Consider the following 125,817-nt stretch of genomic DNA (forward strand, 5'->3'; position numbering starts at 1 on the left):
GGCGCAGCAAGCAGTCATTGAAACATTGAAAGATGAAGGTCTTGTGATTAGACCTGGGTCTAGAGCTGTTGGAGGAATAAGGTACGATTTTTTCTATTTTCCTGAGAAAAATTAAAATAAATAACCTACATAGATTCATAAGAAAGCAACACTTTGATTTATTAATATTTCCCTGGTCGATTAGTACTAAAAACTACTGAACCAACGCGCAGATTTCAGAGACTAACTGAATATAATAATTAAATAAATATAATGAAAAGACATTGGATTACCCAAAACTAAACTTTTTCATTTTACAGGATATTCCGGAATTTTGAAAAAATTTACGTTTATAAGCACAATATTTTTAAAAAAAAGTAGTTTCTGCAGATCAGTAACTGTTATTATTAAATGTTAAATTTTTGTTATTAGCTGTTAACTGATTAATTTCAGTAAATGTTATTATTAATAAATTAATTTGTATTAACCTGCATTTTCAGCTTTTCATTTGCCTTGTTGGTCAGCTCCTTGTTGTTCAGCAAGGGTGGTTACTCAAAACTTTAAAGATTTTAACAGAGAGCTTTGAATTTAAAAAGATAACAAATAAAATCTTAACAAGTTTACTTGATATAAATGCCATTGATACTTTGACATTTTGAATGCTTAATACTGTAAACGAATCCTCGCTATAAAAACTTAGCTGATGGGGTACATATGTAATAATCAACACTACTTAATAACAGCAGCATTCAACTCCCAAATAAATACGCTTGAAAAGCTTACTTTTGCAACTTAATCGAGCAATTTTGTGTGGCTCAATTATATGTCTGCTCACGAACTGAATTACGGTAGGGCGTTCGGGGTACATTCTCAGAACTCAAACTTTTAAGTGGCCTCCAAATTGCAACTAACTAATTACTTTTAAAATTTCATTTCAAAAATTTAAATTTTAATAATTTTGTAGAAAAATATTCATTAAGTGATTCGAATTCTTTTAAATATCCCTGCGTTTTTACAAAATGAAGAGGCCTCCAAATAGGATTTGTGACCTCGAAATGTGTAAATCGGTCCCTGTGTCATATTCCAAAAAACTAGCTACTGAAATCGATTAGGATCTTCTGAACGGCTTGTCGTTCTTGCATTCATACCCTAAGTTACACACTAAGAGAAAATTCTGATTACTGTAAGGCAATCTGAATTGGAGAAACTGTCACTTGTTGTAGAGGTAGAAGGAAGTATACAATTAAGTTAAAATACCCCTAACCACGGCTTCGAATCAAGAAATCGGCAAATAAACCAGTAGTAAAAGCTCCTGGTTTGGTGAAGGTTAACAGGAATTGCATTTAAGTGCGGATAAAAGGTTTTTAGAACACCCTTTAATAGTTTTTCAAGCTAACCACGATTCTTTGACTTCCAGAAGACAAATGGAAAACTCTGAACTCTGGCAGGCAGTCGGATGCATTGAAACAGGACACTCTATCCCAGATATTTCTCTTTTTTTTTTTCGACGTCCATCATTCTCTCATTTCAGGATTATGCAAATAATTCGAAACCAGCTAAACAGTTTTCCGAAGACCTATGGCTGGATATCCAAGGGTTACGACCCTCGCGGAGGATCGATATATTGCAGTTGTAGCCAAGCGTAATCAAAATGCGACCTCCTCACTTTCACTTCAATGGTTACAGCGGTCATTTGGTAAGACGATATCTACGACTACTGTTCGTCTGCCGCCACTGTATGCCCGGGTACCACGAGTTTGTATTCTTTTATCTGACCAATCCGAAGAGGCACGATTAAATTGGTGCCGCAAGCATGTGAATTGGACTGTGTCTGATTTGAGCAACGTTATGTTCTCAGATGAGTCTAGATTTTCCCAGCAACCCGAAGACAAGCGTCTAAGGTTCTACGAGGAAACAAGAAGCATGCAATAGGCAGCAGAACCTCACCGAACATCACGCATTTTGAGGTGGAAGCTTCATGGTCTGGGCAGAAAATTCAATGGAATATTGCACAGACCTGCACATCTACAAACGAAAATCTGCGATGGCTGTACGGTATCCATATGGAGTCCTAAATACAACTATGGAACTGAACGCTACAGCAGTTGGTCCTACTTTTATTTTACTGGACGACAACGCACCTATTCATAAAACTACCTTCGTTGACAACTATTTAGAAAGTGGGGGAGTTGCACTTATAGAGACTTACTCATCGGATTTTACTCTGATTGAAAATCTTTAGAATTCCCTCTTTCGAGCTATGAGAATATCCTTCTTCAGCCACTCTCACAGATTTAGTAACTGCTCTAAAAGAGGAATTGCAATCACTGAACTCATGTGGACCACATGTTGTACACTCTGTGTGAAAATGAGTGAGAGTGAGAATGAAATGAAAATGAGCTCACATACCTTATTTACGTCAGATATTGTTATTGTTTTTCTTAATTTTAAACATAGTTTTGTGAATGACGCTCATAAGACGTCTGCATAACTTTATGCAAATTCAATATATTTTTCCTTTCTGCATGCTATTCTTCCTTCTGTTTTATGAATGAACATGTTTGTTACTTTCCTGCAGCATTTCTGGTAAATCAAAGTAGTGCTTGTCGATTTTTTCGCATTTCACTGTTCTGTACTTAACTTTTAGATATGTCCTTACTGCATTTATTTTACAGATTGTAAGTAGAGAATTTACCCTAGTTGTATACCCTATCATGTTTATAGTATTACATTATATTTTTGAATTAATCAATAAATCTATTTTCCCATTTAAGGTTTGACTTCGTTCCAGCTGAAAATACTCTTTCAAAATCGTCTTCATCATGTCCCAAACTTCCACCAATCAATATTCGCAAGAAATACAAACGAAAAAAAGCAGAACTTACTTACGAAGAAATCGAACAGAAACTAATTAAAGCTGAAGAAAGAAGAAAGGTATTCAATTTATCTCTAAGAAAATTTTATCGGTAGAAACCACAAAGAGCATTTACTCTTATTCTCGTAAATGGATAAAAGTTTTTGATATGAAATTCATTAAAAGAAGGATTAGAAGGCTGCTTTTTATTCACTTTTTTTCTAATTATATTTTACACAAAAATCTAATTGGAGTAAAAACTTTTAAAAATTGAAATTTACAAAATACTTTTTTTTTCTTAATGGAATTGTAAAATTTATCGAGCTAATTTTTTTACTCTATAACAGAGATGGGCTATTCAAGAAAATTTTAGTCATGGCTAAATTTAGACAGAATAATTTTATTCTGAATGAATTTTCATCAGCAAATGTTGTCATTATTCATCATTCATTATGCAAATTTTTGAATAATCATTGATGAATAAATTCTTTAGTCTTGACTAATTTTCTGAATAAAATTTTGAATAACCTGGGAAAAAGGCAAATATTATGTAATTTCTTTTAAAACTTGCACGCTGATTACAGTAATCGATAGAAATTAATTAATTACATCTATAATTACACACTAATCTGCTATAGGTAATTCGTGTTTAAAATTATCACGATAAGAAATAATCAAAATTTCTCCTTACAAGCAGTTATGATTATTTGTAATCAAAAAAAGTAATTAATCAGTATTAAAAGTAATCGAAACCTATGACTGCTAACAATCGTTACTACTTGTAATCATAAAGTACGATAACAAGAAATCATAATCTAAGGATTATTAGCAATCTCAAATACAAGTAAATATAATATCTCAAATACAAGTAAGTATAATAGACGATTACTGCGCTATTAACTATAATCATAATTTCAAGTGAGCTTGATTACATTGTAATCGGGATTGTATAAAATTTTATTACTTTTCGTAACAATGCATAACTTGTATATCTAAACTAATTTTATTGCTTGGTTTACTCATGAAAAATTATAAACATTATATTATATATAAACATACGTATGTTTATGCATTATACGTGCATAAATACGTATGCATATTGTATATACGTAAATATATACGTATGTATATTGTATGTACACATGACATTAGGGTACATTATGTGTATATTATATGTGTAAGTTGGCGTTCTGTTTGCAATTACGTACATACACGGGTAAATCCTCTGCATGTGAAAACTTACACACGTAAGCAGACGCGTTGTATGTACATACGTAAGTAAGTTCGAATGTTTGTACAGGCATACTTACATTCGAATGCACGATGTATACACATGCGTACATACATACGTAGGTACGTTGTATGTACAAATATACACACATATGTACATAGATTGTCATTATACAGAGTGCAAACATGCATATGCAAGTACATTGTATAAACATCCGTACGTACTTTGTACACATATGCGTACAAATAATGTGCAAACTACGTATAATATGTACCTAGACTATGCGTACAAGCGTACGTAATGTAGGTACGTTTTGCACATACACATATACATTGTAGAACACATATACAAAGTATATACACGTATGCATTGTATGCACGTACGTACATACAATGCGCACGTTTATATACATACATTGTCTGTTCATTTGTTAAATAAATATAAATTAAATAAATAAATATGATGTATTTATTTAATTACGAACATCTTATTTATCTATACATGCATGTAATTTGTATCAGTAAAAAAAATTATATCCTATATAAACTTTCGTAAAGTCGTGTCAAAGTTTTCAAAAAATTTTATATTTGTAATAAGTTTAGTAGCTTTTCTAATAAATTATTATAACTTTTCTAATAAATTCTGTTGTTTCTCAAATCGTAAAATAGGCAATGATTTATATTTTATTTGCTAATATTAAACAATAATAATTAAAAATTAACTTTTGTTATTTATTTCTGTTTTTCATTTCTTTTTCTGAATGTTAAAATATGACATATTTAACTAAGGAATGTAAAATATGGTCAAACTAAATAAAAATCACAAAACTAATATGATTTTGCTGGAAAAAGCAAAATAAAGTAGAATAAAATTTTGAATCCTGGGAAAATTATTAAAAAAATTAGTTTTATGCATTCCTCTTCATCATCATTTTTGAAATGTAATTTTATCTTAGAAGACCTTTGATTAGGAAATTATTACTTCCAAAGTAAATTATTAAACTATGAGACATCAAAATTAAGATTTCGAATTTCATATTACTACGTACTCGGAAGAAAGAAAAAGTTACTGAAAATCAAAATTTTGCGTACTTTATTTTTTTAATGTTTGTGTACTTTTACAAAAATTAGAATTTTTATTATTAATTTTATATATAAACAAATCTATTTTGACGTTGACAGCGTTTTTTAATAATTTAATTATTTCTTCAATCAATCTTACTCTTTGACGCAGAATCTTTATTAAACATATTTTTCATGCTTTTTTCCTTATTTTGCTTTATTTAGGTCAACATAAGTGAAAAATATTAGATTTAGCATTTTAATAATTGGTTATGAAATACAGCATAAAACAGTGCTTTTTTTTGCGTTAAAGGTCTTCCTAACACGGCTCCCTTCCAAGCAATACTTTTTCAAATTCGTACTCATTTGTAGTTATTTAGGTCTAAGAGAAACAGTTATTCATCATTGAAATTATTTTAATTTACAAATTCAATTATTCATAAATTTTTGTAACATGAATGAAAAAAATACTTCTTTTTTTGGGTTTCATATTTTAGTACAAATAAAATTCCAATTATCTAACAGATTTTTTTTTAGTAGCTATTAGACTGTATTTTACGATTAAAAAATACCAAAATATATTTTTTACTTGTATTAAGAGCTTCAAAAAAATAGATAAAAATATATGAAATATATGTCCAATCTGTCAAAGGGTTAAATCCCTTTTCAGATAGATTGAGCATGCGTGGAAAAAAGGGATTGCTTAGGAGCTCGTACGGTTTTTTTTTTTTTTTTTTCTCGAACATCAGGAGGTGGTGTAAAACTGGAGAGGGGAAATGTATTTTAAGTCTCTTTATTTAATTTTCACAAATAAACTAATGAATATGGATGGTTGATCATGTAAAGCTCAACACAGATGGTGCTAGGGGTTAAAATTCGTCGTAAAATTCCGTACTACTTCTGATTGATTTTTACACCTAAGCTTGAAAAAGCACGTCAACCAACATTGGTTGTAGTGTTTACAAAATAACGTGTCTTTTCAATTTAAATTTCAATTAAACAAACAAAAAATATTTTCGAAAATTCCTCAAGCATGCTATGATACAACCCAAAAAATGACACTATTTTGCCTGACTATAGCCAAATAAGGGATGACACTCAAAACATCATCGCAAACCTTACACTTCATATTAATTTTCTTAAATGTGTTTTACTCTCACAACCAGTTAAAATTTGCAAATTACAGGGAACTCTTATGAATGGTGGAATTACGCGTAGTGTGTTATACAGTCTAAGAACAAAATTAACGCACGTGAGTTTTATTTGGAATAGTCACAACAGAATATTGTTTTATATTTTTCCCAGTCAACAGCGCCATCTGTTACAGAACTTTGTAAAAATTTTGAAATTTGTTGAGAATAAGTTCTCGAGTTTTCTTAAGAAAACACAGCAAACCATACATTTCCATCTCTGAACATTATTTTAATTGATATTTCAAATCATCAGTTACTTTTTGGAAACCCGGTCGATTTATGGATGTTCTTGGCAAATGACTTATTCTATGAAACAATTAATGTTCTATAACAACTCAAAACACTATTGTTTGTGATAATAGCAACACTATGAAGGAATTGTTAGAAGTTAATGTTATTCCATAATTATAATTAATGTTAAATATAATGTTGTTATTATTAATAATTAATATTATTCCACACATTACTGATAGAACCAAAAAATAAACTTCCGCAATCACTTTGTAATTCTAATCATTTTCATGTTCTTTTGAGTTATTAAATTTCATGTAAGTTTGGTTCAATTTGAAAAATTCGTTCATGGTGTTTAAATTTTCACATGTGTGTAGTTAATTTATTCTTATTCCATTGAGAAAATTTAAGCGGTGAATTGCATAACCAATTTTAAAAGTACACCATACTAAATAGTATTTTGAAAAGTGTTCACTTTTAGCAAAATTAGTACCTGTGAATCTGCCATTTAACTTACTTTACACCCTTGAACCCTGACACATTGCTTTTCTTTACATGTAAATATAAATATGTGATCTACCCTATACTGTTACTGCACTGTAATAAATTTTGGTGTAAATACAAAACTGTAGTTATCGTTCTAAAAAAAAAGATTGCAAAATTGACAAAATAATATTGTTTGATAGAATTAAAACGAATATATTGCTAAAAATTTGCTTATTTTTTAAACAAAATACTTTTGCAGTGAAGCCATAAATTTATTCTAAAACGCATTAAAATACGAGCTGTCAATAAACAAACAAACAAAAAATGAATAAATAAATAAATAAAACTATAACAGTAAAAAAGTAAATTAAAACTGTGTGACTACATGCACTGTAAAAAAAATTGAGTTTACCTCAACACCAAAAATGGTGGCAACTATAAGCCAAACTTTTTTACAGTGTATAATTAAATTCAGCCATATTAAAGATTATTTTGAGGTAGTAACAAGATATACTTCGTAAAATTTTAAATTTTTTTAGTCAAATTCGGTTCTGATGAAAATATATTTTAAAGGATATTGAAGTGGATAATCCTCTAGCGTAAAACACCACTGTAAAAAGTATTTTAGTCGTTATTCTGTTACTTAGTTGAATGTTATTTTGTTACTCATTCATAATTTGTTGACAATGAAGCGAAATAAATAACATTCATTATATACCTAAACCGGTCAAAATTTACAAATTTTAACAATTTCTCTAGAGTTATAGTTTTTAATAAAAAGTAATCAATCTAATCATCAATTTTTTACAGTTCTTAACTTCCTGAGCTGGTAATGAGACAAAACATAGAGTAAAATTTCACATATCTTATAAATATATTTAATTCTAGAAAAAACTTGAAGAAAAGCTTAGTAAATTAAATTTGAAAGATCGTCAGGAGTTGCAAGCAACGTTGGAACAACAAACAGAAATCAACCGTCAAAAAATAGAAGAAAAATTAACAACAACTTTGAAGAGTAGGTGAGTAAAATAAAAATACAATCCATTCATACAAAAATATGTATTTTGTGGGATATCAATTTAAATTTAAACTTATTTTATTCTTGATTGCAAATATGCTATATATTTGGAATTATTTTATTGCTAGCCAAAACTGACGTGGATAAAAAATAATAATAATAAATAAGTAAATTCTTGTTCCATTCTATAAGACATATTTTTAGGTTTTCAAAACAAATTTATTTTTATTTCTGAGTCTGTTTGAAAAATAAAATAGATTGATTACAGTAGGATAATTTACTACATACACGAAAATGGAGGATGTTATTCAGAAATGCAGACTATTTGCATAAAGCAATATTTATAGTAAATATATTTTTATTTACATAGTAAATATATTTTATTTTTATATATTATTAATATAGTAAATTTATTTTTATTTAGTTATATATTTTAAATTACTTTGAAAAATGCATACTAATTTTAATAATAAATCCAATATGATTTGAACACATTTTTCTGATTTTCATGGATTATTTCCTCATATATTTTAGAGACAATAGAGAGATTTTTCGCTATCATGTAGTACCCTGTATGTCGATTTATGTAAATTCTGCGCTAACTCTATAAATATCCAAGATTGTTCGGTAGTACATATATTAACGTGCAGGATTCAATATGAGAGAGGAATATCTCTCAACTCAACCAGGGGTATACAAATTCTAATTGCCATAGTATCTAAAATATTGTCTAAATATTGTTTTTTTTTTTTTTTTTTTCTAATTTTAAAAACGAAAATCTGGTATTTTTGGGAGGGTTGCTCACTCTAAAAAATTGGTTCTGGCTCTTAGAAATTAATTTTTATAGATCCTAGCAAAGAAAACATTATAAATTTCTCAAAACATAGCCAGCATAAAATTAAGATCTAAAAAAAATGTACAAAAAATTAGCTTCTAATAAATATTTCCAATTTGATGTCCATGATTAATAAATGAGATGGGTTATTTTTACAATTTCTGATTATTTGATTATAAAAGATCCAGAAAAAAAGCACCTAAAAGGAAAAACAAATAAATGCTCCTCTTAAAATCCATTTAAGTAGTGAATTTTAAGTTGTTCAGGAAACATTTTTTTGTTATTCTTTTCAGAACAGATTTCAGCTTTTTTTTAAAGTAAATTGTCTTATATAATTTTAAAAACTTCGAAATTTAAAATAGGAAATAAAAGGTTATTTATATTTACAAAGCGTATCTTTTTTATAAGTTATTTTAGAAAAATGTTGACACCTACTTTTCTTATTTCAGAGAAAAACATTTTATAGAATTGCGAGATAAGTTGAAAGCTCGTGAAGAACACGCAAGAAAAGTGAGAGAAAGGAAACAAATGCAAGAAAGTGGTTTTAAATACATAATGCCACCTTGAAATTATGAAAAATAAAATAGTTATTTTTGTTCTTGCTCTTTTCATATTTTATCAAAACTTACAAACTAGTTTACAGATCATAATCAAATCAAAATAAAAAGTTTCGTTATAATTCCCAAGTTCAAATAGTTTCACATTTAGATAATTTTTTTTTAATTAATAACCATGAGAGAATTCTTAAAAAGCACAGCTATTTATTTATATGTGTCTTATAGCAATTCCAAAATTTTTTGAATGAAATTTATTAAAATAATTAGAAGTTACCCAGCAACATGCAGTATTTACCATGTAAAATGACATTAACGATTGTAAGACCCAGAAACAAGAAAGATGTTTTCTTTTAACTTATCAAGCAGGCAGAGATTTTCTTATATTCAAGTTAGAATTGCACGGGGGAACATTCCTGTTGCATGAGATTGTTTTAACGGATCTTGGATATTTTCCCGTCGCGGATTTTTAAACTGCAATCAGTTTTTTTCTCCAAGCTACGGTTTTCCTTTTTATAACACTTTTAGTCTATTTTTTGTCGAAATGTACAAGTTTAAGAACGTTATATGTAAGAGGGAGACGAGTAAATGTTTCGACAAACTTCTAAAGGAATCAGAGCACATGATCCGGATTAAAATTACATTGGAACCGCCCGGATATGTCAAACGCCGCTAGGGGAACCTCACTATTATGAACTCTGTTTCTTCCCGTGTTTCTGAACAGGTCATACTAGGAAAGTGCCCAAAGTGGTTAGTGACATTTCTGGGCATGGGTTCCTATGCAATTTTAATCCTAATGATGTGCCCATGAAGTTAACGCGATCTCTGGGTATATATAACGAGTTTAAACTTGTAATTTCAACAAAAAATGACATTTGTAAAAATCTGTAATTTTAAGAGCAAAACTAATTTCAGATTTGATATCCGAATTAGGCAAGATAAAGTATTTGCATAAATGCAAAAAAAATTAATTCCCCATTGTTATTGTTTCGCAATCTTAGCTTGCTTCACACATTTTTTCTTCTCCGTCTCGTTTGATACCCTAGTTTTTATACCTTAATAGCTTTTAAAATTTATTTTAATTCTATTAGATCATAGGCCCATGTTCGTGAGAAATGTAGTTCGAATCCAGTCTGCCGAAAACTCCCCGTGAAGTAAATGGTGATTGGTACACGTTAAATCTCTTGGATCACTAAGTCCTCTATGTTCCCATAACAAATTATACCGCTAGGGATACTCGATTGGAGATAGATCGTTCTCTGGTTCAAGTCAAAATTACGATCTGTGGATGAATGAATGGATGTATGAATGAGTCCACCCTATGTGTGACAGAAGTCGTATTCTTGGCCATAGATGGTGCCACTGGAAACAAGAACAATCGAACCCCCAGTGCCTTAATCGCCTACGACAGGGATGGCGAACCAATGGCACGCGACACAATATTCTGGGCACGCCACCGATCACAAAGTTCACTATGAAGCATATTCAGGGTTGCCACAGTAAAAAATGAACAAAAATAGTTGCTTTTAGTAGCCTCAAGCATGAAAATAGTTGCCTAAATCTATGAAAACAGTTGCCTCAACAGAAACAAAAATTTATCAAAAATAGTAGCCAAATAACAAAAATTATAGCTTAATTGTCAAATACTATTATTAGGACTGGGTGATGTCTGAAATTTTAAATCGTGATACATCGTCAGTTAGACATAACGATATAGTGATATATCGCAATTTAGCATATGTTCAAATATTACGTATGGGAAATCTTCAAATCAATCAAAAATAAATAAAAAGGAATAAATCTAGTCCAAAAGAAAATATTAATTCTAAACATATTCTACTATGACATCAATATCATTGCTTAATTTTTTCAATTAAATTAATAAAGAAGTCAATGTAAAAGCAAACCCAAGCTTTATTTCATTTTTCTTAAATTAAAAATGATTTAAGATTTATTGGTTTAAAAATAATAATACTGTAACAAATTATTTTACATACATGCATTAGAAATTAAAAGAAGAAAAAAAAAACCAAAGAAATGTTCACTTTAGAAAAAAAAAAATTTTAATTATTTGTAGAAGAAAAAAACATGCTTTTGAAACATCATTAGACCCTTTTTGATTTACTTATTTAAAATAATAAAAGTAGTATAGTATGGTAATAAAATGGGCAAATTCTGTACACTTAATAAAAGTAAAAATATTTTTACTTATTTATTATTATTTTCATTTTTGAAAATAAAATCGACTAAAGATTTATATGTTTAAAAATGATACTGACTATCGAACAAATTATAAAACAAACAAGTATTGAAAGAATTTTAATAAAAATTTTAAAAAAAATGCTTTAAGTACTAATGTTAAATTAATAAAAACGTCAAAACATTACTAGACTTTTCATTTAATTAAAAAAAAAATATTGTTTTAACTAATAGCCAAATTTTTTTAAAGCTCTGTTTTCATTTTCTCAAAAATAAAAGCAAATTAAATAAAGGTAAGCTTTGTTTTAATTTTTTTATAATTAAAAACGACTGAGCATTTATTGGTTGAAAAACAATCAAATTATTATATTTAACTACATTTAATAAATTTAAAAAAAAAACAATTTTTTATAACAAAGCTAAATACAAAATACCCCTATTAAATTGCATCACTTAAAATAAAAAAAAACAATAACTGAAAAAAATCAATGATTTGATCTATTGAGTTCAGAACGAAAATTTAAGATAACAGCGATTGTGCAGCAATCGCAAAGTAACAGTAGGTCTACTAAAAATAATTGACAAGAATCGTTAAACCCAGACAGAAAAAAAAATGGTATGAAATAATGCAGAACGAAACGATCGCTGCTAAAGTCTCACTGAAAATAATTTACAAGAAATTATTATTCCGACGAAATTATTTCCTCCACAATTATTTACGACGAAATAAAATGCACAACGATCGCAAAATGACTTAAGTCTCATTGAAAATAATCTTCAAAAAACGCATAATCCCAAAGATAAAAATGGACATAAAGAAACTATGCATTGCGTTCTACATATTACAACGCTGATCCTGGTACGAAACTGGGAGTTCTGATTCAATTCGCACTTCGTCATTCAACATTACAAAAATAACATCTTAATAGCAAAATGCTATCTGCATCTCTGTAGCTAGACGAAATCAAAATCGTCTTCATTAGTGCGGAAACAGCGTTAGCCTAGTCAAGGATCCTTGCATATTAAATCGTTAAACCGCGATTGTAATCTAATTCCGGCGGCTTAAATCAGATTTCTGATTCATCGTTTACAACGAAAGTCACTACATTGGCCTACTGATATATGCGTTTAATCGATATTTCGCGATACATCGATTTATCGCCCAGTCCTAACCAAGCTCCAATTAAAAAAAAGTTTTGTACAAATATAAAAGGTATACATGTTAGAAAATACTAATTAAAAGTCGAATTACAATAAAATATGAATGATAATAGAAGGAAAAAACAATTAAAAATAACATAACTGCCTCTCAAAGAGAACATATAACAAGTACTTTATTAAATCCAATGGAAATTAAAATTTTTGGCTCTTTGGACACAAATTATTGTATAAAAGTTTGCTTTCTTTTATTAACGTTCTGAAAAGTAACGTTCATTTTTGCGGAAAAACTTCGCCAAGAGTAAAAAAAGTCTCCTAATAATCGCCTATTCCTGAGAATCGTTGCTCTTTTAGCCTTTTCAGGCAGAAAAAGTCGCCATAGTTGCCTAAGCCCGAAAATAGTAGCAAATAGTTGCATTTTAGTAGCCTGCGGCAACCCTGATATTAACAATTAAATTAAAATTCACAAAAACAAACAAAATAATAAACAATTAACAAAAAAAATTAACAATTTAATGCCAAAAAAACGATAACTGTAAAAAACAAGCTAACAATAAATAACTAGCAAAAAAACATTAACAGTTCTGCTTAAACTAGCATCTTACAACCTAATATAAGTCATTTGTCTTCTAATCTGCAACAAGAGAAGTCCCAACGTGGAACTCTTTAGGAAATTAGTATCAATTTGCATACACTTTACTGCTGATAATTGTATTTACATACTTTGAAACAAATTGTAGTTGTGTTTTGTCAGTTTTCAATTTTTTTTTTCATTTTTATCACCAGGAACACGATATAATAGTTTGTGATTTTTGTATAAATTTGTTCAAAACTTGCTTTAAGTTCTACTTATAAATTCAAAGCGAAAGTTCTTTTTTTTTTTTGGCTATATTAGTACCTTTTTTTTTAATTAGTAATTATAATGCAATGATTCTTATTCATCATTACATTGTTGTCTACATCATCAAAAAAAAATTTGTTTTTCTTATCTATGAGATCTTTTAAGGTAATTATAACTAATTAAAAAATTTAAAGTTAAGGTCCCATACCCATATCATGAACATTAGGTTTCAGTAGATTTTGCTGAAAACATTGTTTGTAAGCATGTGAATATGATCAAAAGTGAGAAAATTAATGTTACTATTTTCAAAATATAATGATTAGTAAATATAACGATTAGTAGATATGCATTGTTTCCAGTGCCCACCGCATATAAATTAATCAACTTTTAATGTAATGCGTCTATGTCTGAGCATTTTTTTTTTAACTTCCATACAACCATAAATTGTTTTATCCTGTTTTATTTGCCATATGTAATATACCCCTTTTATTAATTTCTCTTATTTAGAATTTTATCTCAATACCTTAAAACCAATTTCTTTTTTGAAAAATATGCACAGAAAACTGTAGATTTTAAATTAACTTTTCATATCTTCAATTAAAATCATTCTTCAAATAAAATTACCTCTGCTGTTTTAGAATAAAACTCAAATGTGAAGAACGCACAACAATAAATTTCAAATATTCTGTATTTGGACCCTGAAAATGAGGCTTCATTACAGTACACAAAAAAGATTGTATGTTTGTTTATATGACATTATTTGTGCTTTAAGTCACTTACTTTTTTTACGAAATATTTGTTTTGAAATTGTTTCTCTTTAAATTTTGCAGCAGTTGAGTTGAAATGTAATGTATCATTCTTATAAAATTGATGTTATGTTCATTCAAATATGTATTGTTTTCTAATATGTTAATTAAATCAAAGAACATCTTTCACAATGCCACCGAAATAAAAATTTATACCTTATTTTCCAATTGGAAAAATTTTATAATTGCTTAGCATCATGTATGTTCTTAAAAGATGGTTCACTCATGGGGTGACAGTTTAAATATTCATGTTTCATTTTCTGTTATTGCTAATTATCACAACTGTTCAGTATTATGTTTATTATTTGAAAAGAAAAAAAAATTTATTTTATTTTCATATTTATAAATTTTTACTGCTGTTTGGCATTATGTGTATTTTCTAAAAAAATTTTAATTTTTTTCTCACTGTCAAAATATTAAAATACAAATATTTTATTTTCACATTGGCTAATTTTCCCTACTGTACAGTATTATTCTCAAAAAAATTATTATTATTATTATGCAGTCATTAGATTTAAGTATTCATTTAAATTACTTATTTTCAAATCTCCAAAATTATCTAGCATTACATGTTCATTCAAAAAAGATACTTTTTGACAGTGACAATAAAATTAAATAGTCATGTTTCACTCCCACATTTGCAAATTTTTACAGACATTTAGTACCATGTGTACACTCAGAGGAATAGTGTCAACTGATATATGATTCATAATTTATTTTTTCAACTTTCATATTTTCACTATTTCTCAGAATATTTTTTTTTCTCAAAAAATTTTAATTCAACAGAGTCGACAGATTTTATACATAATTTTCATACTAGCGAATTTTCCCAACTGTGAAGCTTTATGCTTAATCACAAAAAAAATTTCTTACACAATGACATGCCACCAGATATAAATACATTTTCACCTTCGTTGTAAATTACTATGCTGTAATGAATGTTTGCATGCAATTTTTTTCTATTCTAGCTCATCTTAATACTTAATAAATTTAAAATGAATTTTAATACATTGAAAAATTACAATTACTTAATAAACCTAAAATAAATTTTTAAAATTGCAAATCATTATTAACCTCTTCAGGACTGGGGAAAGGAGAAAGAGTTTCCTCAGGCCTACATGCTCTGATATTGCTCATACTAAAGAGTATGTATTCATACTAACACAAGATAGAGTAATAGAGATAACATCTGTGTGATCTTAGGCAACTGAAGTCAGTAAGATTAATTTCATACGTGATATCGTGGTCTTGTGATGAACGTATATGTGATGGTGTAATGTAAAATTGAAAAAGATGCATCATAACAGAATGTTTATTTTTCTTTGAAAATTTCTTCATTATTTAATATTTTTGGATGTCTTTCTTTTTATTTTTTTTGTCTTTCTTTCTATTATTTTATATTAGTACTTTATAATTTACTTACAATTTTAAAATTACATTTTTCTGAGAATTTTTTAATTTTTATAATTAATATTTTTTCATATATTACTTAGCAGCTTTGCTGCAGGTTATTGAAACTGAGATTTTCAATTAATAATTTTGAAACAGCAATCACATATATAAAAATTAATCTATTTCTTTGCATTCTTATTTGAAACGAAAAAATTATGAGGTATAAGTCAATCACTATTACCTTGCATCTCGTAACTATTAACATTTATAATCTACTTAGACCAATATACAGAATATTTTTTCTGGATGTCTTACTACGAAACTAAAAAAAAACACATTTAAAATTAAGGGCTGCAAACCCTGACGGAGAATCATTTTTTGAAACTAATGCTATAGTTACATTGTTCAATTTTCCTTGAACTGCATAACATGTCACAAGAAAAAAGTGCAGAGTGTCCGAGTTTAGACCGATTTTGCAAGGTAGAATTTCTTTTCTTGGTGCAGCATCCTCTTAAGTTATTTAAAATATCTTCGCATTTTTTCCCTCGATAAACTTAACATTTCATTTAACTAATAAAATATAACTGTTTGAATTCTTTTTTAAATGTTTTTATTAATAAATTGTCTTTTAAAAGTGTATCATATTGAAAGTTTTGGGTGAGCCCAACCTAGAGAGCTAAGTTGTATCTCTTAAGCTAGTGCATCCTTACTGATCTGTCAGGCTAATAAGGTCCTAACAGTTGAAATGTTAAAGCTACCCTCTAAACAATAATGGTATTTTAAAAGCTTTCATTTTTTTATCTTTTGTTTAACTGTTTAAAAAGTTACACATTTATGAGATACATTGTATTCATATATATATTTAAGATAAAATTTTGTCATTTGATAAAAAAAATTTTTACTTAATTTAAAAAGATACCTTCAATATGTTGTGGAGTACAAGGTCAATAGAATCCTGTTCATTAATGTTTTATTTTTCTGATGAATGGAAACTACACGTTGCTAGGACAACATAACTTTATTTAAAATTATGTTCAAAAGATTTTGGCATTGAAGATATAGTAAATATATATATTTTTCCTCATTAATGATGTATTTTATAACTGAAATTAATTATTCTTATAACTATATATTAACTTGCAGATAGTTTTAAATGTTAAATATTATTGTGTCATTAATTTGCTTGTATTAATTCATCGTAAACCGCAAACTGTAGGAAGTCTAAGTGCCATACACATGGTGACCGAGCGACATCATTTCAACATTGTGAAAGTTTTATTTCGAAGAAAAAGGTTTGCTCATTTAAATATAACCATTATTATCTGAGTTGACTTTACATAAAACATAAAGAAAAGTTCAAATGATAATTTGAATTCATCAACTCAAGATAATGGGAATTAAGAAATAAACAAAGTAACTGGAAAAGCATTAATTTTTTAGCGACATAAACCTAAACTGTGGTTTTTATAACTTGAAGCACAGTTAGCTAATGGTAATATTACTCATGATTTAACTAAGTAAAACAGACTCGTTGCCTCATTACATGAAAATGTCTTAGATTTCGTCATAGATGTTTTGTGAAACCCACCAGCAGATGAAAAATACAATGTATTAAAAAATTTTGTATATTGTAACAGATGTTGAAGCTGGGTTAAAAAAGGTCTTGACCGAACTTAATCTTGATGACAAGAGCTCCTCTGACTAGTAATGACAAATGAAAGGTTTGGCTGAAAACTCCATTTTTGAGAAACTATTAAAAGCACTTTGGCTACAGAAGTTACCGCTATTATCTATAAGATCTGTGTTTGAATAGATAACAGCCATTCGAGATCCAAATCTTCTCTCGCATAAGGTCAATAAAATCATGAAAAAAGAATAGCAATTGCACACTGCCAGAACAACATAACTTACAATTATGATGTTTGATAAATTTTCATGTTGAAGATACAGTGAATGTATATATTTTTCCTTTATAATGATATATTTGATAACTGAAATAAATAATTCTTATAACTATATAGTAATTTGCTGATAGCAGCAAATATTAAATATCATGTCAAAAATTTACTTTGCATTAATTCATTCTAAATTGCATACTATGTCTAAATGTTTTCCCTTACAATGAAAATAATGAAGTTTTTTCAAACTAAAAATTAAATGTATAAATATTTTTAAAAATGTTACAGACATAAAAAGTTTAATTTCAGCAAATCAATGGAAAGTATTAGGGCTGAGACAGGCTTGCTTTTCAGGATTGAACTTTCTCTTTAGAAATTAGAATTTGGCAAACATGAACATTGGTAATTACAGCATATATATTTACAGGGTCAGCCTACTAAAATCTAATACCCACCTAAAGCAATTAAGAAATTTTAGAATAGATTGATAATATATGCTGTAAATGTTTAAAATTGCTATTTAAAAAATAGTTGTATTTGCAAAGATTTTGAATACATTTTTAACAAAAAAGTTAACTTTTAATTTGTTTATAACACAACCTCTAATTTATTACTTAGAAATTAAGCAATATTAATATGACTAGAATTGTTAACATATAATTAAAATGTTTAATAAACAAAATATTAATGTAAGCAACTAGGTCAACTTTTACAGACCAAGTCAGAATTTACTAGTACCAAAGTAGGACATTATCTTTATAAACTAATATTTAATAAAATCTATTTGACTTTCTGTCCATAATTCTTTTTCTTCTAAAATCAGATGCTTTATTTATTTGTTATTATAAAATGAGCCAACCATATAATCAAAGTTATGATTGATCAATTTTGCCACCTTATATTTCTAAAACTGATTTAATAACTTAAATAAAATATAAAAATTTACAGAGAATTAGATTTTGAAATCAGTATATATTTTAATAAAACAACAGTACATTACAATTTTTTTCACAGAGAAGGAATTAATTTATAAAGTACAGATAATTTTATAGAAACTCAATGTACATTCTATCTGAACTGAATTTATTATGATAATCTAAATATTATTTTTAATTAAAATTTTACAATATATTTCACACTTATTTCAGAAGTAAAATATTTGTTTTTAATATTAAAATAAATTCTAAGTCGAAAACTGAAATATGTTTTAAAATTATTTACAATAAAACTTTAAATCTACAACAGTGTACAAAAATGACATTATCTATACATATTTTGTTTTGGTTTTTATACATACATAATTATGCACTTATATTAGATACACAGATTTACACCGGTGGAATAGAACACATTAAAATAATACAACTCTACAACCAATTAAAACAATTAGAAAAATTAAAGAAAAAGTTTCATTGATTAGATGGAAGACATTAACAAAAAATTATACGAATTCACAACAAAATGTTACTAGAAACTCAATATTTTTTATGTTTCTCAAATTCAAACATTAAAAAAAAAAAAAAAAATTTTCAGACTAAAAAAATTTTTAAATTGAACAATGCCATATGAGTAATGTATACTATAATTAGGTCTGCCGATTAAAGAATTGCTTAAATATTAGAATGATTTTTTTTAAATTTCTTAAAAAATTCACCATTCTATTCACCATAAAAATTTCAAAATTCTTTAAGCATTTGATTTATTAATAACAAGCAAATAAAATACACTATCTTATGACAAAAATTGATTCAAGCATAAGAACATATAATTCTCAGATTATTGCACTCTAAAATTAAAAGCAATATGATCAAATAATATTACTAAAATATATATTTATGATTACGAATTTAAAAAAAAAAATAAACAGATAAGAATATTTTTTTTCTTTACTATTTATATTAAATTAAATGTTTCATAGAAACAAAAACTCACAAAACACTCGATGTCAAGATTAGAAAGTAAATCTAAATCAACTTTGCAACCAATGACATCAAAGAAATATTGCCTGTTAAGACAATTCAGCTTACTACAAAGGAAAATAATTTCCCAAATGAAAATATAGTCAAATTTTCAAAATCGCTAACACTTGGGGCTTAAAACTAATTTGATATATTGATCATAATAAATTATTAATGCACTGAAATATGAAGAAAACAATTTTAGAAACCTTGTTCATTCTTTGGATTGATAAAAGAGAATATAACCAGATTCAGATGTTTTCTGTGTATCAGATGTAAGCCCATAAAAGTCTTCAATCGCAGAGGCGTCAATTTTCTAAAAGAAAAGGATACTTAGACAATCTAACAAAATTACTTGAAACTTTAAAAAAAAAAAATTCAAAACTTGTCTGGATAAAAAAAAAAAAAATACGATCAAATTTAAAATAAAAAAAAAAAAACATGCACACATTGAAACTAATACACTAAACTTAAATTCTCTTCTTTGATATGATAAAAGAAGAAAATTTAAGTTTAATGATATTAGTTTAACACATTTTAAATCCATCTTATACTTTAACATTTTTAAGAATATTTTGATTGGTCAAATTCCTTGGTTTTAATTTATTTGTAATAATAAAACAGATTTTCTTTCAGCTATTAAGAATTTCAAAATTACCTTAGAGAATAATACAGTAGGGAACCAATTATCCGGAACGATCGGGACCATCGCTATTCCGGATAACTGATTTCTCCGGTTTTCTGAATCGCTACAAAAAGTCGTTTTTTTATTGTTAAACCCAACTAAAAAAAAATTTTTTCTTGGGAAATAATCTTAAAAAGAAGAAAAAACGATGAAGTAATACACTAATGATTATTTCCAAAATAATGGTAAGGTGAACATCTTTCAAGAAAGAAAGGAAAATCCTAAAATCTTATGAGGAAAAAAAAGTTTTTTTTAAAAAATGGCGGGAAAATTTATCGGATTTCGTTCCGGTTTTTTGGTTTTCCGGTTTTCTGATTTCCGGATAACGGGTTCTGTACTGTAATTTTTTTTAATTATTGTAATAATAATTTAATTCAATATATATTAAAGAAATTCAACTTATTTGGCCGATGTTGAAGCCTGCATAAATAGGCCTATGCGAAGAAATTTAGGATTTTTTGTTCCTGAAGAATTTAAATGGTCGCACTTTATTGGATTTTTTAATTATTGAAAGTTTTTACTCTCTATTTTAAGGTTTTTGAAAGGGGTCAGCAGTAAATTTTTAAAGATCTGGCCATTTATATTTTATTTTCTCAGATCTGGCCATTTATATTTTACTTTTGACTTTTTTTTGTATCGTTGAATTTTTATCAAATTTACTTCAATATTTGAATTTTTTATTCATTTTTCTTATTTAGTTTTTCCATTATGGGTCCTCAGGGCATAGTCAGTTTTTGGTTTATCCACTGACTACAGAAGGCTCCAGTGTGATAGCAGACATGATGAAGACCTGATGAAGTGCTGTTTTTGCTAACATGCAAATCTTCAGAAAATTGTTTTTGCTTGTTTTTGGTTTCTAACTTTTTATTTAAATTGTTTACATAAGACAAATTTGGTTTTAACTGCTTTTAGAGCTTTTCCATTTTGACTTATTATTTGTAAGTTTTTTTCTCAAAGTTTTTTTTTCTTAATAATTGCTTAAATCAATTTCATACTTTGATTGAATACAATAAAACAGTGTTCCCCAACCTTTTTATCACCGCGGACCTGTCATCGTTTGATAATTTAACTGCGGCCCGATGGGGGGGGGGGCGTTGATTGTTTATATTTTAGATTATTTTGTATTATTAAATCAATTTAATTGTATTTAAACATGCCTTCAAAATAAAATACTGATATACCAAAAAATAAGTATAAAGTGATTTAACATTTTAACTTACTAGAACGTTAAATCAATGTTAACCCTGAGCTCGTTTCTTCACAATGAGACGGTTCCATCTGGGGGTAATCGGAGACAATGATACATTACAAATATTAAGAAATTTATGTCACTACCTTCGGGGGCCACTTTTTTTAAATTAATAAAATTTTAATGGAACACAGGTATTTTTAATTTGGGGTATAAACCCAGGAATTTAAATTCAATTTCAATTATTTGGCGGCCCGGTACCATTTGATCCACGGACCGGTGCCGGTCCGTGGACCGGGGGTTGGGGAACACTGCAATAAAATAATCGTCCTTACACCTAAATGTGATGGTAAAGGAAAGTAAACATACTTTTATGAGGGATGTTCCCCTAAAAATACTGATACTTTAATTAAAACTTGTTGAATAGTACTAAATAGAATTTGTGTAAATCCCTATATCATTTAGAGCTTTCTTTTAAAAAAGTACAAAAACTACTTAGACCAGGAAAAAGACTGGTAAAATCCAGTAGGTAACTGGAAAATCCGGTAGAGTTAGCAGCTATGCATCCCTAATACACATAGTATTAAATTTTTTTTCCAAAATTTTATTTTTAATATAAATTTGATTTAATATAATGTGTAACAATCAACTCAAGTTGAAAAGTAATAATATGAAAAAGGATACTTACATCTACAATATCATCATCAAACAAGAGCCAAAGTCCATGACTTTTCACAATAGAAATGTAATGTCCTCTATTTGGACCACTCCCACAGTGAATAACAACAGCCACTAAATCATATAGTCTGTCTGGATTGTAAGCATCATCTGACTGGAGAAGAAATTCAGAAATAATTAACAAATAAGCTGCACATTAAAAAATTTTATAATAGTTACATAGAATTAACTAATTTATAAAGTCAGAAAAATAATTCTACCAGAAAACAAAAATTATAAAAATTTAAAGGTATGTGTGTTAGCACTTAATCAGGTGACACACTGCCTGTCAACACACAGTGTGTCCCCAGAAGAAGTGCTGTCCTGCTAACACACATATCTTTAAATTTTCATAATTTTTGCTTTCTGGTAGAATTGTTTTTCTGACTTCATAAATTAAAATAAAACAAATTTGGATTTAACTGCTTTAGACGCTTTTCTATTTTAATTTATTATTTTAAATGTTACTGACTTACTTTTGTCTTTTATGTTAGGTAAATTAGTTTCATTCTTTGATTAGATAGAATAAACTATTTCTTAACTAGAATTGTTTTGGGGCTAGTTGGTTTTGGAAAGCAAAATGACTCTAATTATAAAAAATCATACGGACAATTTTATTAATATTTGTGAGTCTATATAAGGGTAAGTATATTTATATTAATTTTATTTACACAAAAGAGGAAACAAATTATAGAAATTATTCGTCATTTATAATTAAATGCATAATAATTTTAAAATATAAAGTTTCCAAGTGAAAAATAATTTAAAATTAGAAGAAAAGTTACTCTTTATTCAAGAAATCTACTGTTAAAATTATATCTTAAAAGTAAAAAATATGATAAAAAAAGTTTAGTTAATAATATTATTAAATTAAATATTCTTGCGGTTGTTGTTGTTGTTGTTCATTTACGTCGCACTAGAGCTGCACAATGGGCTATTGGCGACGGTCTGGGAAACATCCCTGAGGATGATCCGAAGACATGTCATCACAATTTTGATCCTCTGCAGAGGGGATGGCATCCCCGCTTCGATAGCCCGACGACCTGCACGCGAAGTCGAGCACTTTACGGTAGAACAGTTTAACGAGGACCAATACCGCGTACCCTCGGTCCCTATGCAGACTGATCCAAGTGGTCCCCTACCCTCACACTGACCGCAGCCAGTGATGGCTGACTTCGGTGATCAGTCCACTACGGGACATTAAATATTCTTAGAATCTTATTTTGTAATATTGAAAATTAAAAAAAAATAAAACTTTTATTTTAAGTTTTTTCAGATCACAATATTCATCATTTCACAATATTTACAAGGAAAACATATTAACACAATTTGAAAAAAAACTGAATCAAAGCTTTAAGAAAACAAATACTTACAGTATTGAAAAGACGCAACTCCAAAGGAAACACTACACGATAGGACAGTTTTGTATGCCGATTTTGCTGCTCCATATATTTAAATCGTTTTAAATGTAAAGCCAAAATCATGGGTAATTTTTTAACTCGCATTCTGAAAAGCAAAATATTTATAATTATCATAACAATGATCAAAAACAAAAAGCTTAAGTATTTATGACATAAATATGAAAGATTTATACATAAGACTACACTTAACTAAAATTAAAACAGAATAAAATTATCTATTACAACAAAATATTACTGTTTATATTACTGTACTACTGAGTGTTCAGGGGGGAAAAGGAAAAATAATAGTTCTTTTAATTCATCTCAAAATATATTTAATCATAAAAAAAGAAATCTACATTAGGATACATGATCTGATTCATAAATAAGAAAATTGTAAAAATAACAAGTTTGCAGAAAGTAACAAATAAGTGCACGACTCAGGAATTACCAAAGAAATTTGATAAAATTACTGATAGAGTTTTTTTTAATAAAATGACTGAATTCTCAAAAAGTTTGAAATAATGAATCCTGCAGGTAAAGATATACACCTGTATTATGCAGATAATTGGTGAACAATCCCTAAGTTCGAATTATCAAATTTTGTGATTTTTACTAGCATTAAATAAATAAATAGATCGTCAAATCAAAAATTTCAAAATTCATGCTTCTACATATTAAAAATGGGCTGTTCGAATGCACATAAAAATCAGGAATACCAGAACAAAAAATTACAAATTAGAACAAAATATTGTTGATCAGGAAATTTAATCAGAAATATCAAGAAAACTAGAAACACTGCTCTGCTATTTTCACGAAGTAATCAACTCATCAAATTCCTTTACTCTTTAATCCCACTTTGTACAGCACTTTTTTGTACTTCCACTTATTTATTACCACTTCTGTGCATGATGAAAATTGTTTATTTTATTTTTATGTATCATACCTACCCTGTCTATTGTAAAGAATAAATCTGAATAAATACATGTAAAAAAATTGCTATGTATATTAAAAATAACTCTAAAAATGTGGCCATAAAAAATGCATTTCACTAATTTTCAAAATGGAAGGCAAATAAAAATAATTGTTTCAATGTTTTTTAAAATAAAAACTGCATTAAAATCAAAAATTTATATAAATGTACAATTTTTGGAGAAAAAAATTTTTTAGTTGCTATTTCTGAAAAAAGGTGGCATGAATTTTGTTGCCTTAATGATGAAATTTACATTTGATTTCAATATCTTACCTTTTTTGAGCTTCTTGTTTGCTACAACAATTTTCACAATAATATTTGTGTTCACTGCATAAAGTTTCTGTATTACTAAAACCACGAAGACAATGAGTAATGGAAGTGTTCTGATTAACATCAACAGAGAGATCCAAAAAATCTTCATCTTTGCTGCTAACCTACAATTGACATAATCAAAAAAATTACAATAAAAAATTTAGCAAAAAACTTTAGAGAAATAAACCTTAAAATGAAATGAGATAAAAAATCTTGCAAGAAAGACATAGATATTCTCAAACAGTTTTCGCTAGAAAATTATTCTAAATTTACTTCAACTATCTTTAAATTAAAGGAAAATAATTAGCAAAATATTGTTTAACGTTTTTTTTTATGCTTCCATGATGAACATTAAATAAAATCCAAATAAAAAGCTGAAAGTTCCATAATGTTTGTAAAAATGTTTGCACTTAGAAGTATCAAAAGGAGAATTACTAAAAGGAAGGAAGAAAGAAAGAAAAGATACAGCACAATTAAAAAAATAATAAAAAAATTTTAAAAAAAACTAAACATCTTTAAACAAAGGGCAAATCTTCAACTTGCCAGCTCCCCATTTAAGGCTGATTAGTTTCAGCGAAGCAGTGTGTGAAAATGCTTCAAAATCTAGCAAAGGCATTTCTTCTATTTAGAAGAAAAAATGCTGACCCGCCCACCTTTCACCATTAATTTTAGAAACACTGAAATCTTAAAACAGCCATATTTGCAACAAATAAACTTGATTTTTAAGTTTCTACACATTTTTACGGTTTTGATTAGTAAATAGTTTTTTATACTATACTGTAGCGTATCTACCACTACAAAATTACAATACAATTCACTAGTATATAAGACATGTTAACTCGACTCTATGTCGGGGTACCTTTTCATAGATGACGGTTGACATGGTCGATAACTACTCTCCCCACATTGGTGACCCGGACGTGATCTATAAATCTATGGTAAAAATTGAACATTGCTAAAAATCTACGTAATTCCGATACAGTTTTAGGTTGGGGAAAATCGGTAATTGCGGACACTTTACTAGGTGAAGGAGCAATTCCATCGGGAGACACTTCAAAACCAAAAAATTTTAACTTTGATTTTCCAAACACACATTTTTCGGTATTCAAAACAATTCCGTATTCATCAAAACGTTTAAAAACTGTATTTAAGTGAGTTAAGTGTTCTTCTAAAGTTTTGGAAGCAATTAAAACGGCATCAAGGTATACGAAACAAAATTCTAATCCCCTTAAAACGACATGCATGAAGCGTTGGAAAGTTTGTCCTGCATTGCAGAGCCCAAACATCATTTTAGTGAATTCGAATAAGCCAAAAGGGATTATAACAGCTGTTTTTTCAATGTCTGCTTCCGCGACAGGGATCTGATGATACGCTCGAACAAAATCTAACTTTGAATAAATTTTTGAGTCATTTAGGCTATAAGCGAAATCATGAATGTGGGAGAGAGGGTATCTGTCTGGTATTGTAATAGAATTTAGCCGTCTGTAATCACCGCATATTCTCCAAGTGCCGTTTGACTTCGGCACCATATGAATAGGACTTGCCCATGGGCTACTTGAAGGCCTGCATAAACCGGTTTTTAACATATAATCAAATTCTTTTTTAGCGGCTGCAAGTTTATCCGGTGGCAAACGTCTAGCTTTTGCAAACACCGGAGGACCCGTGGTTTGAATATGATGCTGAACATCATGAGTTGAAGTGTTGAAAGTTAAGTTATTCGTACATATGCGAGGGTACTGCAATAATAATTTTCGATAAACAGCATCTTCTGCAATAGTTGTTAAACCCAAAGAGAAAGTAGGAAATGTTTCCCCTTTAATACCAGCGTAAGTTAAGGAATCAATCAATTTTTTATTTTTTAAATCAACCAGCAATTTAAAATGGGTAAGAAAATCCGCTCCTAAAATTGGTTGAGTAACGTCAGCGAACAAGAAATTTCCATTGAAATCGCCTGGAAATTCCGAAATCTAAAGTACATGTTGTCTGACCGTAAACTGCAATTTTCGAACCATTAGCAGCATAAATATCAAAAGATTTATTAGAAATCAAATTTTTCTGCATATGTGTTTTTGGAATAACTGAAACAGAAGCCCCAGTGTCTATAAGAAACTGGCGGTTGGTGAGCCTGTCGTATACAAATAGGCGACTTTGACTAGGACCTATATCTGCCGTCGCATGAACAGAGGGTCCAATTAGTTTTCCGAATTTTGAGCGTAATTGCAAGGAGGAATGCATTTATTAGCTTTAGTACCGAATTTATAGTGATACCAGCATATAGGTCTCGCCACAGTGCGCTGGGGTACCTTTTCATAGATGACGGTTGACATGGTCTGTAACTACTCTGTTAAGATTTTAATAATCATTTATATTTTTTATGAATGTAAAATATCTTTACCCGCCATGGGTAAAGATTTCAGTCGGACTAGTATCTTTAGAACTGAAATTTTATGACCTACTTAAAACTGTCCCTTCACAGCCAGTGCACTATCTCAGCAAAATGAAATAATGTATAGTTATAAGTTTGTGCTGTAATAAAGGTTCCCCGATCAAAAACTACAATAATTTATGAAATAACAATATCCAATTTTATTTAAGTATAAATTTATAAGGAAATAACAGCTTGGCCTTCTGCTTTATTTTTGAAAGGAGGCGAAAGCAGAGAGATGTATCTCAAATCTAAATCTAACATAAAACAAATTATTTTTAAAGCTTGAAAAAAAAATTTTTGAATGTTGCTAGAAAATGAACATGGAAATATCTAAATGGCAAGGCATTAACTATTCAGGATTTGGGATGGCAGACTAATTTTGAATTTTAAAGAAAAATATTAGCCAAAAAGGAAAAGCTTAAATTATAAATATTAGCCAAAAAGGAAAAGCTTAAATTATAAATATTAGTCAAAAAAGAAAAGCTTAGATTATAACAGGAGAGAAATGTTTGTTAGAAGTACTTGGTTAAAATATAAAGGGTTAAAATCTTATTCAAATTAAATATAGAGGCACATTACTTAAATCTTTTAGGTGAAAGTAAATTAAATTAACAAATACGCTGAAATATAATATCACTACGACACATTCACCCCAAAACATAGAGAAAAAAATTTTCAATACAAGAATGCTAAATGCCAAAATGTCAGATTTCAAAAAAATATTGCATACAGAATCGTTAAATTCAAAAAGGCATATTTATAATGGTTTTTTAAAGAATGAAGATATAGATAAAACACTAAATTATTTTTATTTAACAATAGTATTTTTCACCCATTGTCCAAATTATTCCATAATATTGAACATAAACACTTAAAAAGTTTTTTTAATTAAATACATTTAGCTACAATAGTCAGTATCCAGATTAATTTTAGAAACATTTATCAAATAAAGAATCAAAAAATAAATATGATGTATTATTTTAATGTCAGCATACAAAAATGAATTTAAAAATAAGGATAATTATGCAATTTTAAAATTCCAGACAAACATTAACTTAATATAAGACGCAATTCAGATCACAAAAAAGTAAATAATCGAAATAAAACAAAAATGGAAATTAAGGTAAACGCTTTTGTAAAAACTTTAAATTAGTATTTTGTAGGATAACCTTTGGAGTTCATTACAGCTCTCAATCTTGATGACAGTGAATTAACTAAGTTTTGGGTTACAGAATGTGGTATATTCTACCATTCCTCAAAAATGACTTTATCAGATCATTCTTGTTTTTCATTTCATGTTTCCAAATTTGTCAGTCAAGGTGATCACACAAATTCTCCAGGGAATAAGATCTGGTGACTGTGAAGGGATTTTTTGTTGTTTCTAAACATTATATAGCAGCCGCAGCCATTCCAGAACATTTCATTAAGAATATTTTGAATTGTCTTGCTGGAAGATTCTTTCCAGTAATTTGGAAAGACTTTGATGTGAATTATCTTTCAAAATGTTCAAATAACTACACTGGTTCATTATGTCATTTCTCTAGGTACCGCCATGCACCCCCAAACTAAAATTTATCCACAACTGTATTTTACGGTTCCTTTCATATTCTTCGATTTCATCTTTTTATGGGCTTTTTCCAAAACTTTTGGTTTCCATATGATACATGGATGTTGAATTTGCTTTCATCAGAAAATAGTCTTTTGTTATTCTTAGTTATTTTAAAAGAAATATTCCGAACGAATAATTGACAATCTCTTACAAAATTTACACTTTTTTTATATGAAAATGCAGACTCTCATCTTGAGATAGGAAGTGGATACTTACTTCCTTGACTAATAGTATTATGTTGTAGTTTAGCAATTTTACTCTTTTTTGTATGGGTCTGTCACTTTAAAACAATTTTTTTTATATAAGTTCTCATATAGAGACATTCGTTCTCATATAGACACATTCGTAACAAGAAGTTTTTACAGGATAGAGGTATCAACCCTATGCCCAACCCCCAATCTGGAAGGCCAGTCCCCTGATATAATCAACAGAAGCAAGGTGCCCGGTTTTACCCCCAGACACTGGGTACTCATTTTAGTCACCTTTTACGACATGAATGAGCTGCATTGGGACTATTCTTTCACACCCAGTCACCACACTGAGAAGATTTATTAAATCTATGTTTCTTTCTAGAAAAACAAAGTTCTTAATCTTCAAAACTCTTCTCATGCCACTTCTGAAGCTTGAACAATGATAAAACTGGAGGAAAATTGCATCACAGCATTTGAGAGTAACTTGGTGGTATAAATGAAAATAACTGGAGAAGGAGATTTGACTTTGAACTATACAAGATTTATAAACAACCAGATATTAAATATATAAAAATAAATAGAATGAATTGGATGGCCCAACGTGATTCGAATGAGTGATAACAATTGAATAAAAAAGATACTGCTTTTCAGACCACTGGAACAAGAAAGCGGGGAAGGCTGCAGTTGACATGGGCTGACTCGATGGAGTCTGATTTTCTTGCAATTAATTGAAAGAATTGGAGATCAAAGATAAATCGGAAGTCGTTATGGAGAAATCTTCAGAGGAAGGCATCGGCTCACATCGGGCTGTCTGGCCAACTATGATGATGATGATAGACATTTCTTAGAATAAGCTTACTATTACATATTACAGCAAAAATTTTTGCTATAATGTGCAATAGTCAGCCTATTTTAAATAACCCAATAGTTTCTATTTTTATAATTTATGCAGATCATTTACTTTTGGCTCCTTAACGACGACAGTACCTTTCTCAATTTATCTCTAATTTTTCTTAACAATCCCAGCCAATCTTCCTAAATACTTCCTGTGTTCTTAATTTGAGCAATTCAAAAATTTTCTATATTGGCATAGATTTTTAGTTGTATTTATTGTTTTGATTGCAGAAATCATTAGTTTTGATGAAAGAAATTTTTTTTTTCATGTCTGTAAATAATTTTGAAGTAAAAAAATACTTTTGTATTGAAATACAATTGCTATTTATACATACATACATGCACACACACATATATATATATATATATATATACATATATATATATACATATATATATATACATATATATATATACATATATATATACATATATATATACATATATATATATACATATATATATATACATATATATATATATATATATATATATATATATATACTCATATTTGTATATATATATAAATATATATATATATATATATATATATATATATATATATATATATATATATATATATATATATATATATATATATATATACCCTATGGCAGAATTTTCTCGGGCAATCTGTGGCAAAACTCTCTAGCACTAATATCTTTCCGGAAGATACTCTTAATAACAAACCATATGTTACTAATTTAAAATAACAAAAGTTTACGAAAAAAACTGTATATATTTTCTTAATTGAACATGTAAGATTTTTTTATTCTAATACTATAGGTGACATTCTCTCATTTCGTTGGGGGAGGGGGTGCACGCTTTTGTAAATATCACAATAAAAAAAATTTTCAAAAATCATGAAATCCGTAATAGTAATTACCGGAAAAAAGATCAGCGACGAAATCACACAAATCAGAATCCTCAAATACATGTTTCGTTTTGAGACTATCGGATTTTAAAACTATGAAGAAATCAATAGCAATAACTGCCAAAATTTCGATAGAATTATTGCCTTAAAAAGTAAATACATAAATGCACGATTCAAAGTTTCCATACTGTTAGCATTACATCGGAATAATTAAAAAATCCATGTGAAAATCAGTATCAATAACTGCCGAAAATATAAGCGAAACATTACATCAATTTACGAAACTATCAGAGTAAACTAAGCGTGTCAAAAAGTGATTAAAAATGCACGATTCAAATATTACATGTAAATATCTGAAGAATTTTTTTTTTACTTTACAAAAGAGAAATCTTTCTGCAAGAACTCTATAACTTTCTGCAACAATATCGCCGTGTCACTGCGATTCTGTCACGGGATATATAAATATATACATATATATACACATTTTATATATATATATATGGGTGATTCTCTTTAAACATGACAATTCGGAAAAAAAAATTTCTTCAAATTTAAAGTCTTCAAAATAATCTAAATTTTTTTTGTATACTTCTTTAGTTACATTTATTAATATTTTACAGACAGCAGTGTAGTTTATTGACATTTGCTGGAGAAAAAAAATAAAATAGAAATTCACCAAATCTTGAATGCCAGGAAAATGACATATTGGCTTAAAAGTTTAAAAAACAGTTATTTTAAGATAATATTTAGTAACTCAACTTAAGCCTTTATGTTAGATGGAGCATAAATTGCTTAAATTAATTCTTTTTATCCACTGTAGAAAGAAACAAAAATGCTTTTGTTGCTGATATGTACAGAATAAAATTGTGTATTACAATCAATCATTAAAAAAATAACTCTGATTGAATCCAACCATATTACAGTCATGCACAAACTTGGTATTAGATTAATATTTGCTTTACAATGTCCTGGAATTCACAAGCCAGGATAATGACAAATTCGCCATTTTATAGCATATAACTTTAATTTAATATTTTGGCCTAAGAAGTTTACATTCTGCAGAAAACAACAGGATTTCTTAAAATAACTCAGATAAGTCTATGTAGTTTATGTTATTAAGAATTTCAAGAAGCCAGGAAAATGACAACACAAAAACCTACTCATCTTCAAAAAATTTTTTAAATAGATTTTGAACCAGAAAATTGGTTCTTTATTCATGCAACAAGACATGTTCATATAGGAAGGTAACTAATCAATCTATTAACACAAGATATTGATTGCTGGCTCTATCTATTTTGGTTATAAACCACTAAATAAAAGCAGCCAGGAAAATGACAGATTTTCTTGGGACAAACAAATTATTGACAGAAAAAATTATTTTAAACAAAGTTTTTGTAAATAATACCTTCTGCGTATATTCTAGAATTGCTTACACTGGTTGAGATAAGAAAAATTAGATATTGAAAAATTTATGGGAAATTTTGAAACTAGTTATTATTGGAAACATTGTTTGGGACATGCCAGGAAAATGACATTTTGAAGTTCAATTAAAGTTTTTAACTATACAAAACAGTCAATGCTAGTGCAAAGTCATTTTAAAATGCTAACAACAATGCAATTTATTAATTTCAAAAAAAAAAAGTTCTTTCAGTATTATACTATTAGATCCAGGAGCAAGGGACCGTGAATTGTCATATTTCGTGAGAATCACCCATATACAGTCAATTCGCTATAACTCGAAGTGCGATAACTCGAATATTACTATAACTCGATTTTTTTATGTGGTCCCGACCCTTTTATCTTCAATTTCATGTTAATTATTCTCGATTACTCGAATTTTACTCCCTTTAACTCGATTTTTTTTGGATCTATTGAAGCAAGAAATAAACCCTAGAAGCTGATATCTTGTCCCTTCCTTTGCAACACACACACAATGTCTTTCGCACTCTTCATGGAGAAGCTAAAGCTGTCCCTCTTGAAGTATGTGAACAGTGGTTAAATGAAACGTTACCAAATCTACTTCAAGGATACAGTTAAAATGATGTTCTCAATATTGATGGAATGGGTTTATTTTTTAAATGTCTTCCAAATAAGACTATGATGTTTAAGGATGGAGGAAATGCGTCTGGAGGAAATGCGTCTGGGACAGAGAAATTGCCCTTAATTGCTATCGGAAAATACTTAAATCCTCGATGCTTCAAGAATGTAAAAACATATCCTTTGGATTACAAGTCTAACAAAAAGTTTTGGATGACATCAGTATTATTTGAAGACTATGTAAGAAAATTGGATCGGAAATTCTTCGCTAAGAAAAGAAAACTGATACTCTTTATGGATAAATGCACAGCGCATAGTGATCTACTCTACCTAATTTGAAAGCAGTAAACTTGCAGTTTCTCCCGTCAAACACAACAGCAAAGTTGCAGCCGATGGACCAGGGTATCATAAAGTGCTTCAAACAGTCTTATCGTAAATGGCTTGCCAGAAAAATGTTCTTAACAATTGTAAGCATTTAGAAGACTTGTAATTAATAAGCATTAATTAAATAATCCGACAATATTTTGAAAGTCCAAAACCGAAACTAACGGTAAGTCGAACTTCCGATATGTCGAAGTTTTTCGTCAGTCCTATCAGATTCGAGTTATCGCGAATTCACTGTATATAAATTTTATATACACATTTATGTATACATATATATATAAAGTGAAATAAAATTTTGAAAATATTAAGAAATATTTTAAGAAGCTATTATAACAAGTTACTATACTCCAAAAAACGTATATATTTAAAGTAAATATAAATCAAAAATTTATTTATATAATCCCTGACCAACATTGCAGCGTCGTCAGGGAGGCATTATCATGCCTTCAGAGCAGACCAGTTTATATGGTTGGTGGTAAAATATCCCAAACACCCCAACTGCCCCAAGAAAGAGTAATAAGCAATAAGCAAGAAACCAAAAGCAAGTCAGGTGAAGGTTATATATTGAGATCCCAAAAATTTAGGTAAAAGAACATATATTTGACAGAAGGGAAACTCAATTTTTCAAAAGAGAGTCAAGGGTCAAAGGTTCGAGCATTAAATCAATTTATATATCAAAATAAAGAACGAAAAATCTATGTATGAACTATTTAAAGTTATAGATGAGGAAATTATTTTCCCTAAAAATTAAACTAAACTAATCACTTAAAAATACAGACAGGAAGTCAATTATACTTGAAGATAATCCAACCAAACCTTTAAGGCTAGGGTGGCCCTACCATGCCATAATGCTAAGCATAACTTTGCTTTGGAAGGCAATCCTCTACTAAATCAGGGACCTGTTTATAAATCGAATAGGGATAACATTAAAAGAAATTTGTCTAGATTTATAATTATTTAAATTAAGCGTATTACTATTATAAACAATCTTAATATGATTAATTTGAGATAAAATTACATTTTGATACAAAATTACGATAAAACACGGAATTGTATATGTTTTATATTTTTCTTCTTAAATTTCGATTTCATTGCATTATGTATTTTAAATTATACTATATATATATATATATATATATATATATATATATATATATATATATATATATATATATATATATATATATATATATAAATATACACAGGGTGTCCAATAAAGGATTGACTCTGTTTAAGATAAAAATGTGCCTCTAGCTGCATTGTTATTAGAAAACCAATAAATTTAGAAAAATACATATAGTTAAAAAAAAGTTATAAATTTCACCACTAAGAGGCATTGCGAGCAACTGTAACAATACAGATACTACTAGTTTTCAGTCACTCTCTATCATCATTGAGTATGAATATGCTAAAGTTTACTGTGCAAAGGTGCATTCTATGGAACAACAAAGATTTCTAGTGTTAGAATTTCGCCGACTATTGCTGTGACTATTGCTTGTAGTCAATCTCTTAATATTTGTACCATCAATCAAATAGTCCTCTTCATGAACGATTTGCATCAAAAGATTGAAAATAGCAAGATTAATGTGAGATCCATTTGATTCTCCGATGAAGCCCATTTCTGCATTCATGGCTTTGTGAATAATTTTGGCAGAAAAAAAATCCACATATTTCTGTCCAATTATCATATAATTTGCTTAAATGGCAGTATGGGTTCATAAATATCAAAGGTTCCTAAATATCAAAGTTGCTCATATGTCAGTTACTACACTTGATTAAAGTAATCAATCACTTGCAAGAAAGTGATAACAGTATATAGCAAGAGTGTACAGTCGCTTTTCATCAATTTCAAGGCATAAATTCAAAATTTAGCTAAGAAAATAATCATTTACTGGAAACAGTAAATTATTTTGATTTATATTAAGAATTAAGAGCAGTTGCCAGTCTGTCATCGTATTTACTAGAATATTAATTAATTTAATTATTAATACTTGCCAGAACAAGTTCAATAAGCCTGGATACAATCTGCTTTTTGTGCAATTAAAAAAATAATACATAATATTAGTTTATGTCAAAAAATATGCCTGTGTAAAATTGAATTCTTAGTATTGTCCTAGAAAAAGCACATTGGGTGTGATTTCAAAGAATTTAAAAAAAAACTGTACTCACTGTTTCACAATTCAAACATCTAGTCTCATTTGTCAGTGTTCCTTGGAATATATCATGAACCCAAGTTGGTTCAGGCTTTGATGCTGGCTGTTGTTGTTCACCATTTTGGGTTGCAATTCTCATTTTAACATTTCCTTGCTGTTTTTCTGCTGCAAAAAAGAGAATCATTTAAATTCTGAACAATACACTTCAAATAAAAATAGTAACTGAAATAATAAAACCACACTTCCATAATGAAAAAACCTATAATACTCAGAGAAAAATTTAACACTATATTAACAGACCACGTCGTCAACACTAAAAATACGTAAGCTTTCAAGCATTTAGTCAACTTATTTCCAAAGAAATTACAGGAAAGTAAACTGTATAACATCATTTTGAATCACCATTGTTTCGAACCAGAAAGCTTAAAACAGCTTTCAATATAATTTAAATAAAGCACTGAACAATTCTATTCTTATAATGTTAATAACACCTGTTTCAATCGTTTCTGAAACTAATAGATTCCCCATGTCTATCATTCAGAAATTTTGCTAATGTTCAGAGAAAAAAAACTTTGAATTTATTTCTCTTCCTGATGTTAATGTTGAAGAAGAAAAAGAGAATTTGTTACAGTTCAAGAAAAACACCTCAAGCATCATGTTTGAGATTTGTGCATTAGTTAATGAAAATATTGAAATTTGTGGTATGATGTTGGTTGAAAAAATGATTGCAAAATCTAAAAAAAGTAAAATTATGCTATTGAAGACAATAAAATAAAACCACAATCAGCGCCATTATTTTCAGAAAGCCATAGTCCTTGAAACAATGAGAAACTCTCAGAATTCAAACTCATTAGCTACAAAAGAGCAGCAATCTGTAACAAATGTCAAAAATTTGTTTGTATTGAAATTAAAAAAGTGTGTACATACCAAAATTTCTATATATTTAAAATAAATAAATGTGTTTCCTCAGTTTTGTTTTGCTTTATAAATATTTTTGAAGTGTACATAATTTTTTTATGATTATTGTAAATTTCTTAATTTTCAAGTCCATTACTTCTTTATTGCTTTTCATACTTCAAAGTCATTATTTTTATTTTATGCTGATCCACATTTGTAGTTTTCCTTTATCTATTGTTCATAATGAATATAGGTTGTGAGATAAATGGTAAATTGAAGTTGTACTTAAAATTTGCAATAGAGTCAGGGGTCTGCCCAGGCCAAATTTACTACCGTTTAGCGGTACCTTCACAAATTCAACTTTAGGAAAAATGGTAGTTTCACAAACTCAACTTTAGAAAAAACGGCAGTTTCACAAAATACATTTTCTTATAATTTTATTTTTGTATCCCTTAAGAAACGATAAATCCATATTTTGGTATTGATTTTTTAATATAATTTTCAATTTTTCACAAATTATGTCTATATTTTCACAAAATAGGTACCTCTCAGAAAAACCTAGACAGATCCCTGAGAGTTCAAGATTTCTTTCTTCATTAATTTTAAAGTGGATTTCAAAAATCTCAAAATAAAAACATGGTAAATATGTGGCTAAATATTTTGTGCAAAAACAATTTATTAGTGAAGCATCCCACAATTCTTTGCATAAAATTTCTAATATATTATTGCAGTATTGTTGATTGGAATTTAATCTTCTTAAAATCAGATAAAAGAGACAAATCAATAACTGCAAATTCTTTTAAAATCAGATAAGAGAAAGAAATATAAAACCGTGAAACTATAAAACTCTACGATATAAGAAAATTATTTAAAAAAATTTAATATTTTAATACATAATTGATCGAGTAGAAAGTTTATTTTCAACTCTCCTGAAACAATGTCGAGTAGGAAGTCTATTTTCGCATTTCCTGAAAAAATTTTAAAAAATCTCAAAATACTGAAAAAAGATTCCCTTTTCACAAAAAAATGTTAAAAAAAAACAAAAAAAATTTTATTTTAATATCCAATTAATTACTTAAAGTATTTATTTTTACATTTCTAAAAACAATGGGAAAAGAAATCTTAAAATATCGCATTTTTTGAAATTAATAAATATGGCCTCTAAATTTATTACCATTAAAATTTGAATTTAGAATTGTTAATTGAGTAATTTTTTCATAAAATGACTGAATTCCCAGTAGTTTAAAGCAATGAATCCTGCAGATAAAGCTATATGTCTGAATCATGCATACAATTAGTGGACCCCTAAGTTCGAGAAATTAAATTTTAAGAAATTTTACTAGCATTGTAATAAAAAGCTGTTGGATTAAAAATTCAAATCCCTTGATTCTTCAAATTGATTATTTTTAAATCTGCATTTGCATTCGTAAAAAATAGGATGTTTTAAAAAAATTTAAGTATGACTAAAAATAAAAAGGAACAATAAAAGGAAAATTACTGTGACATAGGCTAATGCGACTTAGATTAACTTGAAGAAGCCCCTCCCTTCCCAAAGTTCCTTCTTCATGAGAAATAACACTGAGGCAATAGAATCAATCAAAAAATTATATAAACCACTTATTTTATGTAGTGAAGTTGCAGATAATAGTACTCTACCTACTAAATTTTTTAATTTTACAAAATTTCATATTCTTAATGTTTTCTGATGCCATCTTTTTCTAAAAGTGTTTTTTATTCACAATTCTTTTCATATTAAAAAGAATTTCTGCATTAACACAACAGCTCTCAAGATATGGTATAAAATATATTCTTAAATAATCACATTATAAAAAGTTGCACAGGTAAAACAAATTAACCGCTAAATAATTTCTTAATGAAAATGTGGAAATTTTTTATATGCATTTTTAGCATTAAGTCTTTAACCAGCAAAAAAAATATTTTTAAAAATAAGTAAACATTGCTGTCTCAAAAAAATAGAGAATTTTTAAATAAAATGAGTGCTTTTTGAAATTTTAGGATTTGAATACACTAAGTGTTTTGAAATGGTTAGATGAATTGATCAAGTTGATTTAACTACAATTATTTGAAATTTTTATTCAAATAATAATTAGAACTATTTTCTTTTTTAAGTATTAGATGCAAAACTGCTTCGCAAAAGTTTTTTTTTTTTCCTTAGGAGACACTTTAAAAACCTTGACCAGGTTTGGTTTCTTCAGATTTGGCACATTTTGAAACAGGTGATCTAACAGATTACTGAAGATGGAAATTATTCATAAAATATGTAAAGTGTTTGTTTTTTTTTTAAAAAAAAACATTTTTTTTTTAGAAATCAGCACTTTTTAAACAAGTGTTGATTTTAACAATATTGAAGCAACATAGAAAAAATACTATAAAAGAAGAACTGCAACTAGCAAAGTTACTGCATTTCTGAATAACAAAACTAAAATTACATTAAAGTAAAAAGTAGTTTTTTAAAACAATGATTAATGCCTTCAAAAAAAATTTTTTTTTGGTTAGAGACTGCAAAAAATAATTGAACTTCAATTAATATTTAGAAACATAAAGAAATAACTAATTGTCAATTGTAAAGCAAATAACAAATTTTAAATGAATATTTTATCGTTATACAATAAAAAGGACAAAAAAAATAGGATAAAATATGCATTGAATAAACTTAAATGAAATTAATTTGATCTAACAAATTTTTCTACAATTATGTTCTAATTTAGTAATTAGAAGATTACCTATGAAATATGTGTATTTGATATTTATAAAAAGATTTTTGTGAAGAAGATAATAATGCTCACAATTACCTTAAACTTTAGAAGGCTGTGACATGTGAAGAAAAATAATCATATATACACATACAATTATTTCAGAAATCAATGAAAGCAAGAAAATTCAAATGATTTTGAAATGATTTTATTTCTTAAAAAAAATATATATATATATATATATATATATATATACATATATATATTTTATATTTTTATATATATATATATATATATATATATATTTTATATTTTTATATATATATATATATATATATATATATATATATATATATATATATATATATATATATATATATATATATATATATATATATATATATATATATATAGAACCTATTAGCTACACAATTTTTTTTAAATAAAGATAATGATTTAAATGAAATTACCTTGAAGAATATCAGCTATTGTATTCAACAAATAATTTAAGAATTCATGAGCATCTTGCTGCATATAATTATCAAACACCTCTAAAAAATAAAATAAAATAATGAGATTAATTCCTAGAAATAATTACAATTCATGAATAATTAAATTTTAAAAAATGCAATAAAAATGAATTTAAAACAATTCAATTCCTAACTTTACAAACATCAACTAGTTAATTAAAATTTGAAGTTGAAATAAAAGAGTAAGGCACAGAAATAACAAACAGAAATATGTTAAAATTTATATACATATACATATATATATATATATATATATATATATATATACATATATATATATATATATATATATATATATATATATATATATATATATATATATATATATATATATATGTACATATATATATATATATATATATATAGTATATAAATATATATATATATATATATATAGTATATAAATATAAATATATATATATAATATAGTATATAAATATATATATATATATATATAATGACACATCATTTCCATAATATACTTACTTATTTTAATGCACATGTTCATATGATAAACAGAAAATTTCGATATTAGTCAACTTTTCACAAAAATGTTAAGAAAGAAAAAGTACAAAATCAATAGCAAATTTCAATCATAATAGCTACAAAGATTATAATTGTAGACTAGTATGCTTCTCAGTACAAGAGGGCATGATCCATTTATTATATGTATCAACTACTGGATATTTGGACTCATGAGGGTGAAGAGTTAAAAAAGAAAAATGCACTAATTACTACCATTCTATATCAATGTTATAACTAAAAAAAAATATTTACTCAGGTGTGAAACCTCTATATGGTAGTTCATGGAAATTTTTATTCAATGAAAAAATTAAAATATAAAATTAAATTAAACAAAACATGCTCTTTATGCTTTGAGAACATGCTTCAAACAAAACATGCTTCAAGAAAACAATTAACAAGTAATAAAAATTCAGAGCAAGTGATTCAAAATTATAAATATAAAGTCTGCTTTTTTTCAGCAAATAGTGTAGATTTTAATGGCAACATCTGATTAAGTAAATTGTCATGCATAACAAGAAAACCAGGCTTCATGGCAAATAGTTTACGGGTCAGTTGTAAAGATAAAATAGATCTGAATTTTTTAACAATATTAATTTATCTTAAGAAATAAAAATTTTATGTCTAATGTTCGTAAAATGTTTTTTAAACACAAATCAGTAAAAATGTAAATTAAAAATGATGTATACCATAGTAAATAAAGAAAAGTCTTAATACTAATCACCACAGACAATCTAAGATTCTGCATACAAGACTAATTATTGTTTTATTTACAATGAAACTCAGTTACAAAAATTAGACAAAAAGTTTCAACTGGCAATTACTTGATTGTTACCCTAAAAAGCAACTTATGCTGTTGAAGACAGAAAATATTAATAATGATTCCATAAATAAACAGAACATTGGATAAATAAACAGCATATCAAAAAAATTTTCACACTTTTCTTGACATAGGGAGGGACAGGATAAGTTGGCACTGAGGCTCATTCGACTAGGCTTAATTATTTTGATGCAATTGATTATTTTTGTTTGTTTTCTCTATTAACATGGTGCATCACTAATAATACAAATCCTATGAAAGAATCACTTGGCACAGGTAAAGGGGGCCATTTTTATTTCAACAAGTCATAATATAGCATGGTTAAGTGAATTCTATTATTTCACCTTCTACAATTAATTTCTATAAGAATAGAGATATAAATTAAAATAATTAAAAAATAATTACATTAATAATTAATTTAAAAATGTTTATATCTTAAATTCAGTAAATACCTGTAGCCATTTAATTTTATATGATAAAGAGAGAAATTATGATCTTTCGTCAAACCCATAACATGGGGTTTGTTGATCCACAAAAAAGCAGGATAGGTCAGAGAAACTTTATTAGAAGCATTATTCCAGTTATTTCATAGAGTTATATAATTAATATTCTCTTACAAATACCTGTTTTGTTTGCATTTTGTTAATTTTTTTTACAAAAATTACATTATACAAGTTTTAATTACATCAAATAAAAAGTTGGTCAGAAACATTGCTTTTGACCTTTTATCAAACTAAAATGTGTAAGTATTAGTTCTGCAGATAATTAGACAAAAAAAAAGATAATTTTAACAAAATATTGTGTACCTGCATTCTTAAAAATTACACAAGAAATTTGCAGAGTATTTCAACTTTAAAATGTTATTAATTATTGCATTATTTTTAAGGAATCGTGATTAAGAACAAAATTTTTACAAGTATAGAATTTTGAGATTGTAGATGTCTGCATACTAAGTACACAATAAATTATTAAATTGTTGTTACTGCTGCCATAGGCTATTATGGCAAGGGTGGGATTGTTTTTGTTTTCAGATTCTTTCTTATCCAAGAATTCAACTACTGCCACACCCATGTGTCAAATCCGTTCATAGAGCGAACCCATTCATACATTCATCCACATAATTTTGACCTGAAGCAGAGAACAATCAATCTCCAATTCAGTACCCCCAAAGGTATAATTGAATTATTATATTGCATGAAGAAATTACTTTCATGGCACAGCTATCATTTGATTCCTTGAATTATTTGATGTCCTTTGATATCTTCAATTTTCTAGAAATTATTTTAAACTATTTTGTCATGGAAAATAAATTAATGTAAGTATTAAAAAATTTTTAATAAAACTCAATATATATTTGAAGAGATGAGTGGAAGAAGTAAGTAACTGAGATAATAGTAAATTTGAGTAAATGACATTTAAAGTTTATATGTTACAAGCTAGTGACTTTCCAGGGTTATTTGTTGTATATTTGTTGCCAAGCACACTTACCTTGTTCTTCAGTTCAAAAAATTCTTAAATAGCGTCAGTTACCTCCGTCATCCACTGAATTAATAGATTTAGCAATATAATACGATTTAGAATTAATAGATTTATCAATATAAATGAATGCATTATATTTAAGTAAGATAAAAATAAAAACTTTCCCCAAGAAACCCCCCCCCCTTTTCTTTTTTTTAAATGTCACTTATCTGCTTCTTCCAAGATTGTGCAGGTTTCAGAACTCCCCCAGATGTCAGTCTTGTTGTGTGGTGGTGGATAAAATGGTTACAAAAATAAGTCCCATTGGATAGGGGTGAGGGGCGAATAATTTTGTCTGGACCTTGGCATAGGTCGTTATGAAAACAGGGGTAGCAGCAAAGTTTTTTAAAATTTTAGGGCAATGTTAGGAACTTTTTTAAAAAAATTTTAGGTAAATTTTAGGGGTAATATATGATTTTGCTAGGATAAAAACAGATCACACGGTAGTTTATTACATAACAGAAGATTATTCTTATTCATCCATACATATCATAAATAATTGCAAGTCATAAAATAAAGCTCTGAAATTTAATAAGTCAAGAATGAAATCTCTAAAGTGTAAAAATGAAATTTCAACTTTACATATTATTTAACAAAAATTAAGTGCATAATTCAGGAACAGGCAAAAGTGAAAATAAATCAAGAGAAAAAAAAAATTAACACCAACTTGGAAAAATTAAATATACTTTATTAAATCCAAAACAATTCGTAAATTAAAATGCAATGCCAAATAAAAAATTAAGGAATATTTGACTAAAACTTTACGAACTTAAAATTATTATAAGCGATATATATATTAAAAAAATTCACAATTTCATTTCTTTCCTATCCTCATCAGATTAAGTATACAGAAAATAAATTGTATATACTTTAAACAATTTAAATTATCATATCTCTGATACTTATATGTACTATTAGAGTACACATAAAAGTTTCCAAAATTTAATATCAGATAAAATTGAAGGAAACCATGACAAAAATATTACTAACTAAAGTTATATATACTGTAAACAATTCCCTTTCTCATCCTCTGTGATGTTTATATAAACAATAAAAGTATTAAAAAAAAATAGTTCGAAAAATCTGAACAAATGATCTGCATACCTTTAATTAAAATTATTACCATAAATTAAAATTCTTTTTCGATTCTATAGTAATTTTTCAAAAAAAGAAACTTCCTCTCTAAAATAGAATACGTTTTTATTTGATTTTTATTTAATTTTTACCTTCTTAATCAAAACTTTATTATTACCCTTTAAATTACCTCATTAAGAAAAACTATTGTGTAATTTTATTAGATTTCAAATCAGCAATTTATATTAAAAGTTAGAGAAAAACAAATTAATTATGATCATTTTGCTAATATATTCTTGATATGATTTGTAAGACTCTTTTACTGCCCTCAATAGTGTTGTGGTGATCTTCACCACTCCTCCATAATTTCGAATGGTATCTTTGATTAGACTAAGAGACATAATAGTATTCTCATGGTGACTCACATTAAGCATTGCTTTATTTATCGAAAAACCTCTCTCAGGATCAGAATTCCCATGTGGCAAAATTAAAACAGTTTTAATTAATGTAGTTAAATTCTTATATTTTAGATTATTGCTGTTTTATTTATATTTAGCCTATAACTCTAATTTTTTAGGAACACCAACAAAATTTTATCAGATTTTTAGGAATTTTAGGGTTTGCACATAGTTTTAGGAATTTTATAAATTTTAGGGGGAATGCGACCCCTGTGAAAATCTTTTCTTTGAAGCCAACTAACTCTTTCATTCATCCGATGCAAACCCGTTAGAAATGTTCTTTCTCTTATAACCATAACAGCAGATATCCCCAGACTTTTAATCTGAACGAATTCTCCTCAAAGACCAACAGTAAGCTCTTCAATTGTGTGCAGTAAGAATGATTATCTCTTTTGTTTTAATATGATTGAAGGTTCTTCTTTTTTTTCTCTTCCTTATCCCCAAAGTTAGCAGGGCTAAACAATGTCCATGAAACTCATGACCCGGAGGAAATCGACCACCAAAAGTAGGTTATTTAGAATGTCGCCTTTGTCTAGACCACGGCAGTCCAGGATACGTTGGGGAGAAGCCTGCATGTTGTGGCACCTGGGGCAGTTTGGGTAGGTTTTAACACTACCCTCGAATGAAAGGGACTAAAGGTGGCCGCTGATAAGCCTGGTGCCGCCTGTTCCTTGCGATTGCACCGAATGTTGAGCGCACCTCCTGGACGGGTGCTCTGGTATCAATTAATCTTTAGCATTTCAAATGAAAAAACCATTTTTATAGAAAGTAATGCAAATAAAAAATTGGATAACATTTATCTTTCAATAGTTCAACATACCCAATGTGGTGAACAGCGTACATTACTCCACAGTTCAAGGATTTTTTTTTTAAAAACTTTAAAAATATTTTTTTTTTATTATGAATAGCGAGGAGTATGCAATTTACAAACCACTGTACATATTTTTAAATAATACCAACAATAAAGAATCAAAGAAAGCAAAAATTTAAAAATTTTCAATTTATTGAGAAACTTACTTCAACTGAAACCACAGAAAATTAATAATTTGGTTTCTTTGCTATACTATCTTTGCTAAACTAACTGTACAGAAAAGCATACAAAAAATTTTTTTCACTAAAAGTAATATGGTCAAAACAGGGTTAAAATAGGTTAAATAGGTACAATAGGTTAAATAGGGTACATACAGTAGAAAACAGGTTAATGAATTATTTGTTACATAATTAGCACTTACCATTTTCTTTTCTTAAGCGTGCAATAAACTTCTTTGGAGCTATAGTTCCAGTTTTCTTCTTTTGAGTAGCAATATTATAAAATAAATCTGCCAAACATGTTAATAAAGTTTCCTTGGTTCTTTTATTTTTAGCTTTATAATCAAGAACTTTCTCTCGAAAAGGCTTGCAAAAGTACAAAGCTTGAAGAACTGAATTACAATAACAAGTGTTTCCAAACTGAAAAAAATATTTATGTATATTATTGCCAAACAAAAAAGATAAGGAGATGCTGTAATTAAGGAATATTGAATGCATATAAAAAGTAATGAAGAGGAAGTATTCATACATTGGGGGGAAAAAAATTTTTGATTTATTTATTTATTTTTTGTTTTCTGTAGCATGATAAAAATTATTATAGATACTTTTCTATCACTGATGTCAAATCTTCAATTGGTTTCTCTCTCCAAGTTTCAACTTCCAATAGAAGAAATCTGAATTGGTTACAAATGTAATTTGATGTTATTTCGAAATATGAATAATTTTGAAGATTAACATACCTTTACATTTAGTGGTTTCAATATTAAGTAAAGAATTTAGTATTAAATATTTATATTAAATCGCTGTTGAAAGGTTTTTAAATCTAAAGGAGATGTTTTATCAAGTTTGTTAAAGGAATATAACTCTATGTAGAAATACAGTGCAACCTCGAAAATCCGGACTGCTGGGGGGTTTAGAAGGTCCGGATTTCCGAAATTTCCGGATTTTAGATACCTTACTTAAATTGATAGAATTATCAAACTTTCGAAGTTGCCAGGCCGATTTTGCGACTAAACGCGCGTGTGTAGACCTTCGACGTCAATTTTAACATAAATATACTCTTTAAATAATAAATAATAGACATTAAAAAACAAACTTTCGTCATTTCCCCCCGTAATCGATCGTTTAGATAACATAATATTAGCAATTAAAACTAAAAATATAGGCTTAAAACATGAGCTGAATTTCAACTTATCACTGAACAGATGCCTTCAGGAGGAGGGGATTCCCCTTTATATTCTTTGTTAACTATACAGAGCTGATAAGATTGACTGGAATTTCCTTATCAGCTATGAGTTTTCATTCACTCCCCACCCCTACCTCTTCATCTACTGCTTCATTGTTGGAGAAGAGTTGTGGTTTTGCACTCTTGCATTAAAATTTTTATTTTAAGCGATTTTTTTAAACTTTTTCTTTTGAAATTTTTTTCTGACGAACTGGACGTATGAGTCCGGATTTTAGAGATTTCCGGATTTCAGAAGTCCAGATTTTCGAGGTTGTACTGTATTAAGGAAGAATTTTTGCCATACATTAAGCTAAAACAGAAAATCGGTGACTGGTACAGTCATCTCTTTTGTGAGTTATTTTCCTTGCACCAGTGAGGGATATATATTGCCAAGCCATGCAGTTTGTGTGTTGCCCATTCGAAACATTTATTTATCAAGTTAAAACTACAGTTATTAGAATTGCTTCAACTTAAAACTGGTGCTCTGCTTTGAAATAAATCAAATTGCATGATGATTTTAAAATGTATTGATTTGCATTTAAAAGGTTTTTTTGGTATAATGTAATGCTCTATCATAAATTAGTATTTTAATTAAAATATGTCAACATTTATTTTCCATTAAGGTTTAGATTGAAATTGAATTTATTTTGGCTTTAGACATACCTTTCAGAGTAGAAATAAATGACAACTTAATAATTTATCTAGCTTGTCCACTTTAGCCCCGTATAGTGGGGTTAGTGTGGAGAAACAACAGTCTATTAAAAAAAGAATTATAGCAAAACTAAATAGCTTTGTAATTCCACATTTAAACCAGAATGCACCTATTGCTAAAATTATTGTTAAAAAAATATTTCATAAGTTAAAAATTATATTAAATATGGTTTTTTCACAAATTTGTTAAAATGTCCCAAATTACAAGAATTGATTCAGATGATATCAATTAAAGGAGAAAAAAAAATTTCTATAAAAGTACATGTAATCAACACAGTGTTTAGAATTAGATGGGTTTAGTCTATCAATGTTCAGGCTACTTATTTATATTTTTCCATTAAGAATGTTTGAAGAAACATTCTTAATTCATTATCAAAATATTTAATTTTGAAAGAATTAGACCTGTAGGTAATAAGGTCAATTTTTAAGCATTTATCAAAGTCAGACATGACCTTACAAAAATATTAGTGTAGGATAAAACGGGCAATGGCACTAAAGGAGAAAAACTAAAAAAAAAAACTCCACATATAGCAATATATAAACACAAAACTAGTACTTATTTATCATATTAGTAAGTGTTTGAAAGACAGAACTTTAGTTTTTTGATCAAAATTATAACTTTCAATGAAAACATTTATAACAACCAGCTCCATTCTGTTTTTTATAATAATTATTATTATTAAATAGGATTGATTTACTTTCCCAATCTGAAGCTTATTTTTCAATGTCATTTTTATTTGAATATCTATGCTTCTAATTTCTCACATCAAGTGAAAAAAAAAAGGAGAAAAAGGTCGTTATTCATCAAAGAGGAAGTTCCACATAACTACTTACTTTTTTATTTGATCAGTGACATCTATTTTAAAATACCAAACATTCTTCAGGAAATCAATCAACAAAATTTAAATCAACAACAAAATGCCATTGTGGAAAAAATTGATGTTAATTATTTATCTTTTACAGAATGATGCATGTTTTAATCTTTGTTTATATTAAGAACTTGACAGAAAAAATCTATCTTCCACACTTCCTGAAGTCCAATGATTTCTAGACACAGGACTTTCCATGAAATATAAAAAAATTTTGCAAACTTCCAAAAACGCTAGTTATTGAGATTTTGGTTAGTTGCATTTTGAATAATCAAGCTTTTACTGTATTTCATATACGTACAATGCAACCACTAGAACCCCAAATTTTACAATAATACCTCATAAAAGTCAGTACTACTTTTGAGCAATAAAAAAACTACTTACATTCACAAGTCCAAAATAATGCTCATTGGATGGAAACTGATCATGTCCTATTTCTTTCTCCAACTGAGAAGCATTTGCTCCCTAAAAAGTAAATAGGTTTGCTTTTAAGCATTAAATAATAAAAATGTATCAAATTAACATTTTACTAACATAATGTTCACACAATACAAGAAGCATTCTTAAAAGAAACACCAAGATTAGTAGAAATCAATAAAACATTTTTTTCCAACAATTACTAAAACCTTTTCAATTGGAACCTTTCATGCTCTTCTCTCACAGAAAACAGGAAAAAAAAAGTTTGCCATTTATTTCATTTTTCCATATTAGGATAATTCTAGTGTAAGTCCAGTATACAAGACTTGCATACAGGACTATAATTTATATTACTAATAATTAATGTATTATTATTATAATTACAGTTTATATATCAGTTATTTACCATAATTATATATTTACATATTAATATTACATCCAACGAAATACTTTATAAATTTGCATCTATGCCTGAAATATTTTTTCATATCAAATGTGAATCTATTAAGGTATATTTTATTAATATTAGAAAGATTTTGAATTGTTTACTCTTATTCCCAGGATTGGAATCATATCTAATGTTCTGAAGCTTTTTTTCATTCTTTTAGAAAAAAAGTAATACCATATCACAAATAAAGTACAAAATATTTTAACATCTAATAAAAGTTAAATACCAGAATTGCATTTTCCCCCCTTTTTATAAGATATATACAATATGCTGATTATCCAAGTTAATGATCAGGCGGAATAACAAAAAAAAAAAGCATAGATAATCAGTGGCATAGGAAAAAAGGGAAGTTTTTCCCAGGTACCAAAACTGAGGAGAGGAAAATATTTATGTTTTATTGGAGACAACTTGAATTCTATTTCAAATTTTGATTTAAATTGAATTAAATTTTATTATAATTTATTTTACGTATCAGCTCTAAAAAGGTAGTAAATATTTTTCTGTTTTGTTGTACATAATTTATATTTATTACTAAAATTAAAAGTTGAAATAATTTATATGAGCTTGAATCAGTGCTCACGGAATCAGGCATGTTAGTGTATTTCACACTGTGTAGTTAAAATTCTTAGTAGTGCTGGTATCTAACAATTAATTTTAAATTTATCAGTAGGAATTATTCTAACAATGCATTTTACATTAAAGAATAGTGTTAGGGATTTCATATACAAATTTAAATTAATTATATGCAGTGAGGTCAAATTCATTATAAATCAAAAAGAAAATCTCATGCAAAAATCAGGAGATCCTGCAACTAGATGTGATATTGTAAGGGTGCAAAAAGCAATAAGTATATTATCGAATGATTAAAATATATACATTTTAACAACATGTAACATAGGAAATAACAAACTATAACAGAATTGTATTATAAACTTTAAGATCAATTGTCAAAGATAAATAATTATATTATGCAATATGAATATTATTCTACTATTAAATAAAGGATTAAGGCTTTGTTTCATTATGATTAACCGGGATAATTGCATTAATATTTAAAATTACATTAATATTTAAAATTTTGGCTATTCAATCCCTTCAAGCATAGTAACATGGGCGTTATTGGTGGGACAGACGATGTGTATGTCTCTCGCAATAATGAAAAATCTCTTTAAGTCCTCCACATTATTTCTAACAAACAAAGAAAAATTTCTTCGACTGCTATCAAATTAAATTCCTTAAAGATAAAAAAAAAAGAGATTAATATCGTTACAGACTTACTTAATATCTTCACAACAAATATGAAAAATTTATTTTGCTATTTGTGAAATATAGAGGGCTAGTGGGACTTGGTATGTTAATTATGCCCCCTCATAATAAACTTATATGCCATAGGGACAAAGCTGACAGCAGCCACAGGGCAGTTGTTATATATATTAATTGCATTAAATATATATAACAATTACAAAATTGTCTGCCAATCATTACTGTTTTTGATGAAGATGCACTCCATATCAATTTAATTATTATTTTTTGAATAAATTATGGAATTATTATGAATATTTTTAAGTACAGTACAGAACCCGTTATCCGGAAATCAGAAAACCGGAAAACCAAAAAACCGGAACAAAATTCGATATATTTTCTCGCCATTTTTTAAAAAAATTTTTTCTTTTGCTCGTAAGATTTTATGATTTTTCTTCCTTTTTTTAAAGATGTTTACCTTACCATCATTTTGGAAATAATCATTAGTGTATTACTTCATCGTTTTTTCTTATTTCTAAGATTATTTCCAAATTTTTTTTTTTTTTTCGTTAGGTTTAACAATAAAAAAACGGCTTTTTGTAGCGATTCAGAAAACCGGAAAAATCAGTTATCCGGAATAACGATGGTCCCGACCGTTCCGGATAATCGGTTCCCTACTGTATTCAGAAAATTACTTTATTTCACGCTCGTATCTAAAAAATGTTCTTTATATAAACAATGAATCTTCAAATGTTTACTAGGCCTGGGCAATATACCGTAATACCGTCATTTACCGGTATTTCTTTGATACCGCGGTAATGATATTCGGAAGTATATTCTTCGGCAATACCGAGTTATTGAACTTCGGTATGCCTGCACCTCTCGGTACTCACCGACACCGCTAGCCAATATCTTCGGCCGACCGGCGGCGAGGAAGTGGCGGTATGGTATGGTATCTAGGAGGTATTGGTATGGCACGTGACTGATTTAGGGGTGAAGAACTCAAAGGCTTGCGCGTAATATTTACGGTACCTCCTCTCGGCAGCTAGAAATTTCTCCTACAATATATTGTGGTATCATTTGACTTTAAAGCGCATGCGTCATATCCGTGGTATTGGCGATATCGGATTTCAAACACCCGCGCGTTATATCAACCCTCCATGGTATACTTAGTTACTGATTTTGGTTTCATTTTGAGAATAGCGTGCTTCTGATTTTAAAAATATCAGAGATTGTCGGATCTCCTTGTGATGTTTATAATTGTGTTGATATTTATAATTGTTGATGTTTATAATTGTGTTGATGTTTATAACTGTTTTGATGTTTATAATTGCGTTGATGTTTATATTAATAATTGATGTTTATATTAATAAAATTTTTCTGTTTTAAAATAATGATGCTTTATAATTAGTTGATTCCATGGGATAATTATGCTGCGAGCTAATATAGGATAAGTACCCCATTTTTTTAAATGATGCTCTTTAAACACATTAATTTTTAATTGCAAAATAGTCTTAGCATTTATAATATACATAACAATTTAATTACCGCGGTATATCATAATATCGTGATATGAAGCTCACAATATACCACAATATCGAAATTCTGACATTGCCCAGCCCTAATGTTTACTAGTTTGAGAAATGTTTAGAAATTAATTTGCATTATTAAAATTAAAATATTTTATTTATTTGCTTAAAAGTTTTAAATTGTAAAAAAAGTGGCCATATGTTTTAAAAAATAGCCACTTAAAAATAACAGCAGACCATTAGCAAAATTTCCTACTAATCATAAGTTAAATATTCTACATGAATCACAAAATTTGTATACATTGAATGTGAAGATATTTATTTTAAAAACTTTCTTCTCACCAAACATGACTTAGAGGAAAAATATCAAGCATAAATGCAAAACAGGTATTTAGATTCAGAATGTATTTAAAATTATAATTAGTTTTTATACTTATAAATTGCATTACTAATTTGTGACTATAAATTGCGACCATATTCCATATTGTAATCTGTGGCAGAATAATAGCCAAGTCTTGGCAACTTCCGGGCAGTTGCCCACGAAAAAGTTTTAAAAAAACATCACTGAAAGGGACCAACTCGAAGGGTATAACACACAGCCACATGTTTTTTAGTTGAAAACCTCTACATGTTTTTTTGCCTTGCGATTGTAGTTGGCATGGCAGATCACGATACGAAAATATCCCCCAATTATTAACTGCAAGACTAAATAACAACACACAGAAAAATTTCTGACAGTTAAAATGATTTCTTTAGCCAATTTCTCATACCTATTTGATACACAATATCTCTCATCAAATATACAACACAATTAAAAAGAAAAATATTCACCAGAATGATTTAAGAAGAAATATTTATCATTTAAACAGTTCCTACATAGTTAAAGAATTGCAGATTTAGCAATAAGAAAGCAAAAACTATCGTAAATTTTTCCAGAGGAGCAATGGGAAGTTAATTTCCAGTGCATAAAGCAAATGTTTTAATCACAAATTTATAAAACAGTTTAAAGTTTTTAGGAATATGCGAAATTAAATAGACGTAAAGCTAGAAAATAAATGTTAGCAACCTTATGTTAAAGATAATAAACTTTATGACAGCAAAAACTATGCGATTTAAAATATCCTGGTTAGAACCTCTTATAATGACTACAAATATGCTAGAATTCATTTATTAATTAAGTTTATTAAAAAAGTAGCAATTAATTATATATTTTTACGGACGGTTTGACAGAAACTATATCTTGAATCATATATATTTACCATTTTATGAAATTACACTCATTTTATTAGAAAGTGAAATTAAATCACCAATCTTTAAATTTACTAATCACAGACAGTTTTTGATCACAGTAAAATGCTAAAAATTGAAAAACTTCATTTTTAATAAATTATAACTAGCTATCATGAAAATCACATTGCAAAGCAAACGAAACATCGAGTAACCACCGTCGACAATCGAAGGAAAACATAATATTAATAATCAGACTCTTATCGATATATCAAAACACGTATTGTCAATCGATATTTTAAAAACGGGAAAGTCTAACACTTTTAAATTATTAAAAACTCGAGCAACTGTTTTAAAATTCTATATTTTAAATTAAAAACATTTAAAATCATTTTAACATGCAGAGAAGTTAGTTAATAATGCACTGCCTTTAACGCCGGACTTTAAATAACCCTTTGCGCTGAAATGGATGGTCGCCAAAAGATTTATTTCGCCAAGAGTTCTGATTGTAATGAGATAGAAATGTTGAATTGGTATATATTTCAATTACTTGCAAGTAATTTTGAATGTAATTATGTTTTAAACACTAAAATTCGCTTTAGTGAAATGGATAATAGTACTTGGGTTACTTGCAGAGTCAATATGTTCCATGGAAGAGTTTTTTAATTGATTTTCCCTAATGTGCTCTGAATCATATTGATTTGGTAGGGAAATTGGTTCAGAGTTATCTTTCAAGATGTGATGCTTTTAATTTTGTTACAGATCATTACACCCTTCATATACCTTTTCAGAAGATAAATTTTGAAATTTTTGGAGTATCCCTTTTGTAAGCTGTTATGTTCCTGGCACCATTGTAATTAAATTTTCTTAACTTTGAAATAAATTTGAATGGCTGTTTCTTTATCATTTCTTTGGATAATTCTGCATTATTAGTAATGTTAGTTTTAATAATACGATGCGTCTTATGGTTCGTTGGAAGAAAATATCTCTATCGTATGAAATCTCTATCGTATCATAAAAAAATGTAGTTGAACTTGAGTGGATGTATAAAAAGTATTTTATTAACGATTGAAAATTTAAACAAGATATATAAATATATATAAAGAGAGAGAGTGTGAACTAATAGTAGGAATTGAAAAGAAAAAAAGGCGTGGTATCAAACAACGATAAAATATAAATTTGGTGACGAGGACAACAAGTGCTACCACGTAACATTCTTTATTGAGGGAATATAAAATAATTAAATGTTTAAATTTGGGCAATAAACTTTTTTTTGCTTTTCAAATGGAGCTATAAGTTAGAAATTATCACTGAAGCTATCTCTGAAATGCGTGAAAAACTGAATAACTTATAGTAAAATTTAAAAAATGCCTAACGCTTAGCCCAGTGGTCGGCAAAGTGCGGCTCTTTGGCTCCTTAAGAGCGGCTCTGGCACAAATATCCACGGAAGTCGCAATAATATTTTCATTTTAAAAAAAAACTTGGTAAGAAAATCTTATCTTGATAGAGATCTTATTTTGATAAATTAAAATTCTTCTATAAATCGAGAACATGTATAATTTTTTGCTTAAGTTAAAAGATAGATAGGTAATTAAAATTTTATATTGTTGTAAAAATACGTAACGAACATCGAGTTTAATTTTATTAGTTTTCGTAAACGTAAACACAAACCATGTACAAGCTACCGGCTGAAATTGTTCGTATGTCTGATATTGTTCTGGATTTAAAAAACAAGGAGATACGGCTCTCTAAATTCGAACGTCTTTTTGTTGAATTGGAAATATTGGAGAGGAAAAAATCTGATTTTAGTTCACAAGTGGTCTGCTTTGAATAACCTGGAGAAAGAAGACATGATCATTTTCAACGCTTGGAATAGTATTCCTGCACGCGTTTGCTCTTCTTTCTCTTTTCGGTTCAACATATATATGCGAACAATCTTTTTTCAAGCATGAACATTATCAAGAGTAAACTGAGAAGTCGTCTTATTGATAAGAACTTGGAATCATGCCTGAAATTAAAAACAACAACATACAAACCTGACTTTATCAAACTTTCCAAGGAGAGGCAAGCACATCGTTCGCATTAATAAATATTTATTAAGTATGAAATTTAGCTTTAGTGTACTACTTATTTAGTGTAATAAAAGTTTACTAAACAAGCCGATTTGGCTCCCAATTTTTCTTAAAATTGTTGTAATGTTCATATTTGGCTCTCTGGCTAATAAGTTTGCCGACCACTGGCTTAGCCCATCAGAAAATTCCATTTCATTTTTCGCTCATCTCTATTTAAATAATGAATTAATATTTGAAAAAATTGTATTAGCATCAAGTGTCATCCACTAAAAATGTTTAAAAAATGTATTTGAACTTGAATGGATAAATAAAAAGTATTGCATTAACGATTGAAAATTTGAGCAAGATATAGAGAGAGTGTAAACTAATAGTAGGAATTGAAAAAGAGTATAAATAATATTAGAGATTACTAATAATTTTAGAAGTAAGCAAAAACTTCATAATTTCATATATTTTATGCTGATGACAACCAAAGCAGCTGTATCTTTATGTGAGAATCATATTATGTGATTTAGCTATACAATGAGCTATACAATGAGAATACACGGACCAGTCATCATTTTCAGCTGATTCTTCGCCAGTCATCATTCTCGCTGACGCTCATCAACCCCGATGATTGCTTCACAATAATTGAGATTTTTTGGCATGAAACAATTGAAATTATTCAACTAAAAATATATATACTAAAAAGAACACTTGTCCCGTCACTTCCCATGTCCAAATATTCCCCTCCCTTATAATACTGTTAAGATCTATTAGTGAACACAAATCTTTTTTCTAAGTAATCACTTTTTTGAAATAACATTTAAAATTTAAAGTATATTGTAAAAACAAATTTGGCGAAATTACAACTGTAATTTAATATTTTTTTTAATTACTAAACGAACGGGCGAATAGTTTACAATTTTTGCATTCTTCACTTTGTGTATGAAACTGAAAGTTAAGTTCTAAAATCAATTCAGGAATCTCTTTAACCATAATTCATAGGAGTAAATTAATGTGATCTTCACCAACGAATAATCATTGTAAAACGGTTAAGAGATCAGTTACCGATTTAAATAACTTTATCTTCAAATGTAACGTAGAATTACGTAATTATAATAATAATAATAATGAAAACAATCCTCTTAAACTCGTAATTTAACGAAATCAAAAATGTAATAATGACAGTACATTGTTACATTTTTGATTATATAAATAATATAAATACCTCCCTAATATAAAGATATTTATATTAGGGAGGCGCCGGCCTGGTGGCTAGTGTGCCTGACTGCGGAGCCGCTGGTCGCTGGTTCGAATCCTGCTCAGGGCATGGATGTTTCTTTCTCTCTCTGTGTTCTATATCCTTTCTCCCTTGTGTGTGATTGTGTGAATGTGATCCGCCCTATAAACGGGTTTCTGGTTGTGTGACGTGGGCGACGCTGCTCCACCGCCGAGGCTTCACCACAGGCGCTCACTGGGTAACAAGAAGAGAGTAGCAGTTCTGGCATTTCTGTGGCCAATGGGACAACCCCCAAGTGCTAGCCACTAAAATATATATATATATATATATATATATATATATATATATATATATATATATATATATATATATATATATATATATATATATATATATATATATATATATATATATATATATATATATATATATATATACAGATGGGTGACAAAATAATACGAACACCTGTGAATTATCAGAAAATCTTTATTAATAAGGAGTTGGACCACCCTTTGACTGAATTACATATTTAATACGACGTGTTATCGATGCATAAAGGTCATGGATAACGTTTAAAGGAATATTAAGTCATTCCTCTTGCAAAGCGGCCTCTAATTCCAAAAGATTTGATGGAGTTGGGAATCGGGAACGAAGTTTAGACTCCAAATATTGCCACAAATGTTCAATAATATTTAAGTCCGGAGACTGAGGGGACCAGGCGAGATGCTCAACTTCATTGTCATGCTCTTCGAACCATGTTTGAACGCAACTAGCGGTGTGGATAGGGGCGTTGTCGTCTTGAAAAATCGGTCGCTCTCCAGGTAATACAGTCTGTATAAAAGGATGAACATGATCCGCTAGAACGCTTAGATAGTCATTAGATTTGATTCTCCTATGCAGACGTACTAGTGGTCCAAGACCACGCCAAGATATAGCACCCTAAAACATAATGGAGCCACCTCCATGTTTCACAGTTGGTAAGAGGCATTCAGGATCAAACGCTTCTTTGGGTGATCTCCAGACATAAACGCGTCCGGTGGTCTGAAATAAGGTGAAAGATGATTCATCGGACCATATTACCTGCTGCCAGTGCTGTGGGGACCAGCCTTTGTGACCTCTACACCACTGACGGCGCTTGAAAGCATTGGTTGCTGTCACCAAGGGTTTACGAATTGCCACTCTCCCATAAATGTTCGCTGCATGAAGTTCTCTTTAAACAGTTCTTGTTGAAACGGGGTCCTGAAGATGACTGTTCATGTCTGATGTTACCTCGGATAACGATTGCTTGTGTTTTCGAGCTACTACGCGCTGCAAGACACGGCTATCCCTGTCATCAAGCTTTGACTTTCGGCCACTGTTTCGCTTTGAAGACTTCGTCTTACCCTTTTTCATGTATGCTGTCATAACGGCTGATACAGTACTTCTTGCAAACCCCAAAAGGTTTGCTGTTTCTGTCACCGATGCTCCACTTAAACGCGCCCCAACAATCATCCCTCTTTGGAATTCTGACAGGTCAGACATTTCACCTTATAAAAGCTAGTTAGATAAACTTATGCAACACAGGTGACTAATGTTGAGAGACTGATAGCTTCCTCTTCACGCTCACTAGGTGGCAGACTTCTGTTGCAGGTGGCGCGGCTGTACTGCAGGTGTGAAATAAGTCACACTTTTTCACAGGTGTTCGTATTATTTTGTCATCCATCTGTATATATATATATATATATATATATATATATATATATATATATATATATATTAGGGAGGCAAAAATATTTATAGGACAACAATAGATTTATGGCTAATATCAATTTCATGCTGATGAAAACCAAACAAATATGGAAATTAATGTGGGAAAACTGGATCCTACCATGTGATTTTCCAGCCAATAAAAATGCACCGACAACACTGGAAAACTGCGACACCATCATTAGATTTTTATATATCGTGAAAAAATATATTAATTATTACATTTATTTATACTATGGTACATTTTTTATATATTTCATGTATTCCATACATTGCTTTAGGGAAATAAAGCAATGAGATCAGACGCCGTAAGAAATATATCAAACATTTGAATACATATTTTGTTACACGGTTCATTCCTAAAACGTAGAAAAATTTCTTCCCTCTGCTGACGGGAATTATCCTCTTAGGTAGACGGAGTCCCCTTGCCGATCTGCTAACCGTTGGTGGTTCCGAGGTTTTCTTCTCCTTGCATCACAAATGCGGGTAAGTTCCATCAAAATGTCCTCCATAAAGTCTAATTTAAGCCAATGCTTGATCCAGGAGTCCCCTTGATCCAGGAAAATTACAAAGTTACAGAGTTGAATATAGATAGCCGTAATCTCAAAAAGGGTCGATTTTTCAAAATCGGTTAAAGAATGAAATAAAATAGGTTTGAAACTGTTTAAGCATTAACGAAACTTTATACACCATAAGACTCTTCAGCCAAGGACAATTGCTTTTAGAAATAATGATTTTCATTCGCTCTCTCTGTATATGCATATATATAAGTTCAAAATGTGGAAAAAAAACATGGAAAAAATTACAGAACAATGAAAAAAAAAGATGAAAAAAAAATTTTGAGTGCTCCTCACACTATTGCATTGATATATTTTGCTTTGACTAAATTGACACAATATTAGAAAGCACTCTTTTTTGCGGATATAATCACGTAGGCTGATGAAGAGATTATATATTTTTTTCCAGATTTTTATTAGATTATTCTGTAATTATTTCTATGCTTTGAATTTTGAACTTATTTTATGAGTTCTATATGCTTGCAGCTTATGCGATGTAAATAAAACTTATTGATTTTTTAAATTTTCTTCGTTTTTTTCTTTTTTCTTTTTGTATTTATTTATTATGCTATATATATATACTTTGAAGAAGTTTATAATTAATAAGTTTGATATTTAATCATACAATTTTAATGATTTTAGAAAATTAACTTTTATTTAAGAGAAAAAAAGAGAGAGCGAGAGAAACATGTCCTTGTTTTGCACACATTTTCAGCCACGTAATTGCCCGAAATGGATTTGCACATGGTAAAAATTATATAAATCAACAAATAAGTTTTCAGTAAATTTATTTACAATAACATACAATTTACTCAATGATTTTATGTAGAATTTAATTACTTTAGTTGTCTATCCATTTTTTTTTAATCAAATTTTGAAAGAGTGTGTCTATTTGTTTTTTGGATAAATAAACATTACTACAAATTCTATTCATTTGATTAAAAATGGTATTTAAATAGATATTTTTAGAAACATTTGAATTCCAAGTAATTAGTTTATTTATATTAAAATTAAAATCATTTCTTTCATCGTATACATCAACAAAGCGGATATTTTCTTCCTTTATAATATCGAACTCCTAAAAATTAAAATTTATTTTCTTGATCTTAATTATTTATAAAATTATTCTTGATTATTTATAAATTCGTTTTGGGTTGACATAACGACTTGGCGTGTGAAAATCAAGATTTTATTTTATTAGCAATTTTTTACTCTTAAAGTCAAATATTTTATTTCAATATTTTATATCTTCTGTAGGTACTTTTTCTTATTCCAATATAGATTTTAAATTAAATTATTCCCCCCCCCTTAGTTATGTGAATTAACGCACCTTCTGTTTGTCTATATATAATTGCTTGTATTTTCCCCAATTATTAAACCACAATTTTAAAATTAAATGACATGTATTGTAACATCCGAAATATGAAACACAATTTTTATTTACGGGGTTGAAAAAATAATCTAATTTTAATGTCACTTAGCTCTTTTATTAAATTTTTATTGGACTTTAGTGACGCCATCTACGGTTGCAACGCCATCTACGGAATCGTTTAAGAAACATAACAATTTCACTATCGTAATCAAATATTTAATTTATCAAAAAGCCATTTTTTAGCTTTATGGCAAAATATTTTATTTTGTTTTATTTTATTATTTTTATTCTAATGTCCATGCATATATTTTTAATATTAACATTACAATGAGGCCTAATTGAGCACTTTCCCATTTGTCTGGTATAAATAGACGTTGTAATAATATATATAACCATATGTAATAATCTAGTCCAGACTATTATATTTTTATAATTTCAATAAAAAATAAATTTTTGAAGTTAATAATTACTGATAGTACTTATGAGGTAAACATGTGACATGCTCTATAGCTGTCACAAAATTGAAACGTTTTTAAAAATTAAATATTTTTTAAAAATTGCTATTACATTTACAGAAAAACTTATTGAAAACTCGTTCTTCATAAAGGGCTGAAAAATAGAAAAATATCAATATATCAGCACTCATCATCACTAAGAAATTTTACATAAAAGTGAAATACTTATACCTAATTAATAAATTAATAATTAATAAAGCTAAAATAATTAATTTTATTATTATAAAGCTGAAATAGCTTCAATTATTTCTTTATTTATTAATATTTGTGTCCCTTTCCAATGGTTTTACGCTTTAAACAAATCAAAACATGTTTTATCTCATTCATCCGATCAGCATAGAGATTAACTCTATCCATGTTGTTACTGCCAATTTATGGTAGTCAAAACTATGTAATTTTCTCCGCTTCATATCCCTTTCGAGGTTCCACCTATTTTCAAAGTATCGGCATTAAAACTGCTCATTATTGATACAATTTTAATAATCACCAAATACAGTGAAACCCCCAAGGAAGACCTCCACTGTGCTGCAACCTCCTCTAGCTTCTCTACGGTAAGAACTCCCCCCGCCACAAAGTCTAAGGCCGTCTGCTGCTATGGAAATAAGAATAGCGCATTTACATTTAAGATAAAGTTGTTTAGAAAGGTGGTCTAATCTTATAAAATCGCTTTACCATTGCCATTTTTGTACAAATAACATTAATATACTATTATAAATTACAGTTAAAGAAATCTGTTAAAATGTTTAGAACTTAACGATCAGCTTCATGCACAATGAGATCAAAGCAAACAAAGTATTTAATATATGGCGGATATGTTAAATTTCGGTTGTGAACTCATCAAATTAGTTAACAATATAATGCTATAACAATATAAATGTTATTTGAAAAAAATATTTACTTAAAAAAAATTACTGTTCACGAATAGTTTTAAATATTCATAATACTAATAGATAATAATATTTGGGCGTGGGAAGTGGAGGCAAAAGCTTAAGCAAACAGAATTCCTTTAATTGCATGTGAATAATTTTAACTTTCTATTTTATGTTTCATAACCGTTGTTGAACAGCTGACCCAATTTTTGAGTTTACGATTACTGATGTTCAACTCCGTAGCTTTGTAATTTTGAACAAAATCCGGAAGATCGGGAATCTCCTGGATCAAGTATTGGGAGAAATTTGACTTCGTTGAGGACTATTTTTGACGGAGCTAACCCGCATTTGCGTTACAAGGAGAGGAAGACCACGAGGACCTCCAACGGCTAGCCTGACGGCAAAGGGACTCTAACCTATGATCAACCTACCACTGAGGATATTACACGTCAGCACTGATGTGGTCGGTGCGAGCCGGATGCGGATTCGTTTCGTCCAGCCATCAGTGGGATTCGAACCAGGCTCACCACATTGGAAGGCGAACGCTCTATACCCTGAGCCATCGCGGATCAATTTTAACTTTAGTACAAAAACTGTTTTTTTTTGTTAATGTCAATAAACAACAATTTGTGAGAAGCAACCATCTGGGTTAATAAGCGGCAGCGAACAGAGGATTTAGCCCTCTAATTATATATATATATATATATATATATATATATATATATATATATATATATATATATATATATATATATATATATATATATATATATATATATATATATATATATATATATATATAACTGCATTGGAAACTATAATTATCATACATTTCTAATCAAAATAGCTTCGATCATTATTCAATGAATAAATAAATAAAGTACATTTTGATTAATTTATATATATTTATATATCTTTTTTTTTTTTTTTGCTAGGATTTTGTACTTTTTTGCTATCTAGGATAATGTTAAATATATTAAAATAATTGAAATGTTATACATAGTAATAAACTAGCACATATTTCTTAATTTTGCTAAAGTTTAATTTTAAATTAAGGTTAATTAAGTGCTAAAGTTTAATTTTAAATGTTGTAAAAATCGGCAGTAGCGTAGTTTTACAAAATGAATGTTAATGAATAAAAATAATTGTTAGTAATTAATGTTTCAAGAAGTCGAAGCTTGGTTCATATTAAAAAAATTTTCAAGTTTGAGAACGTTATAAAGCAGAATCTATAGAATTTCCATTCGTATAAAATTGTTTGTTTCTGAAGAACCTTGTAATATCATATAAATATAGATAAATATAAAACAATTTTGGGTAAGTAATACGTTGTGTAAATTAAATGAATGTCAAATATTTGTAGATGCATTTTAGCGTATTAATGTGAACGTTAACTTCTATTATTTGAACAAATACTAAGAAGCGTAACCTAGGAAGAAAAAAAAAGAAAGATAAATACAAATTATTCTGAGATTTTTAAAACATTTTTACAGTTTAATTTTATCAAATCGCCGCAATAACTCAGAGCCGTTTTTAAGGATGGGCCAAGTGGGCCCTGGCCCAGGGCCCCGATTTCTAATGGGGCCCCCAAAAGTCTAAAATCTCATTGCATTAGTTTTTTCGTTTTTAATTCTAACTCATTTATTATTTATAACTTAAGAGGACTCCCAAACCCCACTTTTTTCGTCTTTTTTTTAAGTTTTATTCAGAGCCGAGGCCCTCTGAAGCCCATAACATACATATTTTTTTCTTTCTTACATTGTCGGATTCTTTTCAAAATCTAATCGAAGTGTTTAGAAATATAAAATAATTGTTACTCTTCACTTTTCTAACCAAAAGACGTCTTTCCTTTAATGAAAATATCCCCATTTTCGTAGCTACCACCCACAGAGTTGTCAAATAGCCTTCTCACCTTACACTGTGAGAAAATGTTTTTATCTTCTTTATATTGCCTCGGGGCTCTTTTTTCCTAACTTCAAAAATATCAGATATCCACAGAAACACCCTTTTGTCTGATTTCTGCTCATAAATTTCTAGGAAGAAAAATTTCTTGGGTTGTAAATGGGGGGAGAGTCTTCTTAGAATTCCTTGGGGTCACTCTGTCTTGAGATTTCCATAGTGCCTTTAAATTGGACCTCGTTCAATTCTAAATTTTCTTTCATAGAAAATTTAGATATTTTTTCTAATTTACTATAAAAGATTTTTTTCTTTTAATCATCTTAAATATTTCAACTAGCCTAATAGTTTTATTTACTTAATTTTTGAAGTTGATTTTATTTTGTTATTTTTCAAATTAATCGTAAGAGAATCCGTGAATTGGAATTTCTACCTCAAATTTTCGTTGAATATTAAGAAGACATAAATCTTTCACGTTGGAGGTAAGCAAATGTTTTTATTATATCAATTTTGGTTGTGGTTAGGGAAAACGTGAAAGGTTTGCGCAGTTTTTTATATATACATTGTGAATTTTTTTGTTTATTTATTTAAATTTCGGGCCACTATTCAATTCCTTCTTTGACTGGCCTATCTGCCAAAATTCTTGATTTAGTCTGTTCTGGATGAAATTGAGATAACAAATGTAATTTTATTTTAATTTCCTTACTGATAATAGACAGAAACAGCATAGGATTTTGTTTAATGGAGCATTGAAATCAAATGATCATCAGCTAAACAAATGTTTAAACACGAGAAAAAAAACTTTTTAAAACTCCTGTATGACCAAATTTTCCATGTTTCCCCTAAATATGAAATATGTTTAATTTGTAATATTATATTTCATACGCAAAATTAATTTATTTAGTTAGCTTATGATTTTATTGTTTATTGATCATATTCGTTTCTATTTTTAACTCCTTGATTTTTGTTGTTATTATGTGTCTAAAGTTGATAAGGCTTCGCAATTTTTTAATTAATAAGGCTTTTAAATTTCCAAATCAAAGTCGAAACAATTTCTTAAAATTGTAAATCGAAACTATATATGAAATTTTGTTTTTATTTTAAACGTGTGCATTTAATTTAATAAAATAAAAATAAATGAAAAAAATATAAATAAATGCCTGAATAAAATAAAAAACTTCGTTATCATATCATCTTTTCAACAATTTGAGTATTAATAAATTATTTAAAAATTTATGCTCGCAAAAATGTGTTAAGCAAATTTTTAGTTTAAAAGGTAAAAAAAAATTTGATTTGTTTAAAAGGTAATTATGCTCCATTATTCGATGATGAGACTATTTAATATCAGTTCCTAAGGATCAGAATTCTCTTTTATTTTACTTTATTGTGTGATATATTTAATACTTTCATGTGATATGCTGCAGTTTTAAATGCCTAAAAGATGACTGAAATTGTCAATTCAAAAAAACAATTAATACTTTTGAGCATGAATTTAAATAACTCCATACGTTTTGTTTGGTTATCTCATTTTACATTATCGCAGCATTTAGAGCAGACAGTTGCTTGTCGGTGTGGATGATACAAGTAAAAGAAGAATACAAATAATAATAATAATAATATTTCAGTTAATGTCCTCAATATTATATTTGTAAGTTTCTCTCAAAAATGTGTTTAAAACATAATTGTCACAAACAAATTAATATTAAGTAAGAACGAAACAAAAATGATATCAAAATGTGCTGAATCACTAATGAGACAGGTGGGATGAGAGACATCGAAACCAATTTGATTGAATAGTAAAACTAGAAGGTGTTTTTAAAATCCGGAAATCAATCAGGTTTCAATATTTTTAGTCACAAAATTTATCAGGGGCTATTCGTTAGATTTCAATATGGGTTATGATTTTTCTTTGATTAAATATTAAACATTAACAAATATTTGTCTTTTAAAACCTTTCATTCTATCATAAAAATAATTATTCTATAGTTGTAATTCTGAAACTAATTGCTAACTGATATAAAGCTTTAGTGTGTTTCATTGATATATTAAATGTCTTCTATCGGCGAAACCCCGACATTACGATTAAAGTTTATTAAGGTAATTACGAACATTATAACCTAAAAGCAGACTATTTTTAAAGTATTTAATTAGAGGAATGTAGATTTTTCATCTTTTTATCATTATCAATCTTAAATAAGGTTTTATATCCGACAGTTAAATTTGCAGTCCTTGTGTTATATACAGTCTAGTTTTTAATTTATTTTTGGTGCATATACATAAGCTGAAAATAAATAAGATAAGCCGAATTATGGTTTACTTCTAAATGAACTGAAGATACTTGTTACAAACGTTAAAATTTGTAATTTGGAAAGAATTTTTTCAGAATGTCAAGTATCCAAATGACTTAATTTATTAAATTTTAAGAAAAAATATTAAAAAAATATCCGCAAGGCAGGTATGTATATTTGGGGCTGATGATTATGAAATCTAACACAAAACTGTGAGATCGTGGGTTCTTTTCCATCTGATGACAGTCTTTAATTACTTTTTATTAATACTGAAAAATGTTTTTCTTATTTTTTTTTAAATTATGCATGTTAAAAACTAATAATTTAACAATTATTTAAAAAACTGGACGGCTCCGCTCCCAGTTCCTTATCGCTCATTAACCCTGGTTGTTGCTTCTGCATTTATTGCAGAATAAGAGGAAAAACAGTTTATTTCCATTTTTTTTTCTACAAAAATTACGATTGAATTACCATTTACATTTTGAAGATGACTAAATTTCGGCAAATCAATGAAATTGGAACCAATTAATAAAATTAGAAAATTGGCACCTGCCGCAGAGTTATTACTCAATGAAGATGGACTCAAGGAATAGAGCATTCTCCTTGAATGAGGTGCACCGAGTTCGAATCCCAGTGATGGTTGGTCGATATGAATTTCACACCCAACTTTTACCGACCGCAGTGCTGACGTGAAATATCCTCTGTGGTAGGCGGATCATGGGTTAGAGTCCCTTTAACGTCAGGCAAACCGTGGAAGGCACTTGTGTTCTTCCTCTCTATGTACCGTAAATGCGGGTGAGTTCCATCAAAACGTCCTCCATGAAGGCAAAAATTTCTTCCAATCCTGGATTCTCTTGTATGATGGATTGGGTTCAAAATTACAAGGCTACGGAGCTGAACATTAGTAGTCGTAAACTCGAAATTGGGTGGGCTGTTCAATGACTGTAATAAAATAAACTAATAACTTGGCCACGATAGCTTGGTTGGTAGGGCTATGGACTCCTGCTCGTGAGAATGGAAGTTCGAATTCAGCCGGCCGAATAATACCCATGAGTAAAATGGTGACTGGTGCATATTAAATCTGTCGGGGTCATAAACTCCTCCAAGTTCTTATGACAATTCAATACCTCTGGGAACTGATCCAGGAATTTCCTTGTCTTCTGGATTGGTTTTAAAATGTCAAGGCTACGTAGCTAAACATAGTCTCAAAATTGAGTCAGTTTTTCAACGATTATAAAAAAAAACTAATAATCAAACTGTATTTTCTAGTATTCTTTCTAACTCCTAGCATATTTTCTACACACCTTCATAATTTGATGTTTCTAAGTCTTACGGATTTTAAGCTGGAAAGCAAACTGTATGTCTTACAGGAAATTGATTTTGATGATGTGATAGAAGATTCGCCTATCAAAAAGCGCGAAAAGTATTGTTACCTTAAATTTTAGATAAAAATAATGTATTTTATAATTAAATTATAAGTTTTTTACTCTTAAAATAAAATAATTTATAAAAATTATTCAAAATTAAATTTATTTCTCTAAATTTATTCATAAAGGGCCCCCAGATAATGACAGGCCCAGGGCCCCTATAAACATAAAAACGGCTCTGCAATAACTCAATGCGATAAAAGTCAAATGTAGAAAACTAAACAATAAAATGAAACGTTTTTAGCATTTCCTATAGCTGCAAACAGTCGCTTTAAAAGGTTGGATTTGGCGAGATATAAAAAAAGATAAAAATTCGCAATAGAAGATTTTTCAAAATCGTCATCTTTCATGTTCCAACGAAGGGGGGAAATCAAAAAGGGGGTTGAACTTTTGTGTTGATGACCGTTGTTTAACGACACAAGCTTTCAGCCAATAAAATTTTTGCAACAGAGCTTCATTTGCATTACGTTTAATTTTGATGATTTTAAAACATTTCTTTTTTTCTCCTGCTGTGCCACATAAGTTAATTTTAGTTACAAATTTGATAAAGCATTTTTTATTACTTCGATTTGTGTAACTTCGAGAGAGTAATACATGTTTTCTGTTATTTAAACTTCTGTTTAAACATTTTTCTCTCTCTCTCACCTTTTTTCAGCAACCAATTCATTTTTATGCTATCAAGCATAAAATTTCATGTATCTTATTATATTACCCTATTATTAATCCTTGCACCATTGTTATGGTAAACTATTTTTTGTGTCATGCTATCTTCTATTTGTTATTATCGAGGATTAAGGGTCTGGATTGACCCAGGAACCTCAATTAGCCTAGGCTAAGAAGCCACAATGAATTCCAGAGAGTAAGTTATCTTTTAATCTGATTAAGTTTATTACTTTAATTTCTTCCTTTATCTTGTGATGAATTTTATTTATGTAAATCTTAAAATTTGTGTTTTTTAAGCAAAAGCAAAACTTTTTTGATGGCGTGTGAAGGGTAAGGATAAAATAACTTGTCTTGTATTTAGATATTGTAAGAGCATGAAAATATATATTTCGAGTTTTTTTATAGTTATGTATTCCACAAAGTCTGATTTTCAAATGTAAGGAATAAATATATTTTATGCCGAAAATTAAATCAGAAATTTTATTAAAATATTTCCAAAACTGTAATTATACTTTCAAAATAAAGAGTTTAGAAATAAAATCTCAATTTTATTCGTAATAGCTTCAATTAGTATTTTAATATTTTTAAATCGTTGTTTTTAATGTTTTTGAAATTAAGATGATCTGAAGATATTTAATTCCACCCTTTGGAACTTAATTTTTTTCCTTATTTCGACACTTTAAAATTGCTCATTAAAATTGCAATTTTGTTCTATAGGTATTTTGTTATCGTAACATATCTTCTATAAGAAAAATGTTAATTTTTCAAATTTACTTCTTTAAATTATGGAAAATCTCTAGATTATTTATGCTTATTTCATGCTAAACCTTGAAGGTAGACTAACCAGTGAAGGAACACTTAAGCTTTGCTTACCTTTAAAAAAAAAATCACATTAATTTCAAAATTCGTAATTTTAGATCAATGACAGTGTCAACATATTTGTTACTAATTGCAAATTATGTAAAAAAATTGTAGAGAACTTACATAATATTGTTTTAAAGTTTTGGAGGTTCAAATAACAAGTAGTAAGTAGAAGGAACAGCTCTTACTAGTGAATGAACACCCAGTAAAGGAACACTTAATTTTGGTTATTTTTTAATGCTCTTTATGAATTTATAAGCCATACAAATATTTAAAAACAAGCCTATTCTTGAAATTATAACATATAAATACTTGGAAGATGTTAACTTTATTTTTGTTATCATGAATTGAAAATTAAAGTGTCAACATATTAGCACATACTGTTCATTCACTGGGAAATCTATCCCCAGTAAAGGAACATACCTGTTCCCTCACTGGTTAGAAGTTGTTTTTCGTATTTTTAACATACTTTTGATGTGGAACATCACTAAAGGCAGTGTTTTCATCATAGAAAAAAAATGGGTGACAATTTCTCACCCTTTCTCAAAAACAGGGTGAGATTTCAGAAAGTTAAGTGAGATTTCTAAAAACTGAAAAAATACAAATAGACTTGGAAAAAAAATCATTTCTTTTATTATAATACATCTTTAACGTCTTCTATTTTTTAAAGCATTGAATATTTTTGCTGCATCATCATAGAAGATTTTGTCTTTACTAGGTATTTGTCCATCTTACATTAGTGCATAAAAAAGTTTGAACGTCTAATATGAAAAACCATACCTACAGTAAACACGTGGTTGCAGAGAAATGTGTTCTGAAAGGGGTTCCGTGGTTCGGAGGGGTTGTGTTCTGTTGTTCTAAAAGGTTCTGAACAATACCTACTGGTAAATAGGGAAGCTAGATAACGGGACAAGTGTTGAAAATAATGAAGATCCAGGAAGAAAAGTGAAACTGATTTTATTCTAAATGACGTAATTCGAAGCTTTTTCCAAAGTGTGAGAATTTCGCGAATTTTGAAATTGATTTATAGAGTGCGCGAATTTCTCGCGGTAATCATTTTTTAATGCGAGAAAAGAAAAAAATATGCGAGATTCTCGCGCTGTAGTGAAAACACTGTAAAAACCTTTGAAAGGTACAAGAAATTAAAGTTTATCTTTTATTTTCATTAACTTGTTCCTTCACTGGTTTTTCATCGTTTGGTGATCCAGTGAATAAACACCCCTTTATTTCAGTACTTTATTATGCTATGATGCTTAAAAAAAATAAAACGTAACTTCAATAACTATGTTTTGAATTTTTATTTTCACAGTGAGAAAAATAAAACTATTACATGCAATTAATTCCACTTCAAACATATAAATACAAACACTCCTTATAATTTTTTCAAAGAAACAAGGTGTTGCAGAGATAATAACAAATTCAAAATTTTTTCCTGAGAAGTCTATTTTGACCAGGTAATCCAAAACATTGCTAGATGACTTCCTATTGCTTGGCAGTAAGCTATTGTTACCAATCAATCTAAAGAAAAACTTTCAAATTCTTATTTTTAATCAATATATATGAAATGTTCCTTCACTGGGTAGTGTTCCTTCACTGGTTGGTTTACCCTATTCATATAATTGTTTATGAAAATGAATTTTGATTTTAGTACTAATGCCACAGGGATTCTAACTCGCTCTATTTAATGGACAGAATTTCTCTAGTGGTTGCAAGACAGTTTTCCATGTATAATTCTTGCTTTAGTAAGTTTGATTTCGAGTCATTTTTGATACCACCGCATTGTTAACTCGTGTCAGGTGCAGAATAATAACTCATATAAAGCGCTACTTTGTTCCAATTGAGAATTTTTAAAACAATGAAAAATTAATCACATTTCTGTAATACTTGATAATATAAAACTTAATTTGCTTAAAAAAATATAAAGGTGATAATAGTCGACATGCATCGAGCTCTCAAATAGTGACTCCCATTCTCAAGACTCACCAGACGAGAAATTTTTTCTATATGTGATGTCTGGTGATTCTTGAGAATGGGCGCCTACGTGCTAGAAACATATATATAAATGCTAGAAACATATACATTTTCCAACCTTCTTAATTTTTGAAACAAATGAAGTTTTTATACTATCATACATCTCTCCTCTTAAGCATATATGAATTATTCATTTAGTAAACTTCAAATTTTTCAATTTTCTATTAATTTATGAAAAAATAGAACAGTTGGGCACCCCTATCGCTTTTTTTAAAAAATTGTTTTGAACTATTTGAAAAGGTATTTCTTGTAGAATTAATTGTAAGCAATAAATTGATCGATATTATTTCAACTAGGACGATCTTTTGATACTAGGGGAATTTATCTTTATTAAAAGTATGGGCGTTCCTCAACCAAGGAGGTTTTCAGACAGACAAAGTTTATAATAGTGACTTCCACACTTAGCTCGCGATGTTGTTTGAGTTCAGTTCAGCGCACTCATTTAAATCTTTTTTTTTTTTTTTTATCCTATAACCGTCGTTGAACAGCCGACCCACTTTTTCTTTTTTGGATTTATGACTGCTATTGTTCAACAACGTAGCCTTGCAATTTTGAACCCAATCCGGGAGACAAGAGATCAAGTATTGGGAGAAATTTGCCTTCTTGGAAAACTTTTTGATGGAACTAATCGGCATTTGCTTTACACGGAGAGGAAGACCACGAGAACCTCCCATGCTTAGTCTCACCACAAGGGGACTCTTACCCATGAACTGTCTACCACAAAGGCTATTTCACGTCAGCACTGTGGACAGTGTAAGCCGGATACAGAATTCGTATCGACCAGCCTTCGCTGGGATTCGAACCCGGTTCACCTCATTCGACGGTGAGCGCTCTATCCCCTGAGCTATTGCGACACATTTAAACCCTTACGCTATTTTTAAAAGGAATTGCTGCTACGAACTTACTCAATATTATGATACGAATTCCGCACCCGGTTTGCACTGACCACAGTGCTGACATTAAATATCCTCAGTGTTAGACGAATCATGGGTTAAGGTCCCCTTGCCGTCAGACTAACTGTGGGAGGTTTTCGTAGTTTTCCTCTCCATGTAACTCAATTGCGGGTTGGTTCCATCAAAAAGACCTCCACGAAGACAAACGTCTCCCAATACTTGATCCAAGAGTTTCCTTGTCTTCTGGATTGGGTTCAAAATTAAGAGGCTATTGAGTAAGATTAGTTGTCGTAAACCCGAAAATTGGGTCGGCTGTTCAACGACGATTAAAATAAAATATTTAGATATAATTTGATATATGAGCTCAAATACAAAATCTAAAGAAAGTGCTTTTTTTGCTCTAAGTGTGAAATACAGGAAATGTGGTATATTACAAAGCATGTCATCTAATAATTTTCAAGTTTAAAAATTTGAAATATGTTAATGAGTATTTTCATTTTACGTTCGAAAAAAAAAGCTTTAGTCATAAGCTTTAAATGATTAATGTAAAAAAAAATTCAGTCAGTCTATTCGTATTCATAACTGTGAAAGAAATTTTTTCTGCAAAAAAAAAATACGTATTTTGAATTTTTTGAAAATTTTATGTTTAAAGTTAAGAAATTAAAAGTTTCTAAAATTCAAAAATGTAAGCACTTTAAATATGATTTTAGTGTAACGTTATCAGCTGTCTGTTTGGAAGAAAGCTGAGTCCGTTAACGGAACCTTCACAAAATAATTTATCTTTTAATCGGGCCCTTCACAAATTTATTTATCTTCATTATTGTTTTGTTAATTGAATAAACCCTTTCCGGCAAGGCCGTAGCCAGGATATTTTTTCGGGGGGGGGGGGATATGGTAAGAAGCAAGGATAGTTTCAGACATGCAAAGTGGGGGAAAAACATCGTTACAAATATTGTTTATTCTGTTTGCAAAAGTTAAACTAGTAATTAAAAAATATTACATAATAATTACTTTTCACTTAATATTACATAATAATTACTTTTCAATTAATATTACATAATAATTATAATCAATTTGTAAACAAAGTTTACAAAGACATGCGACGGGGATTTGAAGAAAATTTTTCGATTACTTTTTTACGACAAACCGGAATATCCCGAAATATGCTTAATAAAGTTAGCCCTGTTAGCCTTTCTTCTTTAGTAGCATTTCTTGTTGCTGTTTTTACGCGTTTAAGAGTAGAAAAAGTTCTTTCTGCAGTTGCTGTGGTGATTGGCAACGTCAGGGGCGTACGCAAGGGAGGGGTTTAGGGGTTTAAACACCCCCCTTGAGCTCAGACAAAATATCAAAAATAGAAATTTTAGAAGAAATTAAGCGGGCTATAATTTTTTAAGACTATATATTTTTATTTGCCTTATGCCTACTTTTTTTTCTCACGGTATTTCTCACTGAAAAAGCATTTACTATAATAGAGTTGTACTTTTGAAACCAAATTCGCGGGATACTGTTACGTGCTATTTCCTTTCTGTCCTGCCAGTCGCGATAGTTTTCGAGATTGGCAATCATTCGCGAGGTCTTTACGCGATGATTCTGGAATCCTAGACGTTCTGTCGTGTTTGAGACAATTCGAGAATTTTGAAGATGCGGTGAAAAATTATATAAAAGGGGGAACGGAGTACAGTGGAGTTAGTTAGTCAGACTAAGAGTTATCACTGCCGCTTGTCTTTCGGAGCTCGTCGTTAAATCTGTTTCGTTTTGTCTTAACAAAAAGTTCATTCAATCGCCGAACCCGTCGTCGCCACTATTTCGACTAGTGAAGAAATCAATAACAATACCATTGGAGATACTGTGCTCGTTGAAGTTATTCATTCCCGCTCGAAACTTTGAGATCGTAGCATAGCGGATATTTCTATGCCAATAAATATATGTATATATTTGCTGTTCTTGGATCTTTAGGTTGCCAAAACGCAAGAATTTAACAATTTTTAATCATTCTGAAAAAAAATCACGACCTGAAATGAGTGATGTAACAGCATCTGGTACCAATGTAAGTTTTTCTATTGAACAGAAATGTTATACTTCCGTTGAAGAAAACGTTTCTAGCATAACAAAATCTGATGAATGTGAAAGTGGCCCTCAAAGTGTTACTTCCCACCCATAGGACATTGGACTTTTTTCAGAAGATATTACATGCGAGAAGATATTACACTATGTTCTTAAACTTAAAAAATCAAATCAAGATTTAACTACACAATGCTGTCTAAATAAAAGTCAAAATTGTTAGCTGTCTAAATTAGGGAAATAATAGGGCTTTATTACATACTCGAATTTCTTTTAGTAATTTCAGAAAATTATGAACTCCCCCCTTGAAAAAATTCTGCGTACGCCACTGGGCAACGTAGCCAATATTGATAACAAGCAATAAATGTTGTAATGACTGTCACATTCTTCCATTGCTGAAAGTGCCGTATCTGGTTTACTAAGAGAAGGGATTCAAGCAGGTTCCACTTTAATGCCCATACTTCCATTTCTCCCATGAAGTTTTCGATGTCAATGAAATCTGCGTAGATTCGGAAATTGCATAAATTAATATGCTGAAAAACAATTGATTTCGGGGGAGTAGTCTAACCGAAGGAAAGATGAGCCACAAGGTCAAGTGAAGATGATGCACTAGCGAAGGTGGTGTACTGGGAAAAGGTTTGATTCAACAGTTTTTGTTTTTCTTTTAACTGAGAGGCTCAAAGAAAGACGAAAAAGTTTGAATCCCAGAATTTCGGGGGGGGGGTGGATTTGTCCCGACGCCCCCCCTGGCTATGGGCCTGCTTCCCGGGGGTGAAAAAAAAGAAAGACGGTTCGAGTTTTCCAAGTTTCCCTAAGTTTAAATTCCAAATATAGAATTCTACAAAATATTTCCACTTTTACAAACATCGTGTGCACATTCTTATTGATATTAAACGATACTTTTTTATTACTTTTTTTGCAAATAAATAATTGATCAATTTATGATTCTTAATCAATTAATTATTCATAAAATTAATGGATTATTATGTAAATAAAAGTTAATTTCTGGCAATTTTTTAAGTAAAATATTATAAATTTAAGAATTGTTCAAGTTTACTTAATGCGCAGCACAATAAAAGTGATACATTACTAAGTTGTGTTATTTAAAATACGTCAATTGAAGTTATTAAAAATGTGAGTGATTTTGCTTCCATTATTCGTCCGATATGAATATTCTAAGTTGAACAGTAAATACCAAATATTTGTATGTTGCATCTCTAATTTAGTTGCAGCAATTGTTCAGTAGAATCTTGTATCGATTTACAATTTAAAAACTTCTTGAAAAGGTTTTTAGCAATTTTCGCAATCACAGTACCCTATTTGCACAAATTCATAAAAGCAGGACCCTGGTTGAAAGCCATCCCCTCTGCAGTGGATCAAAATTGCGAATCTTCGGATCATCCTCAGGGATGTTTCCCAGACCGTCGCCAATAGACCATTGTGCAGCTCTAGTGCGGCGTAAATAAAGTTCCTACCTACCTTACTTACCAATTCAAGCTTATTCCTTGACTTTTAGTTTAAAACATCGCTAACAAATCTTTCTACTAACATCTTCATTCAAAATTTCAAAAAATTCTATGAATAATTTTTTGTTTGTAACGTATGTTAACGTAAAGAAATTTTCTAGAAATCAAAGTTCTTCAGAAGATTCAAAAAAATTCGGAAATGTAAGGAAATTCTGACAACAAAAAAAAAATTCATTATTCGAAAAGGAATTTTTGAAAATAAATTTTATTTATGTTTATTATCTAGAATATTCAATCAAATAAGGGTTCAAATTCTCAAAACAAAACTTAGTTTTTCTTTCGTTTTCGTGAATTTATTCTGGTTTCGTCTGTTTACATACGGAAAAAACGACTGTTTAATTCCATTTCTAAAAATCGGAGATAATAATTTAAAAGCGTTTCGGAAAGCTAGTGAAGTTTAAATATGGATAATAAGAAATAGAAATTTTCGTCGAAATCGCCGATTTTCATCCATTCGGATCTCTTAATTGGCGTGTTTTAATAATTATCTGAATTTTGCTGAAGGAAAAAAATCTTCAGTTGTAGAACTGCCGATTGTTCTTGGTTAAGTCACATTGGGAATTTGAAATCGGCGCAAGTGATTGTAAAATTTTCTGTTTTTTTCTTCTTTCCTCTTGATAAACATAAAGCTAATAGTAATTTTATCGATTTTTTTTATTTACTTCGTCGTTTGATAGGATTGAATTAAAATTCTCCAGACTTATTAATCAGAATTATGAGTTTTTTTTTAATAATTACATCTGCTTTTGAATGTTGGAGAAATAAGCAAAAACTGTTTTGTTCGGTATTTCAATCAATTTATTTTTTAACAATTAATAAATTTGTTAGTTAAATAACTACAACACGAGTTTGTGAATTTTTGTTTTGTTAAATTTATTGAAAATAATGCTAATTTAGACTTGTCGAAATATTTTGTAATTTTTATTCGCCGCCGTTTTATTTTAAGACTAAAATTATTTTTTAGTTTGCAATTTAAGCTAATTTATTAAATTCAATATAAGCTTTATAAGTTAAAAAAAAGGAAGGAAAGAAAAGAAAAAACTTCTAGCACATTAAGGTAAACGATAGAAGTTTAGTTTTATATTTTTTTCTCCATTAGTTTAGATCTAAATTAAGATTTATTTGTTGTTTTATGTTATTTTATAACCATCGTTGAACAGCCGACCCAATTTTTTGGGTTTGCGACTGCTAAGGTTCAATGTCGTAGATTTGTAATTTTGAACCCAATCCAGAAAACAAGGGAACTCCTGGATCAAGTATTTGGGAGAAATTTGCATTCGTGGAGGACTTCATGATGAAACTATCCCGCATTTGCTTTACATGGAGAGGAAGACCACGAGAACCTCCAATGGTTAGTCTGACCACTAGAGGACTCTTACCCATGAACCGTCTACCACTAAAGATATTTCACGTCAGCCGGATGCAGAATTCGCATCGACAAGCCTTCGCTGGGATTCGAACCCGGTTTACCTCATTGGACGGTGAACGCTCTGTCCCCTGAGCTATTGCGGCTTATTTAAGCCCTTGTGCTATTTTTAAAAAGGAATCGCTGCTACAAACACAATCAATATTAAGACACGAATTCCGCACCTGGTTCATACTGACCACAGTGATGACGTAAAATATCCTCAGTGTTAGACGAATCAATGCATGAGTTGAGGGGTTGCATGAGTTGAATGCTAATGCATGAGTTGAGGGGAGCCATCCCATCTGCAGAGGATCAAAAATTGCGAATCTTCGGATCATCCTTAGGAATGTTTCAGACCAACGCCAATAGCCCATTGTGCAGCTCTAGTGCGGCGTAAATAAAGTACCTACCTAACTTACTTAAAAACTTGATAAGAATAACAAATTCAAGCCTTTGACCTTGATTTTTAGTTTAAAACATCTCTAGCATTATTCAAACCATTCTGCCAACATCTGCATTCAAAATTTCAAACAATTCTACAATAATTTTTTTTTTTTTGTAATGCGTGTCAGCGTAAAGAAATTTTCTCAAAATAAACGCTCTTCAGAAGAAGCAAAAAAATTCTGAAATGTAAGGAAATTCTGACAACGACAAAAAAATTCATTATTCGAAAATGAATTATATTTATGTTTATTATCTATAGTATATTCAAACAAATAAGGGTTCAAATATTCGAAGCAAAACTTAGTTTTTAGTTTCGTTTTAGTGAATTTACTTCCGGTTTCGTCAGTTTGCATACGAAAAAAAACAGCTGTAACTCCATTTCTAAAAATCGGAGATAATAATTTTAAAGAGTTTCGGAAAGCTGGTGAACTTAAGTTTAAATATGGATAATAAGGAGTCAAAATTTTCGCCGAAACCGCCGATTTTCATTCAGTCGAATCCCGTAATTGGCATTGAATTAATTGGCCCCCTCAATTTTATTGAATGAAAAATGAGATGCAGCAACCCTACAATTCGAAGTGTTGAGGAAACATTTTAGTTTCAATTTTAATTTTAAATTTTCAGTACTAGAACTGCTGATTGTTTTCGGTTAAGTCACATGGAAGACTGAAATCAGCGTCAGTAAGTGTAAAATTTTCTGTTTTTTTTTTTTTTTTTTTTTCCTTCCCTCTTGATAAACATGAAGCTAATAGTAATTTTATCGATTCTTTTATTTACTTCGTCGTTTGATAGCATTGAATTAACATTAAAGAAATCGCAATTTTAAATTAAAATTATGGTTTGGTAATTGAAACTTTGAATAGTTATAAGGTATTCTTTAAGGCTGGGGTCCTCAACCTTTCTGTACCTAAGAGCAAATACCAGAATATCGGTCGAATGGCGGGCACCATTTATTTTTTCAAAATAAATTTATAGTTAATAGTCGTAGGTAATAATACACACTACATATAATGCACAAAAAATTTAATTTTAAAAATTAATTTAACATAGGAATATAAATTAGTATTAATAATCTTGTGTAAATTAAATTATTACTAGATTGCTTTCAAAACATACGAAGTATAAAAATTATTTTTAAAATATATGAAATACAGTCAATATAATCTTTGGCATTGCATTTCACTGGTCAGCGCTTCATAATTGGGAGAATATGATGAGATTCCTGCTCGCAAACAGTAGCCAAGGTGTTCATCTGTAAGTCGGGATCTATATTTTGATTTTATGATATTTATTGCCGAAAGCCGCGATTCACACAAGTATAATGAACCAAAAAACGACTTTATTTTATATGCTGCTCTTTTTAAGAATGGAATTATTTCTGTCAACTATATCCAGAATTTCTTATCTGATATAATAGTTTTGAGGATAATGTCATTCTGAAGATCCCAAAATTTCTATCTCCACTTCTTCTCGCCTTACCTGAAGAAATTCTGAAATGTATGCTGTTATTACGGTTACGTTTATTTGGTTGGAAAAAGGATTTACAAAAAAGGGGATCTAAAGCTCGATGACATTAAATTGTTGAAAGCGCTTTTCAAATTGATCTTGAAGCAATTGGAGGCTTATGACAAATGTTGATAAATCACTGTCACCTATCATTTTTTTCATGTTTGGCAAATGCACAAGAGACTTCATTTTTAAATGTGATATCCACAAAACTAACTTAGCTCTGAACGAGTTTATAGCCCCTATCACTTTTGCTATATTCTTGCTATATCACTATTCCCTTTCCATGCAGCTCTAAATTTACATTATTTAGTTTTTCCATTATGTCCGTTAGGAAAGATAAATCTGCTAGCCAAAGAGGATCTCTTAGTTCTAAAAATATTTGATTTTGACTGCAAGATAGCTAAATTTAGAAATCTATCAAGTACTTTGCCTTTACTGAGCTAGCGTACTTATATATGTATTTAGTATTTGCATAGCATTTTATAGGAAAATGGAAAACTGAAATATTTTATCATTGGGCACAAGCAGCGGGCGCACCTAGACCGATCGACGGGCGCCATGGTGCCAGCAGGCATAGGGTTGGGGACCTCTGCTTTAAGGTATTCTATTGCATCTAGTCTTCAAATTTCAATCATGCCCTGTTACAAAATGGATTCTATGTATTGAAAGATATGTATTATAATGAAAAATTGTTTTGGGTTGTTGGAGCTTCTAAAATATTCTTATAACATAGTTTTACTGTTAATTTAATTTTGATTAAACATTTATAAAGTTTTTTAGTCATAAATCAAAGTTCTTACAGTGTATTTGAATAAAAATCAAAAAAATCCGATTTTTAGAAAAAATGATTTTTTGATTTTTTTTAAAAAATCAAGAAAATCAAGAACCCTGATACCTAGACATTCTTTTGATACAAAGAGTTTCGACATTATTATAATAGTTATTCCAAGTTTCAAAAAATCAAGATCGAAAATTCAAAACAAAGATTGCATTATTATAACTTCATATATTTTTTACCACTGAATTATTAAATGAAATTAACATAAAACTATCGACAGGAAGCAATTTTTCTTTCAATCAATCCAGATAATGAGATGACCCAAGTTCGAATCCCAATGATGGCTGGTCGATACGAATTCCGCCCAAGACTTGCACTGACCACAGTGCTGACGTAAAGTATCCTCAGGGGTAGACTGATCATGTGTTAGAATCCTTTTCCCGTCTGACTAACCGTGGGAGGTTTTCCTCTCAATGTACCGCAGTCACCGGTTAGTTCCATCAAAAAGTTCTCTACGGAAGCAAATTTCTTCCAAATGCTTGATATAGGAGTTCCTCTGTCTTCTGGATTGGTTTAACAATTAAATGGCTACGGAGTTGAACATGGGGAGACGTAAACTGAAAATAGCGGCGGAGGCTCAATGACGGGTATAAAAAAAAAATCAATCCAAACAAAGACATGTAACTTAATTTTGTTGCTCTGGAGCGCGTGGAAAAACATGGTTTTGGAGCTCTAACTTTCTTAGCATTAAATATAGATCAATTACCATACAAAAATTTTAAGGTAGTCATTCTTAACATTTAAAACAAGTTTGCAAATAAGTTTTAATTGACACCGATTTTTTTAAAAATATTATGTGCTAAAATAGTTAGTAATAAAAACAGAAATTTCTGAATTAGGCCGACACTTGCCAATAGTTCGAGCAATTTAGCAGTATTTGCATTTAATAGCTTCTTAAATCAAGACTTCCTTGTCCAAATATTTTTAATGCATGGAAAATTTACCCTAACTAAAAGGCAAATAGAGTGTTATTTTTAAATTGCTAGTAAATTGTACTCAAATTCACTTTAAACTAAAATATAGTATTAAAAGTAAGGAAATTACAGAAATCCTAAATTTTGTTTTCTTTAAGCTAATTTTTTTTTTCTTTTTAATTGTATCAGCTAGGTTGACATGACCAAAACTGTACATTTTGAAATTTTCTTAGTTTATTTTAAGAATACTGAAACAGTCTTTATTTATTTAATATTAAATGTAATGTACTGTACTTTTTAGATGCATTCGACTGGATTAGTATGAAATTAACTTATCAAATTTTTTACTTATCAAATTTAATGCAGATGTCAAATGTTATGCATATTGATGTATTTGCATTGTAATGTAAAAATTTCGCCACTGAAAATGTTCATAGTACATTACAAATTTTTTTAAAAAAAATGAATACTGGCTTGTCCTACCAAACCAAACTATATAAAACCAAAATTCACCTAACAAGCTTAAAATCTTCTTAAAATTTTCAATGATTATGTCAATTTAAATTAGTTATCAAAATAGGAGAATTTTGCGATTGCAGTTTCATTTCACTTGTAATGTACAAGCTTCGATATTTAAAATCTATACATTTTTTTGATGGTAATATAAAAAACACGCATAATATTCAGGGGTCTGTCCAGACATTTTGTGAAAGGTCCGTTTTTCGTGAAATTGTGAAAAACTTACTCACATTCTTTCAACCAGGGTCCGCTTTTATGAATTTGTGCAAATAGGGTCCGTTATTGCAAAAAAAAAAAATAAAAAATTTCAAGGAGTTTTTAAATTGTATAGACATACAAAATTATGCTCAACACTGCTAAAATTGTAATTAAAAAAATTAAATTTTAAAAAATAAACAACAATTGCTGCTTCTAAATTAGAGGTGCAACATACAAATATTTGGTATTTAGTCTATACTGCTGAACGCAGAATATTAATTTCGGACGAATAATCGTCTCTGGAAGACAAAACTTAATTCGTTTACATCCATCTTTCTTGTTTTCTGCCCTGGAAAGGGTTTATTCGATTAACAAAATAATAATGAAGATAAACAAATTTGTGAAGGGTCCGATTAAAAGAAAAATTATTTTGTGAAGGGTCCGTTTTTAAGTTAAAATATTTTGTGAAGGGTCCGTTTTTAAGTTAAAATATTTTGTGAAGGGTCCGTTTTTATGAAAAGATATTTTGTGAAGGGTCCGTTAACGGACCCAAATTTCTTCTAAACAGACCCCTGATATTAAACTGATTTTTATAAATTGATATTTTTCGTAAAAAATTAGTTTTTAAATATTTCTTTCGATTTAGGATTATTCATAATTTCTAAATTTTATAGTAGTTTAAGCCTAAAATTTAATCTGTCACTTTTAAAAGGGGTCAATTTCATTTTGGATCCATTGAATTTTGACTTTCATATAAATGAGATTATTTCAAAATTTCTAACTGTAAAATAAAATTAACTTTTGCTAAACTCAAAAATTTATTTAGTTGAATAAAAATTTAAAGAGAAAAGTAACTTTCATTAAAAAAAATTAAATTGCATATGTTGCAATCTTTCAAAATTTCAGAAATTTTATTTCATTAACTTTAGATTAAGTTGAATCAGCATTAAGTTTTGTTTAAACATATGATTATTCATTTACAAATTTTCAACTGTGAAAAAACAGTGAAAGTAAAATTATTTTAAATTTTTAATTAAATTTAGTGGCGAATGGTTTCAGTGTTTTGTATTGAAATAAACTATTGTTTGAGATTTTTTTTTCAAATAAAGAGCTAAATAAGTTTTAGCAGTTTGTCTTCAGCATAAATAAAACCTATTTTCAGTTATTTTTCTATTTTATTAAAGTAAAACTAATTTGTGTTTGGTTAGATTATAAACAATCGTCATTATGGGTAATCATATACGTACGTATCTTAGCAGGAACTCCCACTTTCGTAAGAAATCTAAAATATACCTCAATTAATAAAAAAAAAAGTTTGCAAATATTTATTTCAAAACTACACGGCCTCATTGACCATGACAGAGAAAAAAAGGTTGTGATGGCACTTTTTATTAAATAATCTGGTTTTATAACTGTTGTTGTTGTTGGCGGCCATGAGGGCAGAAGGGGAGCGATTGTTCTTGTTTACGAATGGAACCATCTATGACCGAAAATTCAACTTCTGCCACACCCATTCGTCTTACCCGTTTATAGGACGGACCCATTCATAATTCTATTCATTTGACCTGAACTAGAGAACGATCCATCTCCAATTCAGTTCCACCAGAGGTATAATTTGTTATGGGAACAAGGACGACTTTGTGATCAAGCAGATTTAACGTGTACTAGTCACCATTTGCTACGAGGGGGGGGGGTCTTCCACCGGCTGGATTCGAACCCTCGTTCTCACGAACGTGAGTCCATCGCCCAGCCTTTATGACTAGTATGTCCAAATACAAGACGTTCTTTAGGTGAAAAAAGCTTGATAGCAAATACTATTGTAATTTTTTTAATAAATTTTTAATGTAATGAATAGTGTCCTTTTAATAATTTATTCAATACAATTTTATTTGTCTAAAAAAAATTCCCATTTCTTTTATAGCGGCATTTTACTTTCAATTATTTCGTATAGGTTACCGAAACATTAATAGATTACCGATCGGATTCTAATACAATTACAGGTTTAAAAATCTTTTTAAAAAAGCATTTAAAAGAAGCCCTCGAAAGCTATAACTTTTTCACAGATCGTAAGTACACCATAACGGAAAGCTGATTTATATTGTCGAACACAAGTGGGGCAACTTTTATTCCCCCACCCCTGAAAGGATTAGAACTTTAAAACTAACAAATGAAATAGAATATTGTTTGATTAATTAGATATTTAATTTTAACGTAAGAAAATAGCAAATTTTAATATTTAGGATTTCTTGCAAATTGTAGGTTGTAAATGTTACTATGAATGACCAAATCGGGTGGTTGTTGACTTCCGGTGAATGTTGAGTCGCTTTGGTAATTGTTCGAAATATATACTAGGTCTAGTTGCCCGGTATACCCTATATTGGTGTTATTTAAAGGTTCAGCGCCACTGTCCGGTATATATTTGCCTGGCACTCCGGATGTTTCTCTTAATATATTCTAAAATGTCGAATAAATATAATAATATCAATATTTCGAACAAGCCGACCAGTCTGTGTAGGGGGCAGGGAACTGTCCTTGCATCAGAAAGGTTCTGGGTTCGAATCCCGGGCAAGGCATGGATGTTTCTTTCCCTCTATCTGTGTTCTATGTCCTTTCTCCTTTGTGTGTGAATGTGACCCGCCCTATAAACGGGTTGTGGTAGTGTGACGTGGGCGACGCTGTTCCACCGCCGTGGCTTCGCCGCAGGTGCCCACTGGGTAACGAAAAGAGAATTAGCAGTTCTGGCACTTTCTGTGGACAATGGACAATAGCACCAAGTGCCCGCCATTGAAAAAAAAAAAAAATATTTCGAACAATAATCAAATATTTCGAACATTCACCAAAGAGACTATATGATCGCTTGCATTCACCACTGAAATTCGACACTCTCTTGATTTCGGTCATTCAGGGTAACATATGCATTTCGTCACATTTTATTCATGAAACAAAATCCACTTGACTCGTATAAGAATATATATGTCATAAAGTTGTCATAAGTATTACTTGAATCAAACTTCTTACCTTATTAATGATTCTTCATTGTAATTAAAAATTCCAATAAACGAGATGTCTATTAGAAATATGCAAATTCAAATAATTATAAAAGCGAAACACTTTCGATATCAACCAAAAATGCTTCAGACAACATTCTTACTGTATTCGCGAAGTTTAAAAGTGTTCTATTTTCGTTTTTGTTAACAGCATTAATATAAGTAAAGTTAAATTATAATAAGAGTGAAACACTTTCGATATCAACCGAAAATGCTTCAGACAGCATTCTTACTGTATTCACGAAGTTTAAAAGTGTTCTATTTTCGTTTGTCTTCACAGCATCAATATAAGTAAAGTTAAACAGGAATTAAAAAAATGTTTGGCTTTTTTTCTTTTGAAAATGATACATTTTAATACATTTTATTTAATTAATAAATTGTATTTAATTAATAAATTTATTAATATAATTTTCAAAATTTAAGTAAAATTTTAAACAATTATTACTTAATAATGAATTACTTAATAATTAAATTAGTGTTTGATTTGAATTAAGTGTGATTTATATCGTAAATAAAGGCAAAAAATAAAATAAAAAAAAAAGAGCAAAAGAAAATTCAGTAGCAGAATAAAGATGAGAGTTTAAACAAAAATAAAAAGAAATTGAGAGTTCAATTACTTTCTGTACGTAGTGCATAATAGCAAAAAATTATTATTCTTATTTAAAACAAATTGAAGCCTTTGAACAAATTGCGGCTGAAATGATCTATGCGTGGCTTACTGTTTTAAAAACAAAAAAGTATTGAAAAATACTGCACAATTCGCTTAAGACTCATTTGAAAAAATGCCGAAATTATACTTTTAAACATGAGAGTTGTGGAGGTTACAGTTAAAGGTCTAAACCAGTGTTACCCAACCTTTTTTGTGCCATGCCCCACCTAAGCCTTTCTAAAAATCTTGTGCCCCCCTATGTAACATATACATAATTTTTAATATTAAAAAATTGAATTGTTCACTTAAGAAACTTAAATTATAGGTTTTAGGAATAAATCACTAGGAAATTGTTAATGAAACACAGTAAGTAAATTTTCAAAACATATAATGAAAAATTCAAATTCGAAATAATTTTAATAAGGATTTTTCTATAGTAATTTAATATTTTAATTTAGTGAGATCCTTGCGCTTGATGCTTGCTGAACAGAGATTTCATGTTAGGTTTCAATTTGGTTAGCTTAAGTCTCCTCGTTGTGTTATATCCAGACGATATCTTTTTTTACCAGTAAGTTATTTACAGCACTAAATCCACATTCAGCTAAATATGAAAATGGAAGCGGTAACAATAGTTTTCTTGCACATTTGGTTGAATTCGGGTATTTGATTTCTGTTTCCTCGCAAAGCCATGCCATCACTCCTTTTATATTAAATAAAGTTTTAACTGACTCATCATTCTGCGAGTTCTTCTTGATACTGCATATTTGATATATCAGACAAATTCACTAACATTAGCTACACCATTCATGTTGGTTGTTGTAGTTAATTTACGTCACACTAGAGCTGCACAATGGGCTACTGGCGACAGTCTGGGAAGCATCCCTGAGGATGATCCGAAGACAAGCCATCACAATTTTGATCCTCTGCAGAGGGGATGGCACCCCCGCTTCGGTGGCCCAACGACCTGCACGCGAAGTCGAGCACTTTACGGCAGAACAGTTTAACGAGGACCCATACCGCACACCCTCGGTCACTACTCAGACTGATTCAAGTGGTCTCCCACCCGCACACTGACCGCAGCCAGCGATGCTTGACTTCGGTGATCTTCTGGGAACCGTGTCTTAACGATCAGTCAGTCCACAGCGGGACTCATCCATGTTGGAAAATCAATTTTCTTTAAATCAGAAAATCTTTCTTTTAAATCAGTCAAGAGAATTTTTAGATGACAATAACAAGTAAAGCGGTATCATGTACTTTACATTTTTGCAGCAAATGAAACTGTTTAAAGCTTTTGTTGTTAATATATTTCTGACATAACTCAATAAAGGTAATGAAGCCAAATATCGTCGCTTTCGCATCAACAAGAGTTTTATTTGTCCCTTAAGGTCGTTTATTTAATATATTTAGTTTTTCAAAGATATCGGCTAAATAACTTAACACTAGAAGGACGGAAAATTAATATTATACCTATATTGCCCAAAAGTAGTCAAAATAACTGCATTGTGAATGCGTAAATAAATTTGTTTAAAATTAATTTTTTAACAATTTTTATATTATTTACAGTTATATAACAAGTTATTAGTAAATATTAACAATAAAAAAATTATATGTAGCACAAAAAGTCACAAAATTCTAAGAAATTGTGTCATTATATACATCATTGTTTTTCTAATTGAAATTAAAAGCAGTCAAAATGACTTCCTTAGGCAATCTAGTGTTAAAATGCTTTACCATCGACAGTTAACAGATACTTCATTTCAGGTTTGTCGCTTAAAAAATCACTAAGAGTATCGAACAGTTCCATAAATCTTTTCAAGCAGTTCCCTTTTGAGAGCCATCTTACTTCAGTGTGAAGTAAAAGACTCAAAAGGTCTGCCTTTTGTTCTTCACAAAATAGCTTGAAGAGACGCTCACATTTGGCATTTCGAGTGTTATAGCATTGATACCCTTTATTACTGATATGTAGTACTTCATTTAGAGCAGGCGAGATGCCTTTTGCGACCAACTTTTCCCTTTGAATAACACAATGCACAAGAATCATTTCAGGATTTTCATCTTTCATCAATTTTAAGCAACCATTTTTCTTGCCCATCATATTCGAAGCACCATCTGCAGCACAAGATGTTATATTTTTCATTGGTATATTATTGAAATATAAGTAGTTTTTTAGCTTATTATATATATCTTTGGAGGTAGTGGTGCTTTCTAATCTTTTACTGAACAACATTTATTTAGCAAAATGCCCTTTATCAATATATCTTACGTAAATTATCAATACTGCCACACTGTCTATCAAAGTTGATTCATCTATTTGCATTGAGAATTTTCTTGTTTTCAGCTTTTCAACAAGTTGTTTTTTAATATCTTCACTCATTTCGTTTATTCTTCAGGTGCGAACAACTGCATTGTTTAGCAAAATTTTAAAGCGTGCGGGGGTCCACGCGGAGCCTGCCGTCTGCCGCAGGGAAGTTAACTTTACGACGCCAAAAATCTAGTTGAAATTTTGGTCTCGTCAAACGAATTTATAATATTTATTGGCCGCAATTATTTAAGAATTTGCTTTTTACTTTCAATTTTGGCACCGAAATCTAGCATTGCATTTAAATGGCCCGGAGCAAAAGGGTTAAACTCGGGTCGAGTCCATTTTCGAATTGCCCCCCTTAACAACCAAAATGCCCCCCAGTGGGGCGTGGGCCCCACGTTGGGAAACACTGGTCTAAACCAATTAAACATTTTAACTATTCATTTTTATTTAATTATTATTTTTAACCAAAACATGCTTAGATAAAATGTTGTTCAGATTTATGTGAAAATTAAGGATTTAATTAATACAATATAAATGAAGAAAAATTATTAAAAAAAATATATTAAAAAGCCGGAAACAAGAAAATTAAGAGATCCTTTTCTCCTTTCATTAAACTTTAATATTTTCCATGTTCTCTTTCTCTCTCTCTCTATATATATATATATATTTATATATATACATATATATCAGGGGTCTGTTTAGAAGAAATTTGGGTCCGTTAACGGACCCTTCACAAAATATCTTTTCTTAAAAACGGACCCTTCACAAAATGATTTTTCTTTAATCGGACCCTTCACAAATTTGTTCATCTACATTATTATTCTGTTAATCGAATAAACCTTTTCCAGGGCAGAAAACAAGAAAGATGGAGGATGTAAACGAATTAAGTTTTGTCTTCGGCAGACGATTCTTCCATTATTCGTCCGAAATGAATATTCTGCGTTCAGCAGTATAGGCTAAATACCAAATATTTGTATGTTGCATCTCTAATTTAGAAACAGCAATTTTTGTTTATTTTTTAAATTTAATTTTTTTAATTATAATTTTACAGTGTTGAGCATAATCTTGTATGTCTTTACAATTTAAAAACTCATTGAAAAAGTTTTTTTTTTTTTTTTTTTTGCAATAACGGACCCTATTTGCACAAATTCATAAAAGCGGACCCTGGTTGAAAGAATGTGAGTAATTTTTTCACAATTTCACGAAAAACGGACCTTTCACAAAATGTCTGGACAGACCCCTGTATATGGGTGATTCTCACGAAATATGACAATTCACTCCCTTGCTTACTATACTAAAAGAACTTTTTCTAAAAAAATTAAATAGCATTGCTGTTAGCATTTTAAAATGACTTTGCACTAGCATTGGCTGTTTTGTATAGTTAAAAAATGCAATTGAATATCAAAATGTCATTTTCCTGACATGTCCCAAACAATGTTTCCAATAATAACTAGCTTCGAAACTTCCCATAAATTTTTCAATTTCTAATTTTTCTTATCTTAACCGGTGTAAGCATTTCAAGAATATACGCAGAGGATATTATTTACAAAAACTTAGTTTAAATTAATTTTTTTCTGTCAATAATTTGTTTGTCCCAAGAAAATCTGTCATTTTCCTGGCTACTTTTATTTAGTGGTTTATAACCAAAATAGATAGAGCCAACAATCAATATCTTATGTTAATAGATTGATTAGATGCCCTCCTATATGAACATGTCTTGTTGCATGAATAAAAAACCAATTTTCTGGTTCAAAATCTATTTCAAAAATTTTTCAAGGTGAGTAGGTTTTTGTGTTGTCATTTTCCTGGCTTCCTGAAATCATTAATAACATAAACTACATAGATTTATCTGAGTTATTTTTAGAAATCCTGTAGTTTTCTGCAGAATATAAGCGTCTTAGGTCAAAATATTAAATGAAGTTAAGTTATATGCTATAAAATGGCTAATTTGTCATTATCCTGGCTTATGACTGCCAGGACATTGAAGTGTTACCAGAATTTTTTTTAAACTGCTAATACTGTAAGGAGGGAAAGCAAATATTAACCTAATACCAAGTTTATGTATGATTGTAATGTGCTTGGATGTAATCGAAGCTATTTATTTATTTAATGATTGATTATTATACAAAATTTTATTCTGTACATATCAGCAACAAAAAATGTTCTTTCTATAGTGGACAAAAAGAATTAATTTAAGCAATTTATGATCCATTTAACATAAAGACTTAAGTTACTCACTATTAACTTAAAATGACTGTTTTTTAAACTTTTAAGCTAATAGGTCATTTTCCTGGCATTCAAGATTTGGTGAATTTCTATTTTTTTTTTTTTTCTCGAACAAATGTCAATAAACTACACTGCTGTCTGTAAGATATTAATAAGTGTTACTAAAGAAGTACACAAAAATTTTTTTAGATTATTTTGAAGACTTTAAATTTGAAGAAATTTTTTGGTCCGAATTGTCAGGTTTAAAAAGAATCACCCATATTAACTGTTTGTCTAAGATAGGTACTCTTCCCGCCACAAAGTCTGCGGCAGTCTGGTCTATGGAAACATATGCCGTTAATATCATATGAAATACGGCAGATTTGAGCTCGGAAATAATCTAATTTATTTCTTTTATTGAAAACAAATTTATCTGTTTGAAAATATCGCTTCGCAGAATAAGCTGTAGTAAGTAGCTGCAAACTTTCTAACCGGAACTAGAGCAGGTAAGGAGCTCGAGATTGTTATTGTTTACATTTATATTGAAAACACCATCCATAAACCAGAAAAAAACAATTACGCAATGTCGATAATAACTATAATAGTTACAGCTAATCAAATAGGTATACTTAATTATAAAATCTGGCAGCCATGCAACATTCTAGTTTTTGATTATTTATTTGAAATTTTGATTAAATATGAAATTTGGAAATCAGCTTCTGGCAACGCCGTATTTACTTTCCCGCAAAATTCTGAATAGTTTTAGTTTTGTTTTTAAAGTTGATTTACCAAACATGCCTCCAAAGAAAAAACCAAAATGTATTGTGTGCAGTATTTCCACTGCTTTAATGTGGCTTAAAAATGAAGATGATCAAGTAATTTGTAATTTTTGTTTTATCAGATTACCTGCTTCTAATGATTTTTGTGCCATCGTTCGATCTTTCGTGGAAGGAATCAACCTGAGACATCGTACCCGAAAACCTCGCTCTAAAAGTAAGAAAACGAAAAAGAAAAGTGTTGAATTAGTTTTAAGAAAATCTCCTTTGCATCTAAATCAGCTTATTGCAATGTCTTCACACGGAACTGATTTTCATGTTGGAGACATAGTGTCATTTTTACATTTTGATGCTGATAAATTTAATTATGCCCAAATTCGTAAGTTATTTCGAGATAAAGAAGGTGATGAACGTGCTCTTATCACTTGGATGTATTCATTGAAATGTGTGGATTCTAAAAACAAAGTGCATCCTGCAACATTCATTTTAGGGCCAGAAGAGAAAGAACCTCGAAGAATTGAAATATTTGTAGAAGTAGTTTACTGTGCACAAGAAGTGTTTGTAGTACAGTGAGTTTCTTACAATGCAATATGATTCAACCATGCATTTAAATCTATAACTTTGTCACAGTGAGATACAAATTAAGCAAAATTCTTATGTGATATGTTCCTTTTATGTGAAATTAAATATACAGCATGTGAAATTAAATATTAATAAATATACCCACTGAAAACTTTGTTCTCTCTAAATAAAATAAATTATTGGAAGAAAAAAAAAAGCAATTTAATCTGATTCTTGTATTAAACTTAACTATATGACTTTGCTATATTAAGATGTTTGTAATTTATATTCAGCTTCAGGTAACATAATAATAAAAGCTATTAAGAAAATAGGAATAACTATTTTAAATCAATGCTCATTTTATTAAAAAATCATATCTCAATTTTTAATGGCATATTATAATTTTATTTTTATGCATAAGGTTGTGAGAAAATTATGGATGTTAATCATATGGAATTAAATACCGGCAGTGTGAATGATAAAATTAACTAACAGGACACTCAAGTTTCTCTCTTTTCACTTTTATTTTCATTCCAAAGGCTTGTGTTTATATCATCATGTCCAACTTTAAACGTTAGATTAAATTCAGTTTTTTTAGAGTTCCTAAAAATATGGAGTATAAAGCAAACTCTTCAATTAGAATATGGCAATATAGATTATCAAGAAGTAATTTTAAGTTTGAACTAGGGATAGTTTCTGATTCATTTCATTTTTTAATGACTTCATTCCTTTAGTGCAACTCATGGTCTTGTTCTGAGAAAACTTTACTTAAAAATGTCTAATAAATGGTGATATTGAAACCAATGTTTCCTTCTGTTCATTACATAGATTGTCTATTGATTAACCATCCATAATAAACGAAACTATTTCAGATATAGTAGATAAATGTATCTTGAACCAAACAGAGGCAGAATTAAGTAAACCCTTGGTTCATAGCAATCATTAATTTTATATGAAAAATTTTCATATTTGATAATATGACGTAAATTGATATCTTTCATTGTGACCCCCTATTGTAAAGTTTTAGGTCTCTTAAGTAAAAGAGCTTTTACAGAAGGGAAACGTGAGTTTAGGACGAAGGTAAAATACAAAAATAAGACCAATCCTGATTATGCTATTTTATACTAATTACTTATGGTCTTTAATAAATTTTGTGACATTGTGTTTGGCTAATGATTTCTAGTGCAAATACAAACAGATACTGATGTGGACCTGGGATTAACTTCCTAAATACTTGTTGAAAAAGTTGAACATTTTAATGCAAGATTCATTCCTGATGTATTTATTATGGCTTTCTGAAATGATCGGAAAAAAATTATATGCAACCCTGTATTCTGATAGAATCTTATGATAGGAACTTATATTTTGTCAATATTTATGAATCTTTTTTTATTTTCCGACTATTATTAAAGGTATTGTGAGCATTCGCATAATGTCAGAGAGGTGCGTGTCCCTACCCATTTATAATTTTCTAAAATTTCAGAATTTTCTTAAGTTATTTCTTTTTTAAATTCCAATATGTTATTTTTAATTTAAAAGTATAAAAGCTCTAAAAAATTTATATAGTTTATACATAATTTTACAAAATTTTCATTTAATTACTTTTTTTTAATTTGTTGCAATTAGAACAAAGTACAAGTATTATCTTTTTTCAATATAACTGTAATGAGTAGCTATTTTTTTACTATAATTGTAATGAGTAGCTATTAATTAAGTTTATGCTCAATATTTTTTTTTAATTATAATGATTATTTATCAACACTTTAGCTTGCTATCAAAAGTTTTCCAATATCATTTTAATTTACTAGAATGTTCCGTCCCTTACTTGCTCCACTCCCAAACTCCTGTAATTGCCTGTTGCTCATTCATCTAAATTTTATATTATTTTTGAAGTTGATATTTTAAAAAAATACCAGTTTTCACAAAATGTGTAATAATTATAGTTTTAAGAAAGAACATTTTGTTAGTATGTTAATCATAACAAATTGAATGATCACTTGTATGTGAACGATAATTAACTTCAATTTGGATAAAAAAAAAAATTAAAGCTACGATTACAGAATGTGTGTCACAATAAAGAGTAATATACAGGAAATAATTTTACTTGTTAAATATATGTAATGGTAACCTATATTATATAACAGTTCAAGTTACTTTTAACATCAAGTCAAGAGCAATCTTATAAAATAAAGATTTCTATGAAGACATTTTTTTGATAATAAATATGGAATTATATTTTTACTTGAAATTCTTTGTTATGATGCGAGGATAATCGTCAATAGAAGACATTTTGTGATGATTAATTTGTAAAATTTTGATTTAGTTTAAGAAATTTTTTGATAATTTTTAAAAACATCAGCTGGTTTTTCTAAATTAGCCATAAACATCCTTAAGCCTTATTAATTTTATGTGAGATTTTCTCTATTTTTAATTAGATGTTTTATTTTATTTTTTTAGTGCTGTCAGTGCATTTAGTGTTTGGTCCTTATAAGTTTATTTTTCTCCTCACTTTGGTTTTTTTCCCCCCATTATTTTAAAAAAGTTGGATCTCTAAAGTTCCTTTTTTCAACAATAGTAAATAAATTTCAACTAAAAAATTTCAAACTCTTGTCAAAAAAATGCTTTATAGTGTAAAGAAATGAAGATGTTCAGAAGAGGAAAGATCATCTCGAATCGCCAAACAAATTGAAAAGAAATGAACAGATATCACTACTTACTTTAAAAAAACAGCCAAAACCTTAGATGAATAATTTTAAACTTAAAATAAAGAACATAAAGCTTTTTTGAATCAAATGAAAAAAATTAAAATTATTTTTCTTAGCCAGGTAATAAATTTATAGTTACTATGTTAAAATAACATTACTTTATTATTCTGTATGTATTTTTTTTCTAAATTTTTTCATGTAAAAATTTCATAGTATCCATAAATGTAAACACTATACACTATTTTATTTTTTATATATATAACATCAAAATCAAGAATATTTCACTATTTAAGTTGGCAAAAATTATTGCGAACAATTACAAAGCACATACTCTATATCATATTACAAATATAGGCAATATATAGCTTTTGTATTTTGCCTGCACTTAAGCCAACCATCATAATTATCATGCATTTTTATAATGTTTAATTAATTTAAATACATAGTGGTAATCAAAATAATTTCAAAATCAATGCATAAATCAATGAGCAAAGAACATAAGATTTGCTACTATTCTAAAAATAAAATCTTCCAGAAGAATTGGCTACTATGATGTAATAACTATCAATCTGTGATCGAAAGAAATTGATACATGATTTAAAAAGCTTTAGATATTATGTATTTAAACATTCCATGGCATATTTTATGTAAATTATGATATATCTTGTATGAAATAAATTTCTTTAAACTATATGTATAAATATAAACAAGAAAGAAGATAGGTAGAGTTTTTCAATTACAGTAACCTTTTTTTCTCATGAAACTAAATTTTAACTTTTTTATGATCTAATTTAATATGAATTTTTATTTGTTTCACTTTATATATATTTGCTATAGCTTACCTTAATTAACACGAAAAAAAATCAGGGTATCCTTATTTATTTCTTTAGTCTCTTCAAAGCAGATTTTTTTTATGGAGAGAAAAATGGCTACCTAAGTTGTTTTTATACAGTTTATTAATTTTGCATTAATAGGAATTCCAAAAGAAAAAAATAATAGTGAAAACTATAAAAATTCACAAACTAAAATAATGCCCATATCTCTGGCTAAGCATTAATGGTAATTTATTAGTGAAATGATTTCATTATTTTCCTGTTTTTCAAATAATTTGGATCTCAATAAATTTTTACTTTTCTATTTTAATTGCAGCCTTGGAACATGAAATTATTACAATTAATATAGCATAAAGTCCCATTTACAGGGCACTTTTTAACAACCAAAATAAGCAAAACTTTTTTCTTTATTTAAGGAAAAAGACAAATTTAAAAGTTTGAGGATTTTTCAGACGCACTTGATTGAAATTGTAAAAATATGCATGAACATCACAGTATTTGTTTACATTCCATTAAAATTTCAAAACAAAATTTTAAATTTTGGTATTGAGAAAAAGACATTTGAAAATTTATTTGGAAAAGAACAGTTTTTTCCCTCAAAATAAATACTTTCTCACTTGTATTCCTGTTGTCTTCTGCACTGTGCTTTTCTTTGTCTATGTGTGGTCAGGAACAGTTTTCTCCAGCATGGCATATCTTCACTGAGTAGTAACTGTCAGGGAGAACTGATGTTCAATGCAATTGATTTGTCAAAACTTAGTAATCTTCCAATCATCATTTTTTCAAAAATTGGACATAAACCATTTTCTCCCCTTGATCTTCATATGTTTTTCAGCGCAAAGGATTTTAAAATTTCATTGCACAGTGCAACATTCTGTATTAGCCCCCCCCCTCATTTCTGTAAATTTTATGATTTAACTTTTCTCCCTTTTGCTTTTACTGTACTTTGAAATGCATGGTGTCCTTATAAATTTATCAACCAAGGACAAACACTTCAGCTTTACATTATCAATAACGAAACTTTAGGAAAGTAATAATTGCTGTTGAAATACGTAAGAAATTTTTTAAAAAAAAATTGCATTTAAAGCATTTTTTATGGAAATTTTCGTAAAATTGGGAAGATTGGCTGGTTTAAACCACAGTACCACTTGTGGTTTTAAATATATATAAAAAAAGAGACTTAAAAAAAAAGTCTTTAATATTTTCAATTATATATTCAAACTGAAAATATTTTCAGTTTGAACATTGTCAACTATAAAATATGAAGCTTTTTAAAAGTAGAAATATATAATTTAAAACACAAATCAGCAATTTTTAAATGTTTTAGAGAAATGAGTTTCAACAAAAGTATTTATGTAAAATAAATAATTAAAAGTAAATTTAAGATTAAGCCATTATGTCTCTTAAAATTGCTTGAAATAAAAATTACCATCACTAATTCCAAGCTATGTTTGTTTGTTTTTAAAGTTAAATAATGAAATTATTGAAAGAGGTAAAGTTTCTCAAACTTTATTTTTTTTTAGTTTATATTAGAATTATTTTCTGTTACCAATGTAAACAAATTTGCACAGTATAGATGCAGTTCTGCAAAAATACCTTCATAAATTAATATGAGCAAATTTAAAAATTGTTGCAATATTATCTAGCACAATAGTAATATTTTCCAATTACATTTTTTATACTGTAATTAAAAAAGGTGGTTATAGAATAATATTCAAAGATTCATTTAAAATATTTTTTATTTAATGCAAGACAAAAATAAGAATATTATTGTATTTGAAGCTCGTTATGTTAAAGTAAATGGCAAAAGTTAATTCATTCTTTGTTTTTCTAACTTTTAGTACTAAAGCACACCTTAACTATATGTAGTTAATTTATGCCACCCATTTCTAAATTTCATCCCTTTTTATTATTCTATTAAATTTAAATATTTTTTAATTGAAAAAATATATTGCCTTAAATATCTCTTACTACTTTATATTAAAATTTATACTGATTCAATAAATAAAAAATTAGATAACGTAATTAAATTTTTATCTCATAACAATTATTTGATATTAATGCTACAAATTGTATAAAGCTAAATAATAGCATTAATGTAAATGATGTTGAAATATGACATTTTTATAAATACTGAGTAACAAGAGAGATACAGACACTATTAAAACAACATTTAAATACTAAACTTGCATGTTAAATGGAGTTGTAAAATAATAAATAAGCAAATTTAAAATCTAACTATTTTACTTTTTTTTTTTGTCATAGTTGCATATTTTTAGAGCAAAAGTAAATATTTCTATTTTTATTTATTCAAAATATTAATCAGTAGTTAAAAAAAATATGTAAAATTCTTAATTGTTTATGTAAAATTAATTGGTGTCAATCATATGACATGTTTTCTAGAAATCTCAGCATTTTAAAACCTCAGCTATAAACAAATCAAATTTTTTTAATATTTATTCAGAGTTGGCACTCTCATACACTAATTTAGATGATGAATATCACATGCCTCAATAAAACTAAAAACTTTTAAATTATTCCAATTGAAGTATCAGAGCCTTCATTGTGTATTTCTAGCTTTACCTTAGTTTTGAACAAATTTTATTAATTTTTAAAAAGAAATCCAACTCTATTAACTTTTCTTTTTAAAATTGACCAACTTGTTTTTGAAAAATCTCAAAATTATGTATTAGGAAACACATGATGCATGACACATGCATTTATAATCATTGACAAAATAAAAAGAAAACAATTGTTTGACGATCATCAACCTTTAATTTTCAAAAGAGTTATAAAATTGCCAATGTACAGTTAACAAAAATATATTTTAAATTTATTAAACCATAAAAAATTTCTATTGTGCTGGGTATTGTATCCAATCACAAAGTGCACTGATTTTATCTTGTCAATTTTACCATTCTACTAACTGCACATTTGCGTGTGATATGTGATATACCTAAATAATAAAATACCACAAATCAAACATTTTACAAATAAATTAAGTTACTAATTTCTAAGCTGTTTATTAGTTTATATTCAATGATCTGCAAAAATAGTTCCTCAGATATGGCTAAAAAGCCTAAATTTTTGCCTGTATTCCTCATTAACTTAATGCCATTCCCCATATCTAATGGACACAAAAAAAAGCTCTTTCAAAGGCATTTTAGATTTAAAAAATGCGGCCTTAAAAAAATTACTAGTGTCTGTGCTTGCTGAATTGGATGTAGAGTTCAACAGCAAAAAAATCAGAATGAACTATGATGTTATTCCCAGGGAATAAAATTGTCATTCTCAACGTTGCTACTAAGTCTTTTTCTTTTTTTATGCCGCCATATGGTTTTTTCAAAATTTGCATGTATTTGTCTGCTTAATGTCAATAAACTTTACTTTTCCTCTGAATCTCAATCCACATGAACCACGGTTGAGCATAGCTGCATTTTTGATGCAGTAAAAGTAAAAAGTTTTGCCATGATGATTGCGAGAACAAAGGACACAGAAAACTGATAAAGCTGTGGCGTATATTCAACTTTCGCCTTCTGATGACTATAGTCTTCAGCTTGCAAACGAAACAAGTGCTAAATTTCTATGAGAAAAAATTCATAACACATTTACTGGTAAAACTGAAGATCACAAAAATGATGCAAGTAGTGAAGTAAAAAATCTTGAAATGAAAGAAAATGTTTCAGACTATATTACACGATCACGCAGGCTTCAAACGAAATGCTCATCGCTGGGACTGGAAATTTCAGAAAGATAGCTTGTTTTTTGTTTTTTTATTGTTAGAGGTTTACGTGGGAAGTTTTAAAGAATAATAGAAATCCTGATAAAGAAAACAGCTTATCAAAATTAAAAAATGATTTTCCTAGAAAAGGAGAAGCATTTGAAGCAGAACATAAATATGAAAATAGAAGCAGAAGAAATGTTTCTTTTTGTACCATAAAACGAATCACCTAGATAGACTGCTATTTCCAAAACAGGAATGATTGAAATCAAAACATCTTCATCTACTCAGCATCTTCACATTTATAGATTTTAAATTTAGAAAACAGAGTAAGAGTTGAAGCAATAAAATAGCTGAAAAAAATATAAAAGCAAATAATTTTTTTTTCTGCAGAATTATATTCTAACGATACTTTTCTTGTTTATCGGAAAGGAAAGAAATACTCCTGATTTTTCTGTTATTTTGGAATAAAAAAAATTCTCCAATGACTGGCTTGCTTCAGTTAGAATTTTAAATTGATAAAATTAAAAAAATAATCTTTCTGAAATCGCAGAAGTTTAAAAGATAATTTGCTCTTGAAATGTTTTTTCTTTCATTTTTTGAAAGAACACCATAATTTTTAAAGACTAGGATAAAAACATTTTATATTTTAATAAAATATTACTGTGAGGGGGGATTTTGTTACAAATTCAGATATTCGGAACACCATCAAATTGGGAGGGGGTAAAATTCCATTTTAAAAATTAGATTTTTCAGTGACCTAAATCCATGACTTTCCATGATTTTTTTTAAAAAAATAGTTAAAATCATGACAAATTTTGTTCAATACCAAAGTTTCTGACTTTTCATGATATCTCATGACTTTCCAGGTGAGCAGATAACCTGTATATTAGAGTTTATTCATGCAGACTTAGTAGGCCCAATGAATTGGGATTCATTTGGCAATTCAAGAAATTTTTTAGTTCTAGTGGATGATCTTTCTGGGATGTACTTTTCTTATTTTTTGAAGAATAAAAATGAAGCATTAGAAATATTTTGAAAATTTAATGATTAAGAAAATCAAAAGATTCAGAACATATAGTAATAGGTTAGAATTTGTTAATAACGAGATTGATAGTTTTCTAGAAAAATACGGGATCATACACGAGACAACAGTACCATATAATCTTTCGTTGAATAGATGTGCTGAGTGAGCCATAAGAGTATGAGCGGTAAAAGCTTGGATATTGTTACATGAAAGTAAATTACCATTAAAATTTTGGGCCGAGACAATACATTTTAGCACTCACATTTCTAATCTTACACCGCACAAAAATTAAAATCTTTGAAATATCGCGAAGAAAAGAATCTTCTAAACCTAACTACTAAAGGTATTTTGATATATTGTTTATTTTCATATACCTAAACAATTCGGAAATAAATGTGATGTTCCAGGAAAACGCTAGATTTTCATCGGTTATTCTAGAGAAAGAAGCGCAGATAGAATATATGATAATAAAAATATTGTAATTGAAGAGCGATCTGTCAAATTTAACAAATCATTAAGAAGTAAATTTCTAACAAACAAAAATGAGTGTAGCATATGGAACATGGAGGATTTGACCCAGTTTAATACATCTCAACTGCAAGACAAAATGAAACCTCAAATTCCCCCTCCAGCCGAATCAGGGAGTGAACATTCTCTTTCTCATAAATCGTTTCAAGAAACTACAGAGTCTCAAAATGAAAATAATCAAAATACTCCGCCATTAAAATGCTCTGAAAGAGTAAAAAATAAAATTTCAGCAAACTTAGCCTTGAAAAGACTAGTATCTGTTTCTCAAATTCATGACCAGGCGATAAATAGCAATAAATATTCGCATTGGACAACTGCAATAGATAATGAACTTCTTTCGATGGAGAAGCATAAGGTTTTCAAACTAATTGAGAGGCCTAAGAATGAAAAAATGATAAAAAGTAAATTGGTGTATACAATTAAAAATTTTGATAATAACAAACTTCATCAAGGTCCACTGGTTGCAGCTGGGTTTAATCAAATAAAAAATGTTGATATTCTGAATAATTTTTCACCTGTGGTAAATATTGAATCATTCAGGTTAATAATTTTTTTAGCAGCAAAATTAGATTTATTTGTTAAATTTTTTGATATTAAAACTGCATATTTAGTTGATATTGATGAAACAGTATGTATAGAAATGTAGGTTTTGAAGATAAATATGGTAAAAATAAAGTATGCAAATAAAATAAAAGTATTTATGGTCTACCTTAACCTGATAGAAATTGGCATATAAAGTTACAAAATGAACTTAAAAAGATTGAACTCACTCAACTTGCATCTGACAATTGCATATTTATTAAAATTAACGATAATGATTTTTGTGTAAATGTAGATGATTTGGCAATATTTGTTAATAATTTGAAATTGAACAAGGATATCACTTCAAAATTTAATCAAACATTTGAATTATAAGAAAAAATTTATGACTCAAAATTTTTGAGCATTGAGATCTCGCAAAAAGAAAATAGAATTAGTTTATCTCAAACTCAATACATTGAATCTTCAATGAAAAAATATGGTTTGGAAAAATGTAAGAAAGCTAATACCCCATAACTAAAGATGAAAATAAATGTTTTAATCCTACTGATGATTTAGTAAATCAGACTGATTATCAGGAAATTGATGGTGAACTTTTGTTTTTAACAAATAGAACCTGACCAGCAATTGCTTTTGTAACTAATTATTTATCTTAATTTATTAAACATCCCAAAAAAGGCACTGTGTTTTGGCTAAAAGAGTTTTGAAATATGAATGGTTCAAAAGATAGGGTCATGTTTTATAGTAAAGAATTAGGTTTTTCTTAACTGTAGTGTGGATGCAAGTTTGTGGCAATGCAGAAGGAGGAAAGTTTTTAAGGTTGTGTAATTATGATAGGTAATTCTCTTATAACATAGAAAAGTAGGAAACAAAGATGTGTTCAACTATTAACATGTGAAGCGGAATTATTTGCTGCAGCTGACACAACTCGAGAACTTACTTGGATAAAAACATGTTAAATGAAATGAACTGTAAAAAATTTATTAATGCTTTTGTTACTATATTTTCAGATAGCCAAGCTGCTGTTGGCTGGTTGAATAATTGTAAGTCTTCTAACAAAACTAGGCATGTAAATCTTAAATTTCCTTTTTTTTAAGAAATATGATTGAAGAGAAAAAATTAAAAACTGTTTACTACAATACTGATGATAACAATTCTGATTTTTTAACTAAAGCTGTAACATTTGAAAAGCTAATTTTCTCTCTTAGGAAAAATAAGTTTAATATGAAATTATATGAGAGAATAAATATTTTTATATGTATTGTTAATTGTATCAAAAAGTAAAATCCTTCTTGCTGGGGAAGATTGTAGTCACCCCCAAGGAAAGATTGCTACAAAGTTTTTCTTTTTTACATTTGTATGTATTTGTCTACTTAATGTCAATAAACTTAATTTTTTGTTTGAATCTCGATCCCCACTGACTACATTGAGCCAAACTGAAAAAACCTAACATATTCAAGGTGAGAAAATCAAATATTATAAATTGAGTTTAATACAAAAACAAAGGAAATGACCAGTAAGGTTTACTCTGATGAAGGTAACCAAAACCTGTGAGATGTATCTTATTTTTGACCAATATTGTGTAACAATGTTATTGTGTTCGTTAGTAGTGAAGTTGTTCTAAAAGGAAAAGAATTACATTCCTGTTTTTATCATATGAATTTAGGATTTTACCTAGGTCATACTTTGTGTAATAATCTGAGATTGAGCATTTGGAGAATTAAAAATTCATCAATTTAAAATTGATGTGTACTTAGCAATAAGGTTACACATCAATATTTTATTTCTATTTATTTGTAAATAAACCACATTGATGAAATAAACAAACTGTATAAGTTATAAATTGTGGAATTTATAACTCTTGATGTATATCAATAGGCAACTATTAAATCTATTCAACTTGGAAATAACAAAATTTAAAAGCAATGATTTAAATTTAGACAACATGCAACAACATTAATAAAATCAATTCTGTACAAAACGCAACTAGATAAATACTTTACTAGCAGTGTCAAAATGAAAAAGAAATAAATAGTGAAATTATATGCACCACTGCTACAGACAAGCTGAAAAAGTGACAATCATAAAAATTCATATTACTATGCAAAAGTAAAAAGTTAATTGCCATGGCAGGACTAAAAATATATAATTCATATTTATTTATTATATAACAAAGAAGCTCATACTGTATATCATAAAATCATGAAATTAATAGTTTCTAGTCAATTTTCTTCATGGAAAGTGAAACAAAGGTACACAAAATAATGTTACTTTTCGTTGTTTCAAGAATAATAATTCTCGTACATGGCAGTTCTAAGAATTAAACATTGTTATTTCTAAATTTTTAATTTAAGCCTTAACATGCCAACAATTTTTAGATACACAGAGAGGGTTGAGGCAGAATCAAATATTGGTGTGGATATAAATCATAAATTGACAAAATATATTTATGGAATTTTTATGACAAATATAAGTAATTAACATAATCATTAATAACTTAAGTAATTAATGATTAAATATTTAATATTTTCTGAGCTGTCAATTTTTGGTCTTTTCACAATAATTTAAATATACTCAGGAAACAGAACTATAGTTTTTTTTATATTTTTTTTAATCAAAAATGCAAGCTTATTTTTATAGAAAACAAATTATTAACCCTCTGACAAAACTGTACTTAGAAAGTAACATTCACTCTCTTCCTCTCATAAATAAACAAGTTTTCCCATATGATTAGATAGGGAACCTGTATATAAGATATATTAGAGAGAAAAAATATTTTCCATTTTTGATAAACTTATTTATCAAAAATCCTATATGATTAGATAGGTAACTTGTATATAAGATATATTAGAGCGAAAAAACATTTTCCATTTTTGATAAATTGACCAATTTGAGAAAATGTCAGAAAATAAAATGTAAGGTAAAATTAATATTAATGAAAAATTAAATTAAAAAAGTACAAATTTTTAAAGTAAAAAAAAGTATACATACGATCTATATAATTTTTAATAAAAAAAAAAAAACTAATTTGGATAATGCTGTTATAGAATTATATGTTAATATGACAATCATTTTAGAAGTTTTGAGACATAGTAAAACATAAAAATTCAAAATAAATATTATTTAATCTTTACTGCTAAATAGTTTCCTGCATTTACAATCACTAAGTGTAGTCATTCATATTTTTTCAAGTATAAAATACTTGAAGATAATATTAAAAATTATTATAAATGTTAGTACTTTTATAGATCTAATGTTAAGGAAGTGAGTTTGGGAAATTATCAGTTCGGACTTCAAAGTGTCTAAATGGAATTTTTATTTTAAAAGCCAGTTTCTGAACTTGCATATAAAGTTCCAAATGAAAAATCATATTTCATGTGGCATGTTTTTATTTGCATATCAGACAGTAATTCTTCAGTAAAAACTAAAGATCAAATAAATAAATTCTATAATACTTTGTAAACACATTAAATACTTCAAAGCTACTAAAAAATTACTTTCATCAAATGGTAAAATCATGATAACTTTCAAAGCATTTGTTTTAAATAAATGCACTGCAAGAATTTTGGCTTTATAATACAAATTCTAAAGAAAATATGTAACATTCTACCAAACATATTATACAAAATTTAATTAATTTCAACAATTTTAAAATTTTCAAAACATGCAACATATAGTCATTTAAGATACAGGAATTTTTTTTTTTTTTTACTAAGTTATTATACAAACTAAACTGAAGTTAAAAGATTAATACTTACTTAAAGATGGCTTACTTTTGCACTGCCATTTTTTCCCTCGATAAATATAAATATTTCAACAATGAAAAAAATAGCTTTAGTTAATAACACTTGTGATTTGCTTAAAGAGTGCATAGTTTTAAATTCTAATTTAGAATGCTACAAAGCAAAAAGAATACTTAAACAATATCTTATTTCTAAACATTTTCAAAAACATATCAAAGAGAACTTTCTGTTTTTAGAAAAAATTCATTTGAGAACTGTTCTCAAATAAAAACTAATGTTAAATATCAATACGCAATGGTGCACTCAGATACTCAAAATTAACCAACTGAACATTCTGATAATGACATCTTTTCACTTGTAGTTTTTCCTTTTAAAAAACCAGTGCTCCAAAGTTTAAATCTATGAGAAAGTTGTGTACTTCTATGCAAACTTGCACAAACATGAAACATTCAGTCAGTTAAGAGTTTGAGATCTCCTTACAACAACACAATACAACAGTTGGATATAATATCCAAGATATTTTTTCCTTGTATTGTTATGATCAAACAAAAAATAAATAAAATGCTTACTAGAAAAAGTTTCATGTGATCTTGGCCCCACAGTATTTTTAAAAACATAAGCATAGAGATGTACTTTTCTGAATCTATTGGTAAGAGATTTTTAAAATAAAAAATTTGAAAACAAACGTATAATAAAATTCGTTTTTTAAAAAAAATAATGAAATTTTAAATTTTAATAATTTTGAAACTAGTCCTCAAAAAAAATCACAAGATTCCATTCCAATAAACATATTGTTTTTATTTATAAAGTAAAATACAAATTTAAAAAAAATCTTAAAGTGAGTTATATTTTCTTAAAGTGATTTAGTTAGAAATGGTAAGGTTTAAATTATATTGTACTTATTTACCAGCAAGTGCATTATATTTCCTTTTTCTTTCAGTTTTTACTAAACATTTTTCAAGAAATTTTTAGGATGGCTATATCCCGCCTTAATAGAGTCTTTCCAAAGTAACACAATAAAATGCTTTATAATAAATAAAATTCTCATACATATTCGACAACAAAAGAAATATAAAACTTTCAATAGCTACATGCTATTGATCTATCGATTTAGCATGTTTTACATATGGAACAAAGATCTGTACTAGAACATTAAAAATGCTTCAGAGAACTCACACACATAAATGACTCACACATAGAAATGTATAATGGGTATGATAAAGAGGAATCAGAAGATAATAGCTTGCATCAAAAATCAAAGTATTAATGTAATGAAAGAAACGAAATGGCTTAAGTGTACATGAAGCTAGGAAGAAATAGCAATGGAAAGTCTACCTTGTACCAGTTTCCATACAGTGCTCAGTAGAATAAATGAAATCAAGAAATATGCAGGGATGAACTGAAAAATTATGATTGTAGTGTAAAAAAAAAAGAAAAGAAAGAAAAACAAGACATTCCTTTGGGTTAACATCATAGTCTTGAAAATATTGAACCTTTGACATCTTCTGTCTTAAACTTAAGACTAATAAATGCTACAATGAGTAGATTAGTATTTTTTTTCTTTATAATTAAACAAACATGAAATGCTAGAAATAATAAGTATGTAATATATTATACTGGAATTTAAAAAATAACACTTACAGTAATATGTGCACAATTTGTTATTGCTTGGTCATGGCAGACCGGTTTATTTTTTCATTGTCACATTGTGATCTTAACTATAAGAAACTTGATTAAAAGGACTGAATTTTGATCTGGTACAGTCACTAAAAAGTAACTATTTATGAGTATTAACTAGTTAAAAATAATTTTAATAGTTGTAAATTTAGAAACTGTATGCACTTCTTGAACTTTTAATTGGTAATGACTTCAGAAACAATAATAAAATCACAAATTGACTGAAAAAATGAATATTTAAATATGTTTGAGTAACAGGTCAACCAAAAAAGAAAGATTATTAAAAACAACACAATTATTTTAAAAGACAAAAATGATGCACAAAAATGAACAATAATCATTGTTAAAAAGCTGGAAGCTAAATTATTTGCGTTATTTTATGAAAAAATAGCAATAAGTGCTAGAGAACAAGATGACACTTTATTCTGCAACAGTCCACTCACCAGTGAAGATTAGTTTAAAACTATATTAAATAAAAATAATATGACAAATGGTTATTATACATAAATGATTAATAAATACCAAAGAATACTTATGTATTTTCCCCACAATTTCATTCCTTTTAAGTTAGACAAGTTTTTAACACAAAAATAGTATTTTCAATATGTACACTTAGAAAAGTAGCAAGAGGACAATTTTGTTAGTTCTCCCACTTTTTAATGATTTCCAATATAATCATCAACACCATCACTTTCTGTAACTAAAGCTCGTTCAAGTATTACACGTCCTTCCTTGTAACGCTGATTTTCCTCAGTAGCAAACTCATATATCCAGCCAAGTTTAGCTTCACAGTTTTTACATGACACATCTCGAACCATGTGTCGTCCTGTTAGCATAACTCGATCTTGTACTTCACTAAATGAAGAAAGATAAATGAACAAAAAGTGTACTGAATATAAAAAATAAAATAGGAACTAAAGATAAAAATGCAATGTTCTGAACTTGCTTATTGATAGTAAGTTCTGCAAAAAATACAGTAAAATTATCAGATAACAAGCATGGCATATTATGAGAAGTTCACCATTACGAGTTTCCACATTAACATCAAATTCCTAATAGTAAATGTACAAAAATTTTATGTCTATAACGAGTTAAAATCTACTAGCTTTCAATCACTTTAAGAGAAATAAATTTTCATTCTGATTGACTGAGTGATATGCAAAAATGGTTTAAACAGGAGACATATTTATTTACTTTTAATATCAATACAGAAAAGCAAAAAATAAACATCATTTCCTTCAAATAATTTTAACTCCTTATTTTTATTAAGTAATGTTTGCAGCAACTAAGTAATCTTCCTCCTAACAAAATAGAAGTTCTATTTTTAGAAATCCAGTCATGCACTTCAAAAGAATGTGATTTTTGTTGATGACATCCCCTTATTTTGCTCTTGACAACTATTAACATTCACTGTAACTCTGTTATTGTTATTACTCTGTTCATGGTTCAGAAAGTATTGCACTATTTCTTCTTACATAAACTTGTCATGATTTGGAAACTTGTTCAAATATTTCTGCTTTTCATGAAATCCTTTCGACAAATATACGCAAAAGTAGTCTATTTTAGACATTTTATATTAAAATAGTTGTTCGAAATAAAAGAAAAATATGTCTATTTAATTTTTTAGCATTGTTATTGACATTTTAACATTAAAATACGTTTATTTGCTAATAACTACAAGTCCCCTTAATGACAAGTTTATCTGCTATAATGAATTGCAACTCTAGCATACTTTTACAACATTTACCTATCTTTTACAACAATTATTATTAATTGGATACTTAAGAGGCCTTTATACCGACTGCAATAGCAACAAATCACATGTAGTCGTGACTTAACACACGCACACTTCTTTCTTCCTCCCTCCATTTTAACAACCAGCGATCACCGTCACACTGGTTTCAAGAATTGGATAGGGTTTAATTTTTGTTGCTGTTGCACACTCAGAGAATCAATCCAATTCATTTATATTTCTAATCTCAAAAAGAAAATACCATAAAATCACACATGATTTTAATATTTACATCATTCAGAACATAGTAACTTATTTTTATATAAAATATTTTAATATATTTGAAAGATATTTTTCACATATACATATTTAAAAAAAAATTTTAATACAAAAATTTATCTCAAATGTTTTTATTTATATAAATTTTAGTTGAAATTTTTTTAAATATATATAAGATAATATACATTTTGAAAAGCATTGATTAAAAATTTTCAAAAATATTTGATTTAGAATATTGATGGTATTGAATTAGAAACAATGTTTCTAACTTCATAAATTCCATTTTGTTGGCGAAGCTGAATTTTTCAAAATTTTTAAGTGGAATTGATCTGCTAAGCTCACTTAGGTTTAAACTATTTGTGGGCGTTTTGTTAAATATCAAAAATGCATTGAAGAAACGCCTTTTTTTTAATATTTAATTCTCAAAAAGTATTTCAAATTAATTGCTAAAAACTAGTTGCATACATTTTTTCATCAATGAGTTTATTTTACACATTTTTAATTATTCACGCACACATGAACAGTACATATATTTAAATACATATCTGTTTACTTTTTTTGTTTTGTTCTTCTTTTCAGATGTTCTCAAATGGTAGTAAAATGACTATTGATAGTCAATTGTACAGAGAATTATTTATGCATTTTGCTAGAACATAACCTGACACTCAAATATCAAGCTGTTTAAATTAATTCCTTTTATACAAGTAAAGATAACTTTAAATTGATTTTATTGAACCAAATTTAAGCATTACTCTTGATATCATTAAAAAATAAAAACAAAATTTTCTGCGAAATAAGGAAAAGGTGGCGGCCATGAAACGTTGCTAAAAGATTAGAAAGTACTATTTTTTAATTAATTATTTTTCAATCATACTTTTTCTTGAAGAACAAACAGTAATTTTATAATTACGGCAATACAAAATCGGGTCTATATATTTTCTTTTCATAAGCAACTTGATAAACAGAATTGTTTAAATTTTTAATTGCATTAAATCAAATTGATCTTTAGCTTAAAATATAACACATTTTTAATGCAAAAAAGCTATATTTTTTAGTGTATATTTGTTATTCTATGGAAGTATGCAAAAACCTGTTAATGTTTATCATGATCGGATAAAATTGGGTACATATAAAAATGATGAAAAAAAATGATTTTTTTCCGACTGAAATATTTTTACAGAAATAAATTAATACTATGATTTTATTACACAGAGGAACTTTCAGGAGTTTAAATAATCAAGGAAATTAGGAACATATTTAGAATTTTTCTTCAATAAGTAAACGAACCTGATTCAAGAACAGAAATAAATAAAATTTTCATCATATTTCTCTGTTATGCTATGGGCTTAATATGCCTATCATTGATAGTTGAAGTAAAATAACCAATCTTCCAGGCATTTCTGTTTGGAGTGTTATAGAATATAGCTACCAGTGGTTACGCCAGACTGAATATTTCCTGTCTATATGTGACTGTACCATTCAGCAGGAAAGAGATCTAGCACATTTAAAACAAGATGTAATCCTTTTTCTTTTTTTACAATTTTTGCAAAAGTAAAGCATAAATGAAAAAAAGAAAAGCACCAACACAATCCTGTACTTCTCATAAAGTAGTATCTGACGGTCACATTGTAAAGGGTCACTAAATAATAAAAGGTATCCATTTTAAAATTCAGAGTGAAGTTGTGCAAGTGGCTCCACTCGTAAATTCCTTAGAGTGAAATATTAAACTCAGAAATTCCTATCAACTTGCGAATGTAAGAAAAAAAGTTTTTTTTTTTCTTTTTTAATTTCCAATGCCCACATGTTGCCTAACATTTCCTCAATTCAGGCATTCACAGGACAGATTTATTGGCCACTCTTTCAGAAGCTCCTTAAAATGTGGTTCAACGTTGCTCCCATAGTAAGGGCAGATAGTACAGAGAATGAAAGCACATCCATGCCTCGACCGGGATTCGAATCCAGAACCTTTCTGATGCAAGGTCAGTTCCCTGACCCTTACACAGTCCGGTCAGCGTAAGAAAAAAACTATATTGGGGCATTTGTATATAGAAATAAAATCCTCTTTATCACTACTATACAAAATATAATGTTGCAAACTAAATATATTTGTAATATTCAAAATATTATACACAACAATGTTTTGAAAAAATATTTTTCCTAACAAGACTTTTGATAAAACAGCGTATAATTTAAGTTTTTCATTTCTCCTAACTTTATTTATTTGAGTTATTTAATATTCCATTAATTTATATTTTTAACAAAATAAAAATACATGTAATTATACTGATCAACAAAAAAAATTTATTTTACATAAATTATTGATACATTTGTAAAAATGTGGCGCAAAACTTATTTCGGCAATTTATGAGGAAGCGTGTAATGATATCATATAGTAATATAAATATAAAAAATAATAATATAAATACAAAAATATAACGATAAAATTAGCTATGAAACAAAAACTAGATACAGAAGAAAAGCGCGCCTGCTCTTATGATAGCCAGGAAAAAGGTTTGTTGTGACATGTGGTGTGAAGGTACTTGCAACAGACACACTGTAACAAGGAAGTAAAATCGTGTTTCTCTGTTGCATTCGACATGAAGCCACCCTTAGGTTCTTTACAGCCATTTGGCGTATGAGGCATTCAACCTACTTCCCAATGCAACCTGCAATTCGGCTCGGATCTGGTTTCTTCGTCTTTACATTTTTCTCTTTTAAATTCTGCATTTATTTGTCTCTGCCAAGTTATTCTCGGTCTAACCTTTTTTCTCTTACCATCAGGGGCTCAAGAAAGAGAAATGTGCAGTAATTTTTTTCTTGGCATTCTCAATATGTGCTGTCCATTCCCACCTTCTTTTATTTCATCTTATATTATAGTTAGGTTTTTTTTTTAAATATTATTTTGTAACTAAATCTTAACAGGCAAAAAGATTTTGAAAACTTTTCTGAGTTAGTTATTTTAGAAAACCTCAAATTTTTAAATGCCTGACTTTCTAAAACACAATGTTTCAGAGCAATATAATTAAACTTTTGTGACTATTGTTTAATAGATATTTATTTTTTATTTTGTATTGAATGTTCATTGACTTCCAGAAATTGTTTGAAGTTTTTAAAAGATGTTCTTGCATAGATGACTCTGTTTTTAACATTAACCTCTAATCCTCTACTGCTCTCAAGGACAAAACTAAAACAGTTGAATTTTTCTAAATTTTCAATTTCGTCTTCATCAAAGAAATAAAAAAAAATCTTTTATAGCAAACCTTTAAATAAAATTAAAAGTTTCCTAAAGCTTCGCAATATTATGCTTATAGCAACAGCAAAATTCTTTTTGACAGTTTCATATCAGAACAGTTTCTCATATTTCAGAAAAATATAACTCATAATTATGACAAAATCAAAACACTAAAACAGGTCAACATCTTTCCTAAAAATATGGAGGCAAGAATCATCAAACAAGATAAGCATGTTAATGTACAAGGCTAGAAATGGGTTTTACGAACTTTTGGACAAAATTTATTGTGGACCCTTTTCTCAAACCTTAAAAAAAAATTTTTTTTCATATTTTATAACATTCTTTAAGAGCTATTATTTACAACTGCAGTTTTTATAGACACAAAAAAAAGAATTCTTTTCAATTTTCTTAAAAAAAAACAACATTAAAAACACTAAATTTTTCATCAGGATTTTTAGTCCTTAACCCACTGACGGTTCTGCACGTAAAAAGTCGTATTTTGACCAGCAGTCTTTTCTGCATTGCAAAACCCGTTCTTCCATGTTTTTAGATGGGGAAAAAGTGTATAGCACAGTAACACACTCCAAATATTGACCATTTTCTAAACCACCAGTGGGTTAAGAGAATTGTCCAATTCTTCTCTCCTTTAAATAAGACTTTGCTATGTATTACATAAGCAATGAATAAGAATATTTAGAATCCTTTATCACAAATAAATAAATAAAATGCATAATACTTTGCTATGTATTACATAAGCAATGAATAAGAATATTTAGAATCCTTTATCACAAATAAATAAATAAAATGCATAATATTATTATAGGATGCAGTTTGAATGCATGGTACTTAAAATAAGAAGGCTATTATAAAGTATGTTAACACACACAGAAATTTACTATTTTCATAATAATAAATTTGGGTTCATGTTTATTTTAGGACAACTAGTTAGTTAATAATTTTAAAAGATTTAAGAAAAATATTTATAAACAGACACCAAAAAAAAAACAATATATTTGATAATGGATCTTTGGAGATAAAATATAACAAAGAGAATTTAAATTTTGGTCTTATTAGCTCCAACCAACTCTAATGAAATCTGTTAAAATAAGGAAGTGTAAAAAAGGAATCTGACTAAAAAAGAAAATTCCTTTTAACTTCCTAAGTTTATACTATTTCGCGAAATTACATTGTTGCGTAAGATTTCTTAATAAAATTTCTGGCTACAACTAAAACATTGAACATTATCTATTTATTTTTAAGAATTTCATTAGCTGTTTTCAGCAATGAATAATAAGTTTCTGTTTTTCAAATCTGATAAAATATATTTTATAGATAAAAGTAGGTAAATAATAATTTTTTGCTACTTTTATAATTTTTAAGATTAAAAATATCAATCTTGCTTTAGCTGATGAGAAAATTTACAAATAATTCATAAGTAAAATTAAAGTGAAAAAGTGGCATTATTGTTTAAATCGAGCAGAAAACTACTGATTTAAAGTAACATTTTCTTTAACACATTTTAACATCATTGGATACATTAGTTTTTAAGATTTAGATTTATAAGTTTTTCAATTTTCAACAAGTTAACTGTATAACTGTTATACAATGCTTTAATTTGCAGTTTTTTACTCTTGCTTAAATTAAATATCCATTCTGGGTTCTTAGCTACAAAATAAAACTTATGTTACAACATTTATAAAACAATTAAGCAAACATAATGTAAAAAAAATGAGAAGAAATTGGGTAACTTTTTTCTCCAATAAAATAATCAGTTCCCAACAAAAACGAAGTTAAATAAAAACAAAATAAATTGTTAAAATAACAAAAATTGAACTAGAGACTAATAATAATAGGAATATAAATCATTAAGCTTTTAAGACCACTTTAACGTTGAATATACAATATGAATAATCTTAAGGAATTAAATATGTAATTTAACAGATAAACAGTTCTTTATTCAGCAAAAGGTTTAGATGCTACATTTTTGTAATCAAATTGGTAAATCCATAAGTAGCATATTTACCTATAAGTTAAATTAACAACTTTGTTGAAGAGAAAAGCACGTCCAGTAGCACCAGTAAATCTTGTACTGATCAATTCATTCCTGTTTGTTAATATTGTATCACAGCCAGCACAAGAAAACATTCTGGAGCCACCAATATGTTCCAGAAATATCCGGCCCATTTTAATCCTTAAAAAAAAAAATTATATATGAAAACATTACACAAATAGAAATAAAAAACTATAAATTAAAAACTTATTGAGATTGCAAGTTGAGCATATCTGTTGCGTTAGTTACTACAAATTATTGGATATTATGCTATTTGAAAGAGACATGCATTTTAGTTAAAATGCTAAAATAATGCGCTGCATATCAACATAGTATGAAAATAATGAAAGTAGGGAAAAAATTGAACAACCTTATAGTTATTTTTTACAAAGCAGATTCAAAATATTAAAGAACAGGAATGCCAGATGAAACAATTTTTGTTTCAGGAGCAAAAATGCTGCGAATCATTTATTAAATTTAGTTCGAATATAAGTCACATTGAGAACATTAGAGGAAAAATGACAAATTCATTCCTAAAGCAACAAAACTGGTTTTAAAATTGAGTAAAATTCACCAGCTGTTGTGTCATAACATTGCTTCAGGACGTAAACAAAAACAATTGTCCAATTAAATGTCCGCATGCTGGAGGTAAACGCGCAAGCGCAGTTTAATTTACTGCTTTCAGATTTCGAGTTGAGTTGATCAAAATAAGACTTTATTTTATTAACGAATCAATTTCAAAAACTCTAACAACTACTTTATTTGCAATCGAAATGGGCTATAGGTGACGCAAGGCAGAATTCTTTAACTATGGCAATAACATGTTCTCACGAATAGCATCTGGATAGTTATAAGAGAAGGAAGTACTTCAGTTTCTCGCTTGATTTTCAAATAAATGAACAACTTTTAAATCAATAAACTTTATGGAACTGAAAACTGCATTAAACATAGTTCTAAAAGAAACCATCGCGGAAATTTTGGAAAATAGTTTAGCCAATGAAATACAAAAAAAATATTATGGAATGGGAAAATATCGTAGCACATCTCTATACAACTGAAAAGAGGAGAAGGAGGGTCAAGATAAGAATCCCAGATGGCATATCCGAATGTTGCGATTGCGAATTTAATTAGATTATGTTTATAAACATGACATAAAATGGGTGGATCATTCTATCCCTAATGTATACATGTCCATTTTCATTGCTCATCAAAAATGATATGTATGAATTTGGAGATGTGAATGTAAATCTGTTTGGTGAGTGTTTCATGTTAAAATTCATTCCACAAGCTCACAACTATGGTTGGTGTTTTCTACATTAAAGAGAGCTGCCGGCTCTTTACCACCCGTATTTCCGGGTTGCTCTATGCAGAGCGTATTGGGGCCATTCCGCTCCATGTGTTCGCAATAAATAATTTTAAAAAAAGCAGTAAATATTGAATACAGTACATGCAGTTGCATAACAATAAGCATAAGTAATAAAAAGACCGTAAACATATATGTGGTTCGAGAGTTAATAAAAACTTAAAATTAATATTAGCATAAGAATCGTTGTAAAACACTTATTACCTTGACAACAATATACTAACTTAAAAATATAAATCTAAATGATAACTTGCAAAGTAAAGTTTGTCTCGATATTCTAACTATATACTAACCCTAAAATATGCATGGAGCACTACTTGCAACAAGAACAAATATAGTAATAAACAAGTCGAAAAAAGTCACCTCAGGACTGCCAAGAAAGCGAGTTCTTTCTAAACATTGCAACCATGTTTTCTTTTTATAACAATATATATATAAGCAATTAAAGCAAATTTTTACTTGAAAATCATCAGAATTACTTAATATCATTAATATCCTATGAAATGCATCAGATTTGAGATCAGAAATTATATTATTTATATATTTTACTAACAAAATGATCAATTTTTAAATATCGCCTCGCACAATAAGCTGTAGTAAGCAGCTGTAACCTTTCAAACCAGACGCCGTGAAGGTACAGAGCTCGAGATTTGCTTTTGTTTAAATTTTTATTGGAAGCCCCAACCATACAATGAACTAGGAATAGAAAAATGATTTCATTCTGATGACGCATTTCAACACCTAGAGCATTCACACTGAATGCTGTTGCTACACCTCTAATCAACGGGGAGGAAATTTGAAAACCTGATCGGTAAAATATAGCTTCCGCGAAAAACTCACCAATCAAGCTCACTTTTTGTCTTGACGGAGATCTTAGAAGAGGCAATCACATTTCGTGTGAATGCTCCTGAAAACTGGCAATGGATTTTGCTGGACTGAGTCATAAAAGTGTTTCAAACTTTCGAATAGGATGTCTTTAAAGTTGGGATTAAATTAGATTTCTGAATTTGGAAATTTAGATTTCTGAAATTTGACTTATGTATTTATTTTATGACTATATTTCCCAGACATAATTTCCCCCCTCGCAGATATATATTTTTATATAAGAATTCAATTAAATAAATTAATTTCTTACACAACTTATATCGAATTGAAACGGAACACTTTATTGATCCAAATTTGCTTGCATTTTTGGGCACATATCTATAATGTAATTTTCACCTTATTTTTACGAAATTTTATTTTTTCTACTTTGCAATATTTTCAAAATATTTAGTGAAAAAAGTGCTTTGTAGATAAGTTATCTTTATTATTTTTTTTGTAAAATCTTGTCCTTTAAAAAAATGAAAAAGAGGTAAGTTATAAATGAGATTGATAATAAATAATTATAATAAGTATATTGCAAATAATGTGAATAATATTAATAACATGACAATCGTTTTGTGAATTATTATGAAATTACTGATAACTTTATATATTACATATTAAGAAGCATATTATTTCTTTCTTCATTTTTTGTGTTCACCTTTTGAAACTGTGAAAAGTTTCATTTAGATATTCCTAGATAAAAAGATTTTTTTGCTCTTATATCTGTAATACTGAATTATACTCAACAATTTCCTTGGGAAAATAATGCGAGGTATTTTAGGAACAAAATTTCTTAAGATTAACTATAAAAAAATATATAAATCATTTTTTTTAAAAATTTGCTTAAAATTTAATTAAAAAAATGTTTGAATAAGAAACACGTTTTAGTTATTTCTAAATCTTTTGTGTGACATTTGAACATTTAAAAATAGATATCTATAGTAAAATGAGAAATTAAAAATTGTAGGGGGAAAGGAAAACTTATGCATGTTATTTCTTCCTCTGTTTTGATAATCTTTATTAAATATTAGTAAAGTATTTCTAAATATATTCTGTTATATTCATAGGTTATTATAGGACGAGTCTTCTTTGGCTCCTGTCAAATAATATTTTAGATTATCTTAATGAAAACGATTAATTGTAATTCAAAAAGTCTAAAACAAGAATTTGTGGCACATGAAAAAAAATTCTTAAGAATGATTTTTGCATGACATGCAACATGCATAATGGTAAATAATAAAAAAAATAATCGAAACGTAAATTTGACGTTAAATAGAAAAAAGAAAACTTGAGAGCATTTTTAAGTTAAAACGCGTTTAATTAAAGTATTAAAACTATTTAAATTTGTAATATAAAAAAATAACAAATAGCCTTTGTGACTAGACAGACTGTAACAGAATACTTTCTATTTTGTGGTAATAATCATTCTGATCCGTTCTGAACGCACGATGCGAACGCATATGCGTCAGTTTGAGACTCTTACTTAACAAGCAAAGGAAATTGACACCCTTGTGTTTTGAGTTTTGCTCAATGCAAGACAGTCTAAAAAACAAACATTTAATTGCAAAGAATTTATTACTAAAAATAATTTAATAACATGCACCGATTAAAAATACAGAGTTTTCTGAAAATGATATGTTATAAAAATAAAATGTCGAAATGCTGTCGAATCGACAGCAGCGAAAAATCTTACATTTTTCGCTGCTGTATACATTTCTGAATTGTTGAAGAAATATCAAAGATAAAATGAAATAGATATTTTATTTTAGATTCAGAAACAACGCAACCCTATATTTATTGATCAAAATATAAAATTTTATTTTAGCTTCTTCGTAATGTTTTCAAAATATTATGAGGAAAAATGTGCTTCGTTGTTAAACTATCCCTGTTTTTCAGTAAGCATATTTTTTTTAAAAATATGTTTTGAGATTTTTTTCTAAATATTAGCTATATATTTTAAAAGATATTCTATTATATTCATAGGTTAATATTATACTAGCCATTTTTAGCTTCATTCAAACAATATTTCAGGTGATCCTAATAAATGTGATTATTTCGAATTCAAACAAGCTTTTCACAAATTTGTGCGACACGTGAAGAAAAGAAACTCTTTCGAATTACTAATGCATAATTTGTTTACATTCACAAAGGTAAATCGGACGTGAAAAAAAATACTCCTGTTAGAAATAAAAAAAAACAAACAGTTAAGAGTATTTTATAATTGAAAATTTGTTTGATTAAAAGTATAAAAAATATTTGTATTGTTTTAAGTCCCTATCACGAATTAACGGTACATAAAAATTAAAAAAAAATCTTGAATTACCCTCAAAGTAGACCGACAGCAACGTGTCTGCGTTACTTAAAAAAAATTTTTTTTGGGGTAAAAAATCCTTGTTTACAAAAGATGCAATCACGATTTGAGCGCATATGCGTGAGTCAAAACTCTTACTTAAGACTTATAATAAGCAAAGTGTGACCCTTGTCTTCTGAGTTGGGTTTAATATAAGAGTTTGATAAAAAAAAATATTTAAAGGCGGATATTTTATCACATCCAATTCAGTAACACACAATGATTGAAAACATAATATTCCGAAAAAAAGAGATAATTGTTAAATTAAAAATTATATCAATGTGCATAAATGTACAGTTAAAAAAATTGCAATTTGTGACTTGTAATATAAAAATTAAAAATGAACAAAAAAAAGAAAGAAAAAGAAAGGAAGAAGAATGATGTATCTTTCTTTTTTGGAATACTCTTTTTAAACATTTCTTTTTTCTCTTTTTTTATTTTGTTTACAATGTATAATTTTGCAATTGCGAAAAAAATGAAAATTCACAACGATCATGGAAGAGAAAAATGGAAAATGCATTTTTTTAGGGCAGAAGATCTGAATCATTGTATTTTTCTTTCTGGGGATGAAAATGAACAAGTTTTTAACAAAATACTACAATGTAAATTAATTTAAAAAAAAAGTTTTTTTCATGCATTGTACACTTGAATTAGGCAAGATGAAGTATCTGTATAAAGGCAGCAAAACATTTAATATCTTGTGATATCTATTTCATTTAATTTTTGATGTTTTTTTCTTTCGTTTTGCCGTGATCATATTAAATTTATTTGCTGTTGTAAATGAATCTTAATTTGCTGATGGCTAGCTAAAAAAAGGAAATAATTGTAAAATAAAGTAATCATAAAATAAAATAATAATAATAACAAAAGGTTAAAAATAAAGCATAAATTTTTAAAATTTTCTTTTTGAAAATTATATTTCGAATGCAGTAAAATACGTTTAACTTATCCATACAGAAATTTAATCATAAGATAATTAAACTTTTTAATTAAACACTTATCATTAAATGCTTTACAGCTTTCAGGAACAGCAATTCGTTACAACTTTATCATTTACTATTATTTATAGTGATTTAATTTCATTCTACTTTTGCACTTTATGATTATTGAGGAAATTCGCAACTTAATACCATTAAAATATTTTAGTTTTTAAGTTAGAATAAATATCAAAATTATGTGGATTAAATAAGTTTTAATATAAGAGTAGAAGGAATGAAATAAACTTTAAAAAAAAGATACTTGATAATTTACATACTAGCTTTCAGGCAAAAACTTGTTAATGTACATACTCTGAAGAAAAAAAAAAAAGATTCAGAGACAGTTTTATCATTATCTTAAAAAAAATAAATAAATAAATAAAATTACGTTTTCAATTTTTCTTTTCTATGATTGACAACAGGTTTGAGTGTATGTGGCGGGGTAAAAATTTTTGTCTTCGCTTTCACTGGGACATCCTGATAAGCTTTCTTTTATCATACTAAATATGGAAGAAAAATCAAATTATGTAAGAAAAAGAAAACTTGCTAGAAATGTTGTTATAGCTTAATTATAAAACCTTTTTCTTAATATTTGTTTTTATCTATGGACGATAAATAAAATAAGATGAATATAAAAATTAAGAATATAAAAATTAAAATTTTAGTGAAACTTCAAAACTTATTCCCAAGTTTCACTTGTAAGAATGTTTTATTGAAAACTGATTAATATAACTTTAATGGATAGCTTTTTCTGACCTAGTTATTCAGAAAAATACATTGGTGAATTCAAAATGTTTAGGAGAAATTCAATTCCATATCCTTCATTATTCTCTGGCTTATGTTTTCAAACAATTATAAGAAAAAAGTATTAGTTATTAAAAGAGCATAAAATGAAATAAAAAGTGATTGTAATGAAAAATATACTGTGACCCCTTATGAAAAAATCGAGGTATAAATGAGGTATAAACGAGGTATATTTTAAAGGTATAAAAGAGGTTGTTGTTTAAATACGTCGTAAAGGTTGAAAAGGGTGCAAATGAATACCTCAAAATCAACCTCAAATATACCTTAAATATACCTCCAGAGGTATATATGTTTCAGCCTGAAGTATATTTTTTTACACTTGTGGAAGTATTTATTCAACAACCTAAGGTGCGTCATTTTGCACTTCTGGTTATTATAAATCAACCTCAGGTGTATTTTGTTCGACTTCAGGTAATTATTTTTCAACCTCAGGTATCTAATTTTATGCTTGTAGAGGTATATATTTATCAACCAGTGGTGTGTCGTTTTACACTTCTGGTTGTTATAAATCAACCTCAAATGTATTTTGTTCTACCTCAGGTCTTCAACCTCAACCTCACCTTCTTCAACCTCAGGTATATAATTTTATGCTTGTAGAGGTATATATTTTTCAACCTAAGGTGGGCCATTTTACACTTCTGGTTGTAATAAATCAACCTGAAGTGTATTTCCAACAATTGGAAAGGTTATTTTTAATTAGCGCCATGTGTTCCATGTTCTACCTTAAGTTATTATTTCGTAACCTCATGTATATATTTTTGTATTTTTAGAAGTATTAATTTATCAACCAAAGATGTTTTTTTTAGCACTTACGAAGGTGAGGTGCTATACGGACCACCTAGTTTATTAATTTTTAGACTCACTATATAAAAAATATAATATATATATAAAGATATTATATATATTATATGAAGAATAATGTACATTACATTTTTTTCACTAGTAGAGATCATTTATCAACCTGAAATTTTTAATATTAAACCTTCGGTGTAATTGCTTCTTTTGTTAAGCTATAAAAGAAAGTTTCAAATGCATAATTCTTCTATAATTTTAATAGATTGATTTAAATCCTCTTAAAATAACACTTATCCAAATTCTACAGTTAGTAAAAATTATTTATGGGAACTCATACTCGTATTTTTACAAGATAGTTGTCTAAGGTGCTTGAATTTTTAAAGCTATAAAACTACCAATTTAAATAATTAGTCAGCTGAAATTCAAAGTACTTTTATTTAAAACTAAAATTTCACTTTTTTTACAAACCAACAAAATTATTTTAAATACTGTTTCCGTCTACATGTTGAAACTTGTAATTATTGGAACCTAAAAGGAAAAAAAATATAAATTAGTAAGAAAGTCATATTTACAATAATAGTGGCAGGTCTTAAAATATTAGAAAGTATTTTTTTAATCATTTAAATTAACTGGATGAAATTAGTTTTCCTTTTCAGATAAATATCTTCTGCCATTTCTATTCAATCCTCGTAGCTAAAAAGCATGACATGTATCACAGCCACAAAATAAAATACACTGAAGACAGTATTACCATTAACAACATTTACAGAAATTCAAATATACAGGGTGTTTATAAAGTCTCGGACCCATTTTGATGTTCAATAACTCATAAAATAATAAAGATAGATTAAAATTAATAACATAAATGGTTAGATAGACTCAAAAACTTTCATGAACCTTGTCAATGAACTTCCACGTGTGCCCCCTTCGTCGCACGGAGAATATCAAGTCGATAGTCAATTTCACGCCAGGTAGCGGCAAGCATGTCGGCATCCACAGAGGCTATTGCGGTTGTAATTCTGGCTTCTAGGCCATCAATGTTCGACACGATCCTCCTGTAAACATTGTCCTTTATAAATCCCCAAAGAAAAAAGTCCAGCGGCGTTATATCAGGTGATCTGGGTGGCCAAGGAATTGGACCTCCTCGCCCAATCCATCTTCCTGTAAAATGGTCATTCAAAGAACTACGAACGATGATACCCCAATGAGGTGGTGCACCATATTGTTGCAAAAAGACATGTGGCTGAAGCTCTTCTAGTTGTGGAAATACGAAGTTTTCCAACATGTTTAAGTATACGACTGATGAGATTGTCTTTTCTGTAAAAAAGAAAGCTACCTCTCGTGAAATTGACTATCGACTTGATATTCTCCGTGCGACGAAGGGGGCACACGTGGAAGTTCATTGACAAGGGTCATGAAACTTTTTGAGTCTATCTAACCATTAATGTTATTAATTTTAATCTATCTTTATTATTTTATGAGTTATTAAACATCAAAATGGGTCCGGGACTTTATAAACACCCTGTATAATTCCAATCTTATTATGCCATTTTAACACTTTTTATTTTTCTATACATCTGTAACATTATGGTACTTGTAAGTTTAATAATTAGATTTCCTTCCCTTTCGTTTTTAAAAATTTTTAAACTCAATAAACCTATATTTTTCAACTTTTTGTCATGACTTTTGTCAGACTTCATGAAACTAGCAGCTTTTTTTTAAATTTTTGACGCTGATTCTGAAAAGGACTTATGTTATTGTCAATCACATCAGAGTTTCTTAAAAAATAGTTATTTTAATAATTTTTAATCAATGTAATCAAGAATCTACAATCGTTTAATAAATTAAAAATTTAAAGTTATGTACCAATTTTTATTCTTTTTTTCACTCAATCGAATAGAACAAATTACAAGCTGATAAGGAGCATTTATTTTAAAGTTGTGATTAATTTTATGTGAGGAAAATGTCTAAGAGAGAACGATTTGAAATAATACTTTTAAAATAAGTTGAGCATAATATCTCCTGTAAAACTTATAATACCGAGCAGAATAAAACTAATAGTTAGTTGTTACAAACACTTGTTTAAATATAAATCCACATCCCATAGGATGAAACTCAAAATAATGCATATTACTTTCAACAATAAATGTTTTTATTTGCAATTGATTTTATTCAATTCAGGATTAAAATTGCATACTATACTGACTTATTTCTAAAATATTTAAGATTTCCGAAATTCGCACATTTTTGAAGTAGTGAACCATAAACAGCTGCATGAAAAAGCTCATAACCTTGAAACAAATTGCCATATCAACTTGAAATCAGATTTAATTTCATTCTGCCCAATATTCTAATAAGTAATAACAATCTGCTTAGTAAATAATTAACGTGGGTAAAATGCGAGAAAATAACATGTAGTGAAAATAGCAGTTTTGTGATCAAACATGAAGAAGTGAGCTAGTACAGTTACTAGTTTTCAATTATCAAATATCTAGCGAACTATTGTTATCAACAATTACCTAAATTCTGTAGTTTATTAGGAGAGATTACTTTTTCTTTTAGGTATAAATTCAGAATTATATCCTAGGGGAAGGCTGAGCAGTAGCTTGCCTGTCTCTTCTTCTGCGCCGCCGCGCATGTGCTATTTACAGCCTAGGCCATCTCAGTAATATCAGGGAACTGTGGATAAGCTCTGTAAATATATATATATATATACATATATATAAACTTTGTATATATATATAAACAATAATATAAACTTTGCAACAAATATCCAAACGGTAAGCATACAGCTATAGTAGAATTTCAAAGCAAAATTGCTATTTTAAAAATCTTTCAATTTTCAATGATTTATTTCATGAAAGAGAAATTGTGAACATTTTTCTCAATTAATCAGCGTGCATACTGCTACGTTAAAACATATACATTTAAGCAAAATAAAAAGAATAGTTCTATTTGACTGAACTACAAACAATAAAATATACTGTGCATAACCTGCTGTAACGATTCACCAGTAATGTTACCCAAAACAGTGACGAGAAATATTTCGGTTATTCTCTCTTATTGCTAAGCCTACAACGATAGCCTCTAAGAATATCCTCCAACTTAAATTATTTAAGATCAGGACGCGTCGTTAAAACAAAAATAATAAAATTTAAGTTTCAAAATCGAAGCATATTTGATTAAAAGTAATAAAACTAAATTAATAAATGTCAAGCACACTTACCGAATTTCGAATAGACTTTCGATTGTCAACACACACGCCATTTGCCGGCTCGCATGGAACTCTGGGAAGTGAGTTAGTTAATATGAAGTGTACTTTAAGCAACCTTAAAACAAGCTTAGGTATAAATAAAATGACTTCAACACCTCAATAAATACCTCACTCTCTTTAGTTGAAATAAGGTATATTTTTTTATGCCTCATAAATACCTCTTTTGTTACAAGTGTAAGAGAAACAACCTCGTATACCTTAAAAATCATCTTATCAGTCTGGATGATTTGAAGTGAATTTAAAACAACCTCAAAATAAGCTTAGGTATAAATAAAATGACTTCATATACCTCAATAAATACCTTTTTATCGTTAGTTGAAATAAGGTAAAAATTTTTATACCTCAAAAATACCTCTTTTGTTACAAGTGTAAGAAAATATACCTGGTATACCTTAAAAATCTCCTTATCAGTGTGGTTGATTTGAAGTGAATTTTAAACAACCTCAAAACAAGCTGAAGTATATATAAATCAACCTCGTACACCTTAATTACAACCTTTACGAGGTATAATTTTTATTTCTGTTTTCTCTGCAACCTTAAATATACCTCAAAGCAGCCTTAATACCTCAAAAATACCTCAAATCAACCTTAAATATACCTTAAATTTTCATAAGGGTACTGTCTTGATATTAGTTCACCCCCCTCCAGCTGGGAGAGTGGGTTAAGAATTTATTTGAAGAAAAAACAAGTCATTCCCATAGACGACGCCCAAATGGTTTTTTATAAGTTTTATTTAACATCTTTTGATGAAGGAAAAGATTTCCCCAATCAGGGTTTTGGGGTTTGGCTATTCGGGCCGTAGTTTTGTTCGGGCCGCAGTTACATCCTGAATTAGCCACGTATTTTGAATGGCTCCCACTATTTAATCAGGGTTTTAGAAAGAGAATTGATTGAAAGAATATCTTTAACTTAATCAAGCGTCATTCAAACAGGAAAATTTAGAGATCTTGATTTGTTCAAAAACACGCCGCCTTTCATGCTATAGGAAATTTTTGGGATTTTCTTAATGAGTATTTTTCTAAGAATTATTACCCGTTATCTTCAGAAAATAATCTTTTAATTAGCATCTTGACTTTTGATGACTCTTTGTGAAAGAACAATTTCTACGTCTTAGAATTAATAAGAAAATCTATTTTTATCTATGAATTAATATAGAAAGATTCGTATGAGGTGTATATATATATATATATATATATATATATATATATATATATATATATATATATATATATATATATATATATATATATATATATATATATATATATATATATATATATATATATATATATATATATATATATATATATATATATATATATATATATATATATATATATATATATATAGTTGTTCCAACTATAGTAAATCCATTTAAATCGAACTTTTATTGCGCAAAACCAGCAGAAGGTTGAGGAAGTGCTGTACTATACAAAAATTAAAAGTTTTGCATTGCTTATATATTTGAACGATACACTTAAATTGACGATAATGCTATTGAGGAAGTATTATTATCTTTTTGTATTTGGACAGCAAGAGGAAATGCTATTTTTACTAACAAAAGCGTGATATGGATATGAAGAAAAAAAACCCCTGCAAACCAAATGAAATGTAAAGCTCAAGCTTTTAATTTCTTCCCTACGTGAACAGAAATAATGAATTTCGTGCAATTTTGCAAACTTTTATCAATTGTGTGTCTTTATTTCAAACATATTAATGTGTAATCAGCGGGAAATTTGAACAATTCATGTGTGCTTGGCACAAAAGAAGTGAAGACATTAGGAAATTGCTAATTTTAAATACTTGTAAATGAACTATCATTTAGAAATGACAACCGAGCTTTAAATTAGTCTTTTATTACAAAAAACCTCTTTTTTAAACTACACATCAATGAGAGGGAAGAGATTTACGAAATACAGGGTATGGTAAAGGTAAAATTAAGGGAACTTCTTCCTTTACTTATAATTTTATTAATACAAATATTTTCTAAGAGTTAATATATTTTATAATTTTTGTGATGCTTCTAAACTTAGCTCTTAGTCTCAAAAAATGACTGTATGTAGTACATTGGGCCTTGCGCTGATATAGATAGAATACTGTGACCTCTTCAAAAGTGTTGTGTAAAACAAATTCATATCACTTTGGAAAAAAAGCAATTTTTCACAAAAAAATCTTTAATTGCTTCATAAAATTTTTAAAACATTTAATTTATTAATAAATAGTGAAAGAAGACTATAATTATTTAATATCTTGAATTATACTTGAATTATACTTGTCTTTTTTTAAATTCATATTAAAAAAATCTCAAAAACAGTTCGTCCTTTTTTCATATTTTAAGCAAAATCATTTTCCAAATTGTATTTTTCGTACTTATTCGTTATGTTATATCACAAAAAAGCACAAACAATCATAATGTATATGCTTTTTTCAAAAAAAATTAAGCAAGTTAATCCTAAATCATTATAGTATATAGTTACATCCTTAATTTTAAGGCTAATACCTCACAATTAAGTTTATTTTTGTGTTATTTTAAAAATAATACTGCTGAATAATAGCTGTTTCGGATTAAATTTTCAGTAAAATAAGTTTAAAAAAAGATAGAAAAGAAAATTTAATAATTACAAAACGTTTATAGCTTCTTTTTCGTAACTTATTTTGATATTGTAATTTTATAACAAATTGAAAATTACTCGTATTTTCTCGTATCGAAATATTTCCTTTTTTCATTTCCTTTTTTTCCGAGAGGAGTAATCTGTCCATTTGCTTTATCTCCAGAAAGACGTTAAAATTTCTAAAATTCTTAATACCGCTCTTAAAATAATTTAATTGGGACTTGATATGGTTAAAAAAAATAGGGCTTGAAAATTTATTGTTGCCAATCGGACCCTCCAACTTTGAAATCTTTGGTGGTAAATATAAAGCTAATTTTTTTAAGTATTTCCCTTTTTTAAACAATAGGTATTCTTTTTCAAAAACCATTGAGTTCAGAAATAAATATAAATATTATTTTATATATGATGATATATATTTTAAAATATATTCTTTAACGACGATATGTTGAAAAAAAGGGATTTGCGAGCATGTATATTTTTTTCTTATGGAGAAATGCACTAATTCTTTGGATTCGAAATTAATAGGACAAAATTTCCTTGAAAATAGAGATCCAAAGGGTGGAGAA

At 28.5% G+C, this 125,817-nt stretch overlaps 4 protein-coding genes and 1 long non-coding RNA gene across 8 annotated transcripts in view; 2 read left to right on the top strand and 3 right to left on the bottom strand.

The window, feature by feature from the left end:
- Positions 1-9,489, top strand: part of LOC107450542 (uncharacterized) — an 18,815-nt gene extending 9,326 nt beyond the window's left edge. For both annotated transcript variants that reach the window (XM_016066361.4, XM_043040652.3), the window contains exons 3-6: positions 1-81; positions 2,754-2,913; positions 7,924-8,054; positions 9,338-9,489. The exon at positions 1-81 is cut by the window's left edge and continues 61 nt beyond it. In XM_016066361.4, coding sequence (XP_015921847.1) covers positions 1-81; positions 2,754-2,913; positions 7,924-8,054; positions 9,338-9,455 — 490 coding nt within the window. In that variant the 3' untranslated portion in view covers positions 9,456-9,489. The remainder of the gene's footprint in view (positions 82-2,753; positions 2,914-7,923; positions 8,055-9,337) is intronic.
- A 9,199-nt stretch (positions 9,490-18,688) lies between these two features.
- Usp12-46 (Ubiquitin-specific protease 12/46) lies at positions 18,689-53,017 on the bottom strand. 2 transcript variants are annotated; one of them, XM_087154982.1, is made up of 9 exons: positions 52,803-53,017; positions 48,292-48,372; positions 45,306-45,522; positions 39,622-39,702; positions 35,557-35,705; positions 24,932-25,092; positions 23,659-23,791; positions 22,257-22,400; positions 18,689-20,010 (listed from the first exon to the last, which is right to left on the bottom strand). In XM_087154982.1, the coding sequence occupies exons 1-9, from the start codon at positions 52,803-52,805 to the stop codon at positions 19,909-19,911; spliced, it is 1,071 nt and encodes a 356-aa protein (XP_087011108.1). In that variant the 5' UTR covers positions 52,806-53,017; the 3' UTR covers positions 18,689-19,908. The 2 variants fall into 2 exon arrangements, with proteins under 2 accessions (XP_087011108.1, XP_087011109.1); XM_087154983.1 differs by having other exon boundaries at positions 35,557-35,702; positions 52,803-53,009.
- Positions 53,018-67,217: 14,200 nt separating this feature from the next.
- Positions 67,218-90,946, top strand: LOC107450533 (GATA zinc finger domain-containing protein 1). The gene is made up of 2 exons (XM_016066350.4): positions 67,218-67,593; positions 89,707-90,946. The coding sequence occupies exons 1-2, from the start codon at positions 67,580-67,582 to the stop codon at positions 90,152-90,154; spliced, it is 462 nt and encodes a 153-aa protein (XP_015921836.1). The 5' UTR covers positions 67,218-67,579; the 3' UTR covers positions 90,155-90,946.
- A 10,324-nt stretch (positions 90,947-101,270) lies between these two features.
- On the bottom strand, positions 101,271-112,887 carry LOC107450337 (protein yippee-like 5). Of its 2 annotated transcripts, none has more exons than XM_043040671.3 (3): positions 112,580-112,887; positions 112,183-112,350; positions 101,271-105,771 (listed from the first exon to the last, which is right to left on the bottom strand). In XM_043040671.3, the coding sequence occupies exons 2-3, from the start codon at positions 112,341-112,343 to the stop codon at positions 105,573-105,575; spliced, it is 360 nt and encodes a 119-aa protein (XP_042896605.1). In that variant the 5' UTR covers positions 112,344-112,350; positions 112,580-112,887; the 3' UTR covers positions 101,271-105,572. The 2 variants fall into 2 exon arrangements, with proteins under 2 accessions (XP_042896605.1, XP_071044034.1); XM_071187933.2 differs by having other exon boundaries at positions 112,784-112,884.
- Positions 112,888-119,816: 6,929 nt separating this feature from the next.
- Positions 119,817-122,794, bottom strand: LOC147801870 (uncharacterized). Its single transcript, XR_015430396.1, has 3 exons — positions 122,592-122,794; positions 121,885-122,057; positions 119,817-119,893 (listed from the first exon to the last, which is right to left on the bottom strand). It is a non-coding gene; the product is annotated as an uncharacterized LOC147801870 (long non-coding RNA).
- Positions 122,795-125,817: the final 3,023 nt, after the last annotated feature.

Source organism: Parasteatoda tepidariorum, chromosome 11 (genome assembly GCF_982258835.1).
Source record: "Parasteatoda tepidariorum strain Cologne lab strain chromosome 11, Ptep-v5.0, whole genome shotgun sequence".
Taxonomy (NCBI): domain Eukaryota; kingdom Metazoa; phylum Arthropoda; class Arachnida; order Araneae; family Theridiidae; genus Parasteatoda; species Parasteatoda tepidariorum.

Bases quoted from the DNA above. Each gene is read 5' to 3' on its own strand.
- Usp12-46 (XM_087154982.1), bottom strand. The intron at 45,523-48,291 runs GTAAGTAGTTTT...TATTTTTTTCAG, and splicing joins ATTATTTTGGACTTGTGAAT to TTTGGAAACACTTGTTATTG. The intron at 39,703-45,305 runs GTAAGTGCTAAT...TTTATTTTTTAG, and splicing joins ACGCTTAAGAAAAGAAAATG to AGGTGTTTGATAATTATATG.
- LOC107450337 (XM_043040671.3), bottom strand. From the start codon at position 112,343: ATGGGCCGGATATTTCTGGAACATATTGGTGGCTCCAGAATGTTTTCT. The intron at 105,772-112,182 runs GTAAATATGCTA...TTCTTCATTTAG, and splicing joins GTTGTTAATTTAACTTATAG to TGAAGTACAAGATCGAGTTA.